General features: G+C 36.0%; 1 protein-coding gene across 1 annotated transcript; it reads left to right on the forward strand.

Moving 5' to 3' along the window:
* Window positions 1-2,047: 2,047 nt before the first annotated feature.
* SH3BGRL (SH3 domain binding glutamate rich protein like) lies at window positions 2,048-81,784 on the forward strand. The gene is made up of 4 exons (XM_036841008.1): window positions 2,048-2,317; window positions 69,911-70,096; window positions 74,494-74,574; window positions 80,470-81,784. The coding sequence occupies exons 1-4, from the start codon at window positions 2,273-2,275 to the stop codon at window positions 80,500-80,502; spliced, it is 345 nt and encodes a 114-aa protein (XP_036696903.1). The 5' UTR covers window positions 2,048-2,272; the 3' UTR covers window positions 80,503-81,784.
* Window positions 81,785-144,179: the final 62,395 nt, after the last annotated feature.

Here is a 144,179-nt window from a genome sequence, read left to right on the forward strand (position 1 = left end):
TGCCCCTTGTATCCCAAGTATTGTTAATAAGGACCAATAGATTTTATTTATATATGAATTTATGGGGAAAATTTTCACTTAGATTAATACATCTGTATTTAAAAGAAATGAAACACCAGGAATTGTCTTCCCATTCTCAAAGTTCCTGATAAGATCCACTGGACTCATTGCTAATCCTGTCTGCCACTCAGTTCTCTGGAGATATTAATTTTTTCATATGGGTATGTAGAATACATAGAAGAGTTTTTCTTTATTTCTCTTTATTATTTTTTTTTCATCAATTCAAAATAAACTATGGGTCCAAATAGAATATATGTTGACCACTAAGAGGTGGTAGGTTAGATTATGTTATTATATGGCAAATTATGCCCATTATGCCAAATCACAACCTGAAGGAAGATTTTCCTGTTCTGTGGTCTGGGAAGCACAATAATAGTCACCCTGATGTTGACCATGATGAGGGTGGCTAGGTCACCCTGACTTACTTCAGCCTGATCATTTGTATAAAGATTTTGATTTGCATCTAATAATGGTAACAGTTGGACAGATGGAGAAGGCAGAAAAGTATGACGATGTGGGGAAAAGGCAAAGAAAGGAACAGGAAGAGCAAAGACATGGAAATGGTAATAAGTATGGTTATTGCAGTGGGGAATCAACAATGATTATTCAAGGAAGTTAGTTTGGGGGAGCAATGGGTAAGACTGTATGGATAGTGTAGGGCCAGATTATGGTGGAAGCTCCTTAGAAACATAATCTAGGTTTGGTTTGACAGTCAATGGAAACCTATCTTAAGTATTTCAGTCCACATTGTCTTTAGTGACACATGAAACTGATATTTTAGGAAGAAAAATAGCTAACAATTATTGAGTACTTTCCCTGTTACAGGCAGTGTATTAAAATGATATTTAAGAGGGTGGCCTTTGGAGTTGGTTGGACTTGAAGTCCAATCTTAACTCTGGAATTTACTAGCTAAATAACTTTAGGAAAATTACTTATTTTCCTGGGTTTGCTTCTTCATCCGAAAAATTGATGTTATAATATCCACTTCTTGAGGTTGTTGTATGGATCACAGAGTTTGGAGAAGGAAGAATCTGTGAACAGGGAACAGTTAGGAAGCTGTTACAATTACTGAACCTAGACAAAGATGATAAACCACTAGAATGGAGAGGGAGGACAAACTTCAAAGTAAAGGTAAAGAAGTAGGACAGGTGACTGACACCCTCTCTCCACTCTCATTCATCTTGCAAGTTCCTTATTTCTGTTCATTTGACATAATTTAGGAAGATGAAATTACACTCTTGAAGTATATGGTCCCTCTCTGGGCATTATCAATTGTTTGCTCATTTCCCTAGAGCTACAAATAACCATTTGCTCTCTCTGTTCACCATTTCCACATCTCCTGCAACATATGGTCCAAACTCCCTTTCCACAGTCAGTTAGAAAGCAAACAAAACATAACAGAAATCATTCACGTTCTTACACTGTAATTTCAATTTTTTTGATTTGCAGTTTCTTCCTCCATTCTTGAGTTTTCCAGTCAATCAGGTTTCCTGCGAATTCTCACGGAAGCAGGATTCCGTAATTTAACAAAAAGCAAAACTCAAAAAGAAAACCAATCCTGCTGTTTCTGGGCTTTGGGAAACCTGACACTTTTCCTAAACCTTCCAAGGCAGCGCTCAGTGCTTCAAGGTCCATTTCCTGCCACCAGCTAACATCAGAACAATCACTACGTAATAGGAATCTTAAAATGCACAAGGCTTTGAGAACTTGGTCTTTATCACTAGTGTCTGGATTCAACGCAGAACTTCCTCTTTTAAAGAAGACATCTTATTTGCATACATTTCTGAGCAGGAAGTTACACGCAGAACTTTGAGTCTACGTGGGAAAAGATCCTTCATTGCAATCTAATTTAATTCAACGCTCCCTCTTTCTTTTTCTTTCTCCTTTCCCTTTTCTCAGGGAGGGAATAGTCAAGAATAAATGTTTCAACAGATCTCGCGGTGCTATTCGAGATTCCCAATTTAAAAAAAAAAATTAGAAATGATGCAAACGAGCCTGTGCCTTCCGGGGTTTGGGGCTGGGACTGCCGCCCTCTGAGCCCAGTGAAAGCAGCCAAGAGAGGAGGCGGGGCTCTGGCGAGTTCCCCTTCCACCTTCCCCCACCCTTCTCTTCCAACCTCTGTAAGGCCCCTAGCTTGATTCCAGCCTTTGCTGCAGCTGCTCTCCAGCCGTTTGCAGGACTCAAACAACTACAGCCGCTGTTCCCAACCAAGATGGTGATCCGTGTGTATATTGCCTCTTCCTCTGGCTCCACGGCGGTAAGGAGGGTGGGAAGCCCACCTTTGTTGTTTTTCTACACATCAGTCTCCTGCTGCCCCAGAACCGTTAAATTGCAGAAGTTAGTCTGGCAGCTTCTCCTTCGGTAGACACCCGCATTTCCCACCCCACCCCCTTCTTCCCTTTCTTCTCTTTGTTGCATCGATTTCATTTTTCCATGGAGTTTACCTTTGTTTGCCTAGTGATGTTAGGCCCACATTTCTTCTCTGAAGAAAAAAGAAAGCTACCGAGTTTTGGTAAATGGAAGATGGTGGTATAGGGTCTTTAGGGTTAGGTGAAGACGTCAAGAAAGTCTCACACTGGTAAGTTTCAAGAGTGGGACATTTCACATATTTGCTGTAGGTACTGAGGCAGGGGCAGGAGTGCACATCTGTAAAGGATGTAAAACATGCTGTTACTGATGATGACGGAGTGGAGGCCTACTGAGGCACTGTGATTATATTTCACAGAGTGAGACCCTTGTAATCAAAAAGTTATATTTTGCCACTGTGTAGGAGGGGGTATTTAACTTCAGCCTAAAGAGTCTGTTAGAACTAGACAGAATGGGAGCGGAAGTTGGGAACAATGATATAAAGTTGTGGGGGGTTTTTAAAACAATGTGACAAGGGACCTGTTTTTCCCTTCCATTGTGTCCCTTATTTTGACCTTTGCTTTTCTTTCAAAAGATGTTACTTCAAACAGTTTCTAACTGCTTCAAATACATTGAGAACTGGAAGGGAACTAACAAGTGCCTTCTTGTATAGTTGCAGATTCCAGTGGTGGCTTCTTCAAATGATAGGACAACCCTCTCTCATCCCCCGTGCTCTTAATTGAGAATAACAATTTTCAGCAGTTGTGGGGAGCAATAGGCTAAGCTGGAGTGAAAGCTGAGTGTATATCCATGGTAAATGAAAGTGTCTCTGTGTTTCACAGCTCAGGAGAAAAGCCAACAGTGGCAAGAGCAGATGTGTGGGCTCAGAATGTAGAATGTATGAACCCACTCCCTCTTCTGAGCTTCAGAGCAGCAGCTATCCCATGTTTTTTGTTGTTGTTGTGTTTTTGTTTTTGTTTTATTTACCCCCTAAGAGGGTTTGGAAGAGAACTGAAAGTTGCATGAAATCACAAGAAGCTTGAACCTTCAACTTGTCTTCTCTGGCTACCACATGTGGGTGTGTTTAGACAGTTTTGAAATAGAATACTTAAAGTTACATTTTTGGAGCAAGTTTAGGTTGAAAAAAAGAAAACTTTTTATATTGTCTTTGAACTTCACTTTATGAGCCTCTTGCCTTATTATTTTCCATATATATTATGATATTTAAAATAATGTGCAAGCTGCCCAGAGTCTCAATTCCAATAAAATAATTGTAAAATTTAAAAGATCAGCTTAATACCTTTAGTTAAATCCCTAATTAGGGTGGACAGATCTGGAAGCTAGTTTTGGTGATTTCACTTTGGGTGACATGCAGTTTCAATACTGCTATTTATTCTTTGCTTTCTTGCTCTTCTACGCCTCCCCGAAAAGCAGATTCAAGAAGAAACTCCTTTCAGAATTTCTATTCAAATAAGAACAATTATACCTCTCTGTTAAGACTTAAGTTTCTTAGGGCCTTAAAAATGACTACTGTCTCCTACTATGTACATTATTAGATTCCACTGTTGAAGACTATGCAAATAAATATTTATGCTTTTTGTTTCAATTGTTTTTCTTATGGGTAATTATAGATTTGTTTGTTGTTGCAGTAATTATAGTTCCTATGAACCTGTTATCAAAATTCTACTGCATATTGCCAAAATAAATTCTTATTTTATTATAATCTTATAGTACTTTTAAATAATATTAAAACAGGATAAAATGAGTATACTTCAGAAGAGCTCCTTTATAACATAAATGGGGACTCTTCGGTTTGCAATACTAAGGTTTTTCCTTTAAGAAAGCTGTCATGTTGTTCTTAACATATGATTTAGAAATTTTGGGGCAAACATCCTAACAGGAATCCAGCAATTGTACAAAGTGAGATGATTCTATAAATGACTAAGTGTTTTCTGAAGAGCACTTAAAAGAAAGCTTTTGGTTTTGGATTGTGAATCTTTGACTGTTTTCTTACTCCTGCTAGTGATTTTCATAAAAATAACCAATATTAGATGTCCTATCAGGCGAGGGAGGATCTATGATGATTGCAACTTAGTGTGACCTTAACTCAAGACTCCCTTTCCTTCATAGACCAATTAAAAAAAGAAACTTTTCAAACTTGTACTCAACTGTGCCCTAATACAGAGGTATAGCACTTGCTTCTCAAAAGTTTAGAAATGAAAGCAGGTATATTGGTTTTTGCAATGGATTTCTTGATAGTAACCATAATAGTGTTAGTAAGTAGGAACACTTAAGTGTGTTGGGTACTATCTCATTTTTTCTTGGCAATTTCTAGTCCTATGAGTTAGATACTGTGATTATCTCTATTTTCAAGATAAGGAAATACAGGTTCAGAGAGGTTAAACAACTTTCTCAAGGTCACACAACTAGTAAGCCACAGAGCTTGAATTCAACACAAGCTGTTTGAATCCAAATGACATATGTTTAAAGAAATACATCCTCCCAGTGATGCATGACAGCTAGGAGGCATGCAGAGATAAATGTGAACATGAGGTGAGAGGTACAGAAGGGAGTAAGTCCTGTAAGTGGAATTGCTTGGGCATATACATACAGAAGAATAGAAAAATGAGGAGCTAGTGTAGAGGAGAGATAGCATGTCTAAAGGTGAATGTCAGTAAGTGGGCTAAATTCACTCAAGGCCAGGAAGATAGAGAAGATGCACATTTGGAACTGGTCTAGTATAGGTCAAGATGAAAATTCAGGTCTTAGTACTGTTTTTTTTTTTTTTTTTTATGAAAACCATTTAGCAAGAATGCAACTCCCAAGTTGTCTGTCTGTAGGAAGTGATTTCTGCCTGTTCAGAACTGTTCGTGCATGTTTTGACCTATTGTAACACAATAATATATGCCATATTTTTTTCCTCGAAACTGTAATGTCCTGTAAGTTTGCATTTAATGGAAAAAGAATAGTAAGCACAGAACCTATAATAAACTTAATAAATTTCAATAACTTTTAATAAAAATTAACATTGGCCTTTGATCAGGATTGCTAGAGAGATGATAGCTTGGAGAATTATAACTGGTTTGGAGTTTTCTTCCCATACTTCTTTTCCTCAGATCCATAATAATCTGCATTTCACGGTCTCTATGCATTTTAGGTGTGCTTGGTGTAGAAATTTTAAGATTGTGGTAGATAGATTGTAGATTTCTGAGGGTATTATTTATGGTTTAACTTTTGTAAAATGATCTCTTTTATGACTGCTAAAACAAAAACTAGTTGTAGCTTGGATTGTCCATATAGTAAATGAAGTATATGTGATTTTCCTCTATGGCATTTTGTAAATAAGCTCATTTGTATCATTTTTTTTGATTCCACATATAAGCAATATCATATGATATTTGTATTCCTCTGTCTGACTTACTTCACTTAGTATGATAATCTCCAGGTGCATCCATGTTGCTGCAAATGGCATTATATCATTCTTTTTAATGGCTGGGTAATATTCCATTATATATATGTACCACATCTTCTTTATCCATTAATCTGTCAATGGACATCTAGGTTGCTTCCCTGTCTTGGCTATTGTAACAGTGCTGCAGTGAACATTGGGGTGCATGTATCCTTTCCAACCATGGTTTTCTCCGGATATATGCCCAGGAGTGTGATTGCTGAATCATACGGTAGCTCTATTTTTAGTTTTTAGTTTTTTAATGAACCTCCATACTGTTCTCCATGCTTGCTGTACTAATTTACATTCCCACCAACAGTGTAGGAGATTTCCCTTTTCTCCACACCCTCTCCAGCACTTATTGTTTGCAGACTTTTTGATGATGGCCATTCTAACTGGTGTGATGTGATATCTCAATGCAGTTTCGATTTGCATTTCTCTAATAATTAGCAATGTTGAGTGTCTTTTCATGTGCCTCTTGGCCATCTTTATGTCTTCTTTGTAGAAATGTCTCTTTAGGTCTTCTGCCTATTTTTGATTGGGTTGTTTGTTTTTTTTGATATTGAGCTGCATGAGCTGTTTGTAAATTTTGAAGATTAATCCCTTGTCGGTTGCTTTGTTTGCAAATATTTTCTCCCATTCTGTGGGTTGCCTTTTCATTTTGTTTATGGTTTCCTTTGCTGTGCAAAAGCTTTGGGGTTTAATTAGGTCCCATTTGTTTATTTTTGTTTCTATTTCCATTACTCTGGGAGACAGATCAAAAAAGATCTTGCTGTGATTTATGTCAAAGAGTGTTCTGCCTATGTTTTCCTCTAAGAGTTTTATAGTGTCTGGTCTTACATTTAGGTCTTTAATCCTTTTTGAGTTTATTTTTGTGTCTGGTGTTAAAGAATATTCTAATTTCAGTTTTTTTATATGTAGCTGTTCAGTTTTCCCAGCACCATTTACTGAAGAGACTGTCTTTCTTCCATTTTATAGTCTTGTCTCCTTTGTTATAGATTAATTGGCCATAGGTGTGTGGGTTTATTTCTGGGTTTTCTATTTTGTTCCATTGAGCTATATTTCTGTTTTTGTGCCAGTACCATACTGTTCTGATGACTGTAGCTTTGTAGTATAGTCTGAAGTCATGGAGCCTGATTCCTCCAGCTCTGTTTTTCTTTCTCAAGATTGCTTTGGCTACTTGGGGTCGTTTGTGTCTCCATACAAATTTTAAGATTTTTTTGTTCTAGTTCTGTGAAAAATGCCATTGGTAATTTGATAGAGATTGCACTGAATCTGTAGATTGCCTTATGTAGTATAGTCATTTTGACGATACTGATTCTTACAATCCAAGGACATGGTATATCTTTCCATCTGTCTGTGTTGTCTTTGATTCCTTTCATCAGCATCTTATAGTTTTCGGATTACAGGTCTTTTGTCTCCTTAGGTAGGTATATTCCTAAGTTTGTTATTATTATTTTTTTTGATGTGATGGTAAATGGGATTGTTTCTTTAATTTCTCTCTCTGATCTTTCATTGTTAGTGTATATAAATGCAACAGATGTCTGTGTATTAATTTTGTATTCTGCAACTTTACTGAATTCATTGATGAGCTCTAGAAATTTTCTGGTAGCATCCTTAGGATTTTCTGTGTACAGTATCATGTTGTCTGCAAACAATGACAGTTTTACTTCTTTTCCAATTTGAATTCCTTTTATTTCTTTTTCTTCTATGATTGCCATAGCTAGGACTTCCAAAACTATGTTGAAAAAAGTGGCTAGAGTGTACATCCTTGTCTTGTTTCTGATCTTAGAGGAAATGCTTTCAGCTTTTCACCACTGAGTATGATGTTAGCTGTAGGTCTGTCATATATGGTAGCTTCTCTGTCTTTGTATTTATAAATTGAACATCAGTTTGATGTATACTATGGTCTTTGTCATAGCTGCCAAGGTTTGTTTGAATGCTGTGTAAAGGTATTCATAAACTAAGAGCAAAATTAGAAACTCTTCATGAGATGACTGTTTGGATATGCTTTTTGGATGCCCTGAACAATGGAAAATGGCAGCTCTCCCGTGGCAAATGCAGGAACTCAAGATCATTGCCTTCAGATTGGTGCCCTATATTTGGTGACTGATTTCCTTAAACTCACAGCAACAATGGCAAAGCCTTTGGAATAATTTGGCCCAATTTAAAGAGGCTTGGGAAACACAGTTATCAATGATGTTGATTATTTGGTACTTGAAAGTAGAATGGTTATAAAAAAGAATATATTGCAGAAGTTTAGTAAAAGTTTCCTAATCTGGAAGAAGAAAAGGATAAAATAGATTCATTTTAGCTCAAAGACTAGTTACTCTATTGAGGAAAGGGTTTTGATCAATAAACCTTAAGGTCAACCCTCCTCCTGGGTTGAGCTGGAAAAAAAACATAAATTCAAGCTCCAGACACAATCAGATAGAATGTTCTAATTCTCTGTAGTTAATCTCTAACTTCTTTTCTAAAATATATATTGTGCCATAAAACATATATCTTTTACAGGAATATTTTCTGCTTTAATTGAATTTTCAAGGGTGAATGTTGTGTTTCATTTCTTACCGATAAAATTAAACAGGTTGAGAATCTGTTGATGACTATCTGACCATCTGTTTGCTTTCGGCTCTAATTTGCAGCTCGCCAGGAAACCTTTTAAACCCAGTACTTAATTACTTCCTCTGATGCAGACTAAAATTAAACAAACATATGTTTAGAGAGAAGGGGCAGCTCATTTATGATGACTCTTTTTATTAATATGAGAGCAAAGCTGACTTTTCACACTTGGCCAATAGAGAAGAATTCTAAGCAAGGGGATTATTTTCTAGCTCAGTCCCTCACATTTTGGCTTTATTAGTTTGTTTGAACTGTTTCAGGTTGCCAGAACATCAGGCAAAAGTTAAATATAAATTGTAAAATATCACAACAAATTTAAAAATTATATATTTAAAAGTATTCAGTATTAGTGCTGCTAGATTTTTGTTTCATTACTTTTCATTAATGTGACTAATCAAGATTTGACTTTAGTAATAGTAAAGCCTAACATTTATTTATGCACTGTGTATGTGAGGCACTGTACCCAGTGCTTTACATACTTTATCTCAATTAGTTTAATACTTGTGATGACATTTTGAGGTAAGTACTAGTATTAGATCCATTTCATGTAAGTGGAAGGGATATCTCTAAGACCCAGAAACTAGGTACATTGCTCAAGATCAAACAGTTACAAATGGCAGAACTGGGATTAGAACCCAGGTTGTTCTGACTCCAGAACTGGCTCCTAAACACTGTGTTATTTGCACTCCCTTTTAGAGTATAGATATTGAACAGAAATCGTGTCAATAATACAGTAAAATCTTATCATGTGATTGGGAATCTGTAACTGCCATTTAATAACTGGATGATGCCTGAAAAGAAAGAGAAAGACTGGATGATGCCTAACTAGACAAATGTGTCTTCATCCATAATCTGCATGTGAGAGTTAGGTGGAAGTGAGGGAGATAGGTTAGTAGCAACATTTTCATATACAATTTAGTTCTTTTTTAAATAAAATTGCCTAACCAAGGGCACATTTTTAAATAGCAATTGTGACACATATTGAACTTTTATGACTTTGGTTCTCTTCCCTGAAAAGTATCTTTGTGTGGTTATAGACCAACATAATTAAAATGTGGCTTTTTATGATTCTATAAATATAAATTGATCAAGAAAGCAGTACATCTATGACTTGTAAACTCTGGTTCTGGACTCTAGTCTTTGAGTTCTGTCCTTTTGGCTTAGTCCTTTCTGGAAATAAGACCCGATCACAGAGTTGGAGCAGAGCCAAACAGTTTTGCTGAGGGGATTTCCAGCAGTGAGTCAAGACAGAAAGAACTTCACCTTTTAAACACCAGAGAATGTTCATCCCAGTTAAGAGTTACAACATGGGAAAATCTTGTCTGTTTGTTTCACCACCACTCAGCCAATTGTTTCACCATAAGTGCAGCATATTTCTCAACACTGATATTAAAACAGTAAGTATATATTTAATAATGGCTGTATTATTTGAGAAACCATTCTATCCAGTGTGATTTGGAAGCAAGATGAGTGTAGACAAGTACTTAATATGTTAAAAATATGATAAAGCATTGCACTTTAATTTCTCATGCAAATAAGTTGTCAGCTTTAGTTGATAATAATAAGAGCTATCATTCATTGAGCACTTAAAATGTGCCAGGCATAGTGGTAAGAACTTTAGGTGTGTTATATCATTTAATTCTTGTGACAACCCAATGAAGTCAGTATTCCTATTGTGCCCATTATTTTCTTCCTTTTTTTCCTTCTTTTTTATTGCGATATAGTTGGTTTACAATATTATATGTTTCAGGTGTACAACTAGTGATTCACAGTTTTTAAAGGTGTGCTCCATTTATAGTTAATATAAAATATTGGCTATATTCCATGTGCTGTACAATATATCCTTGTAGCTTATATATTTTACACATAGTAGCTTGCACCTCTTAATCCCCTGTTATTATGCCTATTTTTAGGAAGAGGAAACAGGCTCAGAGAGCTAGCAATGCCAGAGAGCTAGCAAAGCACCCCTCGGGTCTGTCTGATCCCAGAGCTCATAATCTTAACTTTTATGCTATTCTGCCTACTGAGCGTTATTTGTTAATTACCCAGTATGAATGTAGCTATGAAACTACTTTAAAAGTCATTGTAAAATTGCTTTTCTTCTGAACTTGGAAAATCATGAAAAGTACTTCTTAATTGGTCTGTAGCAGTACCAAGAATAATTCTAGTGGCCTGTCACATCATGTAGAAAACTTAAAATTCTTTAGAGCAGATAATTAAAGTCATAATAGCTTAGTGTATATGATTAGTTAGATTGCAGAACATGTACTTTTATCCCAATATAAGAAAATTACCTTGTGTAAGACAGTCTAACTCAAAGCAGATAAGACACATTGTTTTGGGAAGGGATTTTAAGTTTTTAGCTAGAGCATGTAGATTTAGGGTGAGGTATGCGTTATAGCCTGTTGCCTGTGTGATTTGAGTAGGTCACTAAACCTTTGTTTGTTTCTCATCACCCTCACAAGTGAAATATAAATGACATAAAATTAAGAGTATTATGGAAGAAAACTTCTGCAAGTATCGTCATTGGAAATCTATTACTGAAAATTATAGAATCTGATCTCATACTTTCAGAAACTTAAACATAATTAATTGGTCTTGCACATCAACTAAATATTTTGAACTCAAAAAAAGGCAGTGGTTGGGGTGAAGATTTTTCAATAAGTTTCTACTTAAAAAATTTAGAAATAAAGGTCTTAAATTAAATCTTCAGAGCAATATTGAGAGGGCACTCAGGCATGGTGGTGGTGATATAGAGACTGGGCCAGGCAATAATACAAACACCTGGTGAGTTTTTTTTAACATGTTTATTGGAGTATAATTGCTTTACAATAGTGTGTTAGATTCTGCTGTATAACAAAGTGAATCAGCTATACATATACATACAACCCCATATCTCCTCCCTCATGCATCTCCCTCCCACCCTCCCTATCCCACCCCTCTAGATGGACAAAAAGCACCAAGCTGATCTCCCTGTGCTATGCAGCTGCTTCCCACTAGCTATCTATTTTACCTTTGATAGTGTATATATGTCCATGCCACTTTCTCACTTCGTCCCAGCTTACACGTCCCCCTCCCCGTGTCCTCAAGTCCATTCTCTATGTCTGCGTATTTATTCCTGTCCTGTCCCTAGGCTCTTCAGAACCATTTCTTTTTTTTTTTTTTGATTCCATATATATGTGTTAGCATACGGTATTTGTTTTTCACTTTCTGACTTACTTCACTCTGTATGACAGACTCTAGGTCCATCCACCTCACTACAAATAATTCAATTTTGTTTCTTTTTATGGCTGAGTAATAGTCCATTGTATACATGTGCCACATCTCGCTTATCCATTCATCTGTTGATGGACACTTAGGTTGCTTCCATGTCCTGGCTATTGTAAATAGAGCTGCAATGAACATTGTGGTACATGACTCTTTTTGAATTATGGTTTTCTCAGGGTATGTGCCCAGTAGTGGGATTGCTGGGTCGTATGGTAGTTCTATTTTTAGTTTTTTGAGGAACCTCCATACTGGTCTCCATAGTGGCTATATTAATTTATATTCCCACTAAAAGTGCAAGAGGGTTCCCTTTTCTCCACACCCTCTCCAGCATTTATTCTTTGTAGATATTTTGATGATGGCCATTCTGACCGGTGTGAGGTGATACCACATTGTAGTTTTGATTTGCATTTCTCTAATGATTAGTGATGTTGAGCATCCTTTCATGTGTTTGTTGGCAATCTGTATATCTTCTTTGGAGAAATGTCTATTTAGGTCTTCTGCCCACTTTTGGATTGGGTTGTTTGTTTTTTAGATATTGAGCTGCATGAGCTGCTTGTAAATTTTGGAGATCAATCCTTTGTCAGTTGCTTCATTTGCAAATATTTTCTCCCATTCTGAGGGTTGTCTTTTTGTCTTGTTTATGGTTTCCTTTGCTGTGCAAAAGCTTTTAAGTTTGATTAGGTCCCATTTGTTTAGTTTTGTTTTTATTTCCATTTCTCTCAGAGGTGGGTCAAAAAGGATCTTGCTGTGATATGTCATGGAGTGTTCTGCCTATGTTTTCCTCTAAGAGTTTTCTAGTGTCTGGCCTTACATTTGAGTCTTTAACCCATTTGAGTTTATTTTTGTGTATGGTGTTAGGGTGTGTTCTAATTTCATTCCTTTACATGTAGCTAACCAGTTTTCAAAGCACCACTTATTGAAGAGGCTGTCTTTTCTCCATTGTATATTCTTGCCTCCTTTATCAAAGATAAGGTGACCATAGGTGCGTGAGTTTATCTCTGGGCTTTCTATCCTGTTCCATTGATGTATATTTCTGTTTTTGTGCCAGTACCATACTGTCTTGATTACTGTAACTTTGTAGTATAGTCTGAAATCGGGGAGCCTGATTCCTCCACTTCCGTTCTTCTTTCTCAAGATTGCTTTGGCTATTCGGGGTCTTTTGTGTTTCCATAAAAATTGTGAAATTTTTTGTTCTGGTTCTGTGAAAAATGCCATTGGTAGTTTGATAGGGATTGCATTGAATATGTAGATTGCTTTGGGTAGTATAGACATTTTCACAATGTTGATTCTTCCAATCCAAGAACATGGTATATCTCCCTATCTGTTTGTTTCATCTTTAATTTCTTTCAGGAGTCTTTTGTCTCCTTAGGTAGGTGTGTTCCTAGGTATTTTATTCTTTTTGTTACAGCGGTACATGTGAGTGTTTCCTTAATTTCTCTTTCAGATTTTTCATCATTAGTGTATAGGAATGCAAGAGATTTCTGTGCGTTAATTTTGTATCTTGCTACTTTAGCAAATTCATTGATCAGCTCTAGTAGTTTTCTGGTAGAATCTTTAGGATTCTCTATGTATAGTATCATGTCATCTGCAAACAGTGACCGCTTTACTTCTTCTTTTCCAATTTGGATTTCTTGTATTTCTTTTTCTTCTCTGATTGCTGTGGCTAAAACTTCCAAAACTATGTTGAATAATAGTAGTGAGAGTGGACAACATTTTCTTGCTCCTGATCTTAGAGGAAATGGTTTCAATTTTTCACCATTGAGGACGATGTTGGCTGTGGGTTTGTCATATATGGCCTTTATTATGTTGAGGTAAGTTCCCTCTATGCCTACTCTCTGGAGGGTTTTTATCATAAATGGGTGTTGAATTTTGTTAAAAGCTTTCTCTGCATCTATTGAGATGATCATATGGTTTTTCTCCTTCAGTTTGTTAATATGGTTTATCACATTGATTGATTTGTATATATTGAAGAATCCTTGCATTCCTGGGGTAAACCCCACTTGATCATGGTATATGATCCTTTTAATGTGCTGTTGGATTCTGTTTGCTGGTGTTTAGTTGAGGATTTTTGCATCTATGTTCATTAGTGATATTGGCCTGTAGTTTTCTTTTTTTGTGGCATCTTTGTCTGGTTTTGGTATCAGGGTGATGGTGGCCTTGTAGAATGCGTTTGGGAGTATTCCTCCCTCTGCTATATTTTGGAAGAGTTTGAGAAGGATAGAGGTTAGCTGTTCTCTAAATGTTGATATAATTCACCTGTGAAGCCATCTGGTCCTGGGCTTTTATTTGTTGGAAGATTTTTAATCACAGTTTCAATTTCAGTGCTTGTGATCGGTCTGTTTATATTTTCTATTATTTCTTCCTGGTTCAGTCTGAGCAGGTTGTGCTTCTCTAAGAATTTGTCCATTTCTTCCAGGTTGTCCATTTTATTGGCATATAGTTGCTTGTAGTAATCTCTCATGATCCTTTGTATTTCTGCAGTGTCAGTGGTTACTTCTCCTTTTCATTTATAATTCTATTGATTTGAATCTTCTCCCTTTTTTAATCAATGAGTCTGGCTAATGGTTTATCAATTTTGTTTATCTTCTCAAAGAACCAGCTTTTAGTTCTATTGATTTTTGCTATTGTTTCCTTCATTTCTTTTTCATTTATTTCTGTTCTGATCTTTATGATTTCTTTCCTTCTGCTAACTTTGGGGTTTTTTTGTTCTTCTTTCTCTGATTGCTTTAGGTGTAAGTTTAGGTTGTTTATTTGAGATGTTTCTTGTTTCTTGAGGTAGGATTGTATTGCTATAAACATCCCTTTTAGAACTGCTTTTGCTGCATCCCTTAAGTTTTGGGTCATCATGTCTTCATTGTCATATGTTTCTAGGAATTTTTTGATTTCATCTTTGATTTCTTCAGGGATCTCTTGGTTATTTAGTAGTGTATTGTTTAGCCTCCTTGTGTTTGTATTTTTACAGATTTTTTCCCTCTAATTGATATCTAGTCTCAGAGCATTGTGGTTGAAAAAGATACTTGATACAATTTCAGTTTTCTTACATTTACCAAGGGTTGATTTGTGACCCAAGATATGATCTGTCCTGGAAAATGTTCCATGAGCACTTGAGAAGAAAGTGTAATCTGCTGTTTCTCATTGGAATGTCCTGTAAATATCGATTAAGTTCATCTTGTTTAATGTATCATTTAAAGCTTGTGTTTCCTTACTTATTTTCATTTTGGATGATCTGTCCATTTGTGAAAGTGGGGTGTTAAAGTTCTCTACTATGATTGTGTTACTTTCGATTTCCCCTTTTATGGCTGTTAGCATTTGCCTTATATATTGATGTGCTCCTATGTTGGGTGTGTAATACTTACAACTGTTATACTACTTCTTGGATTGATCCCTTGATCATTATGTAGTGTCCTACTTTGTCTTTTGTAATAGTCTTTATTTTAAAGTCTATTTTGTCTGATATGTGAACTACTACTCCATCTTTCTTTTGATTTCCATTTGCATGGAATATCTTTTTTCCATCCCTTCCCTTTCAATCTGTATGTGTCCCTAGGTCTGAAGTAGGTTTCTTGTAGACAGCATATATACAGGTCTTGTTTTTGTATCCATTCATCCAGTCTATGTCTTTTGTTGGGAGCATTTAATCCATTTATATTTAAGGTTATTATTAATATGTATGTTCCTATTACTATTTTTAAAATTGTTTTGGATTTGTTATTTTAGGTCTTTTCCTTCTCTTTTGTTTCCTGCCTAGAGAAGTTCCTTTAGCATTTGTTGTAAAGCTTGTTTAGTGGTGCTGAATTCTCTTAGCTTTTGCTTGTCTGTAAAGTGTTTAATTTCTCTGTCGAATATGAATGAGATCTTTGCTGGGTAGAGTAGTCTTGGTTGTAGGTTTTTCTCCTTCATCACTTTAAATATGTCCTGCCACTCCCTTCTGCCTTGCAGAGTTTCTGCTGAAGGATCAGCTGTTAACCTTATGGGGATTCCCTTGTATGTTATTTGTTGTTTTTCCCTTGCTGCTTTTAATATTTTTTCTTTGTATATAATTTTTGATACTTTGAATAATATGTGTCTTGGCATGTTTCTCCTTGGATTTATCCTGTATGGCACTCTCTTTGTCTCCTGGACTTGATTGACTATTTCCTTTCCCATATAGTTTCCCATTTTCAACTATAATCTCTTCAAATATTTTCTCAGTCCCTTTCTTTTTCTCTTCTTCTTCTGGGACCCCTATAATTCGAATGTTGGTGCATTTAATGTTGTCCCAGATGTCTCTGAGATTGTCCTTAATTCTTTTCATTCTTTTTTCTTTTTTCTGCTCTGCAGTATTTATTTCCACTATTTTATCCTTCAGGTCACTTATCCGTTCTTCTGCCTCAGTTATTCTGCTATTGATTCCTTCTAGAGAATGTTTAATTTCATTTAGTATGTTGTTTATCATTGTTTGTTTACTCTTTAGTTCTTCTAGGTCCTTGTTAAACGTTTCTTGTATTTTCTCCATTCTATTTTGGATCACCTTTACTATCATTACTCTGAATTTCTTTTCAAGTAGACTGCCTATTTCTTCTTCATTTGTTTGGTCTGGTGAGTTTTTACCTTGCTCCTTCATCTGCTGTGTATTTTTCTGTCTTCTCAGTTTCCTTAAGTTACTGTTCTTGGGTCCTCCATTTCGCTGGCTGCAGGTTCGTAGTTCCCGTTGTTTTTGGTGTCTGCTCTCAGTGGGTAAGGTTGGTTCCATGGGTTGCATAGGCTTCCTGGTGGAGGGGACTGGTGCCTGTGTTCTGGTGGATGAGGCTGGATCTTGCCTTTCTGGTGGGCAGGACCACGTCCAGTGGTGTGTTTTGGGGTGTCTGTGACCCTATTATGATTTTAGGCCGCCTCTCTGCTAATGGGTGGGGTTGTGTTCCTGTCTTGTGAGTTGTTTGGCATAGGGTGTCCAGCACTGTAGCTTGCTGGTCATTGAGTGGAGCTGGGTCTTAGCACTGAGGTGGAAATTTCTGGGAGAGCTTTTGCCCTTTGATATTACATGAGGCTAGGAGGTCTCTGGTGGACCAATGTCCTGAACTCGGCTCTCCCACCTCAGAGGGTCAGACCTCACACCTGGCCAGAACACCAAGAGCGTTTCAGCCACATGGCTCAGAAGAAAAGTGAGAAAAAGAAAGAAAGAAAGAAAGAAAAAGATAAATTATTAAAATAAAGTAAAGTTATTAAAATAGAAAAAATAATTAAAAATAAAAAAGGAATAAGAGATAAAGAAAGAAAGAAAAAAGAGAACAACCAAACCAGAAAACAAATCCACCAATGATAACAAGCACTAAAAACCATACTACAAAAAAAACAAAATGAAAAAAAAAGAAAAAAAGACAGTCAGAACCCTAGGACAAATGGCAAAAGCAAAGCTATACAGACAAAATCACACAAAGAAGCATACACATACACACTCACAAAAAGAGAAAAAAGGGAAAAAAATATATATATAGATAGATAAAAAACGAAGAGAGCAACCAAATCTATAAACAAATCTACCAATGATAATAAGCTCTATATGCTAAACTAAGATAAACATAAAACCAGAAACAGATTAGATGCAGAATGCAAACCCCAAGTCTACAGTTGCTCCCAGAGTCCACCACCTCAACTTTGGGATGATTCATTGTCTATTCAGGATTCCACATTACAGGGTACATCTACATCAAGTTAATTGTGGAGATTTAATCTGCTGCTCCTGAGGCTGCTGCGAGAAATGTCCCTTTCTCTTCTTTGTTCACACTGCTCCTGGGTTTCAGCTTTGGGTTTGGCCCCCCTCTGCATGTAGGTCGCCTGAGGGCATCTTTTGGGAAGTCTGAGGTCTTCTGCCAGCATTCAGTAGCTGTTCTGTAGGAATTGTTCCGCATGTAGATGTAGTTTTAATGTATTTGTGGGGAGGAAGGTGATCTCCATCTCTTACTACTCCGCCATCTTGAAGGCGCCCCCACACCTGGTGAGTTTTAAAGGGAATAAGTAGGAAGTGTGACAAGATCCAGAATAAGGCCAATTCTATACCAGACTTGGAGTTTATGTGATTTTTTAAAAAAGAAGTTGTTGAAAGGCAAATATAAAAGTATTGTAGGAGAATGTGACTAAACATTTACTTTTGTCCAGTTGCATTAGGACTTATCATTATACTTTGAAGTTGAAATTGAAGAATGATTTTTGTTTGGTATGTATTTGTATCCCTTTTATTGTATGGTTATGATCAAGGTCTGCATGGGGGCTTAAGAGAGGTGTATGCATATATCTGTCTTGGCATTTAGTCTGACTCTACCAAAAAGTTGACCTTGAACTAAAGCTACAATACCGGTGGATCCTTACACTGCCCAAATATCAGGGACTGTGTGGGGGAGGTCCCACCAACCACACAGCATGTATATTCTTTCAGAAATTCAGTGACTCTAGATTTCATGAAAAGTGATGTACCATGTGATGTTTTGAAACACAAAGCATCTAACACAATATTATCTAAATAATTCATGTCTGGATACCTGAGTAGATTTACTATAAATAAATATCTAATTACTTTTTGAAAATCATTCATTTACAGAGATGGATTTTAGTTTTTCACTGCATAACATGGTTGAATAGAGAAGTATTAGAATTGTACTTTCAGGTTAATGTATAAAACTAGGGTCACAGTGCATAAACGTCCTATTGCTTGGAATATATAGAGAACATCTAAAAGGGGGCTATCATTATAAGAATTAGATACCATATTGTGCAACAGCTTATGTTAAGAGATTCTGTGGGAAGAAAATTGCATAACCTGAACTTTTGGGTTGTCAAAACATGTATTTCTCCAGTAAGCTATTAAAAGGAAAGGTAGTTAGACAATCTCCTAATGAGTGAGATAATTATGACCTAATTCTATACCCACGTTTGCAAAAGGACCACCATTTGATGTCCATATAAGGCTTCATGAAAATATTTGAAGTTGCAATGGTGGACGTTAATTTACGTGTCTATTTTGTTTTAATAAAAATGTATAGCAATTTTCATTTCATATGATTAGTTGTGAGCCCTTATTATATGTAAAAGCATATGATAAAAAAGACAGATGCATGTTGTTGTGTATAACAGCATTAATTTTTTTTCTAAATATTTTCTCAATCTATAGACATTGTTTCTACTATAGTAATTATTCTAAAGTTACATAAGGCAGGTTTCTGTACATAAAAGAACAGATATTAAAGCCAAGTCAAAACATTGAACAAACTTAATAGTATATGTATACATACATACCATATAAACACTTGGCAGAGATGCTCAAGTGCAGAGCCTTACATAGGGTAGACAGTTTGAATAAATTATATGGGCAGGCCCTGCTAATGCTGGACCTATAGGCTGTGTTGGGAATTTTCTTCCTTTCACCCCCAAATTTATTAATTCATTGAGAAAACATTTATTGCCATCCACTGGGCTAGACTCTGGACCCAGGTCCTCAAGGGAAAAAAAAGCCAGGAATAAAGATTCCTCAGCCTCTTCCCTGAGCCAGAGGAAGTGAGGTAGTATGGAGATGTCAATTTTAGGGACTATGTTATACAGTCTACAAATAAAGAGTTGTATTTGAGGGGCTCAAAGGCAGAAGTACTTCAGGTACTACTTGCCTGAAAGTTGGTATGCTGTCTCACAGGAATCCATATTCTACCTCCCAACGAATGTCTCAAAGTACTTTGTCTACCCCTTCTAGTTACCCTGATGATGATCTCCTCCTTGAATAACTATTCTGAAAACAACAATAGTTTATTAGTTCAATTCAAGCTTTACTTAGTTTTCCTGCCATTTCACTAGAGAAGGGTATGGGAAGTAGATCATAGGCACAATTTGCACTTTCTTCTTATATGTGAACATTTTTCACAGGCATGATTATTATACAGTTATGATTAAAGCCAAATGTAGCAGTGATGACAAATTAAAGATTTGTGGTATCACTGCCTAACTATTTCTACCAGTTACCTTGGGATTCTGGAACAAAGCATACTACGCCCCTTTTTCATTATCTGAAAAGTGCCTTTTAGACTTCTCTATAATCCCTTCACTTTGGGACCACCCTGACCTTGATCTTTTGTGTAAACAATTATGCCTTACAAAAATCTGAGGTGTATTCATTAACTCTTTTATTTATAACACCTCAACAATTTTATGTTTGCTCTCCCTTCCTGTTCTCCTTGGCTGTTTCTTTTTTTTCCAAGGATTATAGGATTAAACCAACAGTATGGTTTAATGTTTGGTTCAGGGTTCTACGTATCAATGCCCTTATTTACTTTGGGTTTAATTCATGCCACTGCTATGTTAAATTTGATAAGGATCATGTCTTGAGCCAGACTTTCCAGTGTGGAGGCTACTCAGTGTTTGCCTTTGGTCAAGCATATAGCAAAGAGGCTAAATGCTGAAATAATCAATATTTCTCCTTACGTTTCCACCAAATCATTAGATAAGTAAAGATAATTTTAGCTCCTCCTTCCCCCTCCCAACATATTTCTAACTCTCCCCACCACAAGCATTTGAACCTGGTCAAAACTGGTTCCATCCGTTACCAAGATTAATAAGCATCGAAATCCAGTTGGGCCTTATTGTTCTTGTGGATAAATTTTCTCCTAGTACCAGACTGTTCTTAAAATAGCATTATGGGGAATTCCCTGGCGGTCCAGTGGTTAGGACTCCGCACTTTCACTGCAGGGGACACGGATTCGGTCCCTTGTCAGAGAACTAGGATCCTGCAGGCTGCGTGTGGTGGCCAAAAAAAAAAAAAAATAGCATTATGGATTTCAAATGTTTATAACAGTGCTTTAGTGGGCTAAAGCAACTATATCTAGATAGAAAGGACATGGTAAAAATTAATCTATTTTTTGATTAATGTCACTTGTTATTAAGAAACCAAGAGTATAACACTGGAAGTCCCTTCTTCATTGTGAAAAAAAAAATGACTTTCAGTCTTTTCCATTTTTCTCAGCATCAAACATGCTAAAAATAAAATATTAAAAGCATCTGGGTAGAAGGAATCATAGGAGGTCATCCAGTCTATACACATAAGGACTGCCTGTGAACTGTCCCAGACAGATCGTAATCAATTTTCTCTTAGAAAACTCTCCAAAGAAGGAAATATGCAACCTCCCTTGATAATATGCTGCAGTACTACTTTCTATTCCTTGTTGTTCTAGACTCTGGGACTAAGATTGTGGAAATCTGGGTGACCGATGAAGGTTATTTTTTACCTCTTTTTGTATAGTGAAGAGAAAGATTAGATTCTTGAAGCCGTGGAAGCAAAGGAAGTAAAGCACTGTACAATACATAGAGATCCACCAGTAATCAATTCAGCACATATTTCCTGAATACCTGCTGATAAAAATATTCAGCTCTGTGGGGGACAAGGTGTTCATCCTGAAAGAGTTTACAACCTACCTTGTTTTGGAAAGCTTAAAATAGGTTTGATTTTTTTTTTTCTTCTCTTCTGCCCCTCTTCTTTTTTAGGAAGCATTCTGGGCATTGTTCATGCCTGTATATTAGTACACTCTAAGATCATGCCATAAGAGAATATTCCCATATATTGGTTATTTTGTGAGATGTGATTTATTGAATTTATACTAATCTCAAAATCAGCATCAGAGTAAAAAAATCATGAAAAAAAAATTTTAAAGTCAATAATCCCCTAAGTCCAAGTATTGGGCATTGTTCATTCATAATAGTTGAATGTGTTATTAATGAAAAAAATCATACGGCATGGCTAATGTAAGAACTAATGTGATGCCTTTAAAAGGTTCAATTTTGAGAAAAATATTTTGTTATAAAATTATGAGTTATACTACTTACTGTTGTAGAGAAAACACAGCAGTTTTAGAACTCTGAACTGAAGGCTGTGACTTTTTACTGTTGTTTAATAGTAATTTGTTTGGAATCCTTCCGATCATTAGTGTACTAATCAACAAGGGAGCCTTGGATCAGGGAGTAAAGGCGTTAGGATAATGATTAATCTCTATGCTTTTTTTCCCCCTGTAAAATAGAAGAAATGACCTTATCTCCACTTCTCATGAATGTTAGTTAGATTTTTAAAAATGTGATGAATAGCAAGTGCTTTGAGTTTCTTTGAAAGGAAAGAATTTTTCTTTAGCAGCCTGAAACATTTTGGTAAAACTCTTAAGGTAGAATGGTCTTTTCTATTTCTCTTTTATAAGTTGGCATTTTGCATTTTGTTTTTAGTAGTCCAAGATAAGGCTTCAGGAGAACCTCAACTCCTTGTTTTCTTTTGAAATCCTAATATTGCACATGAGAGAGTTTTACCTATCATTCCGTTTCCATTGAAAATTAACTAACCTGTTAAGGAGAAATACTATAGACTCTTATGTTGTCTCTCTCCTTCTCTCTCTCTCTCTTTTCTTTCCTCCATTTCCCCCCTTCCTCTCTCCCTCTCTCTCTGATTCTTTTCTATGCCCTTGTAAGAATGCACAGTGATATGCAGTTAGTTGAATGTGACATTTAATAACAAAGTTGTGACCTGAAGAAGTTATATTTTCAGCTAGGAAAAAGGTGCTAAGAAAAGATTATACAGGACCTTCAACTCAACTCTAGAAAATAGGCTAATAATGCTGTTTGTGACATTCACATTTCCAAATTGGAGTTGACACATATAAAAACTTATAAATGTATAATATTATTGTGTTCTAGAAAGAGAATTTTATGCTATTGAAAATGATCACATTCTCTTCATTGATAATCACTCTTTTTGGATGATTTTCTCCCTACCCTTCATTTCTTCTGAATCTATGTCAGTAGCTCTTATGCTTATTTGTAAAATATTAAAAATCTACTCTCTTTGGGTATTTTTCAGCTATTTCAGGCAAATTTACAATAGGTTCCGGTCTCAAGACCTTCCCAAAATTTAAACAAATTTTGTGAAACCTTATTATATATACCCCAAATATGGCTTCTTTAAAGTAAAATTTATGAACCAGGAATACAAGCTGAGGCACAGGTTATGTGCTTAACCCCAAACTACATAGTTCGAAGCAAAACTGTGAGTGAATCAAGAATAGACACTAAAAGGCATTTTTTTGGGTCACAATCTGTGAGATTAAGATGGCTTGTATATACTAACAATTTTATACAAAAGCTTATTTTGAGTCTCCCTTATGATTCCACTGCATTTGTCTTAAACTCCATTTTTTGACATAGTATAATAAAAGGACCACTAATCATCCTTTGTTCAACCTTTTTTTTTTTTTTTGTCAACAGTCTTTTTCCCCAACTCTGGGACTGGGAACACAGTTTTGTTTTGTTTTTTGTGTTTTTTTAAATTTTTTTGGCTGTGCCTCATGCCATGTGGGATCTTAGTTTCTTTACCAGGGATCAAACCTTTACCCCCTGCATTGGAATCACAGATTCTTAACCACTGGACTGCCAGGGAAGTCCCCAGTTTTTTTTTTTTTAAACAAAGTCATTACAGAAACCATGAGGGGGTGGTGGTGTTAGTTTCTTCTTGGAGATTGCTGCTTAAAGCTGACTCAATTTCTGTCTTTTCTAAAGAAGATAATAGATCGGATAATGACCTGATGAGTGATATGTAGAGCTAAGTAAACCTGGCAGCCTCATAAAAGCCCTGCACAAATGGAGACTATATTTCACTCAACACCCATGCCTTTCTTCAAGCCTTTCAAGCCTGAAGAAAGTTCTGCCACCCCAATACCAGTTCTATTAATTTTATATAATTAAGAGTAAGGAAACATAATGATCCTAGTTGGACTGTTAACCAAAATTTGGGCCACTACCAATTATATTGTAAATAAAGTCAAGGCCTCAGAAAGAAGATTGCTGTACCTTAACCTAAGTATGGGCAGTAATTTAATTGTTCTTCGGAAAAAAATGAAGTTTCTTTTTAAAATTAGGCCTTTGTCACATTTTTAGGCATCTGCATTCAGCCCAAGGTTCTTTTGGATATTCTTTGGTGAAACCTATGTATTTATAAATATTAGCTGACCTTTTGCTCCTATAAAGTTTTTTTTTCCCATAATGAGTGAGGTTATATTGATAATATTAATCTTGAGAAATAGGAGGACATGAATTAGGAATCTTAGCATCCATTTGATAATGTATATATTTCTGAGAACTACAGGGTAAATGCCAGCTGACTTAAATTGATACTTTATCTTTTATTGGGAGAAAAATCATTCTCTCAATTGTCTCTCCCTCTGCAATCCATTCCACACAGGATCCTCATATTAACCTTCCTAAATATACTTTAATCTTTTCCAGAAGACACCCTCAACTTAGGTTATGTGTCTTTTTATAATCTAGTAGCACCTTGTGCATATTTTTATATCATGGCATATTGGATTGGCCAAAAAGTTCGTTCGGGTTTTTCATATGAAAACCCGAACGAACTTTTCGGCCACCCCAGTATTATAATTTTCTGTTTATATCTGTCTTTCCCACTAGACTGTGAACTTCTTGGGCTCAGGGTCTTTGTTTTGTGCACCTTTGTTGTATTCTCAGGCTGTAGCACAGTGCCCAGTCCCCAGAACTATGTAATGAATACATGCTTATGGACTTAGTGGATGTATAAATGAATGCATGTGTGAATAAAGCACTTGATTTATCCCAAACAATGATTTCAGTAAAATCATGGATTTAATGTGCTAATTACCTATTTTTTCTATTACACATTAGCATAAACACATACAATTAAAGAAACATCTTTAATCATGTACTAAAAATCACCTTGTGTGCCGTCAATGGAAAGCGCTGCACTAGAGGCACTGTTTGGTCCAGACATCTGAGTTTACTACTTCCTGCATGTGCCAGGTATATCCTCACCTCTGTGCCTTTGCTTCCAGTGTTTCCTCCACCTGAGTTATCATTCTTTTCCCATTCCACAGGCCTTGGTCTTACCCATCTTTACCCCTCCTCCCTAATGAAGTCTTTTCTGGCTACTTAAAGTAAGATAGTTCTCTCTACCTCTAAACTCCTTTAGCATTTATTTTCTATGTTTCATAAGGGATACTCATCATATTGTTAGCTATGCTCTGATTACTCCATTAAACTCTCTGAGGATAGAGACTATATCATATATGTCTTCAGTTCCTAGCCCAGAAGAGATGTTCAGTAAATGCTTGTTGCTCAATTACTTTTCTCAGTGATGTTGTTGCCTTAATATAATAAGCAACATTAGTGTAAGATTTTATGTGAAAGGAATCGTATCTATCAATGAAATCTAATTCAAGACCCATATAATTTTTTAGGTGAACTGGACCTACAGCCCAATCTGTCTAACATTTTATCCAAAGCAAACATGTTTTTTTAACAGCCTTTTAAATATTGACCTTCTCCATTGATACTTCTAGTAATTCTTCAAATAGATTGTTCCATTGTCAGAAAACTCTGGTTAATGTATACTAATAACTACTACTATTAACTCCTAAGTTAGTAAATAGAACTTCTAGGAGATATCCAAGTCCTAATTTCTGGAACCTGTGAAGATTACCTTAAAAAGGGTAAACTTCACAGGTTCCAGAAAAAGGGACTTTGCTGCTATGATTCAGTTAAGGATCTTGAGATGGGGAGATTATTCTGGATTATCTAGGTGGGCACTAAATGTAATTATAAGGGTCCTTATAAGAGGGTAGCAGAGGAAGATTTGATGACAGAAGGGAAAATAGGAGACATGATGATGGAAATAGGTTGAGAGTGATGCAAGGAAGGCGTCATAAGCCAAGAAATGCAGGTGGCCTCTAGAAACTAAAAGAGGCAAGGAAAACAGAATCCCTCCTAGAGCCCTCAGAAGGAACCAGCACTGCCACCATCTTGATTTTAGTTCCATGAAACTAATTTCAAACTCTGACCTCCAGAACTGTAAGTGAATAAATCTGCATTGTTTTAACCTACTCAACTTGTGGTAATTTGTTTTTGTGACAATAAGGAACTAATAGAACTCCCAGCTCTGCCATTGATAAGTCATATATTCTTGGCCAAGTTACTTAACTCTGTCACTGTTTTTGTTTCTCTTAGGTAAAGAGAATGGATTTAACATTGCCTATATTACAGATCATTCAAGCCTGTTGTGAGGAAATTCGTAAAGTTGTACCTGAAGTAAATGCTTTGGGCTTTTACAACAGAGATATCATCGTGAAAAATGGAGGGCCAAAGGCCAAATGTTGAGAAATTGGTTGTTAGACCCCCAACACCAGTTAAAAATTTGGTGCAAATTTTTAGATACTTCATGGATTTTAAACTGCCACATTTTATTTTGATCTGAAGGAAATTCCAGAGCTATTACTAAGGCAATCAATTAGTCTCTCATTTAAGAGTTCTATTTTATTTTTCTGCTTAAAAGCAACCAAAATGTTCTCTTCTGTACATTTCCCACCACCATATGCCCTTACTCTGCTGATCTATTTCAGAACAGAGAGCCTGTCTCATTGCTTACAAAACCCTTGGGGCTCGAATCTATGTGAAGAATGCACAATAATTCCTGAACAAACTATCAGATGGGACTGTTGACAGCTTCCTAGTTTGAAGGAAACCAGTTGTCTTATGTTTTCACTTTTGCTTTAGAAATGAGTTATTTTTTACTTGTGGTCTTGATAAGTCTCTAAAAGGCACTATGATTTCATTTGCTTTTTAAGCTTTTAGTAATAATAATCTTTTACTTGCAAATATTCTTTAAGTCATAGGATTTTTGAAAATCTGTTGTTTTTTAGTTATTGTAAGCTGGACGTGCTGTTAAATCGCCTAAACCAAGAGTGGGCTGAGTACAATGAATGGTGAACTAATGCTTGGAGTATTAACCCACATGATAACATACTTCACTCATTTCATGGATTTTTACTCTCTTGCAATTCACAGAAGTTATTACAAAATAAACTGTGACCATGTTAACATGTTCATGTTCTCTCATATATTTCACTAAGCAGGCAATTTTAGATACTAGGGCTCTAGAAAATACGATTACAGTGATTGCACATAAATATGTATAGACCTTTTTTTGTGACAGTTAATATTAATGTATTTACAAGAACAGTCCATTTTAACTGTCCAGAGTATATAGCTAATCCACTTTGTTTATATGTTTTGTGTATATAACTCTAAATTCTTTTTTTCAACAAAATGACATGAAGTGTGACACATGAGGTATAGCTTGTGAGTTACATATAGAACTTAGAGGTTTTAAGATTAGCCCCACTGAAATTTGGGAATCCTGAGTGGCCTGGATGGAATGGTGGTCCTCTTTTGAAAAGAACATAGATAATTGGTTAACTCTTTTTTAAGGAAGTCTGTGATGCATATTCATCTCGGCTGCCTAGAATTCATTTTCTAGGAGGCTATGGAGGAGGTATCAATGATTAAATTACATGGGGTTACTAGTAATTAGAGAGTTTCCAGCCATGTGGTATAGTGAAAAATATACTGGATTTGGAGTAGAAAGTTCAGAGGTTGAGTTTTAGTTCCACCATTTATAGCTATCTTATAGTTTCCCTAGTTTCTGTGAACCTCGGTGACCTCAACTAAAAAATTGAATATACTAATACTTGTTCTACCTATTCCATTAGGTTATTGTAATGAATGAGTGAATATATATTCATTTATCAAGTGTATTTTGAACATTTTCTATGTGCTTGGTTCTGTACTAGGCCCCGGGGATTCAGCAGTGAACACAATTGACATAACTCCTACTTTCATTAAGCTTACATTCTAATGGAAAAAGTAGTAAACACATAAATAAATATGTAATTACAACTTGTGATAAGTGCCATGAAGGAAGAAGACAGGGTTTAGCATGAGAACATAACAAGAGACTTACTTTAGGTAGTGTGGTCAGGGAAGGTCCCACTGTGCAGGTGATAATTAAGCTTAGTCCTGAAGGAAAAAAGGAAGAACCTGGTGGATGACATGCAAGAAAAAGAACATTTCAGGCAGAGGAATAGCAACTGCAAAGACCGAGAGGAGGAAATGAGCTTGGCATACCTGAGGAATACAGACAATCCCTGGTGTAGCTGGAACAAATTGAAAAATTTGAAATAAAAATGGAGTAGAAATCAGAAGATAGAACAAATAGAGCCTTGACAGTACAATGGCAAACTTTATGAACTCTAAAATCTTCTGTAAGTTTAAAGTGGTGATAGCATTGGTGGCACCACTATTATCAACATAATAACCCTGAGTTCTTTCATCCCTGTAATGTGTGGTCTTAAGTGACTCGACACGTGAAGATAAGCCTGTGGATTCCTGTACTTGTACTTAGAGCCAAATGGGATGAAAGCCAGGTTTCTCTCACTTGCCTTAAGATCAAAAGTATGCTAGGTGTCTTCCGTCGTTACTTTCCCCCAAATGAGATTATTGGTTCCTTGGAGTTCCTAATTAGTTCATACTAGGTTGAAGAGTTTTAGCTGTTTGTAACATCAACAGTTTCATTCATGTAAAATGAGTAGAGAATTCTTCTATCGAGAGTGGCCACTAGAAGGTATATGTCTTTACATAACACTTTTCAGGTAAAGCAAGGGCTTACTTTTCCAACTAGTTTCTGGAGGAGATAGAGATTCCGGGAGAACTGCACATCCCTTACCCTACCTGGATTATCTGGTTGTTAAAATGGAAGACTTCTTGGAACAACAACATAGCAGAGTAGGAAGTGTCCTTAGAAATTAGCTATTTCATATTCCTTGTTATATATATAAAGAACTGTAGCTCAGGGACTAGACTCCAGGTCACCTGACTCCCAGGTCAGTGCTCTTTAGAACAATGTGTTCATATGTTGAAGTAAGGCAAATAAGTTTGCTAGTTGGTGGTCTGTGGCTCTTCAGGGAGAGGAGCCAGAAAAAGCATGTTGAATTGCCCTTGGAAAATTTTCATGTAGAAATAGGTTTAAATATTGTTTTAGTAGAAGCCTGTGAACACAAGCATTGTTCACTCTTAATCTTTTAAGAAAATAGTTTTCTGCCAACAAGAATAATACATTTCACCAGACATATCTAAAAAGATGGACTTGCAGATGAAGTTTTACTTGTAAATTCGGAGTCAAGCAAATACTTATCACTCCTAACTCCTTTTGTCATTTAAAACAGCTGTGAAGAACAGTGTCTTTTTTTTTTCTTTTTTTAAGTGAGGAGAGTTGAATTTCATTTTGTGTATATTATTAGCCTTTGAAGGTATCAGTATCTATCGTTTGTCATTTTTAGAACAGAAAAATTAGGTTATAGTTTTGGACACTTCCTTTTATTAATCTTTTCTATCTGAACCTAAGGATCTAAACAAAGTAGTAAACTGTATTATGGAATTTTTTTCCTCTATTAGAAAGCAGTCAACTTGTTGCTATAGCTGATTAGAAGGGGGATTCCTAACTCTTAACAACTGCTAGTAGTTATCAATTTAACTGAATTGCTATCTGTTAAATGATGATTGTGTTGTCAATTTTTGTGATGAACTAGTCAATTTTTTGCTGAAAAGTTAAGTATAGTTAAGTTCAAAAGAGAATATCCAATATGTGCAAGATTAAGGTGTGCTAGCAGTTTTCAAAATGACTCGTCATTTAAGTATTTGAATAACATTGTGATATTATATATATACATATACATACATATATATGTATATATATATATATATATATATATATGTATATATATATATATATATATATATATGTATATGTATATATATATATATTTGGTCTGTCTCTGGTTCCTGGCACAGAACTCCTAAAACCTTTGGAGTATCCTTAGATATAGGAGTGCCTTTTGTTATTCATAATAGCACCTTTCAACCACACCTGAGTTTATGCTAATGAGGTGGCTCTTGGCAGGGTGGGGCCTCTAGATAGCTTCCAGGATTGGGGGGCTGGTCTCCAGAGTCACCAACCAATAGATTAGAGGGTTGGAACATTTACCCCCCCAACCCCGGGGAGTGGAGAAGGGCTGGAGATTGAATTCAGTCACCAATGGTCAATGATTTAATCAATCATGCCTACATAAAACCTCCATTAAAAACTCCTAAATGACAGGGTCTGGGGAGCTTCCAAGTTTGTGAATTCACATTCCAGGGGGTGGTTCACCTTGACTCCACAGGGACAGAGGCTCCTGTGCGTGGGACCCTTCCAACCCTCACCCTATTTACCTATTCAACTGGTTGCTTATTTGTATCCTTTATAATAAACTATAATAGGAAGTAGAGCACATTCCTGAGTTCTGTGGGTTGTTCTAGTGAATTATTGATGCTGAAGGGGGCTTGTGGGAGCTTAAATTTGTAGTTGGCCAGGCAGAAGTGTGACTCGCCTGGGAACTCTACTTGTGGTTAGCATATGAATTGAGGGCAGTCTTGTGGGACTGAGCCCTCTAATTTGTGGGATCTGATCTAACTACAGGTAGTGTCAGAATTGTATTGATGGACACCAAGTTGGTGTTGGAGAATTGGTTGTTGGTATAGAAAAATGACATGTAGTTGTCAGAAAAACCACACAATCATGTTGGTCAGTTTGTTTTGAGATTAGAATGTGAATATTTGACATTTAAATTCCAAGAGTCTTTTTTGATTCTGGTTTCATAACCTTATTAGTTTCCATAGGTTATAGTAGTAATATCTATATGAGAACCTTTTGGAACCTTATACTATATGGAACTCAGTCAGATAAAGACTAACGCCAAGTTGATAGAAGGACCCTAGTTGTAAAAATGGCTGCTTTGGGTACAAGACTGCAGTAGCAATATTCTCAGGGCACGAGCAAATGAAATTAAATGAGACAATGTATGTGGTACTTAGCATAATAATCTGCCACAAAGTAGATGCTAAATATATTACATATATGTTCATATATATGTGTACATATATATGTGTGTGTATATATATATATATATATATATATATATATATGGTTAAAAATGATTAGATAAAACAATTTAGGAGATACAAACTTTAACACTTCATGAAGCAGGCAGTCTCTATTCAGAGAACTGCAAAATGGGACAGAGGGCAGGAAACTTTTATAGGATAAAGAATAATGAACAAGGAAGAGAAAAATAGAAAATACTTAATTGGTTGGGACCACATAGTCAACCTTGTTTGGGGTAAGAAAGCCCAGGGTTGGCTTGGCGTTTGGGGATTGGCTGACTGGATATACTGCGTTTCCAGTCAAATGGAATATTTACAGGGACATGAAAATGGTCTAAGTTTGGGTTTGCTGACACGGCACCCTGGGCAGGAGCAGCTCCATCTTGGGTCTAGAAATTTATTTCAGCTATACAGTTGACCCTTGAACAGCAAGGTTTGGAACTGCACAGACCCGTTTATAGGTGGATTTTTTCAATAAATATAGTATCTGTTTTTTCATTTTACAAATCTTTAAGTTAACTAAGTTTGGGAAAAGTTAGTGTTTAATTAGAGATCACAATATGTGGAATCACAAGAACTAGGGTTTGAGTCCTGATTCTATCCAAACTGTTTCAGCTTCCTGCCCGTGGGTGAGTCATTTATCAATCAATTTTTTTTGAGGCAGAGATTTCCCCTGCTGTACGGGGATTTTTGACTCTGTCGGGGGACAACACCCCTAACTCCCACCTTGTGCAAGCGTCAACTGCGTGTGTGTGTGTGTGCACATGCGTGCACACACACACACACACACACACACACACAGAGTAAAAACAGTGATAGTAATACCTAACTTCCTTGGCTGCTATAAAGTTTAAGAAGTGAGATAATATGCTTAGCACAGTGCTTAAAACAGTAACTGTTCAGTGTTATTTGATATTATTGTTTTTATTATTTTTTAAATTGTTATTATTATTTTATTAGTTATTATTTATTTTTGTTTTTATTATTTTTATTATTGTTATTACTTTTATTATTATTTTAGGTATACCTGGATATATTCATATTGTCCCTAAACTTCTTTACTAGGTTCAACACTGTATACAAGTCATTTAATTCCCTCTGAAACTCAGTTAATAAAATGGGGGTAATAGTACATATACATCACAGAATCATTGTGATGACTAAACAGGATGAAGCGTTTAATGTAGTGTTTTGCATACCGTTAAATATTCAGCAAATAGTAGTGATGATGATGATGATGTTAAAGAAGATGATGATGATAAAGAAGATGATGTTGCCTGCCCTCTGGAAAATAAGTGTAGGCTAGCTGTCGCCTTTCCGAACAGTAAGACTATTACTGCTTCGCTGATACTCTCCCAGAACTGTTTTTCCTATTACTAAATTAAGACTTTCAACATGCATACCCATCTCTCTCTCTCTTCTCATGCCTTCCCCAGAGCTCTCATACTTGCAGTGGTTTTTGCATGCCAACGGCAACTTTTTCTTTGTGAAAGCACTCTCAGCATGGATTAGCTTACTCTTTTGGAGATCCAGCTGAAAACTGTAATGAACACTGCATATTGTAAAATAATGACCCAGTATTTCATTCTTCTTTGGACATTCAGGGTCAAATCCTCAAAATGCCTATGAACCAGAATCTGACCCTGCACTTGTCTGACTCATCTCATTTACCTCCCCACAATCCTGGCCCTGTCAGATCATGTCTTATTTAAAATTTTGATATTTTGTTCATTATCTATATTTGCATTAATTTTTATTTTAAAAATGTCTTTAACATGTTATCTATCTTGATTACTGAGCTTTTCTGTGCCCCTCAAATTTTCAGTTGAAGTGAGTGCCTCACTTCCTTCACCCTAGTCCAGGCTTGCTTGAAACAACTGGAGAATGTCATACAACAATAGAAACACGTGATAGTGGGAGTCAGCTTTTTCAGAGTATAAATATGGAAATCTACCATAATATTAGTTAAATTTTTACTATCCTTTGGCTAAGAAAATAAATAATAACAAAAACTACCATACCACTTTCTATGGGGATATATGTATATGTATAGCTGATTCACTTTGTTATAAAGCAGAAACTAACACACCATTGTAAAGCAATTATACTCCAATAAAGATGTTAAGATTTCAAAAAAAAAACTACCATAAATTTGCTAACACTTTGAAATGAATTTGTATTTTAATTTACACAACAGTATCTATACATATTAGAAAAGAGTTGTATGTTTTAGTGCAAAACTTATTCTTTTAGTTTCTAGAAAATGCTTTGTGTACTTAGAGATTTGTCGGCTGTTTGCAATAACTGTTCTTCCCTCTCCCTCCCCCTCCCCACAGTGATCTCTGGACCACATATCAGAAACTACTGCTATAATAATTCAGATCTAAGAAAAATCAGTGTGCCTAAAGTATATTCTAGGGTAGGTAAGGCTTGAGTTTGAAGAATGAGTAGGACAAAAGGAGGAGATGGGTGTGGAAAGATTTTCTATTTATTGAGTGCCTCTGGAGATCCAGGCTCAAAGCCAGACACTTTACATTCCTCTTCTCATTTAGCCCTTACATCTCTAGGAAGTAGGTGTATTATGCCCACTTTACATATAGGAAAACTGACTCTCAAAGTGCTTGAATAACTTGGCCTAGGTCTTATAGCCAGTAAATTTGCAGAGCCAGTATCCATACCCAGGATTTTACGTTATCGTTAATCTAATAAGAAGGGCAGAAGTCAGCTACTGTTAGTGCTGGTAAAGAAAGTGTGAATTGGAACTGGTAAGCCTGGAGTCCATAGAAATTATAGCAGTTGTACTTTCTCACTTGGCAGGCCCATCTTAATTACCTCAATGTTTTTGAATATCCTGTTGAGAAAGCTTATGTTGTTTCTAGACTGTCATTCAACAGATTATTTCATCTTTGACTTTACTATTAATGTTTAAATCTACTGCCTGGACTCATTCTATGGTCCAGAATAATCTATTTTCAACAGGCCATCTGAAGCAGCGCATAAAAACATCAGTGGTCCTGTGATTGACTCTCTAAATTCCTCAAATTGCACGTGAAGAAGTAGCTTCCCATTACAAATGGTTTGTGCCAAAGTAGAAATATCTTAACTTGCTCACTTGCTGAAAATAATAAAGCAAGAAGTATAAAATCAATTCTGCATTATGCATGAGGAAATGGTTTTCCTCACTTTCTCTTTAGTTGTCTTTGATTAATTTTGCACAGTGCATTTGTGAATAGTTCACTGAAACTTTTATTTTTAAGATTTCAATTATTCTTTTCTTCCAATGTTGTTCTGATTATTTTACATCCAAAGATAGCCAGTAGATGTGATTGTTGATTACATTATTTTAAGATTTATGTTACAGCAAAATGTTCTTCATTGAGTTTTTTTTTCCTATAACATGGAAGAACTTTCTTCTATTGTCAGAGGATACAGGACATTTAACATAGTAATAGACTTTATGGAAATTTCAAAATTTTTAGATGAGACGTAATTGGAATTACTCATCTTTTTATCTCCCTAATCCTGTCTCCCTCTATAATTATTAAACCTTTCTGGATCTTGAGGCACACAAATACTTGATCATGACTGTAAAACTTGGTGGTAGAGGTTTACCAGGCATGTTTTAATATCATGAAGGATTTTAATTCTGGGCTTTAGACTGTGTCCTTTTTCCCTACCTTTAAAATTTGTGCATCAGTGTCTTTGCCTCATGCCAGTAGTTACTGCAGATATTTATGAGCTGGCAAGTAGTCATGAAACACCTGGGTTTCCACAGGCTGCATAAGTTCAAATCCCATGTAGTAGTTTAAACCACCATTTACTGGCGGTTGTCTTGAGTAGGTTACTCAACTTTTCCCTCTCAGAGACTCTGTTCCTTTATCTGTCAAATAAATATAATAATATCAACCTTACAGATTTATCTTGAAGATTAAGAGAAAATGTGATATGCTTCACACTGTGCCTAGTGCATAGTGGACACTTGATAAAATGTAAGGGATGATGATAATGTTTAACTTTAGCAAAGTAAACATGTGTTTATGAGCTTAAGGGTTTGGGATCTAGTATGCCTGTCAGAGACCACCTACCAAGCTGTCTCAGAAAGGTAGTTGTCCTTATCCTTTGGGAAGTTTAAAGGAGTTTCTTCCCATTTAGGTCAGCACAGAGCACTGAGTAGAGTTCCCTGTGCTGTACAGTCAGCTCTCACTAGTTATCTATTTTATTCATGGTATCAATAGTGTATATATGTCAATCCCAATCTCCCAATCCATCCCAACTCCCTCCTTCCCGCCTTGGTATCCATACATTTGTTCTTTACGTCTGTGTCTCTATTTCTGCAAAAAAAAAAAGGGAGTTTCTAATTTTAAAAACCCAGATCTTGGAAGAATGGGGCAAAGAGGACAGAGGGAAAGAGGTCAGAGAATTTATCTTTTTAATGCTTGGGGTTCCTAGGTAGTTGGGTATCTCTGAAAGGCTGAAGTGGAAATAGGGAGAAGGAGAGAAATAGTGCCTCAAGCAAACTGAGAAGCAGTAGTTCAGTTTCTTATATATGATTTACACACTGCCCACTTGCACCTAGAGGGGTGTTTTTTAATGCAGATCCCTGGGCCATGTCTAGAACTCCTGAATTATATTCCAAGTCACATTAAGGTTTGAAAATCCACTAGTACAGAGAAATCAGATTGATCAGGGTTCAGATCTCTATTTTGCCACTTATTAACTGTACTCATGGCTTCCATCCTTCTCAAGTGTCCCTGCCATCTCTGCTCTTAGCTCCCTCTTTCCCTTCTTTTCTCCTTGTTATTTTATAACCTACACCAACCACACAAACTCACTTAGGCAGTTGTGCACTAGCCATCTTTTTCCCTGAGACCATTGAGATGTTATCACTTGACTAATCCTTACTGAGCTTGTACAATTTTCTAGCTGACAACTATTTTTTATTTGTTTATTTCTCATTCTCAATCGTTGGTTCTGACATGGCTGCCAGTCCTCCTTTATAGTTTCTATGTGGTTTGAGTTACTGCCCTGACCAATCAGATGCTGAGTATTTTTTACTTTTCTATTAGTCTACCCAATTTACAGGCTTTATAGCAAACTTAACTCAAGGGCACAGACTCAGATGTAAAACTTCAGTTTATAAAAGCTAAAGACCCTATCATCACTCTACTTCCTTGTACCCCAGTGCTGATAATGTCCCATAGCTTGTTCAATAGAAAAGAGCACATCTGCTGGGTATGGGGGAAATGGACTAGGAGGCTGCATTTGAGCTGGATCTCAAAAAATAAGCAATATTTTCATTATCAGAGAAAGGGAAAGATCATTCCTGAGAGAGGCAACAGTAAGAGCAAAGATATGACTAGGGGACTGGTGAGTGACTCAATGCTAGGTGTTCAATAAACATTTCATTGTTTCTCACAGTGTAGTATGGGGATCACCTGCTTCAGAAATCTCACAGGATACTTGTTCAAAATTTCATTCATGGATGCTGTTAACCTATTGAATTAGGATCTATGGGAATATGACTCAAGAAGCTGCATTTTGAACAACAGGTACAGCGTCAAAAAGCAACAAGTAGCTATGTATAACTAAGACTACGGAGCTGAGGACCTGGGAAGACAAAGCCAGGTCTTTTTTAAAGGGCTAAAAACTACATAATTTGGAGAGTGAATACTGACTTTCTAAAAGAAGTGGCAGTGTTTGAAATTAGTCTCAGTCCATGGAACCAACCGAGATATAATACATAGGATTTTAAGAGAAAAGGAAGGAAACTAATCTGAAGTCCAGTAAGTTTTGTGGTTGTGTGTGTGTGTGTGTGTGTGTGTGAGAGAGAGAGAGAGAGAATAGGATAATAGTGCAAAGAATTACTGATATGGCTTTGAAGTACCAGGGAACCTATAGTAAGAAAGCAGACACAGCCTGGAGACTTTGAGACCATGGGGATTAGATAGACTTAAGTGAGGAGTATGATAGTGAAAGAAAAGTCGGATGATTATATTGAATTACATCTTTATTTGATTATATTTACAAAGTTCTTTCAGATACATTTGCAGTAATACTCATGATAACTTATAAGTGTAAGCACCCATGTTACTCTATTGGACATTAGGAAGCAGAGGCCCAGAAATTTAACTGACTTGCTTATGATTACATATCTAGTAGGTAGAATAGACAAATTTTTAAACAAGCTTTCTGACTCAAAGTCCAGTATTATTGACAATACACCAATACTGCCTCTCTCACCTCTGGATATAATAATAACTTCAGTAATAACAACAACTAACATTAATTGAATCCTATGTGTCAGACATTGTTTAAAGCACTATATATATATTAATTCATTTTGATCCTCTTTTTTATTGAGTGCTTTTTGTCTGTCAAAGATTGGTTTCCCATCCTGACTTCTAAAATCTTTATATTTAACATATGTGCCTTTCCTATATAGACCCTCGTAACTCTATGAAACAGACCAAAAGAAAAAAAAAAGTGGGAGAAAAGCCAAGAAAAAGGAGTGGTGGAAGGACACATAAATTACAGGACTGGACAGGTCATGTTTACTTGAGCTATGGTCATGTTTACTTGAGCTGTGTTCATGAAGCCATCTCTGCCAATCAGTTGTGAGACAGTAGATAAGTAGTAAGGCACCACCTAATTTTAAGGTGTTGATCAACATGAAAATTTTAACTGAGCCTCATATTTTATGAACCTTGAGGTATTATGCCTATATGCAGCACATAATTTCATGCCTGTAGCCCAAAGGTATATTTTTCATCTTTGAATTGTTTCCCTTCTCAAAATAGATAGGCAGAGAGCAAAAACCAGTTGTGTATATATAGTAATCTTTGAACTTTAACCAATTCTAGATAGCTCTTCTAGTGGTTCATACATCAAGTATTTGGTTAACAGCTTTAAGAAAGAGTCTTTACTGTCCACAAACAGAGGACATTTTAGGAGTTGGGGAGAGGAAAATAAAATCCTAGGAGTAGTCAGAGATGCTAGCAAAGCATTTTTACTTACTTCACTCCTTTGCCTGCCTCTTTTCTGGCTTAGTTCTTGGGCCTGAAAGTTCGTATATTCTGCTTTTTTTGAGTTCCTTTTCTTCTTCTTTAGAATTAGACCAAAACAGGCTTTGATTAAAAAATGAAAATACTGCTTACAGTGGTAACAGTGCCAATAGAATAAATCCAGTTAGTATTCTCAGGACAGGAGAACCATCAAAGTGATGCATTGTGTTTTAAATAAGATCTTGAAGGGGTCTTTACTTGAAAGTATTTATTGAGTACTAGCAATGTATAAGGCATTCTGTTTGGTATTCTGAGGGACACAAACATAAATTAGGTATGTGACCTGCCCTTGAGGAGATTGTAATCTAGTAGGGATAACAAGACTTATATGTTAATATGTGTATATATTTTTTTCAGAATTCTTTTTCCACACAAGGACTAGTAGGATGAGCAAGCATGCTTTTTCTCAACAGTTAACTGTGAGAGTAGAAAGCAAAAGAGAAGCACAATAAATTGATTTACCAATTCTTCATTCTCTACTGTGAATAGCCATTACATGTTTATAATAAACTAAAACCTCTTCACTTGTAAAGATAGCATTTACTGAATATATCATCTTGTTTTGCTGTACCGAGGTAGTTTTTAAAAAATTCTGATAATACATTTGTTATCATACTCATGGGTTGTTTTCTCCTGAAAATAGAAGTCTTCTAGCTCAATTTATTTAAAACTTAACTCATCGTCTTTACTCTCTGCCACTCCCCTCACCATTCTTCCCTTCTTAGATATACTGCCCCCCCAACATATACAATACACAAGCATATCGAAGGTCTGCCTTCACAATGTCCTGTGTTTTCCAGTGGTTCCATGTTATTGTAAGTATCATCTTTTAATTAAATGAGATAATTTGTCTTAAAAAGCCTAGTCCATTAATTAGTACATATTTAGTTCCCTTGCACTTGTCCCTTTGTATCCTGGAAGTCATCTTTCATACTGATACTTTGATAACTTATAGAATTTATCAGTTAATCACTGTCTGAAATTATTTTGTCTATTAATTTGTTTTCCTATTATTAGATTATAAACTGTTTCCTCTCATTAGATTATAAACTCTGTGGGGGCAGGAACCTTCCTTGTCTGTCTTGTTTATTGCTCTTTCTCTGATGCCTAGAACAAGTGCCAGGAACCTAATAGGCTTGGCTCAATAAATACATGTTAAATGAGTGATTGATTAAATAAATCTTATTCCTTAAACTTTCCCAACCTATCCATCAGTGAAGCCTATCAATTTTTCTTTTAATAATGTCTCTTAGATTTTCCTCTGCACTTTTACAGCTCACACCTTCCAACTGACCCTGGACCCTTTAAACCTAAACAATAACTTCTTACCCATAGTCTGTTTTCAACTCATCCATTTCAACCCATCCATCCTGCATACTACTGCTCTTCTAATTTTCCTCAAACACTGTTTCCCTCATCTCATTTCATGGCTTAAGAACCTTCTCCAAATGCTTCTTGGTTCAAATGAAAGTAATGGGTGTAAAAGCTTAAAGTGCTATGTGAAGGTTGTCTTTCTGTTGCTTATTGGATTGTAAGATTTACCAGCAATCATTTCCATCCTGCCTCTTCCATTGTTATTTCCTTTCTAAAACACCTATGGATCTTTCACTCTAGTCAACCTGATAACCTGATGGAAGCTCTGGAGCTTCTTCCCAAAGACATACACATACACATTTTAGGGGAGTCACAGACCCTAAGTTCTAAGTTAAGAATCCCTTTCATAATCTCACAATTAAGCATTCTATTAAATAACATCTTGTACTGCTGTAAAGTTTCACATGCCTATTAGCTCCCTTCTTATGTAGTATTTTTATCTTCTCTTGTAGTCCCCAGAGAATGTAGTGCAATGCTGGGCCCAGAACAAGTGTTTCATAAATACTTGCTGACCTGACATACAGACCCTTATCCATTTGTTTCTGTGAAAAAGCTAATAATAAGAATTCAGCAAAAGGGTTGAGAGAAACCGAGAAACCAGTAAGTAACTAGTAGTTAAGAAGAATATCTGTGAACTGAAATTTTAATTATAAAAACTAATGCTGCAAGGGGGTAGCACAAGGGAATTTGGGGGGGAGTCAGAGAATTGTTCTGATTGTGGTGGTGGTTACATGACTCTATGCATTTGTGAAAATCCATAGAAATGCATACCAAGTGAGTGAATTTCACAGTGTATAAGTAAAAATAAATTTAAAATATTTTTAATATAGTAGAGGTTTTTGTTTTTTGGCCACACCACGTGGCTTGTGGGATCTTAGTTCCCCGATCAGGGATCAAACCTGGGCCCTCAGCAGTGAGAGCATGGAGTCCTAACCACTGGACCGCCAGGGAATTCCCTATAGTAGAGGTTTTAACTTTTAAAATTCAATCTACTAAGCAGCATTCTGGTCTCCATGTTTTAGAATTATGGACTTGTGATTATTCTAATCTAAGGCATAATACCTTCTATAATGCAAATTTGGTGTTGTACTTCCTCTTCCTCGTCTCTTTTTTCCTCCTCCTCCTTTAAAATTAATTTTTTGGTATGGTTGGTGAAAGTTTGCATTCATTGGTATACAGTAGCCTAATTTATATAAAGTTTACAAACTTCAGCTAAATTTTTTTCCTTTAAAGAACAAATTTTCAGGGCCAAATTGTTGTTCTTCATAAGGGGAGCCATATGTGCATTAAAAATGCAGAATTTAGACCTTAATTTAAGCTTTTTTTCCCCTCACTAAATGGTGTTCACAAACAAGCATATCTTTTTTTCAATTGTACTAGTAGATTTATTAGAATCATGTATTGAATGTATCCAAATGTGTTCCTTCCCTCTGCTGGATGGAAGAGCTAGAGACCTTCATTCTGTGTCCTGCTGCCCTGCTGAATAAACAGAAATTATGGGTATCTCCTTTCTAGACCAGGCCATGCCATATAAATCAGTTCTCTTGCCGTGAGGGAGGGTTTGGTGAGGGCCCTACCCTGTGCTAGGCTAGAGGGAAAATTACTCCGATATACCAGATATCTTGATAGAAAAGGGTGAAATAATTGCAGCTGTCCTTTCAATGGAAAATTTTAACATTGCAAATAAATTCCATCTGTGTCTACACATGTAGTAGTTACAAAAAAACATGCCACCCTTAACTTTTGGTCAAACGACTTCACAGTGGTTCGATAAGAAAGACCAGAATTTCCAGACCTTCACTAAACACACCTTCATCTAGATGAATGCCACAGATCATACTGATCAGAAGTTGTAATGAGAATTGTTCTCCGAACTGATCAGCAGCTGTGTTTATTTAGAAATGAATGTATTCAGTACAGCCTCAAGGGAAATATATTCTATAACATACCATCTGGTGGAGAGTAGAAACGAAATACAGTTTTAACTTATACCATAGATCTTACTCTAAATTTCTGATATTTCAAAAAAAAAAAAAAAAAAGGCCTGCTGGTTTTAAATGAATACTACATAATTAAAGAAATTTCCCAGGACTTTCCCAAAGCAGGGAACACCTAGCTCTCTCCTTTTTATCATAAACTAAGTTGGGCAATCTAATAAATTGTAAGATTATTGCTTGCTTTTTATACATTTTAAATCCATTTTTAATTTTCATTCTAGATTTGAAAAGAAAGTAATGCTGGGAAAATGTATTAGACAAAAATATGTACTAAAATGGAGAAAACTGCTTAAAGTATGTTTCTGTAAGTTTTAAAAGAAAGTAATTTTATATTTTAATTTTATACTTTTCTAAAGCCATTGGTTTTTTCATTGACTACTGGTTACCTTACTCCTTTTCAATCCTTAGAATGAAAACTTTCCTAATTATTTAAAATATACTAGCATTATTTTCTTATTTATACCTTACTTAATTACTTAACTTCCATTTGTATAATGTGGTGGATTCAAGCAGCTGGAGTCAAGCTGCTTCTTGGGAAAGGTTAACTGCTCTAAGAGCTGTATTCTCATCTATTAAAATGAGATAATGCATGTAAAGTACTTAGTGTAATATTTAGCACATGACATAAATATTTAAAAATATTTACCTATCACAAATATTTTATTGAAGTGTAGCAAATTGAATTTAGTGTCCTACTAAATTTTAAACTTTTCTAAAACAGGAATGGTGTTTTCTCCTTTTAAGTTCCCTGAAGAGCTAGGCTGTGGAACAAGAACTTATCTATAAGATTTCGGGGTTGGGGGGGGAGATTTCATGGACTGAAGAAAATAGAAAAAAATATTTAAAATTATTTTTAAATTAAGTACAGTATAGCAGCAAATCTCTTTAAACTATGTTCAACACTTTTACTTGTTTTTACACTAAGAAAAGTATATTTAGTGATTTTTCCCTGTTCCCCTACAAGACTAGTCACCGAAGTGTTTATGTGTCTCAAACCTAATGTTAAAAATTTGCAGGATACTATGATGAAGAATCATTAACAAATACTTCTCATGTAAATCTTTTAAAAGATCCATTAATGCTTAAGGAAACTGCATATCTGCCAATCAACAAACAGGTATTATGAGATTTTATTGCTTTGGTAGATTGCACAGAGTTAATAAGTAACATTCAAATTTTAGAAAGGTCATGACAGGCATGGATTCAATACTTGTTTTCTGTTAATTATACCTGTGATTCTTTACTATAGAATGAGTGAGTCAGATGCTTAGGGCAATTAGATATATGTCAGTGAATTATCTACTATCAGATCATGAGGTGATTCCTTGGAATAATTCATTCTCCTGTGCGTATAAATTTTAATGAAGAGAATATATCTTATTGGCTTCCCATGGAAAATGTCCTATAATCTGTTGTAAGCAGTGAAACACTTTAAAAATCATAAGGTAAAATGAGTAATTTAATTTCTGCAATTTACATTCCTTACAATTTATGCTTCCTTTTAATATTGATTAAAATCAAAAGAGAACAAAATAAAAAGCAATTATCCTTACATAGCATTTTAGTAGTAACACCAGACATTAAAATCCTTCTTTCATATACTTTACTTTCAATAAGAATTCTGTAAAGATAACTGCCAGTTTTTTTTTCTTTTTTCTTTTTTAAACTTGACTAGTATTAGATTTATTTCAACAAATCATTTCCTGAATCAGGAACAAAATCCTTAGGGTAAAAGCATGTTTACAGAGAGAATAAATGCTTTGCAGCTTGTCTAGACTTTAAAATGAGATCATGATTTAGTTTTTGTCTTTTGGCACACATATGGATATTTGGGTTTAGAGTGAGAGAAGTTAAAGATGTAACATTGGTCACAAGAATTGATTTTACAAATAAACAACCCATATTATGAGGGACTGCTGAACGAATGTGTTATCCCTGGATGTAGAAGAGTTCAGTCTTACAGAATCCATGATTTCTATTTTTAACTGAATTGCTATACAGCTTTACTCCTACAATTTTCTATTCAGCCAGGTGGTGAAATTACAGGATTTTATCACCCAAAACTGCATTTGATGTTGATATTAGCTTCCCCTTCAGAAATGTATAAGACAAGAGCTGAGAACTCTATAATAGCCAAATAGGTTGTACATGGTAGATGCTGGCAGACAGTTTTCCATTCATCTCTTGTATTTGTGTACATCTTGTAAGCAGAGGCAATGACTTTTTGTTCTGTATTATCTTTTCAAGGATGCAAACAGCCTTGAAAAAATGAGATAGTGTCTCTCTCTAAAGCAAAGGGAAGATTTGCTTACTGCTCAGTATGAAAGATCCAGGTTCCCTAACCTGGCACCCTGTGTCACCCTATAAGAATTGAGGATCAGGGAATAGGTACAAGAAAATGCTGATACTCTGGCTACTGCTGTTGCTATGACCCAGAAATCTCATGTTTTCTGCCACCATCCTTAAAACTGTGGCAGGTTTACTTATTAGTTTGCAAGTGGAGTAAAAATAGCAGACATTTCACCATCCTTGACAGCAGTTCCTATTGCTGGACATGCTGTTGTTCTCGATGGTCATAGTCTAAATAACAATGGTAGCAATTAAATTGCACCAAAAAGTCACTGATGAGCCCACAGAACTACCTGACCCAGGCCTCTTTTGTTTTAGCAGCCTTAGCTTGCTAGTTGGTTAATTTCTTGGACCATTTGATCCTGGTCTTATTTAACTAATTAGGTAATACATGGAAATTGTTCTCAGCTGGACAGTTTGGAATATGCTTTATGGCTTGAGTCTGGGAGTACATTCATATTGTTCTCTGGAATGTTCATGTGGGGCACACTGTTAAGGCTTCAGACTAATTCTTTCTCCTATGGCAAATGCATTTGTTTGGGCCAGGATACAGAATTCTCTGAGTTGCCATGCTCCCTTGAAAGGAAAGTGTTTAATTTCCTTTGTTATGAAATATTAATCACCTCACCAACTATAGAGGAAAAACATCAGTACTACAGCGAAGTTAGTGTGAAATGGTAGTATTTGTTTTTTTTGTTTTTGTGTTTTCTGAAATCACAGGCAGCCCTTTAGGTGTAAGGATTATGCTATGGACCCACCATTAGCTGGATGTGGTTAGCAGTTATTTTCCCAGAAGGGTCTAGAGAGAGTGACCAGGGACATGCAGTTTTTTGTGTATGTGAAGGTAACCAGACCAAGAATTATCTACCAACTGAGCCTACAACCCTGAAGAAACATTCATATAAAAAACTTTTAGATTGTTAAACAACATTTAGTAATATACATTTCTTTGTGGATATTCTCACAAATTCCATAAAAAAAGCAAAAAACATGTAATCATCACATGTTTGTGTAAGGCCACTTAAAGTCCTTTACCTTAAATAGACTGTAACTGAGGGTTAGCTTTAAATTGGGTGGCTATATTTGTTTTCAGTATGAAAAAAAGTAAAGTCATACCTATTTGTCTCACTATATGACAGTAATAAAGCATGCTATTTAGTTAGATAAGGTTTTAATTATTTGGAAAGCTGACCCTGTGATCTAAAATCTGACAATTATTTGTGAAAATTGCCCCATTAGATAACGTATACAAAGATTCACTATCTCCTGTTATTACAGATTTGATAAAATAGTAATTTTAAGGGTGAATAAATTGAATTTAAGGAAGATGAACTGGAGCATTTTGTGTCATTTCCATGAATTTGATCAATGTGAAAAGATTATGGTTCTTTTCTGTATTCGATGCTTTGCTTCATGGTGGGTATTAGACTGAGATTCTCTGCCTACTTTGAGTGATGCCATTAGCAATAGGTCAGACCTCCCTGAAACATTCTTTATGTTTTGTTCCCCTTCTGTCTATTACTACAATAATATGACTCTTGAATTTGAAAAAGTAATTGCCTTAAAATATTTTTATTGCACTGAGGGAGAATTTGGTCATAGCAAAGAGATGTCTTTGGGTTAAAAATTCAGTAGGACATATGTAAATACAGCTTCCTTTCCCTCTGAAAAAGTAAAAGGAAGTGGAGAAATCATTTTCTTTCAACCTAGAGTGATTAGAAATTGCATTTCTGAGAATGTGCATGTGTCTTTGTGTGTGTGAGTATTATTGTTTTTCTTCACAAAATGATTTGGGGGACTTTCAGAGATTGAGTCAATGACTTCCTTACTCATTGTTCAACAATATTTTTGGTCTTCCCTTTTTCACAGAAACAAATATTGGTGGATTTTTACAGTGAACACTAGCTGAGTGTTGTGAGTATAGGTTTTGTGATTCAAATTGACTTAACTTTGGAATTTTTTCTACTGCTTCAGATTTATTTATCAATTGGGAGCCTTTTAATAGATGCCAGAAAAAGAAGCCAATCTATGAAAAAGAACAATTTTACAATATGGCAGGATGTTTTTAATGAAAATTGACTAGGTCTCAAGGAATGTATTGCTTGACAATATTTAACTGCCAGTCAATTTTCTATTAGATTCTCTTATATTAGAAGTACTTTTTAATGGATTGTTACCAGAGTAAAATTTTTTACTTTGGTAGACACTCTTTCTGAGCACAATGCTGGGATTTTGCTGTAATGCAATAAATAGTTGCATCTTTCTGAGGTTTCTCATGGAGAATTTTACAGCCTCTGAGTGGTCCCTCAAACATTTCCTGGATGTGCTAAATAGGCCATCTTACTTCTCAAGAGCCCCATGAAGTGACTGAGGAAAGTCATTAGACTTTATGAATGTTCAGGCATCAGTCTAGCATTTTACAAACCACTCATCGTGACTATCTAGTGACTACACTGCTTGATTTAAATACCTCTTTTATCATCTTCATATAAGTATATTTTCTATTGATATTGATAGCAGTTTATCAAAAGATTACAATGAATTGTGCAGATACAATTTTCTTATGTTTGATTCCAGAATCTGGCTCCTTATCTGCATATCCTCACTATCATACTGCTCCAGAAAGCCTGTCCTATATTGTGATTGATACTATGGTGTAATTCATTGTTTTTAATACCTTGAAGGCAGGGGTTCTCTTTCAATTATGTATAACTACAGTTCCTTATGTATATTTAAAGTAGCTACATTTCCTTGAGAGTTTATCTTCATTTATTTACTCATTTGGTGCATATTTATAGAACACCTGCTATGGGTCAGATATGATTATAGGCACTGTATAGAATGATAAGCAAGATAGATAAGGTTTCAGCCTTGAGAGACCTTATAATTTACAATCTAGCATATTTTGTGGCAGTCAGTGTTAAAGGCACATTGCTTCTGTTGTCTGTAATTTTCTGTACAAGAGTTCTGGGAGCGAGTATTATTACTCTCAATTAATAAATGAGGAATTTGAGAGTCAGAGAGGTTAATCAACTTGCTCTGTCACACAGATAATATGTGAAGGATCTGAGATTCAAACCCAAGTCATTTGGGTTCTGTCTTAGTTTTCTATGCTATTTAACAAATTACTCTAAATTTAGTGGCTTAAAATAATACACATCTATTAGATCACAGTGCCTGTAGGTCAGGAGTCCTGGTATAGCTTAGCTGGGTCCTACAAGGCTGTAATCAAGGTGTCAACCAGGACAGGTTTCTCATCTGGAGACTCCACTATAAAAGAATCCATCTCAAACTCATGTGGTCGTTGGCAGAATTCATTTCCTTGAAGCTGTTATACTCTTGGCAGTTGCTTGTTTGTATCCAACAAAGGAGAGAGAGACTCTAGTGTGAGTCAGCTAGAAAGATAAAGCCTTGTGTAATAACATCATCACTAGAGTGACATCCCAACACTTTTGCCATATTCTACTGATTGGAAGCAAGTAACAGGTCCTGCCCACACTCCAGGGGAAGGGATTCTATAAAGAATTAAATGCCAGGAGGTGAGGATCATGGGGGCCATAGTCAGTGGTCTTTCCATTATATTGTATTGCCTCTACTATGAGCTCAATATACATGAATTGATTTTTTTGAAATATTTTTAAAAATTATGTAAAGCTATATAAAGTGACTGGAAAAGTTTGGCAGGGGGAATTCCCATAATCTCATAATCCCAACACAGCTTAATTAGTCATCTGAGCAAGGTGCTAAGCCCTCACTCCTGTTCTAAGAGGTCGTAATAATTGTGTTTGAATTCCTGTCTAGTCTTTTAAAAACATACATAGTTCTCCTTTTCACAGTTGGAATCACAGCAAAAACATGATTCTGTAGACTTCTTTTTTCACTCTTTATATCATAACGATTTTTCCTTGTTGCTACATAATTGTACAGTGGTCAGTTTTAATGTGTTCATAGCAATCTTTTGAATGATCACATCACTGTTTATTTAACTAAGTACAAATGGTTGGACATGCAGGCAACTTTCAATTCTCCACCACTAAAAAACAAACAAATTAATGAAAACAAGAAAAACACACCAAAACATTGCATAACCTCTTCAGTCACACAATTTCTACCCTCTTTTGGATTACTTACTTAGACTAGGAATCCAGAAGTGAAATTACCGGATCAAGGAACATGAAGGTTTCCATGGCTCTTGATGCACCCTCTCAAAATGCTTTTGGTTTTATTTGACTTTGACTGAATTAGCAGCTTTCAAAATTACCAAGGCATATTGATAATGCTAATTAGAATTCTATGATCATTGGAAAAAAGGACAGTATCTTACCTGCTGTTAATCATGGGGTTTTGGTAGTGAGAAGTAGGGGAAATTATCTTCTCTTTATGTTGTTCTATTCTTGAGTTTAAATGAGGACAAGGATCCCCGCAGGACTTATCCTTAGTATCAAATGATGTCACTTATATGGATATTTTTCTTAGTCATAGTGTAGGACAGTGCCTTCCTTACCATGGGGCAGACACTATTCTCATGGAGCTTTTGGGAAATCTGTATTTCTTTCTGTAGGCAGATTGGACTAGTTTATTTAGATGTAATACCCTGTTGCCCACTTCGGCTGCACATTTCACAGTAGCCTTTCCTGCCGCAGAAAAGGAAAGGATGAAAAAGACAGAGCTGGTGTATTATACGGTAGGCTGGATCATATTTGTCATCCAGTCAACACTAATAAAAGTAGATTAATTGCTTATTACTTTTCTTGTGATTCAAGAACTTGGAGTTCATGGTTGCAGGTTTTTTTTTTTTTTTTTTTTAAGTATCTGCTGTGAGCTGGAGAATTTAACTACCATATTTGGTTCTCATGTGCCTGCCCTGTGACCTTACATCAGCCTGTTGGAGGATTTGTGTGTTTTTGCTTACCCTTATATGGCTGCCTGGAGAATCTGTCTGACTGGAATTCGAAGCCCTGTAGCATTTGCAGGAAGTGTGGCTTTAGGAGAAAGCTGTGGTTTTTGTAATTAGGTTTCCTCACTGCCAGAATTTGTTTCATAGAGAGGTGGTGAGTTGGAGAACATCTTTGCTGACTATAAAATCACCAGCGTTTTATACCTCTTCATTTTATACCTCTTCATATACCAAATTCCCTTCCTTCTATTATGACAAAATTCTCCTAAAGAGGAATGAAATCTGTATAGTAACTCACTCTACTGAGTTGATAATGATAGTGATTAAGGCAGGGAGGTGGAAGCTGAAATGAATTGGTCCGTTTATTTTTAAATTCTTAGTGCAAACAATCTGAAATTTTATGGAACATAAAATCCACCTATGTTAGACTAGTACTTTTCACAAATATTTAGCTTTGATGTTTGATCGTATTGTAACAGTGTGATTTGTTTCAAGGAAGGCTTTTGCTTTAAGGACACTCCTAAAGCTGCCAGAACAGCCTCAAGCACCTGTTACCCTATTTCCCCCACAGTACTCATTTCCCATAGGCACCTTTGGTCACAAGTCACTGATACTTTTGTGGAAACACTTTGGACTGTTCTCAACTTCATATTTTATTTGTCCAAACATATGACAGTTTTAAATGAAGGTAATTTTTCTTCTTTTGGTATAAGCAATGGAATTCATATGAATCATTGATTCTTCGTGGTAACTTTTTCTTACTAAGTCTTAAAGTTCCAGGAGGCTTTTATTGCTTTTGGCATGTTTCTTTGTTTCATTATCACAGTACTTCAGAGTGGGAAAGGACTGAAGGGGTCATCGAGGAAAATCTATCCTGTGTATAAAAACTTTAAAATAATCAACAGGTTTTCTTGCCCTTACTTTAGACCAAGCTTTGGAATTAAGAAGGATACAAAAGAATTATGAGCCATTTCTGCACTCACGGAGACATCATTAAGTTGACAGTCTAGTTAGCATGAGATAACAAGTATGGTAATATTTTGTTATTCATTATGCTTAGTGTTTAAGTGGTGCCTTTTACTTTGACAGATCTTGGGCAAGTGTGTGCTTAGGAGAAAGTTTCTAATCCACTTGAATATTAGTTTCTTCATCTGTGAATCTGGAATGAAAGTAATAGCAGCTCATAAGATTTTTGTGATAATTAAATAATGTAAGCATGTATAGTGCCTGGCCCATAAAAAACACTTAGTCAATAATATTATTATACTATAATTTAGAGTAAGAGTAAATTTGGTGCAAAGCAGAGAGGGACCTGCTACATATAAAATTCTGCGGTCCATTGTTAGCACACCCTAAATCGGGGTCTGTGTCCCTTTGTTTCCCTTTATCAGCCTACTCCTAATCCACACATTTCCCTGCAGCAGAAAGAGACTAGTCTTTGATTAAGGGATGGCTATATTCCATTGCTTAAATCGCCTGCTAGTATGGAATTTATAATCTTATAGTTTATAAGTTCCTTGAGCCCATAAATAACATCTCTATTTAATTTTATTTTTACTGATATTAAGGTAAGAACAATGGCCTTAAGGCCCAATGTGTACTTAGGAACTGCATTCTTTCTTTTACTTTCTTTTCACAGAAAGATGCAACTTTATTTTTTATCCAGTATTACTGAGATATAATAGACATACAACACTGTATAAGTTTAAGGTGTACAACATAATGTTTGACTTACATAATCATGAAATTATTACTACAGTAAATGTAGTGAATATCCATCATCTCATATGGATACAAAATTAATGAAATAGGAAAAAAAAACATTTTCCTTGTGATGAGAACTCTTGGGATTTACTGTCTTCAATAACTTTCGTATATAGTATATAGCTGTTTTAATTATATTTCTTAGTTGTACATTACATCCCTAGTACTCATTTACCTTATAACTGGAAATTTGTCCTTTTTGACTACCTTCATCCAATTTCCCCTCTCTCCAACCTCTGCCTCTGGTAACCACAAATCTAATCTCTTTTTCTATGAGTTTGTTTTACTGTTTAGTTTTGAAGTATAATTGACCTATGACACTATGTTAGTTCCTGGTACACAGCACAGTAATTCAATATTGCTATACGTTTCAAAATGATCACCATGATAAGTCTAGATACCCTCCATCATCTTACAAAGATATTATATAGTAATTGACTATATTCCCCCACACTGTACATTTCATACCCTTAACTCATTTATTTTGTAACTGGAACTTTCTACCTCTTAATCTCCCTCACCTATTTCTCTCCTCCCCAGCTTTCCCTTCCCTCTGCCAACTACCTGTTTGTTCTCCTTATCTATGACTCTATTTCTCTTTTGTTATGATTGTTCATTTGTTTTGTTTTTTAGATTTGACATATAAGTGAAATCATATAGTATTTGACTTTTTCTGTCTGACTTATTTCATTTGTATAACACCCTCTAGGGCCATCCATGTTGTCACATATGGCAAGATTTCATTCTTTCTTATGGCTGAGTAATATTTCAGTGTGTAGGGACATCCCTGGTGGTGCAGTAGTTAAGAATCCGCCTGCCAATGCAGGGCACACGGGTTCAGTCCCTGGTCCGGGAAGATCCCACATGCTGCAGATCAACTAAGCCTGTGTGCCACAACTACTGAGCCTGCACACTAGAGCCCGTGAGCCACAACTACTAAGTCCCTGTGCTGCAACTACTGAAGCCCAAGTACCTAGAGCCCGTGCTCTGCAACAAGAGAAGCCACAGCAGTGAGAAGCCCTCTCACCACAACGAAGAGTAATCCCCACTCGCCGCAACTGGAGAAAGCCCGTGCGCAGCAATGAAGACCCAACGCAGCCAAAAAAATTAATAATAAATAAATAAATAAATAAAATACACAACATAAAAAATTTTTTAAAATATTCCAGTGTGTATATATATCACATTTTCTTTATCCATTCATCTATTGATGGGCACTTAGGTTGCGTCCATATCTTGGCTATTGTAAATAATGCTGCAATGAATATAGGGGTGCATGTATCTTTTCAAATTAGTGTTTTCATTTTTTTTGGCTAAACACGCAGGAATGGAATTGCTGGATTATATGGTAGTTCTATTTTTAATATTTTTGGAAAACTCAGTATTGTTTTTAAATAGTGGCTGCACCAATTTATATTCCCAGCGTTACTGCATGAGGTTTCCCTTTTCTCCATATCCTTGCCAACACTGGTTATTTGTTGTCTTTTGGATAATAGCCATTCTGACAGGTGTGAGGTGATATCTCATTTTGGTTTTGATTTCCCTGATGATTAGTGATGTTGAGCATCTTAACATGTGCCTGTCCATCTGTATGTCTTCTTTAGAAAAAATGTCTATTCAGGTCCTCTGCCCACTTTTTAATCAGCTTGTTTTTTTGATGTTAGTTGTTTGAGTTTGTTGTATATTTTAGATATTAACACCTCATTGGATATATTGTTTGTAATCTCCCATTAAGTAGGCAGCCTTTTCATTTTGTTTAGTTTCCTTCACTGTGCAAGAAGCTTTTTAGTTTAATGTAGTCTCATTTGTTTATTTTTCTTTTGTTTCCCTTGCCTGAAGAGACATATCCAAAAAGTATTGCTGAGACTGATGTCAAAGAGCATACTGCCCATGCTTTCTCCTGGAAGTTTTATGGTTTCAGGTCTTACATTTAAATATTTAATCCATTTTGAGTTTATTTTTGTATATGGTGTGAAAAAGTAGTTTGGTTTGCTTCTTTTACATGTAGCTGTACAGTTATACCAGCACCATTTATTGAAGAGGCTTTCTTTTCCCCACTGTATATTCTTGCCTCCTTTGTCACAGACTAATAGGCCATATAATGGGTGCACTTCTGGGCTCTCAATTCAGTCCCAGTTATCTGTGTCTGTTTTTGTGCTGGTACCATACTGTTTTGATTACTGTAGCTTTTTAGTATAGTTTGAAATCAGGGACTTTGATACCTTCAGCTTTGTTCCTTTTTCTCAAGATTGTTTTGGCTATTTGGGGTCTCTTGTGTTTCCATAGAAATTATAGAATTATTTGTTTTAGTTCTGTGAAAAATGCCATTGGTGTTTTGGTAGGGATTGCATTGAATCTGTAGATCACCTTGGATAGTATGTTAATTTTAACAATATTAATTCTTCCACTCTATGAACACAGTATATCTTTCCATCTGTTTGTGTCATCTTCAATTTCTTTTATCAGTCTCATAGTTTTTCGAGTACAGGTCTTTTATCTCCTTACTTAGATTTATTCCTAGGTATTTTATTCTTTTTGATGTGACAGTAAATAGGGTTGTTTTCTTAATTTTTCTTTCTGATAAGTTGTTTTTAATGTATAGAAATATAACAGATTCCTGTATATTAATTTTGTATCCTGCAACTTTACCAACTTCATTGACGAGTTCTAATAGTTTTATTGTGGCATCTGTAGGATTTTCTATATGTAGTATCATGTGATCTGCAAACAGTGACAGTTTTACTTCTTCCTTTCCAATGTGGATTCCTTTTATTTCTTTTTTTTTCTGTCTGATTGCTGTGGCTAGGATTGCTAATACTGTGTTGAATAATAGTGGTGAGAGTGGGCATCCTTGTCTTGTTCCTGATCTAGGAGGAGGTGCTTTCAGCTTTTCACCATTGAGTATAATGTTAGCTGTGGGCTTGTCATATATGGTCTTTATTACGTTGAGGTGTGTTCCCTCTATGCCCACTTTCTGGAGAGTTTTTATCATAATTGGATGTTGAATTTTATCAAAAGCTTTTTCTGCATCTATTTAGATGACCATATGGGTTTTTTCCTTCCATTTGTTAATGTGGTGTATCACATCGATTGATTTGCTGATATTGAAAAATCCTTGCATCCCTGGGATAAATCCCACTGATCATGGTGTATGATCCTTTTAATATATTGTTGGAGTTGCTGTGCTAATACCTTGTTGAATATTTTTGCATATATGTTCATCAGTGATGTTGACCTGTAATTTTCTTCTTTTGTGTGATATCTTTGTCTGGTTTTGGTATCAGGGTGATGCTGGCCTCATAGAATGAGTTTGGAAGTTCCTTTGCAGTTTTTTGGAATAATTTGAGAAGGATAGGTTTTAACTCTTCTGCATATGTTTGTTAGAATTCACCTGTGAAGCTATATGGTCCTGGACTTTTGTTTGTTGAGAGTATTTTAAATTATTGATTCAATTTCATTACCAGTAATCTTTCTGTTTGTATTTTCTATTTCTTCTGGATTCAGTCTTGGGAGATTGTACATTTCTAGGATGTTGTCCATTTCTTCTAGGGTGTCCATTTTATTAATGTATAATAGTTCATAGCAATCTCTTATGATCCTTTGTATTTCTGTTGTGTTGGTTGTAACTTTTCCCCTTTTATTTCTGATTTATTGATTTGGGCCCTCTCTCTTTTTTTTTCTTGATGAGTCTGGCTAAAGGTTTATCATTTTTTTTTTATGTTTTCAAAGAACTAGCTCTTAATTTCATTGTTTCTTTTTCTATTTTTTTTTTCAGTATTTCATTTATTTCTGCTCTGCTCTTTATTATTTCTTTTCTTCTACTAACTTTGTTCTTCTTTTTCTATTTCCTTTAGATGTAAGGTTAGACTGTTATTTGAAAATTTTCTTGTTTTCTGAGATAAGCTTGTATTGCTATAAACTTCTCTGTTAAAACAACTTTCACTGCATCCCATAGTTTTAGGACCATTGTGTTTTCATTTTTATTTGTCTCCAGGTATTTTTTTAATTTCCTCTTTGATTTCTTCAGTGATTCATTGTTTGTTTAGTAACATAATGTGTAGCCTCCATGTGTTTGTCTTTTTTTTTTGCAGCTTTTTTTTAAATTGGGGTATAGTCTCTTTACCATATTGTGTTAGTTTCTGCTGTACAACGAAGTGAGTCAGCTATATGTATACATATATCCCCTCCCTCTTGGACCTCCCTCCCCCACATCCCATCTATCTAGGTCACCAAAGAGCACCGAGCTGAGCTCCCTGTGCTATACAACAGGTTCCTATAGCTATCTGTTTTACACAGGGTAGTGTATATATGTCAATCCCGATCTCCCAATTGGGGAAAGAGGGGCGGGAGGAATTGGGAGATTGGGATTGACATATATACACTATTGATACCATGTATAAAATAGGTAACTAATGAGGGCATACTGTGTAGCTGAGGGAGCTCTACTTATACACTGTGGTGACCTAAATGGCAAGGAAATCCAAAAAAGAGGGAATATATGTATATGTGTAGCTGATTAATTTTGCTGTACAGTAGAAACTAACCCAACTTTGTAAAGCAACTCTACTACAATAAAAATTAACAAAAAAAAGAAAATGCAGCTTTTTATCTTATATTTTATTTCTTGTCTCATAGCGCTATGGTCAGAAAAATGCTTGATATGATTTCAGTCTTCTTAAATTTACTGAGTTGTTCTGTGGCCTAGCATGTGATCTATCCTGGAGAATGTTCCATGTGCACTTTAAAAGAATGTGTATTCTGTTGCTTTTGGATGGAATGTTCTATATATGTCTATTAAGCCCATTTGGTCTATTGTGTCCCTTAAGGCCCGTGTTTCCTTATTGATTTTCAGCCTGAATGATCTGTCCATTGATGTAAGTTGGGTGTTGAAGTCTCCTAGTATTATTGTGTTACTGTCAGTTTCTCCCCTTATCTGTTAATATTTGCTTTATGTATTTAGGTGCTCCTATATTGGGTGCATATATATTTACAATTGTTGTATCTTCCAATTCTGTGTTTTAAACTCTATTTTTTTCTGTGTACAAAGGAACCCATGTACACTGTTGGTGAAAATGTAAATTGGTGCAGCCACTATGGAAAACAGTATGGATGTTTCTCAAAAAACTAAAAATAGAACTACTATATGACCCAGCATTTCCACTCCTGGGTATATATCCAGAAAAACCCAAAACACTAATTCAAAATGACACCACACCCTGATGTTCATAACAGCATTATTTACAATAGCCAAGATATGGAAGCAACCTAAGTGTTCATCAACAGATGAATGGATAAAGAAGATGTGGTATATATATAAAATGGAATCCTATTCAGCCATAAAAAAGAATGAAATTTTACCATTTGCAGCATCATGGATGGACTTGGAGGGCGTTATGCTAAGTGAAATGAGTCAGAAAGAGAAAAACATATACTGTATGATATCACTTATATGTGGAATCTAAAAAATACAAGTGAATATAACAACAACAAAAAAGAAGCAGACTCAGAGATATAGAGAACAAACTAGTGGTTACCAGTGGGGTGGGGGGAAGGGCAATACAGGGGTGGGTGAGTGGGAAGTACAATATGAGTGAATATAGCCAATATTTTGTAGTAACTGTAAATAGAAAATAATCTTTAAAATTTGTATACAAAATTAAAAAAAAATTTTAAGCGATGGAAACACAAAACATAAGAATTTACTGGCACCATTGTCCTTGAAGTAGAATGAGCTCACAGAAATGGCTACTGCCAGAGTCTCTGTCCCAGGGTGATTCCTAGTTGCCTCCTGCCTCTCCAGGAGGCTCTCCAAGATCAGAAAGTTGGTCTGACCCAGGCTTCTTTCAAATAGCTGATTCTGCCCTGTGTCTCGGAGTGTGTGAGCTTCTGTGTACCCCTTTAAAGAGTGGAGTGTCTTGTTTCCTACAGCATTCTGGTTCTTCCAAAAGTAAGCCCCACTGGTCTTCAAAGCCAAATGTTCTGGGGGGTCATCTTCCTGGTGCAGGACCCTGGGGCTGGGGAGCCTGCTGTGCATCTTGGGTCCCTCACTCCTTGGAAGGAACCTTTGCAATTGTATTTATCCTCCCGTTTGTGGGTCACCTACCTGGAAGAATGGGTCTTTTGACTATACCTCATCTCTACCTCTCCTACCTGTCTCTTTGGTTTCTCCTTTATATCTTTAGTTGTTGAAGACCTTTTCTGCTAGTCTTCAGGTTGTTCTCATTGACAGTTGCTCTGTAAATCGTTGTAATTTTGGTGTGCCTGAGGGAGGAGGTGAGCTCAGAGACTTCCTACTCCGTCATCTTGGTCAGTCCATGAACTGCATTCCTGACTGAATGGTAGTGTCTAACATCACCTAGGCAAGAGTCTGACACTAATCCTTCCCTAGCAGCAGAGGATCCTAGAGTTGGAATTGGGTATTCCAGTCACTTTTTGTTCATAATAATTTGAAGATTGATTAGATTGTGTGCATACTCATTTGGATGATAATGGGAACAAAATCATGGTCTGGTAAGTAGAATTTAGAATTAAATTATATAGTAAGAACACATCAAAAAGTGGTATTACTCTTTGTAAGAGCTTGTCAACCTTATATAAAAAATCTCTTAAGAAAAGAAATCCATGCAAAATATCTTGAAGCTAGACAGGGCAATGTATTGGAACAAACTTAATCATTGGAGTTAGAGACATTTAGGTTTGAATGCCAGCTCTGCCACTGACTAACTTTGTGACTTTGGGTAAATTTACTTAACCTCTTTGAGCCTCAATATTCTAATCTGTAAAATGAGGGTAATAATATTTACCTTATAGAGTTGTTATGAATATTAAGTTAAATAATGTATCAAAACACCTGCTTTAGCAGCTGTCACTTAATTGGCCTTCTATAACTGGTATGAATAATAAGACAATATCTGTTTCCCAGTCTTGTCTGAACACAGCCACAACTCAAAATTCCTGTGAACTTGGGAATAATTCCTGAATACCTTCTGATACCCCAACGTATGCTGGATGAGCCCATAGCTTCTGTGAGTCCAAAAGCTCTAAATCTTGTGAAACTTTTGAGCTTTAATTCTTCTAAGCTTTGCTTAGAGCAGCTGCTATCTCCCTACCATGGAATGTGCTAGCAATGAGGTGCTCTGTTTGGGTCTGGAGATTTCTGAAGGCTGTATTTTATAATCAGCTTTGTTCTTGGATTGCCAAGTGGTAATTTGGAGAATAAAGACTTACTTTGCTAGTTAGGGATGAATGAGAGTCTATGTGCAAACAGTAATAACCAATAATATGTCCCTGCACTCAAATCCTAGGTAATTGGAATTTATATTGTCATATTGTACATTCTAGTCATTAGTACTTCAAGGGTGCAGGAAATATCTGATATTGAAAACAGTGGCTAAAACATAACTAAAACCCACCATTAAATGGCATTTTCTCCAATTCCTTTTGGAGAACCCATCAATCTAATATGATGCATGAAATGTTTAATCCTGGGAATTTTTTTGAAGACATATTTCCAGATAACATTTAATCTGTGAGAAATCCAGCCCAGTCAGCCACAAAGACTAATGTATATTACTTTAGAATAGGCTCTTATAGGTTTCAGATTATAGCTACCTACTTTTCTCAAACTTCCCTGACTCTTTTGAAACTTTCTTAGAAAGTATTGTCAGATTCACAGTATGCTGTAAGAGTTTTTAAAAGAGAGCTTTTCTTGCTTTATATAGCTGGAGTTATTTTTTTCCAGATTTATTGATGTATAATTGATTTATTGAATTGCTTCCAAAACATAGAGTGTGGAAATATAATCATCCAAAAAACATCAGACAAACCTGAATTGAGGGGCATTTTACAAAATACCTGACCAATACTCCTCTGAACTGTCAAGATCATGGGAAACAAGAAAAGTCTGAGAAACTGTCACAGGCCAGAGGAGACTAAAGAGACATGACTAAATGTAATGTGGTATCCTGGAAGGGATCTTGAAACAAAGAAACAAACATTAGTGGAAAAACTGGTGAAATCCAAATAGTCTGGAGTTTAGCTAATAGTACTATACCAATGTATCAGTGTTGGTTTCTTAGCTGTGGCAAATGTGCCACTGTGAGGTAAGGTGTTATAATAGGGGAAACAGAGTGAGAGTTATATGGGAACTCTCTATATTATATCTGCAAATTTTTGTAAATCTAAAATTGTTCCAAAATTGAAGTTTATTAAAATGAAAAACTAAAAACAAGCATTTTGGAGGTCCTGGATTTAAAACAAAGTTGTTAGATCAATCAGTATTAACTACTTTGTGTCCAGCCTATGAGGTGAGCACTATGTAGGAAAGCTTAAACAAAAGGCATGGCCCCTACCTTCAGGTGGTTTAGCAACTAATTGACGAGATGAGACTTTGACATGTGAAAAGATTAGCAATCATTGGTACTATTTGATTAAGCTCCAAACTGGGTGATACTGACTGTAGGAGGTCAGAGGGAGAAGGCTGGAGTGGCCACCAAGGGTTTCACAGAGGGAGTGCACCTGGATGAATAAGTTAGAATTGCATCAGTGGAGAGAGGGGAGACTTGCAGTAGAAGGTAACAAAGAGAAAAGCACTAAGGTCTTGGGCACAGCAAACTCAGGGAAAAATAAAGGCAGCTTGATATGTTGTGGGGTGCCCGGGGAATGCATATTTTTAGAGAAGATAGAACATTATGCAGAACCTTGAAAGTTAAGCAGTTGGGGGTGAGGTTGAAATTGGCCACAGGGAACCAGTGTAGCAGCAGTAGGATTACAGTATATGTTTTGATTCTGTGGCTTTCAACCTTTTGCCAAATTTGTCTATTATTTATTAATCTGCTAACACTTCACTCAGCATGTACATTTGATAAGACTATGTGGGGATGAAGTTCACCTGCAAGAGATGAAAGTACAGTCATGCTAATTTTCTGAATTAAAAGGGCTTTTCTTGACTAAATGAAATTTCAGTTCTGAATAATCTCATCTTTTTTTTTTTTTTAAATTTATTTATTTATTTATTTATTTTTGGCTGTGTTGGGTCTTCGTTTCTGTGCAAGGGCTTTCTCCAGTTGCGGAGAGCGGGGGCCACTCTTCATCGCGGTGCGCAGGCCTCTCACTGTCGCGGCCTCTCTTGTTGCGGAGCACAGGCTCCAGACGCGCAGGCTCAGTAATTGTGGCTCACGGGCCTAGTTGCTCCGCGGCATGTGGGATCTTCCCGGACCGGGGCACGAACCCGTGTCCCCTGCATTGGCAGGCGGATTCCTAACCACTGCGCCACCAGGGAAGCCCCTAATCTCATCTTTATAAGATGAGAATTTGGGAATAATTATTTGGGAATGATTCCTGAATACCTTTCTTATCTGGCACTTTTCTCTGTCCATACTGTTTCCCAGAGTCAGAAAGAACTTTAGTCCCGCTGTTACTGACTCAGTAAAAGCTTGTTTTTACTTTCTTTTTTTTTTTTTAATTTATTTATTTATTTATTTATTTTGGCTGCATTGGGTCTTCATTGCTGTGCACAGGCTTTCTCTAGTTGCAGCGAGCGGGGGCTACTCTTCATTGTGGTGCACGGGCTTCTCATTGTGGTGGCTTCTCTTGTTGTGGAGCATGGGCTCTAGGCGCACAGGCTTCAGTAGTTGTGGCACACAGGCTCAGTAGTGGTGGCTTGCAGGCTCTAGAGCGCAGGCTCAGTAGTTGTGGTGTACGGGCTTAGTTGCTCCGCGGCATGTGGGATCTTCCCGGACCAGGGCTCGAACCCATGTCCCCTGCATTGGCAGGCGGATTCTTAACCACTGCGCCACCAGGGAAGTCCCTGTTTTTACTTTCAAGTGAGTAGTGCATTGTGTTCAGATCATTTTGCTCTTTGAAAAGGTTGTTGGACTTTTTTTTTTTTTAAAGTGATGGGTACATTGTTTATTTAAAAAAAAATAAAGAATGGGAGGGGTCTGATGCCCTTGCACTTTCTCATCTGTTTCTCTGTACATTTAAAGTACAGAAATATGCCTCTATACCAGCTTTGCCCACTCAGAACTATTAAGTGGCCGAGCTCTTGACAAAGGGGAGACATGGGCTACATTGTTCTCAGTGTAGTCAACAAGAAACCAGAGGCCTCATGACATTCCATTCAGTTCTTCTGTGTGCATGCTGCCCATGTGCAAGCAAGCCCACAAGTTGGTGGGCTTAGGAATTCAATAGGGTCAGTTTAGACTGGTCAAGGGGAAAGAGACCATAATAACTAGGAAATCAAATTCAGTAAATGAGGCTATTTGGAAGAAAACATAAGATATCTCAGCTTTTGTTGTCTTTCTATTTTGTATCACATAGTTTAGAAGAACTCTTTCATATATGTCCATCTTATTTCCCCAGCTAGATTGGGAATTCTAATATGTACTGCATGTAGTGAAAAAGAACAGGGTTTTGCAGTCAGATAGCTTTAGATTTGTAATTTAGTACAGGCAATTAATAGATCATTCTTCTTGGGCAGGTATCTTAACCTATCTAAGCCTCAATTTCCTTTGTTGTAAAATGGGGATAATCATATTAACCTTTCAGAATTGTTGTGAGGATTTCAGGGGATATATGTACATAGCCTCACAAAGAGTTTGGTACTCAGCAAGCACTCAACAAGTCTTAGTCTCCCTTTCTCCTTAAAGGTCTTTATCTGGTACAAATCTTAACCCAGTACTAACATATAATAAGGCTTGGAAATTTCCTCTTGGGATTATCTTGGGAGGCCATTCCTGCAGCTTTTTTGTGTACCCCTCTATTAGAGTTATATAGGGACAACTCTGGCAAAATTCTAAGGCAGACAAAGAAACTTCACTGTTTCCTTGCCTACTTCTCTCCAGGTAGTCCCTCCCTCCACTCCAAACATGCACACTGCCTGCCCTTTCTATGAAGACCAAACTAGTAAATCAGTCATGGTAGAGTTTCAAGCATCAGAAGAATTGAATTTTAGGGTAGATGGTACTCCCAGTGCTCCTTATTTCACAGCCTCCTGGGTCTACACATACATCCATGTCTGAAGGAATTGGAGAGAGACTGCAGTTCCTTCTGACTCTGGAAAAAGCTCCAGATAAGAAAGGGCTGGATCCTCTTCAATAAGTGGTGCTGTGAAAACTGGGCAGCTACATGTAAAAGAATGAAATTAGATCACTCCCTAACACCATACACAAAAATAAACTCAAAATGTATTAAAGACCTAAAAGAAAGGCCAGACACTATAAAACTCTTAGCAGAAAACATAGGCAGAACACTATGACATAAATCACAGCAAGATCCTTTTTGACCCACCTCCTAGAGAAATGGAAAAAAAAAACAAAAATAAACAAATGGGACCTAATGAAACTTAAAAGCTTTTTGCACAGCAAAGGAAACCATAATGAGGAAAAGACAACCCTCAGAATGGCAGAAAATATTTGTAAACGAAGCAACTGACAAAGGATTAATCTCCAAAATATACAAGCAGCTCATGCAGCTCAATATCAAAAAAAAACAACAACAACCCAATCCAAAAGTGGGCAGGAAACCTAAATAGACATTTCTCCAAAAAAAAAAGAAACAGATGGCCAACAAACACATGAAAAGATGCTCAACATCACTAATTATTAGAGAAATGCAAATCAAAACCACAGTGAGGTATCACCTCACACCGGTCAGAATGGCCATCATCAAAAAAATCTACAAGCAATAAATGCTGGAGAGGGTGTGGAGAAAAGGGAACCCTCTTGCACTGTTGGTGGGAATGTAAATTGATACAGCCACTATGGAGAACAATATGGAGGTTCCTCAAAAAACTAAAAATAGAACTACCATACGACCCAGCAATCCCACTCCTATGCACGTATCCAGAGGAAACCATACTTCAAAAGGATACATGCACTCTGATGTTCATTGCACTATTTATAATAACCAGGACATGGAAGCAATGTAAATGTCCATTGACAGATGAATGGATAAAGAAGATGTGGCATATATATACAATGGAATATTACTCAGCCATAGAAAGGAACGAAATTGAGTTATTTGTAATGAGGTAGATGGACCTAGAGTCTGTCATACAGAGTGAAGTAAGTCAGAAAGAGAAAAACAAATACCGTACACTAACTCATATATATGGAATCTAAAAAAACGGTACTGAGGAACCTAGTGGCAGGGCAGGAATAAAGACGCAGATGTAGAGAACGGACTTGAGGACACGGAGGGCAAGGGGAAGCTAGTACGAAGTGAGAGAGTAGCATTGACCTATATACACTACCAAATGTAAAATGGATGGCTAGTGGGAAGCTGCTGCACAGCACAGGGAGATCAGCTTGATACTCTGTGACGACCTAGGGGGGTGAGATAGAGAGGGTGAGAGGGAGGCTCAAGAGAGAGGGGATATGGAGATATATGTATACATATAGCTGATTCACTGTGTTGTACAGCAGAAACTAACACAACATTGTAAAGCAATTATACTCCAATAAAGATAAAATTTAAAAAGAAAGGGCTGGATAGATGATATTTTTCAGAACTGATAAAGAAAAGCCTTTTTCACCCAGAAAATTAAGCATGACTGTACTTTCTTTACTGTGACCACCTTAAGACATAGCTGCTTTTGAGAAACTACCTTTAAATATCTACATTCTCCTCTTTTCACACAAGGCTCTACTTCTTTTTTTTTTTAATGTCTGAAATATTTATATTAACATATTTCCATACATATTTCCATACAAATACAAATATAAGATTTTTAGAAATTTCATGTAACGTCTGAAACATTTATATTAACATATTTCCATACAAATAACCCAATGAAAGTTTAGTATTAGTTGTTTTGTTTGTTTTTTTATACTGCAGGTTCTTATTAGGCATCAATTTTATACACATCAGTGTATACATGTCAATCCCAATCGCCCAATTCAGCACACCACCATCCCCACCCCACCGCAGTTTTCCCCCCTTGGTGTCCATATGTCCATTCTCTACATCTGTGTCTCAACTTCTGCCCTGCAAACTGGCTCATCTGTACCATTTTTCTAGGTTCCACATACATGTGTTAATATACGATATTTGTTTTTCTCTTTCTGACTTACTTCACTCTGTATGACAGTCTCTAGATACATCCACGTCTCAACAAATGACTCAATTTCGTTCCTTTTTATGGCTGAGTAATATTCCATTGTATATATGTACCACATTTTCTTTATCCATTCGTCTGTTGATGGGCATTTAGGTTGCTTCCATGACCTGGCTATTGTAAATAGTGCTGCAATGAACATTCGGGTGCATGTGTCTTTTTGAATTACGGTTTTCTCTGGGTATATGCCCAGTAGTGGGATTGCTGGGTCATATGGTAATTCTATTTTTAGTTTTTTAAGGAACCTCCATATTGTTCTCCATAGTGGCTGTATCAATTTACATTCCCACCAACAGTGCAAGAGGTTTCCCTTTTCTCCACACCCTCTCCAGCATTTGTTGTTTGTAGATTTTCTGATGATGCCCATTCTAACAGGAGTGAGGTGATACCTCATTGTAGTTTTGATTTGCATTTCTCTAATAATTAGTGATGTTGAGCATCTTTTCATGTGCTTCGTGGCCGTCTGTATGTCTTCTTTGGAGAAATGTCTATTTAGGTCTTCTGCCCATTTTTGGATTGGGGTGTTTGTTTCTTTAATATTGAGCTGAATGAGCTGTTATATATTTTGGAGATTAATCCTTTGTCCGTTGATTCATTTGCAAATATTTTCTCCCATTCTGAGGGTTGTCTTTTCGTCTTGGTTATGGTTTCCTTTGCTGTGCAAAAGCTTTGAAGTTTCATTAGGTCCCACTTGTTTATTTTTGTTTTTATTTCCATTACTCTAGGAGGTGGATCAAAAAAGATCTTGCTGTGATTTATGTCAAAGAGTGTTCTTCCTATGTTTTCCTCTAAGAGTTTTATAGTGTCCAGTCTTATATTTAGGTCTCTAATCCATTTTGAGTTTATTTTTGTATATGGTGTTAGGGAGTATTCTAATTTCATTCGTTTACATGTAGCTGTCCAGTTTTCCCAGCACCACTTATTGAAGAGACTGTCTTTTCTCCATTGTATATCTTTGCCTCCTTTGTCATAGATTAGTTGACCATAGGTGCGTGGGTTAATCTCTGGGCTTTCTATCTTGTTCCCTTGATCTATGCTTCTGTTTTTGTGCCAGTACCATATTGTCTTGATTACTGTAGCTTTGTAGTATAGTCTGAAGTCAGGGAGTCTGATTCCTCCAGCTCAGTTTATTTCCCTCAAGACTGCTTTGGCTATTTGGGGTCTTTTGTGTCTCCAAACAAATTTTAAGATGATTTGTTCTAGCTCCGTAAAAAATGCGATTGGTAATTTGATAGGGATTGCATTGAATCTGTAGATTGCTTTGGGTAGTATAGTCATTTTCACAATGTTGATTCTTCCAATCCAAGAACATGGTATATCTCTCCATCTGTTGGTATCATCTTTAATTTCTTTCATCAGTGTCTTATAGTTTTCTGCATACAGGTCTTTCGTCTCCCTAGGTAGGTTTATTCCTAGGTATTTTATTCTTTTTGTTGCAATGGTAAATGGGAGTGTTTCCATAATTTCTCTTTCAGATTTTTCATCATTAGTGTATAGGAATGCAAGAGATTTCTGTGCATTAATTTTATATCCTGCAACTTTACCATATTCATTAATTAGCTCTAGCAGTTTTCTGGTGGCAGTTTTAGAATTCTCTATGTATAGTATCATGTCATCCGCAAACAGTGACAGTTTTACTTCTTCTTTTCCAATTTGTATTCCTTTTATTTCTTTTTCTTCTCTGATTGCCGTGGCTAGGACTTCCAGAACTATGTTGAATAATAGTGGTGAGAGTGGGCATCCTTGTCTCGTTCCTGATCTTAGAGGAAATGCTTTCAGTTTTTCACCATTGAGAATGATGTTTGCTGTGGGTTTGTCATATATGGCCTTTATTATGTTGAGGTAGGTTCCCTCTATGCCCACTTTCTGGAGGGTTTTTATCAGAAATGGGTGTTGAATTTTGTCAAAAGCTTTTTCTGCATCTATTGAGATGATCATATGGTTTTTATTCTTCAATTTGTTAATATGGTGTATCACACTGATTGATTTGCGTATATTGAAGAATCCTTGCATCCCTGGGGTAAATCCCACTTGATCGTGGTGTATGATCCTTTTAATGTGTTGTTGGATTCTGTTTGCTAGTATTTTGTTGAGGATTTTTGCATCTATATTCATCAGTGATATTGGTGTGTAATTTTCTTTTTTTGTAGTGTCTTTGTCTGGTTTTGGTATCAGGGTGATGGTGGCCTCATAGAATGAGTTTGGGAGTGTTCCTTCCTCTGCAATTTTTTGGAAGAGTTTGAGAAGGATGGGTGTTAACTCTTCTCTAAATGTTTGATAGAATTCACCTGTGAAGCCATCTGGTCCTGGACTTTTATTTGTTGGAAGATTTTTAATCACAGTTTCAATTTCATTACTTCTGATTGGTCTGTTCATATTTTCTGTTTCTTCCTGGTTCAGTCCTGGAAGGTTATACCTTTCTAAGAATTTGTCCATTTCTTCCAGGTTGTCCATTTTATTGGCATAAAGTTGCTTGTAGTAGTCTCTTAGGATGCTTTGTATTTCTGCGGTGTCTGTTGTAACTTCTCCTTTTTCATTTCTGATTTTATTGATTTGAGTCCTCTCCCTCTTTTTCTTGATGAGTCTGGCTAATGGCTTATCAATTTTGTTTATCTTCTCAAAGAACCAACTTTTAGTTTTATTGATCTTTGCTATTGTTTTCTTTGTTTCTATTTCATTTATTTCTGCTCTGATCTTTATGATTTCTTTCCTTCTGCTAACTTTGGGTTTTGTTTGTTCTTCTTTCTCTAGTTTCTTTAGGTGTAAGGTTAGATTGTTTACTTGAGATTTTTCTTGTTTCTTTAGGTAGGCTTGTATAGCTATAAACTTCCCTCTTAGAACCGCTTTTGCTGCACCCCATAGGTTTTGGGTCGTCGTGTTTTCATTGTCATTTGTCTCTAGGTATTTTTTGATTTCCTCTTTGATTTCTTCAGTGATCTCTTGGTTATTTAGTAACGTATTGTTTAGCCTCCATGTGTTTGTGTTTTTTACGTTTTTTTCCCTGTAATTCATTTCTAATCTCATAGCGTTGTGGTCAGAAAAGATGCTTGATATGATTTTAATTTTCTTAAATTTACTGAGGCTTGATTTGTGACCCAAGATGTGATCTATCCTGGAGAATGTTCCGTGCGCACTTGAGAAGAACGTGTAATCTGCTGTTTTTGGATGGAATGTCCTATATATATCAATTAAATCTATCTGGTCTATTGTGTCATTTAAAGCTTCTGTTTCCTTATTTATTTTCATTTTGGATGATCTGTCCATTGGTGTAAGTGAGGTGTTAAAGTCCCCCACTATTATTGTGTTACTGTCGATTTCCTCTTTTATAGCTGTTAGCAGTTGCCTTATATATTGAGGTGCTCCTATGTTGGGTGCATATATATTTATAATTGTTATATCTTCTTCTTGGATTGATCCCTGGATCATTAGGTAGTGTCCTTCCTTGTCTCTTATAACATTCTTTATTTTAAAGTCTATTTTATCTGATATGAGTATAGCTACTCCAGCTTTCTTTTGATTTCCATTTGCATGGAATATCTTTTTCCATCCCCTCACTTTCAGTCTGTATGTGTCCCTAGGTCTAAAGTGGGTCTCTTGTAGACAGCATATATATGGGTCTTGTTTTTGTATCCATTCAGCCAGTCTATGTCTTTTGGTTGGGGCATTTAATCCATTCACGTTTAAGGTAATTATCGATATGTATGTTCCTATGACCATTTTCTTAATTGTTTTGGGTTTGTTTTTTAGGTCCTTTTCTTCTCTTGTGTTTCCCACTTAGAGAAGTTCCTTTAGCATTTGTTGTAGAGCTGGTTTGGTGGTGCTGAATTCTCTTAGCTTTTGCTTGTCTGTAAAGCTTTTGATTTCTCCATCAAATCTAAATGAGATCCTTGCCGGGTAGAGTAATCTTGGTTGTAGGTTCTTCCCTTTCATCACTTTAAGTATATCATGCCACTCCCTTCTGGCTTGCAGAGTTTCTGCTGAGAAATCAGCTGTTAACCTTATGGGAGTTCCATTGTATGTTATTTGTCGTTTTTCCCTTGCTGCTTTCAATAATTTTTCTTTGTCTTTAATTTTTGCCACTTTGATTACTATGTGTCTCAGCGTGTTTCTCCTTGGGTTTATTCTGTATGGGACTCTCTGCACTTCCTGGACTTGGGTGGCTATTTCCTTTCCCATGTTAGGGAAGTTTCCGACTATAATCTCTTCAAATATTTTCTCTGGTCCTTTCTCTCTCTCTTCTCCTTCTGGGACCCCTATAATGCGAATGTTGTTGCGTTTAATGTTGTCCCAGAGGTCTCTTAGGCTGTCTTCATTTCTTTTCATTCTTTTTTCTTTAGTCTGTTCCGCAGCAGTGAATTCCACCATTCTGTCTTCCAGGTCACTTATCCATTCTTCTGCCTCAGTTATTCTGCTATTGATTCCTTCTAGTGTAGTTTTCATTTCAGTTATTGTATTGGTCATCTCTGTTTGTTTGTTCTTTAATTCTTCTAGGTCTTTGTTAATCATTTCTTGCATCTTCTCAGTCTTTGCCTCCATTCTTATTCCGAGGTCCTGGATCATCTTCACTATCATTATTCTGAATTCTTTTTCTGGAAGGTTGCCTATCTCCACTTCATTTAGTTGTTTTTCTGGGGTTTTTTCTTGTTCCTTCATCTGGTACATAGCCCTCTGCCTTTTCATCTTCTCTATCTTTCTGTAACTGTGTTTTTTTTCAAGGCTCTACTTCTGAAATTACTTGAGCCTAATATCTCTCTATACATAATGTGGTAGAATTGCAACTGAAAAAGAAATTAATAACAGTATTTGGGGAGGCAGACAGCAGTAAAATAGCAAACTTTACATTGTGCTCTTATGCTGCCAAATCTTTGAACATCTGTCAGGAGAACTCCAGGTAGCTAGGGGTAGAGGTGGGAGATCAACAAGAAAATTCTTAATAATCTTACCCTAGATTTGTTGTAGACTTGTTGGTAAAGAGATATGAATTACAAGTTTTACATGGCTGATTGTGACCAAAGCATTTTTTAAAATATTGCAAAACAGGCAAGCTGAAAACAAGTGTCTCTTGCTGTGGTTATACCATTAGATTAAGCAGTAGGAAGCCAGTGGCTTAAGGACTCATGACAGTATTCATTTAAAATGCACACAGATCTCTTTGGTTACTAAATGACTACACAGTGGCAACACTGCAGTAGTCTAGTGCCAAACAGACTAACTGGGGATTCAGACTTGATTTTCCTTTTGGGTGTATTTTGTAAGTAGATTAGTAAAAGACTGAAAAGACAGCTTTAAATTCTATTTGTTCATGCTTCCTTCACCCCACTCTTAAATCGATAGGCACTGGCTAGGCAAAGACAGTCTTATTATTTAACTACAAATTAGCGTAGCCCTTCTTGTGGCAGCATTTGAAACAAACAGAACCAATTGGAAGGAATTTATATATCTGAATTTCTCTTTGCAGAAGTTGACTGGGTCACAAATTATAACCTGTTTAAAAAGACAAAATACACACCCACACAAGTGTTTATTCATTTAGAGACTTCAATTATGTGTAAGAATTTAGTCCTAGAAATTATGAGCATCCATTTAGAAAGTTTCCAAGTTTATTTTGTAATACTGTACCTTTATTGTTCTAGTTCAATATGCTGTAATATTTGTGAGCACATTTTTCACAGCTGGACAATTATATTAAACTTTAATAAGTACATCATGCTTTCACTAAAACCATAGACTGCATGCAATATAGATGGATGTAGTATGCAGCATGTGTGCTGTCATTATTAAGCTTAGTCTAAGTGGCATCACTCATAGCAATAAGCGCTTGCTGTCTCTTCTAAGTTCCTTGCACTCTTGGCTTTGTCATTCACTTGACTCCTCTCACCTGACCACCTTAGCTTCATATTTAAATACCATGTTATAATTGAAATTTTTAATATATCTATGTCTAATCCCTCCCTCTAGATTGTAATTTTAGGAGGGAATCTGCTATTTTTCTTTAGACATTTTAAAGAACCTGATAAATTTCTTACACACTTAAGAGGCACCAAAGAAATATTGTTGAATAGCTATTAAATACAGTTTCGGACAATCATTTTAGATTTTAGTGCATCACAGTTGGAACCTCTGTTGATCTTCAATAAAGTGTTAGCTGAGAAAATGTGACAGGTTGATTATAAAACAAGACAAAACTCCATCTTGATTAAATGTGTTGTTGTAGCTCGGCACTTTCATGAAAAAGACTCTTGTTTTCTTGTTCAGTTTCTGTTCCAAATGATCAAAATTGACACATAGAGTCTTGTAACATTCTCAAGGAAAGATTCATTTCTGTTCACTGTATGATGCTTATTAAGACAGGAAGTAGACTCAGGTCATTTGGAATGACTTTCAACAAAGGCTAAAATTAAGAGAGGCTTGTAGATAATCGGAAAACACACCTTCCCACTATTCAAACTTTTGAGGTAATTGCACTTGAGGTTATTGATATGCATCAGCTAGCTTTTCTTCTTCATGATTAGATATGAGCATTTCAGTGAATAAAAGAAAAAGTTGGGTTGATAAAAGGACCTGTGAACTGAAAGCTCTTCAATCCACTTGTGAGATATCATTAACAACAAAATAATAGAGGGAAAACTATATATCTTCTGTTAAACCACAAATCTTGATCCATGTCTGAATTCATTTCTGCTAGTTCATTAACACTTTTTTGTTGAATATGATAAACAAAAATAATAAAAGCTGTTTGTTCAACAATATAACTTCTTGTCCTTTGGGCCCTAGATTAAGAAGAAACAGCAAGATGTGCTTGGTTTCCTAGAAGCTAACAAAATAGGATTTGAAGAAAAAGATATTGCAGCCAATGAAGAGAATCGGAAGTGGATGAGAGAAAATGTACCTGAAAACAGTCGACCAGCCACAGGGTACCCCCTGCCACCTCAGATTTTCAATGAAAGCCAGTACCGTGGGGTAAGGAACCAATTAAAATTCTTGTTTTTTCAAAAATGGATTGCCTCAAACCCATCCTCTTTCTTTTACTCCCACCCCAAATCTACACACAGTCATTTCTCCTGTTCATCCTCTACATCCATCCTAGGCAGCTGGGGTATTTTACCTTCTACTAGAAGGCAAATGGATGAGTCATTCACCAAAAGATTATCTGTGAATGTATAAGTACAGACCAGAGCATTTATATTATTTCTAGTATGTCCATGAAGAAGCCACTGAAAAGAGGTGAGCTGTTTTACTTATTTAGATTAAAATTAGTTTAAAAAGAGGAATATCTTAGTTTCTGCTTCAAGGTAGTAAAACTTTTATTTAGGTATTATTAATGAATTTTCTTAAAATTTTGAGTTAGCTAATTGAACTAATGTATGGATGAGGGAAACAAGAGTAGAGTTTTTACTTTGTGACTGGTGCTTTCAAGTTTGTCATCTTAGTTAGCCTTCATTTAAACCATGAAGTAGTTCCCTTCAATGTTCATTCACTGTGTATTTAAGTAACATTTGTAGCCTATGGCCATTCTAGATACCATGGCAAGTACAAGTATGTATAAAACAAAGCCTCTTTTCTTAAAGAGCTGATTGGGAGTGTTGTGTGGGTAGAATCAAACACACCTGAAACAGAGAGAGTGGTTATGAGGCCACATCCATGTGATGACATGGTACAGAAAGCATATGTAAGGGCTATAGGAATTTCCAGTAAAGAACTGTTTGCTTTGCTGTGTCCTCAGAATTAGCATAATTGAGGAACAAATGTTTTTAGAGCCAGCAATCCAAATCTTCTAACTCATGTATTTATATGGGAGTGAGAAGGAGAACACCTAAGGGAGGGTATGGCAAAATTGAGAAGTCCATTAGCATAAAATATTTTCTCTGTGAATTGAATTTGTCACTTCTGAGGAGGGGCCAGAAGATTTCTTCTGCTGCTGCAAACAGGGCCAATGTGTAAAGACATACTGTGTAGATAAGGAAAAGACAATTAGGCTATTCATTTACATGGTGAAACCTCAGTGCCTCTATATTTGAAATTTCTGCAAATTGTTGACTCTCAGGGGCTGAAAGAGGCCTCAGAGGTCATCCAGTCCAATCTAAGCCAGCATATATTGTCTTAATCTCTCCTTTTTGAAGCAGGAATTTCAATTTGTTTGACTTTTAAAAAGAAACACATTTTGGGTTGTAAGGGTGATGTTTGAGAAGCCAAATTTACCTGGTTTATTTCTCCTTCGGAAGCCACACTACAAGGGAATGGAGTATGTTATGGAAAAAAAGGCAAGTATCACTGAGAAATGGGAAGATGAAAAGGAAGGTGCAGGAGGTGAGACACAACCAAACAAATATTTGTTAATGGAAAAGGAATCCATTTTCTATTGAGTGCCTGCTGTGTGCCAGGCACTGAGTTAGGAGTCATAACAATAATTAAGATTTGTCCCTATACAGACGTTAGGGAGAAAAGTGTATAGCAACCATTCATAGAAAGCATATTATATGTCAGCTATTGTGCTACATACTTTATGTGTATTATATTAGTCAGTTCTCATACTAATCTCATGAGGTGTAGATATTGTTATTCCTGTTTCATAGATGAAGATATTGAGGCCTAGAAGAGGTTAACTAACTTCCTAAATCATACAATTAGTAAGTGATGCAGCTAGAATTTAAACCTAGATCTGTCTTATTCTGAAGTTCTTACTCTTTCTATTAAACCACTGCGTTGTTAATTTTCCTGTTTACTCAAAGATCCCATCTTTGTTCTTTTCTTGTTTCATTCTGTATTGTGGGAGGCTGACCTCAGCAAATTATATTTCCCAGTGTCCATTGCCAACTGGCTGCCTATTAGGTTTGGCCGATAATAGGAGGCACTGGTTGGATGAGTGGAGGGCAGGAGGAGAGGAAAAGCCAAGGTATCCCCCTTTTTCTGGAGGTGTCCATGACAGTGGCTACATCTCCTTTGTGGTACCAGCTCTGTAATACTACCTTCTCCACTTTTCCCTTCAGCACTAGCTGTGGTAGCAGCTTCCTGCTATTTCTAGTCTCTGGGCTGCCTCACCGTCTCCTGTCTGCCTTTCAGCTCTTTAATCTTTTGTAAGTGGTTCTTCGTATTAAATTCCCTTGTTTAAACTATCTCAAGGTTTCTCAGCCTTGGCACTACTGATATGTTGGGTTTATGGGGGCTCCCCTGTGCATTGTAGGATGTTTAGCAGCATCCCTGGCTTCTATCCATGAGTGCTAGTAGCACCCTCCCAGTTGTGAAAAAACAAAAATGTTTCCAGATTTTGCCAGACGTCCCTGGGGGAAAATTACCTCCTTTTTAGAATCATTGAGCTATAGCTTAGGTTCTATTTCCAGATTAGGATGTGACTGAAATAATTACCCTGCCAACATAAATGAAGCTCTGCTATAGACGATACAAAATTTTTAAGGGTAATCTTTGTTCTGAAAGAGCTTATGCTGTGTATATGAAGAACTAAAGCACATTTTCATGAAATAATTAATATGATACAAATATATGGTAGAATACATTCTGGATTAATGTTATTGGAATCCCAAAGATGTAAATAAAGTATATTTTTCCTCAAGAGAATTCCTATAGAAGAAGCAGACTATGTTTTGTTTACTCTTGTATTCTTAGCACCAGGAACAGTGATTGGCATGTAGTAGGTGCTCAATACATATTTGCACAATAAATTAATTAATCCTGCTTAATTGAGAAGCTGATGTTCTTTTCTCTCAGAGCTACAAATCTGTTTGTGTGTGCTAAGTTCAGGGCCAACAAATAATGTACTGTGATCCCCAAACACCTGAAACAGAGATAACTAGATTACCCTACATAGTATTTCATGATCAGATTTCAATGTATTTGAAGACCTGCTTTCTTTCACATGAGTTTAAAGATTGACACAGACTGTTTTTATTGATTTGATGATAGTAAGAATTGTCTATTGTATAACTGTTAGGTTCTTTTAACTAGCATTTTGAGGTTACTTCCAAGTGGTTGAGTATAGATATGATGTATATTGCTTCTTTACCTTGAGTAACTTATAGGTCATGTGTCTCAGTATGGATTTTGTATCAAGATCCAGCTAGTTTCACTTTTGAATAGTGAGTTCAAAGAGTATAAGAGGCTGGTCATAAATGCCTGTTGTTTATGATTTATTCCTTTGTCAACATCTAGGGTACACAAAAAGATGCTTTGAGACAACCCTTGAGGAGATCTCTGTGGCTCTAAACAATACTGGCTGTGTTAAAAGAGTCCCTAAATGAGAGAAATTCTGATGTTTCTTGAGGTAGGGGTCAAATTTAGGGTCATCAATGGCTTGAGAGGCCGTAAACTTTATACCTCCAGATCTTCCAAGTACCAGGAACTATATATGCTAGAAAAGAACCTTGTAGTTGGTGATCTGTTGGTGAGGCAATCTCTAGAGAAGCCAGCAAATTTTGAGAGCATTTTACCTCTAATAACTCAGCCAAAATGCCAAGCTTATCTCTGTGTTTTTGGGTTTCTTTAGAGAAATTTTTTTTTAATTTTTAATTTTTTAATTTTTTGGCCATGCCATGAGGCATTTGGGATCCCCGACCAGGGATAGAACCTGTGCCCCATCCATTGGAAGCGCAGAGTCTTAACCACTGGACCGCCAGGGAAGTCCCTCCCTGTGTGTTTTAAGTCAAACAAACTAAGGCCAGGTATAGACAATGGCTGTGTTTTCTAAGTATATTTCCTATTGATTATAAGTCATAGTCAAATATAGGCAGTTCTGTTTGTTACTTTTGGAGCATGCATGGTGGTTTAGAGGATGACAATGGGAAGCCCAACTGAATTTAGTCATGTGAAGCTTTTATTGGATCCCTGGATTGTTTACTCTTCCAGTCATATTTCATGAAAATCTCATACCCTTCCTCTGAACACAGCACAGATTTACTATTTTTATGACCATGGGATAGCTAAAATCTGGCCTTCTGTAGGTTCTGAGGGCATCTCTACCTTAATAAATAATGCAAGAGAAATAATGACAAACTGGAACAACAGCCTCCTCCCAAAAGTAAGCAACCTCTTACTGGCAAATAGTTGGCTGCTTTGGGCTATGGAGAAAGCTGCTTGCCCTGAGGCAGATTTAAGATCTATGCAGTATGAAATAAGTCCTTTTGCTATTTCTGTCTCACAGATCAGCATATCTTCTAACCCACATTAATTGGGATCCAATAAGCCTTGCCGCTTTACTACTCTTTCCAGAAGTCTAGCATTATTGAAGTCAGCTAGCCTGTTTGCCATCAAAGATATTGACCAGTCAGATAATTTTGAATTAATTTCCCCTTTTCTTTCCTTTGTTGGTTGCATATTGCTAATTCTTGTTGCCTTCTTTTATCAAGGACTATGATGCCTTCTTTGAAGCCAGAGAAAATAATGCAGTGTATGCCTTTTTAGGCTTGACAGCCCCACCTGGTTCAAAGGTATGGTTCATTTTTCCCCTTCTTTATAGGCCATTTTATTGCTGCTGGGTTTTTTTAATCAGTAAGATTTCCACTTTATTAAGTACTCAGATTAAGCCAGAGGCAGTGCAACATAGCTAAAAAGAAATGTCCCTGCTCCGCATGCACTTAATCCCTAGTAGGGCAGACAGATGTGCATAATTAAATACATAAAGTATGTGGATAGAAGGTAGGCCGAGTGACTTCCCTGTCAAGCTGCCCAAGGCAGCAAATTTCTCATTGACCCATTCTCAAATAAGTGGTTAACAATTTTAAAGATGCCATTATTCCAGTTGTCGTGTATGGTATTACATGGACAGAAAGCATCTTAGTTCATAGTAATCTTCTTGTCAGTGTCTATTGTCCTTGTGTGACAGCAAATGCTAGAGTCACCTATTCAAATTAACTAAGAACATTTGAGTATCAAAACTTGTCACTAAATTGCTGGCTGAATTTGGAGCTTTTCCCCTGCCAACAACAAATTAATTTTTCAAGTGGTGGTGTTCCCAGGGAAAATCATACAAAGAAAAATATAAAAAATTAAGTCGCCTGTTTAAAAAAATGTCTCAAAGCTATGGACTTTAAATATACGTTTGCCTTTTGCCGTATTTCTTCTCCACAAAGGCTGATTTAATAAAAGTGTATGTCCCCTGCTCTATCATTTTACATTTTGCTCTCAGAAGCTAATTTTTGTTAAACAGATTCTTCAAACTCCAGCTCCTTCTCCAGTTTTGAGAGTCTGTGTTATTGTCTGTATTTTCACTAGAGACTGTTCAGAGGCATTGTTGTCTGAGTCACTATGAAATTCTGTTTTCTTGCCAAACTTTCTTTTCCCATGGATAAAATGTCTTATTTTAGGCTTTGTATAATTTAAGTTGTAGGAAATCTTAGGTAAGGCATTTTTCTTCAAACAAGTTAGTAAAACCCAAGTTAAGTCATTGATTTCAGTGCATATTAGAGGAAGTATAAAAGGAAGGATAGTCTGTTTTCTGTGACTGATGACTCCCTTTCCTTCAGTGAAAAGTAGGAGCCATTCATTCATTTATTCATTCAGTAAATATTTACTGAGTGTCAAACATTGACTTGATATTGATGGTAGGGCAAATACGGAGAATACAACATAATCTCTACCTTCAAAGTGTTTATAACCTAGTGAGGGACATGTATATGAATAATTATACAACAAATATGTCTACAAATAATTATGATATAGTATGGTAAATTCTGTATGGTTGGTATGAATAAAGTACAGTAAGCATCCAAAGGAAATAATCATAAATTACTACTAAGGAGTTTGGGGAAGGTTCCACAGAGGAATTGGCATTTGAACTGTTAGGGATTCTAAAACACTGAAGTAACACTAGGCGTCTTTCACAGTGGCTGCAATAGGAACCACTGCATTGGGATGTACCTGCACCCAAAGGTATGTTCAGGGAGCAGAGTGTAATGCAGCATGAATCTACTATAGGACATATTAAATAAGGGAGATGCATTAGGAGGTAAGATTGGCTAGGTAGGATGGGGCCAGATTATGAATACTGTGCTAGATACTTTTGGCTTTATTCTCTAGGCATCTAGAAGCCATGGTAGGGAATGAAGACAATGATGTGATTATCTTTGTATTTTAAGATGTGATTTGATCTATGTCTCAAGAAAATAAATTTGGCAGATGTGTGGATTGTGAAACATTGGAGAAATGAGATATTAGAGATGGGCTGACACATTAGAGGGTACCTTAAGTGTCCAGAAAAGCAATGGAGAAGGCCTAAAGTGGGACTGCAGTTACAGAAAGGAAAAGATGGATTTAGGAGACACAGAAAAATCACTTGTGATAGGATTTGGCAAATTATGAGATGTTTATGTATGCAAAGAACTGGGAAGGATTGAAGCTATCTCTGAGGCTTCTAACCTGGGTGATAGGGAAATGAAGCAAAAGTCATGGAGGAAACAGAAAAGTGAGTGATCCAAGGGAGGAGTTAGTCTTGGAAAAGAGAGGGCATGCAGTTTTCTTCTGAGACTGGATAGAATGAAGAGAGAAGGATAAAAATAGAAATTTTAATGTGTGGGGAGGTTAGGGAAGTTCACATTTGAAAATGTCTTATCTTTAGTATGAGGTAGGAAGAATGATCATCTGCTAGGAGTGATGGGAAATTTGAGAATTGAAAAGATCCATTTGCTGAAAATAAGCTAAAGAGTAGGCGAAGATCATGAATGGAAGGATGGCTGAGCAAGATGAAAGTCCCAGTTGATGTTAGAGTTGATGAGCCCACAGTGGAGCCAGTCAGCTTGTTTACAGTGGGTTTTTTTTTTCATCCTTGTTTAACCCTAGAAGTAGGAATAGAGTAAAAGAACAGCAGATGTTATCAAGGATTGAACTAGAGGGAGCTGATAGATCAGGATAAAGAAAAAAGGTCTGGAACTGACAGTGGAGTTGAAGGGTGGACTGGTAATAGGGATATTTTGAATGTTAGTATTTAATAGGTTTTTCCCAAGACTAAAAGTGATAAATTTGATATCAGAAGGATGATTTTTCTATCCTTCAGCTCAGCTTTCAGAGTTTTCCCCTTTAATTTAAAAGGACAATAAGTCTTCCAGAAAGAACTGGCTGAAAAGAAAGTATACGCAATAAGAAATACAACTAATTAACCCACATTGGAAAAGTGCATTCATAATAAGAAGAAATGTGATAAAATGAGATACAGTATTCATCTGTGAAGTTAACAAAGATAAAACAAAGTGATAAGGCTCAGTGCTGAGAAGTGTGCATTAAAACATATTCTCTCATATATTACTGATGATGATATAAATTGGTACTACTGTTTGAAAACCAAAATAGCAAATATATATCAGGGACCTCAAAAATGTTTATAGTTCTTCATCCAGTAATTTTACTGGGTATTAAGGCCTAATGAAAAAATTCTATACATGGAAAAGTCTTTATGGATAAAAAAATAAATCAAAATGCTATTTATAATCTTAAAAAATTTGAAAACAAGTTAAATGTCTAAAAATAGGGTCAACAAAAATGATTTATCCACTGAGTGAACTCATGCTCTCATTAAAAAATGAGAGTTTGTGAAAAGATACATTATAATGAGCTACAGAATTGTTTTTACTGTGTAATTAACATTCTATTGATAATTACATTTAAAATCTATGTATAGGACAAAAAGAGACTGAAAGGAACCATAGCTAATAATATGAATGTTTTCCTTTTTTCTCCATTTCTTTATTTTCCAAATAATTAGAATACATTCTCTTTACATTTAAAAATTATTGAAAGCCAGTGCACTGGAAAGCTTGATATTTAAAAGTACCCAATGGCAAATATTTCCATAAGGCAAGGAATCCTCTGTAAGACAAATCATTTTTTTAATTCTTTTGTATATTAGATGCAGTTAAACATGGTATATAAATATTTGCTCTTTACTCTTCTATTAATACAGAAGATAATTTCATAGCACTAGCATTTCTTACATTGCAGTATAGTTGATAGTTTTGATATGGAATAAAATAACTGATATATTTTTACTAAAAAATAAAAATCCAGTGATGTTCATGTTGAGAGGAATACCACTCCTCTGGAAAAGCTGTGTTCACTAGTAGGTGAGGGTATAGAACATGCTGGTTAAAGAAGTGTTCTCATTGGCTTTGGTTAAACCACCTAGCTCTAGGGAGGGGCCATGAAAATCTGCTTCTGCTGTGAGATTTGAAGCATTCCTATTTCCACTAAGCCCATCCCATTTTATTGCATCTCCAAGAGAAACTGTATGTTAATAACACTTAGCTGTGGTGTTGGTCTTAGTGACTAGGCAGAAAGTGTAAAGGAAAACGGCAGGAAAGAAGTCTGGATACCTGCAATGGACTAAGCATTGAGCTACACAGTTCACATTCATCTCATTTTATCTTTACTCCATCCTTATGAGCTAGGTGTCCTCAATCCCATTTTACAGAGGAGGAAACTGATGCTTAGATAATTTAAGTAATTTGTCCAAGGCTACATAATAATTGAGTAGCAGATATGGAATTTGAACCCGGGATTATCTAACTCAAAACCAATGCATTTATAGAATGATGTATATAGTGGGAGTAGAGGGCGAGAACATATCATATGCCTGTTTCTAAAGCTCTCTGGTTGATTAAATAACTCATGATACTATAAATACTGGCTACTTACTTTTAGATAATAATAAAGCTTGTAGCACAATTTACATATTTGATGAATAAAACATAATTAGAAAAGTAAATAATTTAAATATGATGTATTCTTAAAGACAAATTACAAAGAAGTTTGAATTGCCTTTTGTTTTGGATTTTTGTGCTAGTAATTTCTTCCATTAAAAAGGATAAGTGAGAGCTAAGGAATTTATGACAAACTACAGCAAAGATCGATAAGTGTGACTTTAGGGAACTAAGCTGTCTCCAAAATACTAGTTACTCAGAGGCATTACGTGCTCATAAGAAGAAGGACTTCACATTAGCACATATTCACATTATTATACCACTGCTTCCCCACCTATATATACTATGCCACTGAGGGGTTTTATTTATTTTTATTTTTTATATTAATTAATTTATTTATTTTTGGCTGCGTTGGGTCTTCGTTTTGGTGCACGGGCTTCTCACTAAGGTGGCTTCTCTGATTGCAAAGCACGGGCTCTAAGCGTGCAGGCTTCAGTAGATGTGGCACGTGGGCTCAGTAGTTGTGGCTCGCGGGCTCCAGAGCGCAGGCTCAGTAGTTGTTGTGCACGGGCTTAGTTGCTCCGCGGCATGTGGGATCTTCCTGGACCAGGACTCGGACCCGTGTCCCCTGCATTAGCAGGCGGATTCTTAACCACTGAGCCACCAGGGACGCCCCATTGAGGGGTTTTAGTATAAAATTCATTGTGTTGTGTGAGGAAATTTTTGGAAGCTTGTTCTATAAAATGAAACAAAATACATAATGTGGGTCTAAGATATATTCATTAAGACAGCCAAACACCATGTTAGAAATTTCAAAAGAGCTTAGGGACATTTGTTTTTGTTTTTTGACTAAGAGTTTTGGAAGGTGAGTCAGTAGTGTATTACATATGTTTTGTTAAGGATGTATTAAGAATGAATTACACTGTCCTCTGGTTTCCTTCTTTCTATCATTTCTACCTCTCTTTTTTTTGGTAAAAATATAGCATCTTTTTTTTTGTTTGTTTTTTCCCCTTCTTCTGGGGTTAGCATCAGAGGCTCATTTTGGAATATGCAGCTGCTGTCACTCCTCCTGAGACTGTCAAGTACTCAATTAGTGACAGATGTTAGAGTGACATTGTCTAGCATACATGATTTCTACAGCTCAAGTCTGAGGTTTCTTTCACCAGAGTCACTCTTGCCACCCATCCTTATTTCCAGAGCACAACTATAGGTCAGAGTTCCTATGCTAGAAGTACTCACCATCCATAGGAATAGAAAGGCAACCTTACCTCTTCGAGCCTACTGCCATGAAATTTAAAAGCAACAATATTTTAGCAAATAACACATTTTCTAAGTAGCTTAATCCTTAAACAAAACTCACGTGACTGTAAACTGTAGGTGACAATGTTTTTGAACACTCAATTTTTGTGAAAAATCATTCAAAATGGAACTTAGCTACTTTTAAATAAAATGTCAACTATAATTGTAAATCACTTGCTTTTATGGAATTATAGACAGTCCTCTATGACATCTATTTCTAGGCAGAAGTTTCTATTTTTTAATTTTTCTATTAAGAATTTTTAAGCAGTCTTTTCTGGGGGCTATTTTTCTGATTTTGAATATTCTTAGCAATTTGAGGTAATATAGTCTAACCAAAATACACATGGATGCCTGCTTTGTGATATTTAAATCTGTTTTGTTTGTTTTTCATTTCAGGAAGCAGAAGCTCAGGCAAAGCAGCAAGCATGAACCTTAAACATTCTGCCTTAAGCATCCTGACAAAGGAGTCTCCACTGCTTTTTATAAAATAGCAAAATTATCTTGGCTTCAAAAGAAATAGGCTTAATGTTAAAATAATAGATAGTTGTTGTTTTCACATGCAAACAATCAAAATGAATACATAATTAAAATGTGAACATTATGATGAGGAGAATGGGAGATGAACTTAAAATTTTAAGTAGGTGTCATGGAATAGTATTGTTGTCTGCTAAGGCATTTTATGTACTTCAGTGTTTTTAAAAAGCAAACACCTGTTCCCTTTTTTGATATTATTATTGCAGCTTAAGTATATCTGTAGCTCTACATTGAGTAACTTTAAAAGATGAGCGAGAAAGAAAGAATCTGTCTCTTGTTCCCAAATTGCCTCAATTTTAGTGAACAAAAATATGTACCTTTTTGATGTGAAATTATTGTGATTAAAAACTAGTTGCAGATAATGTTTATGATATGTCAGACATTGTAATTTCTGATGGTAATTATAACATTTCCATTCTTTTGTAGTTAAAACTTCTATGTACTGAACCACAGGTTTTCTAGGCTTCTAAATGTAGCCTTGCATTGCATGTTTCAGTGATCAGAACAGATGACCTCCCACCAAAATAAAGATGTATTCAGTTGACAAATTTCTTGCTTAACTACACAGCTATGATGCAATCATGTTACTAAGTTGCTTGCCCCAGTGAAATATGCATATGTATGTTATGGAAGTGGGATGGCAAATAAGTTAAAAATGGCATCCTTTTGCAAAGAGCTCAGACTTTTAATTAAATATTTTAAAATAGGTTGGAACTCATTTTTCTCCTTTTAAAACAACTTGTGATCACGAATGCCACTATCTCTCAGATATTTGACCTTTTTGTTTCAGCTTAGACATATATTGTATGAGTACATTAATCTAAGCAGAGAAAATCTTTTCTATGCCTCTATTACAGTGAATAGCATAAGTATCAGATAAAAGGATCAATTTAAAAAATGTTAATTTTGAAAACTTCTAAGAAGACAAGAAACATTATGGCCTAAATCACCCAGAAGACACATATATTGTACTTTAGTTCCACATTACTATTGTACTTTAGTTCCACATTACTAAAAGAAAACACCTTTTACTTTAAATTACTTTATTATATCATTTGATGTATGCAAGTCTGTGCTCTTTGCCAAAATCAACATACAATGAAGACATGGCTTTGTTTACTGAGATTCAAACATGATGCAATGCTTTAAAATAAACTCAGTACTGTCAGAAACATAATTTTTGTGTTTGTGTTCATGGAGTTTCTAAATAGTGTAATAATAATTTTAGATGGGTAATATATTTTTTAGATGGTGGGGAAGGAGAAAAGAGAAAATAATAGAAAGAAAACCATTTGAATAAACTTTCTAAATTTCCTATTTAGGACTCTGAATTTTGCAATACACACTAGAGTCAAACAACTACTCCATTGTTTTGTGTACAAAAATATGCTATGGAGAACTCTAAAGTAAACAAGGTATTTTGTAATAAATTCTGGAAAATGCTAAAACATTTTTCAATATTTTCTCCTGAGCTTTATCAAATGCAGATGATGATACTTGCAATATTTTATGTGGGCATTTTTACTTTTAGTATCAAATAAGTTAACACTGTCAAAAATAGACATTCTTTAAAACTAGATGACATTTTTGAGATGTGTATATCTACTAGACTATACCTTACAATTAACATATGTATATTTAAAGTAAAATGTTTTATTGAGTCTTGCCAAATTGAAATCTTTCTTTTTGTCAGCTGAGTACTATATGTCCTGTAGATACAAGAAAAGCAAGTGAAATTCTGAATATTAGGGAGCTGCCTTCAAGGCTATGCTGAGGCCCCCCTCCCTTTTTAAATTTTTATTTTATTTATTCATTTTTTTGTCTGTGTTGGGTCTTCGTTGCTGCACATGGGCTTTCTCTAGTTGCGGTGAGTGGGGGCTACTCTTTGTTGCGGTGCACGGGCTTCTCATTGCAGTGGCTTCTCTTGTTGCAGAGCACGGGCTCTAGGTACGTGGGCTTCAGTAGTTGTGGCTCATGGGCTCTAGACCGCAGGCTCAGTAGTTGTGGCGCATGGGCTTAGTTGCTCTGCAGCATGTGGGATCTTCCCGGACCAGGGATCGAACCTGTGTCCCCTGCATTGGCAGGTAGATTGTTATCCACTGTGCCACCAGGGAAGCCCCTGAGGCCTCTTTTAAGAAGGACTAAAGATGTTGCACTGTCCTAAAGACACACTAAACTCCAAGAGATAGTAGGAAGCTGCAATAACTAAGCCAGTGAAACCAGTACACAAGCCTGAAAGCAAAGCAGAAGGAAGGTGGGGTTTGGGTCTCTGGTATTCCATGAGCAACAGAGCCCCTGCTTTCCTAGATTGCTCTTGATTCAACTTTCTGAGGTTGGGAGTGTGTACTCATTTTCTGAGATACCTACTCCCCAAAGTCTCCACCTCCATCGGTGTGCTGGTCTGCTCTGTTCCCTCCAATTCCCAAGCAGCACACTAAGCAGGGTAGTAGCATGGTTCCCCAATGTTAAAGCTCTCTTGGTTTCTAGAACCAAGAAACAAGAAGCTTTAGAAACAGCTTCATTAGTAGTAGTAGTAGTAGTATTTAGGGAATATACAACCATCTACTTGTCTGTATGAAATTAAACCAATATAGATACAGATGTGTGTGTGTGTGTGTGTGTGTATATATATATATGTATATGTGTATATATATATGTATATGTTTATATATATATGTATATGTGTGTATATATATATATATATATATATATATATATATATATTCACACAGCACCATCTACTGTGACTCTTGGAATATGTTAGGGAGTTAAGCAGGATTGCAAAATCCTTTTTGCTCTACTAAGGTTTTCCAGAAATGCCTATAAGGGAAAAGTTTTGGGAAGCAGTGAGAAGAATTCCTAACTTCCTCCTGACAGGCAGGAACCCCAGGATTGAATGGAATTCCTTGTATCACGTGACTATTCTAGCTGGTATGGGAAATGCCTGCATTTCCTAATGGCTCATTCAAGCTTCCAGATTATGGAACCTAATGGTGATCATGCAAGAGGTATCTGGAGAACGGGAGCAGGCATCTTACTCTGCTAGGAAGCCTTTTAAATTAAGATCATTTTCAGCATAAGATGACAGACCACTAAGCGTTTCTCCCATCCCACCTCTGTCACCTGTACTAGAAGAAGAGGTCTTCAGTCCCCTTCTTATGACACCCCATAACATTTATGCTTCATTTTTTTAAACCACTATATGAAATATAAAGGGGATTCCTCTGGACAAAAAAAAAGGATCTAAAAACCCTGCAATTGAGGGGCCTTATATGCAAAGGGATAAATTTTATTACCCCAAGGGAGAGGACTGTATAAATACAGAGGGGTTTTATATGCATATTAACCTTATTTATCATTTTGGGTCTCTTTATTTCTTCCTGTGGAATTAAGTTAACATCTGGTGTCATTTCTTATTCCAGTATAGCTATATGCCCTTAGGACAACTTCCAGAACTTTCAGTTACTTTTGAATTTTCTTCAGTCAAATTGCTGTTTTGATGCGGGAAGTTCTGCCATACTCCTTACTACACCATTACAAAAGCACAGCATGATTGTCTTTCATGATAAAATATATCTCATTTCCTCCACAAGTTAAAACATTTTAACATTATTTTTCTTTGGCTCTAACATGCTTGGAATGTACATGGAAATATAGTATGCCTTCAATCCCTCCAACCTATCATGCCATGGGATTTATGAGAAAAATAAGTTCCCTCAAAGTTTTATCAAAATGACACAGCCTTAAAAGTAGGTGATCTTCCTAGGTTTCTTATTAAAATATACTGTGGGAAGGTTAACCTAATGACCAAAGTTAAAAATAAAAGGACAAAGAAAAGGTCTCAATTTCAGAAATTGTTCAAATCATTGAGATTCTTGAAGACCTTGAGTTATTAATTCGTATTACTACTGGAGTAATTAATTTGCATTACTGCTGAATTAATGTAGGAGAAGAGGCAGAGAGACAGTAGTGGATACTTGTTTTAGCAACTTCATTTCTACTCTCCCACTTTTTTTTTTTTTAAGAAATTCACGTTCTTTTATTTATTTATTTATGACTGTGTTGAGTCTTCGTTTCTGTGCGAGGGCTTTCTCTAGTTGCGGCAAGTGGGGACCACTCTTCATCGCGGTGCGCGGGCCTCTCACCATCGCGGCCTCTCTTGTTGTGGAGCACAGGCTCCAGACGCGCAGGCTCAGTAGTTGTGGCTCACGAGCCCAGTTGCTCCGTGGCATGTGGGATCTTCCCAGACCAGGGCTCGAACCCGTGTCCCCTGCATTGGCAGGCAGATTCTCAACCACTGCGCCACCAGGGAAGCCCTACTCTCCCACTTTTACGTAAAGAAAAAATAACTACAGAGCATATAGAGCACCTTTTCCTTCTTCACTTTTTTCTTCACTCGAATCCTAATTATTTAGATTGTGACTGGGCAAAGTGAAGGCTGTGCATCAACTCTGGGCACTCTGCTAGGTCATATGCCTACATAATTTTACTTAATCTTCACAACAGTCATGAGAAGTAGGTGTAATGGTTAAATTTATGTGTTAATTTGGCTAGGCTAAAATTCCCAGATATTTGGTCAAACACCAGTCTAGATGTTGCTGTGAAAGTATTTTTTAGATGTGGTCAACATTTAAGTCAACAGACTGACTAAAACAGGTCACCCTCCATACTGTGGGCAGACCTTTTCCAATTAGTTGAAGGCTTTAAGAGAAAAAGATCTAGACCTCCTGAGGAAGAAGGAATTATGCCTCCTGACTGCCTTTGGACTCAAGACTACAACGTCAACTGTTGCTGGAATTTCCAGCCTGCTGGCCTGCTTTGCAAATTTCAAACTTTCAGACTTGCCAACCACTACAATCACATGAACCAATTATTTTAAATGGATGTGTTTTTTCTATTGGTTCTGTTTCTCTGGAGAACCCTAACTAATACCGTAGATATTATCATGTCCATATTTTTGATGGAAAAACTGAAGTTCTGTAACTTGTTTGGGTCACACAGCTGGGAAATGGCAGTTACATAAGTCTTAGTAACTCTAACATCTGTGGTTGTTCGTCACCCTAAAAATTATCATGAAAGGAATCTTCATTTTCTGCCCATCTCTACTCTTAGGGCCCATATATAAAATAAATACATTTCTGAAAAATTGACTATACAGTCAAATTCTGGGGCTTGAATACTTCTGTAAAATTTACTTACATTTAAAAATTAAATCCTGGTCCTACTGAATATTGCTGTTGCTATGACAGCATAAAGTCTGAGCTTTGAAATGGAATTCTGAGGCAAATACATGCAAGCAATTTAGAAGAACAAAGAGAAAGTACAGATTTTACTTCAATGATTTTGCTTGTCCAATTTAAATCTGTCTCTTCACTCACAAAGCATTTTGATTCTTATGCTGACTTTATCAGCTCACTCAGGGGAAAAAGTCAAATGAGGTATTGGATTGACAGCTTCTGGCCTGACTTCAATTGATTAAGTCAGTCAAAACAAACAGGTTTGTTCATGTAGATGGAGCTTGGGATAAATTATGGATAATTCCATTTCTTTTCACTTTTCCTCTCAATAGAGGAAACATATGCAAATCACATATGGTTTTAACTATTTCTAAGTATTAGTAAAATATTAAGTGAAAGCATTGGAGAAGACTGTGTATTAAATTTATAATAACTAGCTTGAAGTGGAGGTGGGAAAAACCACAAATTAAGCACCTGGTATAGTGACTGACACCTCAGCAAGTGGTACATCGGTCTACATAGCTGATGGCAAATAGTCTTTCCAACTCCATTCTACATTTTTTGTTTCCTACAATGGATTTGATATGCTCTGAGGAAATAAAAAAGAAAAAAATGCATTCCTGGTCATCAAAGAACTTTGTTTTAAAAATCTTTTTGTCTACATCTTGTAATGTCTAAATTTTAAGGTGCTACTATAAGGGGTAATTATAATTAATCATTCAACTCATATTTTTAGTCACATACTGTATATTGATAGCAGGCACTTTTTTAGGGGTGAGAATACTGCCATGAACAAGACATTATCTCTACTTTTAAGAAACTAATAGTTTAGTGTGGGATGATGTACAAATTGCTAGGCATTTCTAATACAGAAGGATAAGTGGTACTAAGAGAAGATTTAGGAGAGATACCTCATTATGTGTTGTATGTAGGAGGTGATCAGGCATACTTTCCTATAGGAAGTGATATATAAACTAAGGCATAGAGGCTAAGAAGGAGTTAGGTAAAAAAGTAAGGGGAGTGCAGCAGTATGTTCCCCGACTTGGATGCAAGAGACATCATGGAGCATTAAAGAAACTATAAGTACTTCAGCATGGCTAAGGTAGAGACTATCTGTGGTCAGCACACATATTACAAATGTGGGGGTGCTTGTGATAAGATAAGAAGCTAGGGAGGTAGGCAAGTCTTTCTATATATATATATATATATATATATATATAATATATATATATATATATATATATATATTTGATTGTTTTGGCTGCGTTGGGTCTTAGTTGCAGCACGTGGGATCTTTCGTTGCAACGTGCAGGCTCCAGACCACGTGGGCTGTGTACTTTGCTGCACGCAGGCCCTCTAGTTGAGGAACGTGGGCTCAGTAGTTGTGGTGTGCGGGCTTAGTTGCTCTGCGGCGGCATGTGGGATATTAGTTCTGGGACCAGGGATCAAACCCGTGTCCCCTGAATTGGAAGGCGGAGTCTTTACCACTGGACCACCAGGGAAGTCCCCTTAATATATTTTTATTCTTCTTTGAAACTTCCTACTGCCATTATTTGGCAGTCTGCTTTGGTAATGAGTGGTCCATGTAATTTTTTTCAGTTTGAAAATTAATTAATAGATTACTTTTTAGAGCAGTTTTAGGTTTGAAGAAAAATTGAGCAGAAAGCACAGAGCATTCTCATATATTCCTCTCCATCTCCCAGTTTCCAGTATTATTAACATCTTGCATTATTGGAGTATATTTTGTTATGATTGATGAACCAATATTGATAAATTATTATTTACTTAAGTTCATAGCTTGCACTAGGCTTCACTCTGTGTTTTACAGTTTTATGGGTTTTGACAAATGTGTAATGTCATATCCATTAGAGTATTATAATGTTACATAACATTACAGTAACATAATAATTTCATTATCCTAAGAGTCCCTTCTCTTCCACCTATTCATCCCTCCCTCCCTGCCCCATTCAAGTCATTTGATTTTCCATCTGCTCAGAAATTTATTGCATTTTGTCACTTATTCATATACTTTACATTTTACTTGATGTACTTTTTTACTTTTTTTAAAAAAATGTTACATTCCTTAAGATTGGAAAGGATTTTAAGAGATCATGTAGCCCAGGGATGTTAAATAAATTGCCCAAAAGCTTTCCTTACCCGTTCCATTGTCCATGGAAGATACTGCTAAAGGATCACAGTGCTCTTTCCTACTGTGCCTCAGATTCCTTCTAAACACATTACTTTAGAAAGGCAATAACAATCACCAGATTCGGCACAAGAGTTAAAACCTATTTGCTACTTTAATCTTGTCTAAACCAACCTTATTTTACCAAAAAGGAAATTGAAATCCAGAAAACTCAATTGATTTACCCTAGGACACAAAGCTGGTAACTTGCAAAATAAGAATATGTCAAGAGTCTAGTGTTTCTTACTCAATCCAGTGATGTTTCTACTATGCCTCTCTTAGGGTCATCTTGAAAGAGAAGTTGGTGAAGTGACAAAAAAATCATTATAAAGTGCATACTTCAAGATTTTTTTCAAAAACATACATTTCTATTTCCAATACTGACCACTTCTGGTTACGAAGCAATCACCAGTTAGTGCTTTTTAAACCTGATCGGTACAACTTTTTCTTCAAGGTAAATATGAAGTAGGTGACCGGTATGGAAGACATGCACGTGGAGTTTTTCTGATTAAAATAGGTGTGTGTGTATATGTGTATTTGGGGGAGTATGAGTCAGGCTGGCTCTATTTTCTCCCCCGTACTCTGCCAAACATCAAATAATTCTAGGGAACTCCTAAGACTCAAACAAGAATAGTTTGAAAGCCTTTGCACTAGAGGAACAAGTATTTATGCCTAAGGAATTATTAACTGTATATATTCATACTTTACAATATACTTCCACATCTCAGATACCATATATCTTTTCTTAACACAAAGGCTCATAGACTGATGTATCGATTATCTCTCCAAATTATGCCAACAAATTATTAATGACTCATCTTTATAATGTACTTGATTTAATAAACAGACTTCGTATTAGATAATTAAATCAGGTCAATGCTGCTATAGGAGACTATCTCTGTATAAGTAAGGTAAGATTGTTGAAATATACCTTGCTTACTTATGCTATGTTATACACAATACTTCTGTTTTTTAAAAACTAACTTGAAATATATTCTAATCTCATTATTACACCCCTGTCATAGAAGGAAGGGACTCAGAACAATCCAAATGTTTTTTAGCCAGCCTCTCTCTCTCTCCTTCTCTCTCTCTATCTCTCTCTCTCTCACACACACACACACACAGAGTCTGAAAAAATGTATATTTTTAAAAAAAAGAATGTAAAAAGGACTTAATTTTAGGTTTGGGTCATCTGTTTCAACCCATTACAATAATGGCTTTCCAACTTTGTTGCTTATGATCTCCAGTGACACACACATCCTAAATCATGATAATAAATAAATGAATACACATCTATATGTGTATGCACCTCTCTCTACACCTATCTCTCTATATACACATTTATATACACGTAATCAATTTCTCCATATATGTTTATAACTGGAAAATAAATTTTACAAAATAGTATTTTTTTCCTTTCCCCACTTTCTCTAATGCAATTAGGAAGAGTCAACCAATCTCATTATATTTGTGAGTTTGACAAAAATGTTCTAAGGCATCAAATACATGGTCACCCAGAACCTTGCCTTTTGTAAGTATTTTATTAGGAGTTCCAATGGCGATATTTTGCATTTCTCTATTAACACATAATTCCTGGACTATTGATTCCCTTTTTACCATTGGAAATAGAGTCATTAATGCATTTAAATCTGATAAGATTAGAGAAACAATTCCAGAAACCTCAGAACCAAAAGAGAAAAAACTCAATCTTTAAGATTCTGTTCCTGTAAAACCACTCTAGGTACCAAAATCTCTATCAGTGAGGGTTCTTCAGAGGAACGGAACAGAAGAACAAATAGGATATATATGCATATCTGAGATATATATATACATACATGTCCTATATATATGTAGGAATTATTTTATATCTGAATTATAAATATGTATGAATTATTTTAAGGAATTGACTCACACGATAATGGTGACTGGAAAGTCTGGAATTTGTAGAGCAGATTGGCAATCTAGAAACTCAGGAGGTAATGCTGCAGCTTTTTGTTTGTTTGCTTATTTGTTTATTTTACAAAATTAAACCTCCTTGTTCATTAAGCAGTTTCTTCCCATTCCAACTCCCCCAAGCACCAGGCAACCAACAATCTGCATTCTGTCTTTATAGATTTATCTATTCTTGACATTTCATATAAATGGAATCGTACAATATGTGACCTTTTGTGTCTGGCTTCTTTCACTTAGCATAATGTTTTGGAGATTTATTCATGATATAGCACGTATCAGTACTTTAATCTTTTATGGCTGAATAACATTCTGTTGTTTGTATATATCAATTTAACTACTCATCTGTTAATGGACATTTGGGCTGTGTTCACCTTAGGCTATTATGATTAGGGCTACAATGAACATGTGTGTACATGTACATATATCTAGGAGTATATGTTTGGGGTCATATGATAATTCTATGTTATTTTTGAGGGACTGGTCAACTGTTTTCCAACATGGCTACACAATTTTGCATTTCCACCAGCAGTGCACAGAGTCCCAATTTTTCCGCATCCTCTCCAACACTTGTTAATATCTGTTTGTTTGATTTTTTTTTGTTTTGATAATAGCCATCCTAAGGGGTGTGGGGTGGTATCTTATTGTGGTTTTGATTTCCATTTCCCAAATGACTAATGATGTTGAACATCTTTACGTGTGTGTTGGCCATTTGTATATCTTCTTTGTAAACATGTCTATTCAAGTCCTTGCCCATTTTTTAATTGGATTGTTTGTGTCTTTGTTTTTGAGTTATGAGTTCTTTATATATTCTAGATACTCCACTCTTACCAGACACATGATTTACAAATATTCTCTCCCATTCTGTACGTTGTTTCTTCACTTTCTTGATAGTCTTCTTTGAGGCGCAAATATTTTTAATTTTGATGAAATCCAATTATCTCTTTTTATGTTTGGTTGCTTGTGTTTTGGTGCAAGAAACTACTACCTAATCCAAAGACACAAAGATTTAACTCTATGCTTATTTCTGAGAGGTTTATAGTTTCTGCTCTTACATTTATGTCTTTAATCCATTTTCAGTTAATTTCTGTACCTGTATATGGTTTGAGATAGGGGTCCATATTAATTATTTTCCATGTAGATAGCCAGGTGTACCTGCATAATTTCTTTAAAAGACTGTTCTTTCCCCAGTGAATAGTCATGGTACCATCATCAAACATTAACTGATCATAGATGCATACGTTTTATTTCTGGGCCCTCAATTCAATTACATTGGTCTATATGTCTACCCTTATGCCAGTGCCACACTGTTTTGATTACTGTAACTTTGTAGTAAGTTTTGAAATTGAGAATTGTGAGTTTCCAATTTTGTTCTTCTTTTTCAAGATTGTTTTGGCTATTTGGGACTCCTTGCACTTCCATATGAATTTGAGGATCAATAGGCCATTTCTGCAAGAAAAGGCTGTTGGAATTGTGATATGGATTGAATTGAATCTGTAGATTGATTTCGGTACAGTACTGCCATTTTAATATTAAGCCTTCCATTCCATGAATGCAGGATGTCTTTCCATTTACTCCGGTCTTTAATTTCCTTCATGAGTAATTGGAAGTTTTCAGTGTATAAGTCTTTCATCTCATTGGTTACATTTATACTTAGTTATTTTATTCTTTTGGATGCTATTGTAAATGGAATTGTTGTCTTAATTTTTTTTTTCATATTTTTCATTGCTCTTGTATAGAGACACAACTGCCTTTTTTTAACATCTTTATTGAAGTATAATTGCTTTACAATGGTGTGTTAGTTTCTGCTTTATAACAAAGTGAATCAGTTATACATATACATATGTTCCCATATCTCTTCCCTCTTGCATTTCCCTCCCTCCCACCATCCCTATCCCACCCCTCTAGGTGGTCACACAGCACCAAGCTGATCTCCCTGTACTATGTGGTTGCTTCCAACTAGCTATCTATTTTACATTTGGTAGTGTATATATGTCCATGCCACTCTCTCACTTTGTCACAGCTTACCCTTCCCCCTCCCCATATCCTCAAGTCCATTCTCTAGTAGGTCTGTGTCTTTATTCCGGTCTTGCCACTAGGTTCCTCATGACCTTTTTTTTTTTTTTCCTTAGATTCCATATATATGTGTTAGCATACGCTATTTGTTTTTCTCTTTCTGACTTACTTCACTCTGTATGACAGACTCTAACTCCATTCACCTCACTACAAATAACTCCATTTCGTTTCTTTATATGGCTGAGTAATATTCCATTGTACACATGTGCCACATCTTCTTTATCCATTCATCCGATGATGGACATTTAGGTTGCTTCCATGTCCTGGCTATTGTAAATAGAGCTGCAATGAACATTTTGGTACATGACTCTTTTTGAATTATGGTTTTCTCAGGGCATATGCCCAGTAGTGGGATTGCTGGGTCGTATGGTAGTTCTATTTTTAGTTTTTTAAGGAACCTCCATACTGTTCTCCATACTGGCTTTATCAATTTACATTCCCACCAACAGTGCAAGAGTGTTCCCTTTTCTCCACACCCTCTCCAGCATTGATTGTTTCTAGATTTTTTGATGATGGCCATTCTGATCGGTGTGAGATGACATCTCATTGTAGTTTTGATTTGCGTTTCTCTAATGATTAATGATGTTGAGCATTCTTTCATGTGTCTGTTGGCAATCTGTATATCTTCTTTGGAGAAATGTCTGTTTAGGTCTTCTGCCCATTTTTGGATTGGGTTGTTTGTTTTTTTGTTATTGAGCTGCATGAGCTGCTTGTAAATTTTGGAGATTAATCCTTTGTCAGTTGATTCATTTACAAATATTTTCTCCCATTCTGAGGGTTGTCTTTTGGTCTTGTTTATGGTTTCCTTTGCTGTGCAAAAGCTTTTAAGTTTCATTAGGTCACATTTGTTTAATTTTGTTTTTATTTCCACTTCTCTTGGAGCTGGGTCAAAAAGGATCTTGCTGTGATTTATGTCATAGAGTGTTCTGCCTATGTTTTCCTCTAAGAGTTTGATGGTGCTTGGCCTTATGTTTAGGTCTTTAATCCATTTTGACTTTATTTTTGTGTATGGTGTTAGAGAGTGTTCTAATTTCATACTTTAACATGTACCTGTCCAGTTTGCCCAGCACCACTTACTGAAGAGGCTGTCTTTTCTCCACTGTATATGCTTGCCTCCTTTATCAAAGATAAGGTGACCATATGTGCATGGGTTTATCTCTGGGCTTTCTATCCTGTTCCATTGATCTATATTTCTGTTTTTGTGCCAGTACCATACTGTCTTGATTACTGTAGCTTTGTAGTATAGTCTGAAGTCAGGGAGCCTGATTCTTCCAGCTCCATTTTTTGTTCTCAGGATTGCTTTGGCTATTCGGGGTCTTTTGTGTTTCCACACAAATTGTGAAATTTTTTCTTCTAGTTCTGTGAAAAATGCCAGTGGTAGTTTCATAAGGATTGTATTGAATCTGTAGATTGCTTTGGGTAGTAGAGTCATTTTCACAATGTTGATTCTTCCAATCCAAGAACATGGTATATCTCTTCATCTATTTGTATCATCTTTAATTTCTTTCATCAGTGTCTTATAATTTTCTGCCTACAGGTCTTTTGTCTCCTTAGGTAGGTTTATTGCTAGATATTTTATTCTATTTGTTGCAATGGTAAATGGGAGTGTTTTCTTAATTTCACTTTCAGATTTTTCATCATTAGTGTATAGGAATGCAAGAGATTTCTGTGCATTAATTTTGTATCCTGCTACTTTACCAAATTCATTTATTAGCTCTAGTAGTTTTCTGGTAGCATCTTTAGAATTCTCTATGTATAGTATCATGTCATCTGCAAACAGTGACAGTTTTACTTCTTTTCCGATTTGGATTCCTTTTATTTATTTTTCTTCTCTGATTTCTGTGGTTAAGACTTCCAAAACTATGTTGAAAAATAGTGGTGAGAGTGGGCAAACTTGTCTTGTTCCTGATCTTAGTGGAAATGTTTTCAGTTTTTCACCATTGAGGACTAAGTTGGCTGTGGGTTTGTCATATATGACCTTTATTATGTTGAAGGAAAGTTCCCGCTATGCCTACTTTCTGCAGGGCTTTTATCATAAATGGGTGTTGAATTTTGTCAAAAGCTTTCTCTGCATCTATTGAGATGATCATATGGTTCTTCTCCTTCAATTTGTTAATATGGTGTATCACATTGATTGATTACATACATTGAAGAATCCTTACATTCCTGGTATAAACTCCACTTGATCATGGTGTATGAATCTTTTAATGTGCTGTTGGATTCTGTTTGCTAGTATTTTTTTGAGGATGTTTGCATCAATGTTCGTTCATGATATTGGCTTGTAGTTTTCTTTCTTTGTGACATCTTTGTCTGGTTTTGGTATCAGGGTGATGGTGGCCTCGTAGAATGAGTTGGGGAGTGTTCCACCCTCTGCAGTATTTTGGAAGAGTTTGAGAAGGATAGGTGTTAGCTCTTCTCTAAATGTTTGATAGAATTCGCCTGTGAAGCCATCTGGTCCTGGGCTTTTGTTTGTTGGAAGATTTTTAATCACAGTTTCAATTTCAGTGCTTGTGATTGGTCTGTTCATTATTTCTATTTCTTCCTGGTTCAGTCACAGCAGGTTGTGCATTTCTAAGAATTTGTCCATTTCTTCCAGATTGTCCATTTTATTGGCATTGAGTTGCTTGTAGTAATCTCTCATGATCGTTTGAATTTCTGCAGCATCAGTTGTTACTTCACCTTTTTCCTTTCTAATTCTATTGATTCGAGTCTTCTCTCTTTTTTTCTTGATGAGTCTGGCTAATGGCTTATCAATTTTGTTTATCTTCTCAAAGAACCAGCTCTTAGTTTTATTGATCTTTGCTATTGTTTCCTTCATTTCTTTTTCATTTATTTCTTTTTTTTTGTCCTTTTCTTTTTTTTTATTTATTTATTTATTTTTTTTATTTTTTTTTTAAACATCTTTATTGAAGTATAATTGCCTTACAATGGTGTGTTAGCTTCTGCTTTATAACAAAGTGAATCAGTTATACATATACAATATGTTCCCATTTCTCTTCCCTCTTGCATCTCCCCCCCTCCCACCCTCCCCATCCCACCCCTCTAGGTGGTCACAAAGCACCGAGCTGATCTTCCTGTGCTATGCGGCTGCTTCCCACTAGCTATCTATTTTACATTTGGTAGTGTATATATGTCCATGACACTCTCTTACCCTGTCACATCTCACCCCACCCCCTCCCCATATCCTCAAGTCTATTCTCTAGTAGGTCTGTGTCTTTATTCCCGTCTTGCCACTAGGTTCTTCATGGTCTTTTTTTTTTTTTTTCTTTTATTTCTGATCTGATCTTTATGATTTCTTTCCTTCTGTTAACTTTGGGGTTTTTTTTTGTTCTTCTTTCTATAATTGCTTTAGGTGCAAGGTTAGGTTGTTTATTCGAGATGTTTCCTGTTTCTTGAGGTAGGCTTGTATTGCTATAAACTTCCCTCTTAGAAATGCTTTTGCTGCATTCCATAGGTTTTGGGTCGTTGTGTCTCCATTGTCATTTGTTTCTAGGTATTTTTTGATTTCCCCTTTGATTTCTTCAGTGATCACTTCATTATTAAGTAGTGCATTGTGTAGCCTCCATGTGTTTGTACTTTTTACAGATCTTTTCCTGTAATTGATATCTAGTCTCATAGCATTGTGTTCGGAAAAGATACTTGATACGATTTCAATTTTCTTAAATTTACCAAGGCTTGATTTGTGACCCAAGATATGATCTATCCTGGAGAATGTTCCATGAGCACTTGAGAAAAATGTGTATTCTGTTGTTTTTGGGTGGAATGTCCTGTAAATATTAGTTAAGTCCATCTTGTTTAATGTATCATTTAAAGCTTGTGTTTCCTTATTTATTTTCATTTTGGATGATCTGTCTATTGGTGAAAGTGGTGTGTTAAAATCCCATACTATGATTATGTTACTGTCGATTTCCCCTTTTATGGCTGTTAGTATTTGCCTTATGTACTGAGGTGTTCCTATGTTGGGTGCATAAATATTTACAATTGTTATACCTTCCTCTTGGATCAATCCCTTGATCATTATATAGTGTCCTTCTTTGTCTCTTGTAATAGTCTTTATTTTAAAGTCTATTTTGTCTGATATGAGAATTGCTACTCCAGCATTCTTTTGATTTCCATTTGCATTTAATATCTTTTTCCATCCCCTCACTTTCAGTCTGTATGTGTCCCTAGGTCTGAAGTGGGTCTCTTGTAGACAGCATATATATGGGTCTTGTTTTTGTATCCATTCAGCCAGCCTGTGTCTTTTGGTGGGAGCATTTAATCCATTTACATTCAAGGTAATTATCGATATGTATGTTCCTATTCCCATTTTCTTAAATGTTTTGGGTTTGTTATTGTAGGTGTTTTCCTTCTTTTGTGTTTCTTGCCTAGAGAAGTACCTTTAGCATTTGTTGTAAAGCTGGTTTGGTGGTGCTGAACTCTCTCAGGTTCTGCTTGTCTGTAAAGGTTTTAATTTCTCCATCAAATCTGAATGAGATCCTTGCTGGGTAGAGTAATCTTGGTTGTAGGTTTTTCTCCTTCATCACTTTAAGTATGTCCTGCCACTTCCTTTTGGCATGCAGAGTTTCTGCTGAAGGATCAGCTGTTAACCTTATGGGGATTCCCTTGTGTGTTATTTGTTGTTTTTCCCTTGCTGCTTTTAATATGTTTTCTTTATATTTAATTTTTGATAGTTTGATTAATATGTGTCTTGGCATGTTTCTCCTTGGATTTATTTTGTATGGGACTCTCTGTGCTTCCAGGACTTGATTAACTATTTCCTTTCCCATATTAGGGAAGTTTACAACTATAATCTCTTCAAATATTTTCTCAGTCCCCTTCTTTTTCTCTTCTTCTTCTGGGTCCCCTATAATTCGAATGTTGGTGTGTTTAATATTGTCCCAGGGGTCTCTGAGACTGTCCTCAGTTCTTTTCATTCTTTTTTCTTTATTCTGCTCTGCAATAGTTATTTCCACTATTTTATCTTCCAGGTCACTTATCCATTCTTCTGCCTCAGTTATTCTGCTATTGGTCCCTTCTAGAGTATTTTTAATTTCATATTGTGTTGTTCATCGTTGCTTGTTTCCTCTTTGGTTCTTCTAGGACCTTGTTAAATGTTTCTTGCATTTTGTCTATTCTATTTCCAAGATTTTGGATCATCTTTACTATCATTATTCTGAATTCTTTTTCAGGTAGACTGCCTATTTCCTCTTCATTTGTTAGGTCTGGTGTGTTTTTACCTTGCTCCTTCATCTGCTGTGTGTTTTTCTGTCTTCTCATTTTGCTTGTCTTACTGTGTTTTGGGTCTCCTTTTCGCAGGCTGCAGGTTCATATTTCCCATTGTTTTAGGTGTCTGTCCCCAGTGGCTGCGGTTGCTTCAGTGGGTTGTGTAGGCTTCCTCGTGGAGGGGAAAAGTGCTTGTGTTCTGGTGGATGAGGCTGGATATTGACTTTCTGGTGGACAGTTCTACGTCTGGTGGTGTGTTTTCGGGTGTCTGTGGCCTTTTTATGATTTTAGGCAGGCTGTCTGCTAATGGATGGGGCTGTGTTCCTGTCTTGCTAGTTGTTTGGCATAGCGTGTCCAGCACTGTAGCTTGCTCTTCGTTGAGTGAAGCTGGGTCTTGGTTTTGAGTTGGAGTTCTCTGGGAGATTTTCATTGTTTGGTATTACATGGAGCTGGGAGGTCTCTTGTGGACCAGTGTCCTGAAGTTGGCTCTCCCACCTCAGAGGCACAGCCCTGATGCCTGGCTGGAGCACCAAGAGCCTTTCATCCACACGTCTCAGAATAAAAGGGAGAATAAATAGAAAGAAAGAAAGAGGATAAAATAAAATAAAATAAAGTAAGATAAAATAAAATAATTAAAATAAAAAATAATTATTAAGAAAAAAAAAATTTTATAGTAAAAAAAAACAACAACAACAAAAATGGACAGACAGAACCCTAGGGCAAATGGTGAAAGGAAAGCTATACAGACAAAATCTCACAGAGAAGCATACACGTACACACTGACAAAAAGAGGAAAAGGGGAAAAAATAATATATCTTGCTCCCAAAGTCCACCTCCTGAATTTGGGATGATTCGTTGTCTAATCAGGTATTCCACAGATGCAGGTACATCAATTTGATTGTGGAGCTTTAATCCGCTGTTTCTGAGGCTGCTGGGAGAAATTTCCTTTCTTTTCTTTGTTCGCACAGCTCCAGGGGTTCAGCTTTGGATTTGGACTCGCCCCTGCTTGTAGGTCCCCTGAGGGCGTCTGTTCTTTGCTCAGACAGGACGGGGTTAAAGTAGCAGCTGATTCGAGGGCTGTGTCTCAATGAGGCTGGGGGCAGGGAGGGGTATGGGGTGCGGGGCGAGCCTGCGGTGACAGAGGCCAGCGTGACATTGCTCCAGCCTGAGGCATGCCATGTGTTTTCCCGGGGAAGTTGTCCCTGGATCACGGGACCCTGGCAGTGGCGGGCTGCACAGTCTCCCGGGAGGGGAGGAGTGGAGAGTGACCTGTGCTTGCACACAGGCTTCTTGGTGTTGGCAGCAGCAGCCTTAGCGTCTCATGCTCGTCTCTGGGCTCCGTGCTGATAGCCGCGGCTCACGCCCATCTCTGGAGCTCCTTTTAGCAGCACTCTTAATCCCCCTTCTCCTCGCGCACCAGGAAAGAAAGAGGCAAGAAAAAGTCTCTTCACTCTTTGGCAGATCCAGACCTTTTCCCGGACTCCCTCCCGCTAGCTGTGGTGCACTAATCCCTTAAGGCTGTGTTCACGCTGCCAACCCCAGTCCTCTCCCTGGGATCCGACCGAAGCCCGAGCCTCAGCTCCCAGCTCCCGCCCTCCCCAGCAGGTGAGCAGACAAACCTCTTGGGCTGGTGAGTGCAGGCCGGCACCACTCCTCTGTGCGGGGATCTCTCCGCTTTGCCCTCTGCACCCCTGTTGGTGTGCTCTCCTCCGTGGCTCCAAAGCTTCCCCGCTTGGCCACCGGCAGTCTCCGCCCGCGAAGGGGCTTCCTAGTGTGTGGAAACCTTTTCTCCTTCACAGCTCCCTCCCACTGGTGCAGGTCCCATCCCTATTCTTTTGTCTCTGTTTTTTCTTTTTTCTTTTGCCCTACCCAGGTACGTGGGGAGTTTCTTGACTTTTGGGAGGTCTGAGGTCTTCTGCCAGCTTTCAGTGGGTGTTATATAGGAGCAGTTCCACGTGTAGATGTATTTCTGATGTATCTGTGGGAAAGAAGGTGATCTCCGCATCTTACTCTTCCAGCATCTTCCGAACTCTCTGGTTGTATCTTAGTTAGAGGTAACTATGGAGCTCACAACTGCCTTTTTGTGTGTTAATCTTTTACCCTGAAACTTTGCTGAATTAATATAAGCTCTAGTTGCTTCTTTGTGGATTCCTTGAGATTTTCTATATATAAGATCATGTTATCTGTGAATAATAATAGTTTTGCTTCATCTTTTCCAAATTGGATGTCTTTTATTTCTTTTTCTTATCTAATTTTTATGGATGGAACTTCCAGTAAAGTGTTGAATAGCAGTGGAGAAAGCAGACATCTTTGTCTTGTTTCTGATCTTAGGGAGAAAGGTTTCAGTCTTTACCAATTTAGAATGATGTTAGCAATGTGTTGTTGTTGTTGTTTTTAATAAATTCCCTTTATCATGTTGGAGAATTTCCCTTCTAGTCCTAGTTTTCTGAGAGTTCTTTTTTTTATCATAAAATGGTATTGGATTTTGTCAAATGCTTTTTTTGCATCAATTGAGATGATTATGTGTTTTTGTAATTTCCTTCTATGAATGTGGTGTATTGCAATAATTGATTTTCTTATGTTGAACCACTCACATTCATAGGATAAGTCTCGCTTGTGGTGTATAATCATTTTAATATGCTGTTGCATTCAGTTTACAAGTAATTTTGTGAATATCTTTACACCTATATTCATAAAAGATATTGGTCTGTAATTGTCCTTTCTTGTGATGTCTTTATCTGGCTTTGGTTTGAGGGTATGCTGGCTTCATAGAATGAGTTGGAAAGCATTCCATTGTTTTCTATTTTTCAGAGGAGTTTGAGAAAGATTGGTGTTAATGCTTTTTCAAAAGTTTGGCAGAAATTACCATTAAAATTTTCTGGTCCAGGACTTTTCTTTGTTTGGAAAATTTTGATGACAGATTTAATCTCTTTACTTTATATAGTTCTCTCCAGATTTTCAATTTCTTCTTTAGTCAGTTTTGGTAGTTTGCATGTTTCTCAGATTTTTGCCCATTTCATTTAGGTTATCTAATTTGTTGTTCTACAGTCATTAATAGCATTCTCTTATAATTCTTTCAACTTCTCTAAAATTAATAGTAATGTCTCCATCTTCTTTCCTTATTTTAATATTTTGAGGCTTCTCTCTTTTTTCTTTGTCAGTCTAGCTACAGTTTTATAAATTTTGTTGATCTTTTCAAAGAACCAAACTTTGGTTCCGTTGATGCGCTCTTGTTTTTCTATTCTTCCTATCTGGTCTATCCTAGAGAATAGTCCATATACTCTCGAGAAGAAGGTGTACTCTGCTGCCGTTGGGTGGAGTCCTTTATATGCTTAGGTTATATTGTTATTCAAGTCCCCTTTTTCCTTATTGACCTTCTATATTTCTAATTGATACCACCTTATCTGAAATAACATATAAAAAATTTGCTCTTATACAGCTTTTTCCAAACACCCCTATATGTTGTTTTTATCACAAATTGCATCTTTATTATGTAACCAATAACACAGATTTTTTATTCATTATCTTTTAATTCACATAGGAAATAAACAGAGGAATTACAAACAAAAATAAAATAATACTGGCTTTTATATTTATCTGTGTAGTTACCAATGCTGTGATTCTTTACTTCTTTGTATGGCTTTGAATTATTGTCTAGTGTCCTTTCATTTTATCATGAATGAACCCCTTTAGCATTACTTGTATGGTCGGTCTACTGGTAACAAAATCCCTCAGCATTTGTTTATCTGGTAAAGGTGGTTTTACTTTTTTACGATTTTCTGGCTTCTTTTTAATTTTTTTTAAAATTGAGATGTAGTTGATGTACAATACTATATACGTTACAGGAGTACAATATAGTGATTCACTATTTTAAAGCCATTTATAGCTATTATAAAATATTGGCTATATTTCCTGTGTTGTACAATATATCCTTGTATAGTATTTATTTTATACATAATTGTTTTACCACTTAATCCCCTACTCCAAAATTTCCCCTCCCCCCTCCCCCTCCCCACTGGTAATCACTAATTTGTTCTCTATTTCTAAGTCTGCTTCTGTTTTGTTATATTCACTAGTTTGTTTCTTTTCTAATATTCCACATATAAGTGATATTATACAGTATTTGTATTTCTCTGACTTATTTCACTTAGCACAATACCCTCCAAGTCCATCCATGTTGTTGCAAATGGAAAAATTTCATTCTTTTTATGGCTGAGTAATATTCCATTGTATCAATATATATATACCACATCTTCTTTAACCATTCCTCTGTTGATGAACACTTAGGTTGTTTCCATATCTTGGCAATCGTAAATAATTTTGCTATGAACATTGGGGTGTGTGTATCTTTTTGAATTCTTTTTTTTTTTCGTATGTATACCCAGAAGTGGAATTGCTGGGTCATATGTTAGTTCTATTTTTAGTTTTTGGAGGAACCTCCATACTGTTTTCCATAGTGGTAGCACCAATTAACCATTAACAGTGTATGAGAGTTCCCTTTTCTCCACATCCTCACCAACATTTGTTATTTGTGGTCTTTTTGATGACAGCCATTTTGACAGGTGTGAGGTGATATCTCACTGTGGTTTTAATTTGCATTTCTCTGATGATTCACAATGATGAACATCTTTTCATGTGCTTGTTGTTGATCTGTATGGTTTATTTGGACAAAGGACTATTCAGGTCTTCTGCCCATTTTTTGATTGGGTCTTTTTTTTTTTGATGTTGAGTCGTATGAGCTGTTTATATATTTTGGATATTAACCCATTATTCGTCATATCATTAACAAATATTTTCTCCCATTTGATAGGTTTTCTTTTCATTTTGTCTATGGCTTCCTTAACTGTGCAAAAGATTTTAAGTTTAGTTAGGTCCCATTTGTTTATTTTTATTTTCATTTCTTTTGCTTTAGGAGACAGATCCAAAAAAGTATTGCTACAATTTATGTCAAAGTGTGTTCTGCATATGTTTTCTTCTAGGAGTTTTATGGTTTCTGGTCTAACATTTATGCCTTTAATCCATAAATTTGTATGTGGTATGACAAAATGTTCTAATCTCATTCTTTTACATGTAGCTGTCCAGTTTTCCCAGCACCACTTATTGAAGAGTCTGTCTTTTCTCCATTGTATAACCTGCCTCTTTTGTCATAGATCAATTGACTATAAGTGTATGGGCTTATTTTGGGCTCTCTATTCTGTTCCATTTATCCATGTGTCTGTTTTTGTGCCAGTACCATACTGTTTTGATTATTGGAGCTTTGCATTTTTAGTCTGAAGTCAGGGAGTATGATTCCTCCAGCTCTGTTCTTCTTTCTCAAAATTGTTTTGGCTATTTGGGGTCTTTGTGTTTCCATACAAACTTTAGAATTATTTGTTCTAGTTCTGTGAAAATTGCTCTTCTTATTTTGATAGGGGTTGCATTGACTCTGTAGATTGCCTTGTGTAGTATGGGAGAATTAACAATATTAATTCTTCCAGTCCATGAACACAGTATAACTTTCCATCTGTTTGTCCTTGGCATTGTTTGCCTTTCTAAATTACCTAGTATACATGGGTACTTTTGAATGCTGTAATTCCCCAAAGAAACTCATTCCTCAGGTATTCCTCTGAAGCTTTAGGCAATGTATTCTATGTCTTAATTATAATTTTACCAAAACAAAACAAAAAAAGTCACCTGGGGAGTTTGTTAACAATACAAATTCTTATTCCCTCCTTATTTCCATTTGGGAGGATTTGGAATGGAGTCCAGTGACCTCCTTTTTTTTCTTTTCTTTTTTTAAACAGCCCCAGTACAGTATGTAGGCCTTTGTTAAATATACTGAGAAACATTTAAAAAATAATACTGAAAGTAAATTGAAAATTACATTAAAAGTCTATTTCATGACTATAAATTGACAGCTACTAGTGATTTAAAAGAAAAGTTTGATGATAGATATTTAACAGTTTTTCTTTTTACACAGCTTTATAAAATGTTCACAATGTAATAGAGTGATTTTAATGTATGATGGAAATAGAAAGACTCACATGTTAGTGATTACAAATTAGTCTAGGTAGCAATTAACTTTAATGAAACAGTTCTATTGTCATAATTAAAAGTAACTGATGTATGTGGAAGTATATGTAGATCCACCTTGGTAAAAATCTTTTGTGTCATTGCTGGCAATTCACTCCATCTTCAGGAATTTCAGAATCTCTTTGTTCTCCTTTGCCTTGTGAAACATTTCAATATCCTAAAAAGAATTAAAATTAACTTATAATATCAATGTTGATATTTCCCAATTATGAAGTCACTAAACTCAAGTGTCTAGGTGAGTTTGTTAATTATCTTGCCTGGGCCTTTGCAAACCGCTGCCAGTTAAGTTAGATAAAAAATTCTCCTCAGAGTAGCAGTCATTTCATACTATAATGTATGATGAAAAATAACACATAAGTATACCAAAACAAGCAACATGACAAAATTTCCTTTTATGATGTTTTCGTAATAAAATACAAACTGCCTTGTCTCCAGGAACATAATTAACTTATTCCACAAAGGGATAAACCTGCCCTTCATACCCCATAAATGTATTATTTCCCCATGTATATGACCTTAAAATATGAAGTCACAATAAAATAAACATGGGCGTTTATTCTTACTCCACAATATTCTTGGACATTGAATATCTGAGGTGGTAGAGTCTTAGGGGTGGAAACCTTCATCCTCATTTCTTGAAGCACTTTCAAACTGACAGAAATGTCTATTAATTCATACTCTATTTTGTAAGTATTTAAAATTCTGGTAACTTCTTCCTGTCTCTACTTCACTTAGATAGACAAAGATATAGAAAGATATTAATCAACTGATCTGAATGTTTTATGTTTTATTTTTATTTTCCCTGTCCATTATTCTATGGATGAGGAACAGCTTTTAATGGTATAATATTTTTTGAGGAGCAAAAGTTAGGTAATTTTCTTGTTTATATATATATATATATATATATATATAGAGAGAGAGAGAGAGAGAGAGAGAGAGAGAGAGAGAGATACACACAGTATGTATGTAATATATAAATATGTTTAATATGTATATGAAGAATTACAGTAAGGTGTCAGTGGGGCTGAAAATCTCTAATGGGTTATAAATATTTACCAGATTGTTTTCATACTGTGCATGAAGTGGTATGAACATTCTGCTAACAGTTGAAGCAGGCTTTTGAATTCATCACTGCATTAATTTATGTTAATATCAGTGGTAACTCTGTGTAGAAAATGGACACGATACCAGGTTTTTAAATTTGAGGGAAACTTAATACATGTTCTAAAACAATAATCAGGCTGGTGATCAAAATGATGGAGTAAGAGGATGTGGCGCTCACCTCCCTCTGACAAACACATCCAAAATACATCTATTTACATGTGGAACAATCCTCACTGAAAACTAACTGGAAACTGGCAGAAATCCTGTACAACCAAGGTTATAAGAAAGATACATCCCTAATTGGGTAGGAAGAGAAGAAAAGTGATCAGGTTAAGACCTGTGCCCCTGGGACGGGACTCAGTGTAAAAGGAAGATTGCACAAGCAGAAACACACCCTGGGGAGTGAGCAGGTCAAGCTACAGACTGGGCTTCCTGATCCTGGGGTCCTATGTGGAAGAGACAAGCACCCTTGGCTGGTTAAAGGACCGCTGGTACAGATAGAAAAGCAGGAGAAGCCAGGAATCCATTGTGAGGAGTGCTCACTTGTGCTGGCTTGCCCTTGAGGCAAGGTGGAGAAAGGTCTGCTTTAGTGGCTGCCAGGCTTCCCACAGCTGTCTCACCACACACCCCGCCCTGAGCACAGCAAATGTTCTAGTCCCACTCTCTCCATGCTACAGTGTGGTACTGGATCTGGGGAGGCCAGGACCAGGGGAAAGACTCAACCTTGGGACTCAGAGGTGACCCGGTCCCAGGACAGAGCCCAGGTAGGGCCGTGGTGGTCATTATTGCTTACTAAATTGGTGCCCCAGAAGCAACCCAAATTTTTGATGGCAACCACTTGGCCACAGATCACCCCCCACCCCATGCATACAGAGAAACCACATAATGTCTTACTCCCCTGTGGAGCAGTGCCACATCATATAGAGAGTGGTGGAGGCTGGTGACAGTGATCATCTGTGAGAGACAAAGGGGTCTTGCCCCTGAGGCAGGGCAGTGAGAGGTCTGCTCTAGTCGCTGCTGGGTTTCCAGCAACCACTTCACCATATACCCCAGCCCAGTGAGCCCCAGCCTGAGCTGAGCAAACACTTTGGCCCTGCTCAGACCGCATCAGTGTGGCACTGGAAATGGGACAATCACGATCAGGGAAAAGACATGACCATGGGCTGCGTCTGAGTTGAGCCATAGACACTTACACAGGGAGCGCATCAGATGTCTGTATGTGCAAAGAGCACATTTGTTTCAGCACTCCCTTCCTCTGGTGCAAAAGTCCCCATGCGGGGAGAGGGAAAAACACACACTAAGGGAACAAAGCCAGTCTAAGGCTGAGCCTCAGGGCTTCTTCTCCAGCAACCTGGGATCAGACTTTTCACCTGACAGGGCTGTGGTGGGCAATGAACAGAGAGAAAGTCCCATCTCACACTTGGTGCTGACTTTAGCAACTCCATCTCCAGCCCCACTCACTAACAAGGTGATCACTGTCAACAAATCCTGAGAAAAGACTTGAATGTCATCCATATCAAATCCAGCCCTCCCATGAAAGGCATTGGGCACAAGCAATCTACATAGGGCTGTTCTCACATAAGAACACCCCTTCAAGAACACAATATGTAACTGTTTCACCTAAATTTATAGAGGCAGAGAAGTTAAGCAAAATAAAAAGGCAGAGGAACTACTCTCAATTGAAAACAAGATAAAACACTGAAAAAATAAATAATGAAAGAGAAATAAACAATTTACCAGATTCAAAATTCAAAATATTGGTAATAAAAATGTTAAATCAATTAGGAAAAACGATTGATCTAAACACTGAATATTTAAACAAGGAACTATAAAATATAAAAAAGACCCAATTAAAAGTAATTCAATAGCTGATATAAAAAACACTGGAAGGAATGAATAGCAGACTAAGTGATATGAAAGAATGCAAAAGTTATCTGGAAGATAGAATAATGGAAATCCCCCAATCAGAGCAATAGAAAGAAAAACTAATTTAAAAAATTGTAGGCAATTGAAGAGATTTCTGAGATGACATTAAGCACTCCAATATTCACCGTATAGGGGTTCCAGAAGCAGAAGAGAGAGAGAAGAGTATCAAAAAAGTATTTGAAGAAATTATGGCTGAAAACTTCCTAAACCTGAAGAAGGAAACAAATATCCAGGTACAAGAAGCACAGAGGGTCCCAAAAAAGATGAAGCAAAAGAATCCCACACCAAAATATATTATAATTAAAATGGTAAAAAATAAAAAGAGAATTCTAAAGGCAGCAAGAGAAAAACAAATAGTCAGTTATAAGGGAACCCCATAAAGCTACCAGCTGATTTTTTAGCAGAAACTTTGCAGGCCAGAGGGAGTGGCATGATATATTTAAAGTGCTGAAAGGGAAAAACCTGCAACCTAGGATGCTGTACCCAGCAAGATTATCACTTAGAATAAAAGGAGAGATAAAGAACTTCCCAGACAAGCAAAGACTAAAATAATTCATCAATACTAAACCTACCCTAAAAGAAATGTTAAAGGATCTTGTCTAAATGAAAAGAAGTAAGAATCTATAGGAAAGGGAAAATCCCACTAAGAAAGAAAAATATATAGTAAGGATTGAAGAGCACTTAAATAAGCCAGTACACAGATTAAAAGACAAGAAAATTATAAAAACAATTATAACTACAATGAACTGTTAAGGGATAAGCATGAAGATGTAAAATAAGGCATCAAAAAGACAAAATGTGGTGGAAGGGAGTAAAAAACTATAGATCGTTTAAAATGTGTTTGAACTTGAATGACTACCAGTTTAAAACAAGTAGATACAATTATGAATCAACATATATGGATCCCATGGTGACCACAAATCAAAAACCTACAATAGATACACAAAAAACAAAAAGAAAGGAACACAGGAATACTACTAAAGAAAATCATCAAACCACAAGGGAAGAAATGAACAGAGAAGAAATACAAAAACAACCAGAAAACAAATAATAAAATGGTAATAAGTACATACCTATCAATAATTACTCTAAATTTCAATGGACTAAATGCTCTGATCTAAAGACAAAGGGTGGTTGATTGGATCAAATAACAAGACCCTTCAATATGCTACCTACAAGAGGCTCATTTCAGGGCTAAAAGATACAAACACAGACAAAGTGAGAGTTTGAAAAATGATATTTCATGCAAATGGAAATGACAATAAAGCAGGGTAACAATACTCATATCAGACAAAATAGACTTTAAAACAAAGGCTATAATAAAAAACAAAGAAGGGCATTATAAAATAATAAACAGATCAATACAGAAAGAAGATATTACACTTGTTAAACATATGCATCCAATACAGAAGCAACTAAATATACAAAGCAAATACTAAAAGACATAAAGGGAGAAATAGACAATAATACAATAACAGTAGGGGACTTTAACACTCCACTTACACCAATGGACAAATAATCCAGACAGAAAATAAATATGGCAACAGTGGTCTTAAATGACAGAATAGATATCTACAGGACATTCCATCCAAAAACAGCAGAATATATATTTTTTCAAGTGCATATGGAACATTCTCCAGGATAGATCACATGCTAGGCCACAAAACAAATCTCAACACATTTAAGAGGATAGAAATTATATCAAGCATTTTTGGACTACAGTGGTATAAAACAAGAAATCAACTACAAAAAGAAAAATGTGAAAAGAAAAAACGTGTGGAGACTATAAAATATGCTACTAGAAAACCAATGGGTCAATGATGAAATAAAAGAGGAAATCAGAAAATACCTCAAGGCGAGTGAAAATGGAAACACAACACTCCAAAATCTATGGGTTTCAGCAAAAGCTGAAGAGGGAAGTTTACAACTATACAGGCCTTCCACAAAACAAGAAAAATTTCAAATGAACAACCTGAACTACCACCTAAAAATTAGAATAATAAGAAGAAATAAAGCCCAAATTCAGCAGAAGAAAGAAAGTAATAAAGGTCAGAGAGGAAATAAATAAAATCGAAACAAAAAGACAACAGAAAAGATCAATGAAACCAAGTGCTGCTTTTTTTTTTTTTTTTAAAGATAAACGAAATTCATATACCTTTAGGCTGGCTCAACAAGAAGAAAAGGGGGAGGGTTGAAATAAACAAAATAAATGACAGAGGACAAATAACAACTGATACCACAAAGATATAAAAAATTAATAAAAGAATACTATGAACAATTATATGCCAACAAATGGACAACTTCAAAGAAATGGACAAATTTCTAGAAACATACAACCCAACAAGACTGAATCAAGAAGAAAGAGACAATTTGAAAAGACTGATCACTAGTAGTGAAATTGAATTTGTAATAAAAAAAAAAAAACCCTCCCATCACCAAAGTCCAAGGCTGGATGGCCTCACAGTGGAATTCTACCAAACATATAAAGAAGAACTAATACCTATCCTTCTCAAACTATACCAAAATATTAAAGAAGACTGAACACTCCCAAATTCATTCTATGAGGCCACCATTATTCTGATACCAAAACGAGACAAAGACACTACAAAAAAAGAAAATTACAGGCCAAAATCTTTGACGAATATAGATGTCAAAATCCCCAACAAAATATTAGCAGACTGATTCCAACAATATATAAAAAGATCATACAACATGATCAAGTTGGATTCTTTCCAGCATGACAAGGATGGTTCAACATTCGCAAATCAATCAATGTGATACACTACATTAACAAAAGGAAGGATAAAAATCACATGATCATCTCAACAGATGCAGAAAAAACATTTGGCAAAACGTAACATCCATTCATGATAAAAAAAAAAAACTCTCATCAAAGTGGGTATAGAAGGACATAGCTCAACATATTAAAGACCTTTTATGACAAGCCCACAGCCAACATCATACTCAAGGGTGAAAAGTTGAAAGCCTTTTCTTTAAATTCATGAATAAGACAGGAGGGAAAAAAATGGAGCTAGAGGAATCAGACTCCCTGACTTCAGACTATACTACAAAGCTAGAGTAATAAAGACAATGTGGTACTGGCACAAAAACAGAAATATAGATCAATGGAACAGGATAGAAAGTCCAGAGATAAACCCGTGCACCTACAGTCAACTAATCTATGACAAAGGAAGCAAGGATACACAATGGAAAAAAGACAGTCTCTTCAGTAAGTGGTGCTGGGGAAACTGGACAGGTACATGTAAAAGTATGAAATTAGAACACTCCCTAACACCGTACACAAAAATAAACTCAAAATGGATTAAAGGCCTAAATGTAAGGCCAGACACTATCAAACTCTTAGAGGAAACTATAAGCAGAACACTCTATGACATAAATCACAGCAAGATCCTTTTTGACCCACCTCCTATAGAAATGGAAATAAAAACAAAAATTAAAAAATGGGACTTAATGAAACTTAAAATATTTTGCACAGCAAAGGAAACCATAACCAAGACGAAAAGACAACCCTCAGAACGGGAGAAAATATTTGCAAATGAATCAACGGACAAAGGATTAGTCTCCAAAATATATAAACAGGTCATGTAGCTCAATATCAAAAAAACAAACAAACAAACAAACAACCCAATCCAAAATTGGGCTGAAGACCTAAATAGACCTTTCTCCAAAGAAGACATACAGATAGCTGAGAGGCACATGAAAAGCTGCTTAATATCACTAATTATTAGAGAAATGCAAATCAAAACTACAATGAGGTATCACCTCACACCAGTTAGAATGGGCATCATCAGAAAATCTACAAACAACAATGTTGGAGAGGGTGTGGAGGAAAGGGCACCCTCTTGCACTGTTGGTGGGAATGTAAATTGATACAGCCATTATGGAGAACAGTATGGAGGGTCCTTAAAAAACTGAAAATAGAATTACCATATGACCCAGCAATCCCACTACTGGGCATATACCCAGAGAAAACTGTAATTCAAAAAGACACATGCACCCCAATGTTCATTGCAGCACTATTTACAATAGCCAGGTCATGGAAGCAACCTAAATGCCCATCAACAGACGAATGGATAAAGAAGTTGTGGTAGATATATACAATGGAATATTACTCAGCCATAAAAAAGAATGAAATTGGGTCATTTGTAGAGATGTGGATGGACCTAGAAACTGTCATACAGAGTGAAGTAAGTCAGAAAGAGGAAGAGAAAACAAATATCATATATTAATGCATATATGTGGAATCTAGAAAAATGATACAGATAAACCAGTTTGCAAGGCAGAAATAGAGACACAGATGTAAAGAACAAGTGTATGGACACCAAGGGAGGAAAGTGGGGTGGGGGCGGGGGTTTGGTGGTGGTGGGACGAATTGGGAGATTGGGATTCACATATATACACTAATATGTATAAAATAGATAACTAATAAGAACCTGCTGTATAAAAAATAAATAAAATAAAATTCCAAAAAATTGCATCAAAAAGAATAAAATACGTAGGAATAAGTTTAATCAAGGAGGTGAAAGACCTATACACTGAAAACTAGAAAAGTTGATGAGGGAAGTTGAAGGTGATACAAGGAAATGGAAAGATATCCTGTGCTCTTGGATTGGAAGAATTAATATTGTTAAAATTGACATACTACTCCAAACATCTAAAGATTTAAGGAAATCACTATCAAAATACCCATGACATTTTTTCACAGAATTAGAGTAATCCTAAAATCCATATGGAAACACAAAAGACCCAGAATTGCAAAAGCAATCCTGAGAAAAGTACAAAGCTGGAGGTGTCACCCTCCCAGACTTCAGACTATACCACAAAGTTACAATAACCAAAACAGTATCGTACATGAACAAAAACAGACACTTAGAACAATGGAACAGAACAGAGAGCCCAGAAATAAAGTTACACACCTATGGTCAATTAATCTATGACAAAGGAGGCAAGAATATACAATGGAGAAAAGACAGTCTCTTTAAAAGATAGTGCCAGGAAAACTGGACAGCCACATGTAAAACAACGAGATTAAAACATTCTCTAACACCAAATACAAAAATAAACTCAAAATACATTAAGACCTAAACACAAGACCTGAAACCATATAACTCCTAGAAGAGAACATAGGTGGAACACTCTTTGACACAAATCATAGCAATAATTTTTGGATCTGTCTCCTAAAGAAAAAGAAATAAAAGCAAAAATAAACAAATTGGACCTAATTAAACTGAAATCTTTTCTACAGAAAATGAAATAATCAACAAAATTAGAAGACAACTTACAGAATGTGAGAAAATGTTTGCAAATGGTATGACTAACAAGAGGTTAACATTCAATGTAAACAGCTCATACAACTCAATACCAAAAAAAATGAAAAGAAAATCCCAAACAATCCTATCAAAAAATGGGCAGAAGATCTGAATAAACATTTTTCCTAAGAAGAAATATAGATGGCTAACAGGCACATGAAATTATACTCAATATAACTAATTATTAGAGAAATGCAAATCAAAATAATGAGATATTACCTCACACCTGTCAGAATGGCCATTCAAAAAGTCTACAAATAAGAATTGTTGGATAGGATATGGAGAAAAAGGAACCCTCATACATTGTTGGTGGGAATGTAAATTGCTGCAGCCACTATGGAAAACAGTATGGAGTTTCCTCAAATAACTAAAAATATAACTACCACATGATCCCGTAATTCCACTCCTAGGTATATATCCAGAAAAAAAAAAAGTAACACTAATTTGAAAAGATACATGCACCCCAATATTCATAGTAGCACTATTTACAATAGACAAGATATGGAAGCAACCCATGTCCATCATCAGATGAATGTAAAAAATGTGGCATATATATATATATATATATATGTAGATATATAAATATATAGATATATACACAATGGAATATTACTCAGCCATAAAAAAAGAAGCAAATTCTGCCATTTTCAGCAACATGGATGGACCTAGAGAATATTATGGTTTGTGAAATAACTCAGACAGAAAAGCCAAATACTGTATGATATCAATCATATGTGTAATTTAAAAAATAATACAGATAAAATATTTACACAAAACAGAAACAGACTCACAGATACAGAAAACAAACTAGTGGTTACCACCTGGGAGAGGGAAGGGGGAGGGGCAAATTAGGGGTATGGGATTAAGAAATACATACCACTCTGTATAAAATAGATAAGTAACAAGAAATTATAACACAGGGAATTATAGCAATTATCTTGCAGTAACATTTAATGGAGTATAATGTATAAAAATACTGAATCACTATGCTGTACACCTGAAACTAATATACTATTGTAAATCAACTATACTTAAATAAACAATAAAATAAAACCATAATCACAGTCTATGCCTAAATTTAGAGATAATCCATGGGACAAAATTAATAAATACACCAGGGGATTAAGATTACAAATATATGAGTGGATAAAAGTGGCCAGTTCTTGCTATGTCCTCTCATATGAACAGTTAGATTTATGTCATCTGTTACTATACTGTATTTCCCCACATTGTCTTTTCCCCTGAAACACAGATTACTGCTAAAGTAAAATTGTAATAGTTGGTTATCTTTTAAGCATATTTTATAACTACAACTTTTTGTTAATGGCTACAACATAAATATTAAACTTTGAGGTTTCTACATTTTCATATGACAGTCTTGGGCATTTTTGTCATATAAAACCTGTGATGTTAGACTTAGAAAACTGATGTGAAAGCATTTTGACAAGTACAAACCCCAGTTTATTCAAATGGGATTTCTGTGAAAGTGCATGTGAGTAGGCTTTTTGTTTGATGACTTGAAAATGTAATCTGGTCATGCTTGGAAAACCCTGCTTATTTCCAACCGCTGAGAAATTTCTGAAATTCCCAAATGCAACATTTTCACTTTCTGAGGCTCATTCGTTTTTAAAATTGCAAAAGCATGGTGGATGTGACTTTCACATTTTTATAGTGGTTTTTCAAAACCTTTTCAGAGGAACCCATTAAGAGAAGAACAGCTGCTTAGACCAGTGCTAGTCTGAGTGTGGTTCATAACACTAGCAGCATCAGGCTTACCCCACCCCAAAACTACAGAGTCAGAATCTCTGGGAGTGGGTCTCAGGAATATTTTAATACACCCTCTAGATTATTTTTATGTTACAGTTTGAGTGACACAGATCAACACTTGGGTGAGTCCTCTACTGTATCCACTGTAGTCCTTACGGATTTCACTCCCTCTTACAGACTCAGTACCATATCCAATAACATAATTCACATGGTTAAAAAAAAAAACTAGTCAAATGGCCCATAATTTTCTTTTTTAAACTACTTCTTGCTATTGTTTCTTAGTACCCAGTTGAAATCCCTAATCTACCTGATGAGGCTTTATGAAAAGCAATGCACTCTTTCTAGGCTGAGATCAAATCTCATTCCTCACACCTATCATGGTATCTGACACACAGCAGGAGTGTGATGAATGTTTGTCAACCATATATAATCAATTCCGAATCAGTTTTCATGCTTCTCCAAAAACTTTGCTGAATGAGATTTTTAGCCATTTTTAGCCAGCTCTATAACTGAGCTGTCTAATATGATAACCACTAGCCACATGTGACTACTGGGCACTTGAAGCGTGGCCAGCCCAAAATGAAACGTGCTATAAATGCAAAACACATACTGAATTTTGAGGACTTAATATGAAAAAATAATATATAATATTTCTATTTCTATATTGATTATATGTTGCAATGATAACATTTAGTCTATTTTGTGTTAAATAAAATCTATTAAAATTAATCTCATCTTTTTAAAAAGTGGCTACTTAAAATTTAAAATTACATATGCGGCTCACAATATATTGCTATTGGAAAACACCGTTCTATAATATTTCCTACATCTTGGTCAAAATAATTCATCTAAGTTCTAATTAAGCTAAGAAATGTCTGATCTATGCAAATACACCTTCTTCTTTGAAATTAATCAGTTTTTCTTTTTGGGGTTGCCCAGACTTCTCTGAAGATTTTGGCCATTCACTCACTGGCATTTCCCCCCTCTCATCCTAAACAAGGTTCTTTATCTCTTCCATTTGAAACATCCATAAAATTATTGGAAGCCCTGAAGTTGAGCTCAAGACACAGAAACCTCCAAGATCAATCAGTTCTTAGAGCACAAACTGAGTGAGAGTGTTAACCACATTCTCTGTTCTCCCCCGCACCTCCCACGCCGAAAACCTAGAGGAGGGAGCTGAAGAATGAAAGGCATGAAGGGGATGGTAATGTCTTAGCACAATCCTGAAGTCCCCAACTGGAATATCTTCACTTTAGTCCTTTTTGCCTGCTGAGGCCCTTTTTCTTTCTACTCACCTCCCTAGACCCTAACACGCTGGTATAATAGATTTTAATGGAGCTCATTGTTTCCACTCCGAGGCTACTTTGCAGAAGTAACCCGGAGTCAGCCACTTCACCGCTGCGTCCGGCTCACCAATGCTAGAAGCTGTGTCCCAACGCCCGGCCCTTCTCCAGGGCGGTTGCTAAGCGCCAGGGGCCCTGCGCTCAGGATTGGCTGGTAAACAAGTGCCCTTGTGGCGCAAGCGATCGCCCATTCTGGGAACTCTGGGCGCCTAGTGACTAGGAAGCTCTAGCCCCCCACCCCCACCCCACCCCACCCCCGTACCGGCCTGTGGGGAGGGGCTGAACTCTCAAGGAGGATAAACTCTAGTTAAAGCCTCTTTTCTCTCTGCATCTGCACGGCTCAGGGGAGGAGTGGCAGGAAGAGCGAAAGGACTCTGCATTCCTGCTGCCCCTTCTCCCACCTCCTTGCTTGGGAATGGTGGTGAGTGCTTGGCAAAGGCGGCCACGAATGAAGGGCCAAGACACCTGAGGGAGAAAATGGCCAAAACATAAAATGAAGTGTGAAGAAAACAAATAAATTAAAACTCATGTTGCTTGGGTTTGTAGGAACAGAGCAAAGGGTGCCAATGCTTACCTGGACGGGACTGGACCACCATAGCAATCTTTTTTACCTTTTCCTTTCCCCCTTCTCGAGGATGTGCTTTGCAGGGCACCCCTTCCTTCTGGGAATTAACCTTTTGGTTTGTGTGTTAGTGGGTGCAATAGTCCCTGACTGTCCTAGCACTTCCTCTCCCCCTGTGTAAAAAGATGACCTCGCACTTTAATGTCCGTTTTCCCTTCAATACCTTTGTAGCTCAGTATTCCAACCTTTATTCTCATTTTAATCTTTTCCAGTAGTTGAAGATCAGGATAATATTTACAGGATTTTTTGGCTTTGCCAAAAATGGGTAATGAAAATTGAGAGTGAAGTGCCAAAAAACCTCAGAACCAGCTTTTGTGTTAGGCACATTTGGATTCCACTTCGTAACTATGGGTCTCGGGCAAATTATTTCCCCTGAATGTTAGTTTCTCTGTTGTTAAAGTGAGAAAGGTGATGCCTACATGACAGCATCATCTGTGAGGAGTAAATGAACTGAGTATGTAAAAGTGTTTAGCATACGGTCTGACAAGCAGGTAGTTAAGAAAATGATAATAATTATTGATGATAATAAGTGCCAGACTCTTTGCATGCTGCTTGGAAACAAACACATTAATATGAATAAGAAAAAACATTTACCTTCAAGGAACTCAGAGAGTGATAACTGATGAGATAAATGCATTGTAGAAAAATCTAAACCAGGCTAGGTGGGTCAAGGCACTTCAGGGATCTGAAGAAATGAGTGCTAAACTGACCTGAAGGATGTATAATTTGCAAGGTAATTATAAGAATAAAGGAATTTTAGGTAGAAGGAAAAGTCATGATGCAACATGGTAATTGCAACTTTGGGGAGCAAGTGGAGGAATAGAGGCTAAGAAAGTAAACAGGGAAATGCACATAGACCTTCAGGTTTCATGTTAGATTTTGATTTTTAGCATTTTCCAGGCTGTTTTCTGTTTTGTAAAAACACAGAAAATCATGACTTGCAGATTTGCTGAGAAGATTAAATAAGTGCAGATGTTGCCTAAAAGCATCTTTCACTTATGAGACACTCAATAAATTGTATCTATTCTTATTATTAATCCATTAGAAGCCATTGAAGGATTTAGCATGTTTGTGCAAAAGGTGGATAAATCTAACATGTCAACTGGATTTGAAAGGGGGCAAGATTGGAAGCAGCTGCAGAATCCAAGAACAAAATGACAGTAGTGAAAGGCAGAGATATTTAGGACAGAGGACTGCTAAAATTTGGATCAGCCAGATATAGAGATGAGTAAGGCAAAGGAAATGGGATATAACCAGTGAAGGGGTTTAGGTTAGAAACAATTTGAGATCTCCATTTTCCTTTACTATTCCTTTGTGATAGCAGTGGTAGAAAATCTATTTTTTTTTTTTTACAATTGTTTTCATTATCTTTCTGGTGTGGGGTTGTGAAATATTTTCTCATTTTGCTGTGAGCCATTCCCTCGCATCCATGCTAAATTAATACACTATTTCTTACAAGAGGTTGTCTTTGACAACCTAAGAAAAAGTGGTTGGTATGGTATACAAAATTAGAATTAACCTATTCTGTAGGATGTTTGTGATAACTATTTTGAAATAATTATTTGTAAAACAAAAGCTGTATTGATAATTGTAGCTGAAAGTATCTACTATGTAGAAATTTTGTTCATGCTTTCCAGTCTACTTTGGCAGTTTGTATCTGGGTTTAAAATCATTCTAAAGAATGGGTCAGACTCCTGTGAGATTGAGAAAATACATTCAAAGAAATTAACATTGTTTTTTTCTTGTTCTTTTATGTATGTGGACTATTTTTCAATCATGCAAATAATACATGAATACGTGCACATTGTAGAATAACTCAAACGATATAGAAGTATAGGGAGTAAAAAATAAAATTATCCCTTCACCTTCTCCCTGCCAACACCCTCCCAGAGGAAACCATGGTTAACAGTTTGATTTGTATTCTTTTCCACAAACATGATTACATATATTAAGTCAATTAAAAGGGAGAAAAAATCTGTTATAGCAGGAAAGTTAAGCACACAGTATTTAAAGCCAGGCTGCCTGGGTTCTAACCCAGAGTCTACCACTTAGAACTGTGTGATATTGGACATCTTATCTAGCTTTTCTGTCCCTCAGTTTCTTCATAGATAAATGGTAATTATCATATCTCTTTCATATAGATGTTAACAGGATTAAATTAGTGTATGTGAAGTATTTAGAAAAGAGCTTGGCACATAGTACACACACAACACATGATGGAATCGTACTGTTTATATGGTTCTGCAACTTGCATTCCATCAATAAACATAGAGGCAATACGGTGTAGTGATTGAGTATGGATTCTGAATTCAATTGCTTGGTGCAAATCCTAGTTCCACCATTTACTAACTTTGTGAACTTCAATAAGTATATTACCTTCATCTGTCTTTGTTTCCTCTGTAAAATGGAGATAATAGTTTCTGTTTTAAATTAAGTCATATATGTAGAACATTTAGAATGACCATTATGTAGTAATTCCTTATTTTTAATATCATTCCATCATTAAAAATCCTCAGCTTAGTATTTCATACAATAGATGTATCATAAGTTAACCATTGTCTTATTGATGGCCATTTAAGTTATTTTTAATTATTCATTGTTACAAAATATGCTGGTTACCATACTGCTTTTTTCTACTTAAAAGAATTAAAATAACCTTGTCTCTATCTTCACTTGAATGAAGTAAGTTATTGCTGTTAACATTTCCCACTGTCATTCTCATTTGCATCTTGAATAAACACTTTCAAGATCCTCTTTTAGTATGTGATCATTACCATACCATATATGTGATCAACCCACATTATTCTCCTATTAGTTGGTTCAGTCCTAAGGTATGAATGGAAAGCAGAACCGTTTCATTTTGTGCGGTTAAAGTTATCTCTCTGAGGTATAAGCAAGAGCTGAGAAAAAACAAGCCAAAAGGGACTTTTCCTGTGTTTGGACTGTTGAAATCTCAGAAGACTGAATCTTTCTTTAGGTATCCTGACATTCGGAAAAGGTAAGTCTAAATTCTCATGTATTTTAGTTCGTATTGTTTTATTTTCTACTCAAAAGCCTTTAAATATGAATAAGTAGGTTTCCTGGAAACATTTATAGTAGACACTACAGACCTATTAAAGGAAAATTGGGTCTTGAATCAAATCTGCTTTTTCCTTTTGTACTCTTGTAGAGTTTATAGGGAAAATTGGAAGTCTTAAAATTGCACTAAAGATTCATGCAAAAGACTGACATAAGTGCTTTGGGAAATAAGTTTTAAGTCCAAAAGAAAAGAACAGAAGGAAGGAAAGAGGGAAGGAAGAGAGGAAGGGAAAGAAAATAAACAGAAAAAAGGACGGTAGTGAATTTGACAAACCTATTTGCATTTAGATTACTGAAAAATCAGTGGGTATATTAATAGTTTAAATCAGTTTGCATAAATCCAAACTATATATAAATATTCATCTCTCAAACACATTCTAAGATATAGTAATTGTTTTCAATATGACTCAAACAATATTAATTAAAGCACAGTTAAGACCAATTCCTTGAAAGCAGACTTGATTTTTAGCAGACTATTTGAAGATAAAGGGTTAAGCACTTTAACTAATAACTTTAAAATAAATCATTTATGACAGTGGAATATATTAAAATAATTATACATTTGTATAAGTTTGTACTTTTAAAACATTTGTATACCATATAATATCCTGACAATAACCTTGTGAAGAAGTCTGGGGAGCATTATTATCACCATTTAATTAATAGGACAATTGAGACCCAGGAATGATAAATAAATTACCTTATGGTAAATAGTTAATGACAGAGTCAGAACCCAAGTCTCCTTACCCCTGGTCCTATTCTCTATCCTTTGAGCAATAGTGCCTCCCTAAATCATTTGTGTTTTCATGTAGGAGTTAAATCTTCATTAGACATTTTAATGTACGTTGCCTTAATGAGTTTTTTTAATATTACAGGAATATATTGCACTCTTCTGTTTAGAAACCTTGTCTAATAAAATGCTTGGAGAAGCCTTCCTAATTGAACTCCTATACAAAGAACCACTTACATGTAAGAAAACCTCAAATGATGAAAAGGAAACTTGGAAAAAGCAGCTTTTAGATATAGAAGACAATTCACTTTCCCCTGATAAAATGGAAAATCAAAATAAGGTCATGAAAGAAAGTTTAACAGAGCAAAGTAATGATAAAAATAAAATAAAATCTGTGGATGAGGTAACTGTAGCAAAATGCAAAAGTGCATCCCTTCCAGGAAATGTGTCTGCTGCGTTGCCCATTCCAAAGAGAGAACATGATGAAAAACAACTAGATTTATACCGATCTTGCTCATGTACAAGTATCTGCCAGAATTATCCGGACCTACAGATTGGAGGAGACCACGTGGGTAACATGTATGATTCCGGCTGCTTTGTGGAACATACGTGATGATACTTTTAATGGTCCTCTTTTACTTTCAGTAGATGTACCGTTGGATCATTCTCCCATCAGTGAACCTCTAGAGAAACTACCTGCCTCAAAGCTTTTGAATGGGGATGAAATTCGAGAAAAAAGTATGTTGTTTCATAAGCAGCCCCTCTCTAATTCTATGCTTAATAGTTATATGGAAAAAAAAGTGGACGAACTCTACAAACAGTTTTTGGAAGAAAATCTCACTAGGTGCTGCTCCATAACCAATCTTATGGCTTCCAATTTGTTAATGAATAATGTAAATCAGATTAGCCTTCAAATCTCTCAAGAGCAGAACATAGAGGCATCGAAAGCTCGGGAAGTTCTCTTACATTCTTTAGCAAGATGTAATCTCTGTAACATTTCCCACGGAAATAGTTCTTAATTTAGCACTCCTAACTTACAAATTTCAAAACAGAGAAGTAGGGAACTTGTATCACATCTACAATAAGAACCAACTGTAGGTTGGTTGGACTAGCTTATGAGACTGGAGTAACAGCAGTCTTCTCTGGCTTATTGTGTCACATCAGACCCCTTTGTGGTGTGGTTATTACATTTTTCGAGAAATTATTTGACCAGTGGTACATCTGAATTCTTGTAGATGACAATTTAAATGATTGAGTTTTATGACCATACTTTTAATTGTTTTGACATCTTTAATGGTTGCTACATTCAAGTTTGTATATTCCATATATGCTTATCTAATTGCCGCCAGCATCCCAAATTGATTACCTCACTCTCACTCATCAGATTTATTTACCACAAAAGTGGTTAAAAAAAAGTGAGATGAGAGAATTATTGCTCTCAGATACTGAAAAGACAACTAGAAACTGTATCAGACAGGGACATTTATTTCTCCACAAAACTGTTTAAAGACATATGAGTAGTGCTTAAATATCTTTCTTTTTATTTTCAACATACAGAATCTTTCACACTGACAATCAGAAATTCTTCAAACAAAAGTTGGATTTAAATGATACTTGAAAGAAATGTGGAAGGAGGGCTTAAGGAAAAATGGAGAATTTGCCATTAAGATTTGCAATTGAACTTGATGCTTTTGAACTTTCTTGGGACAAGCATCAACTATTATATATCACTCTGTCATGCATGGTGGTTTTCAGCAATGGGAGGAAGGAAAGCATATAAGTAGAGTGAACAAAGTGCATAGAGAACCACCATCTAGAAATGAAGAGGATCTCCTGGCAATATTTACACTTCCCAGATTATCCTCAATCAAGATCCTGGCTTAGGATAAAAGCAGGGAGTTATAGCAATTTTGGAATTTAATTAAATTAATTAATTAACAAAACATACCTAAGAATGGTATAGTTTACTGCAGACTTGGAAACAAGACCCTATACTTTATAGCTCACACTTCTCTCCCAGGTATAGTAAAATGATTGACATGTATTTTGCTTGTAAAATGAAATGGTATGAATTTATGTTATGGAATTGTTATGGTTGCATTATATATTAATAAGATTTGTACCTTAGTACTCACATATTCTGTTCCAATTATCTCTTTGGTCTTTGATTAAATTTTAAAGAATAAATTACCCAGATGCCCTTACAATTTGTTCCTTTTGATCACACAATCTTTAGTTTATTTTCACCGTCTTCAACTTTCTATGATCTAAGTGCCCCTGATTTGTTTCCTGTTCATCAGTCCTTTCTCCAACATCTTCTCCAATAAGCCTCCCAATCCATTTCCACCATTCTGACATTTGATTCTGAAGAGACAATGGATAAGGGTTTTGGAACAACTGACTTAATGTCTTATAGATACAGAAAAAACAGTTGTTTGTACATTGTTTTATATATTGCTAAATTTGTACATTTTAATATGAGTTACCAAAATGATAAAATATTAATGTTAAACTTTATCTTTTCTAAAGTGAATGAAACGTCGTTGGGCAACATTATTGGCGTGAAGTTTTCTTAGAGATTGTAATATGTATTAATACTTTATGAAGAAGATATATTCATAATAGTATTAAGACTACATAGTATTATATTAAAAAACACAATATTTAGCTAGTACCAAATTTAGAAGTGCATTTAATTATTACTCTAATATTTCAATTTTCTTCCTCTTGCTTATGTCATCAAAATTCTTAATTTCTAAAGATTACTCACTTACTGTTTAAACAGCCTAAGAATTCAATGTGATATTTAAGCAAGGAAAGATAATAAATTTAGTGTTATTTTCATCTTGACCTCATACTTGCTGCCTTCAATGCTTGAATGAAATATGCATAAGGGGTTGTGGTTTAGCATGTTTGGATCCTAAGTAGGCATTCTTCATTCTATCTTTCATCATGGGTTTCGCTTATATGACAATGCAGTTCCATTTTAAAATGTTATTTGAAATGTATGGAATGATAAATTTCTTTCTGTCTCACTTTTTTTGGGAGTTGAAAGTATTACTTTTGTGCTTCTATGAAAATGGAGAATGTTATTGATTCAGCAGTGTGGGAGGATCATCATTTCTGGGTAGGGAAGAATTTCAGCAGGTTAAGAATGACACCCTATATAATGTTGCTCCCTACCTGTATAGGTCAGTTTAATTTATATCCCATATTTGGATTTCAGGTCACTATTGTAGGGCCCAGAGTGGGTTTGACCCAGTCTCAAGTAATTTTCTGTCAGGAACATCCTTAAATCATTAAAAGCAATTCAAGAGATAGACTATACTGGACTCCTGGAACTTTTAGGCTACATCTCTCTGTCTCATGGGTTAGTAGCCAAAAGAAGCCAGTCTCCCTTAGGTTCTTTTTTTTTTCCCCAGAGGTTTAAGACCAGAGATAATACTAACCTGGCCCATTCAAAGTTGTAAGCAGACTTTCTGGCTCTTTCCAATCTTACCCTTAACATTTAGGTCTTATTAAAATTGGTTTTTCGAAGTGAAGAAACAAAATAAATAGTTCTCTAGGGATATCTTTTCACATGCAATTATCTTTTTTTGTGGGACTGCTTTAGGGCAAGGGTAGAGTAGATCTTTATTTTTTTATATATACATATATATATATATATATATATATATATATATATACACACACACACACACATATATGTTTATATTAAAATAAAATGAATTTCTTTTCAGGTAATCTGACTAATATAACATTACTACATAATGCGTGTTTGGATGAAGTGTGGAGGGGTGGTTTGATGAGGATTAGTATGTATAATAAACTGGAATAATTATGCAGTTAAGTGGGCAATTGTTTTCAGTTAGTACAGGAAGGAAAGAAAACCGTAAAGTTTTCATGACTAGTCATTTGCATGGAAAATAAACCAATTATATATGTATGTGTGAAAATCCATGAAAAACAAAATAATATTTGAAAGCAAAAAAGGAAATGATGGCAAAAAATGTTCTCATAATGATAAAATAAAGATAACTGTCCTTTTGAAAAATGTTCGTTGGAAATTTGGGACTTTTGATTCCCATTCATGAAGTGTACTTTATTTCAAGGTTTAGTAGAAATTTGTAAAAATGTTGGTTTCATATTTATTATGGTATAAATGTACAGCACCACTTGAAATTTTATGAAATAGCCTTTATTTTTTTCTTGATTAATTTATTTTTTAATTTTTTTATAATTAATTTTTATTGGAATATGGTTGCTTTACAATGTTGTGTTAGTTTCTACTGTACAGCAAAGTGAATCAGCTATATGTATACATATATCCCCTCTTTTTTGGATTTCCTTCCCATTTAGGTCACCACAGAGCACTGAGTAGAGTTCCCTGAGCTATACAGTAGGTTCTCATTAGTTATCTATTTTATACATAGTATCAATAGTGTATAAGTCAATCCCAATCTCCCAATACATCCCACCCTCCCCTTCCCCCCACAGTATCCTTATGTCCATTCCCTACATCTGTGTCTCTATTTCTGCTTTGTAAACAAGTTCATCTGTATCACTTTCTAGATTCCAGATAAAAGCAGCATTATACAATATTCGTTTTCCTCTTTCTGACTTACTTCACTCTGTATGACAGTCTCTAGGTCAATCCACATCTCTACAAATGACCCAATTTCATTCCTTTTTATGGCTGAGTAATATTCTATTGTATATACATACCACATCTTCTTTATCTATTCCTCTGTTGATAGATATTTAGGTTGCTTCCATGTCCTGGCTATTATAAATAGTGCTGCAATAAACATTGGGGTGCATGTGTCTTTTTGAATTATGCTTTTCTCTGGTTATATGCCCAGTAGTGGGATTGCTGGGTCATATGGTAACTCTAGTTTTAATTTTTTAAGGAACCTCCATACTGTTCTTCAGAGTGGCTGTATCAATTTACATTCCCACCAACAGTGCAAGAGGGTTCCCTTTCTACACACCCTCTCCAGCATTTTTTGTTTGTAGATTTTTTAATGATGGCAATTGTGAGGGGTGTGAGGTGATACTTCATTGTGGCTTTGATTTTCATTTATCTAATAATTAGTGATGTTGAACATCTTTTCATGTGTTTGTTGGCCATCTGTGTGTCTTCTTTGGAGAAATGTCTATTTAGGGCTTCTGCCCATTTTTTGATTGGGTTGTTTGTTTTTTTTATTGAACTGCATGAGCTGTTTGTATATTTGGGAGATTAATCCTTTGTCAGTTTCTTCATTTGCAAATATTTTCTCCCTTTCTGAGGGTTGTCTTTTCATCTTGTTTATGGTTTCTTTTGCTGTGCAAAAACTTTTAAGTTTTAAATTAGGTCCCATTTGTTAATTTTTGTTTTTATTTTCATTACTCTAGGAGGTGGGTCAAAAAAATCCTGCTGCAATTTATGTCAAAGAGTGTTCTGCCTATGTTTTCCTCTTAGAGTTTTATAGTGTCTGGCCTTACATTCAGGTCTTTAATCCATTTTGAGTTTTATTTTTGTGTATGGTGTTAGGGAGTGTTCTAAGTTCATTCTTTTTTATGTACCTGTCCAGTTTTCCCAGCACCACTTACTGAAGAGAATGTCTTTTCTCCATTGTATGTTCTTGCCTGCTTTGCCATATATTGGGTGACCATATGTGTGTGGGTTTGAAATAGGCTTTTAATAATTATATTTAAGAACATATCTATAAAAATGATGAGAACCAAATAAGGTTTATTGACATCAATTAAAAATACTGAATCATTGCTATGGGCAGCTAATTCTTTGAATTGTTCTGCTATTTCTATTTAAAGCTGAGAAATTTGTAGCTTACAGAATTGCAGTACAGTTCTGGTTTTTACTTCCCCAAATGAATAGAGGCAGTTTATCATGGGAAACATAAATTGTCATAAGACTGGTTTAGCTGAGAGTGACTGAAGTTCAAAAGTAGGCTATTTCCTGAAATTTATTTCTCTCTATCGTTGTAAACTGGACCCATATCTGCTAAATAGACTTTTGAGTGGAATTGAAAAAGTTTAAGAAATAGGTCCGGATCCCAGTGACTTGTGTGGTTCTGCCCCTCTCCTTTAAATGTTCAGCTCTGCTTTAGGGAAGCCATGTAATTGTAGAGCACCCTTGTATTCTTCTCCTTAGGTGAGGCTTAGGAATTGATATCCAAGAGTTCAAATGGTAGGGACCAGCTTATGTCTTGAGCAGACTTCTAAGTCCAGTTCAAGATCAGAATGAATTCTCAGAGCTTTTCATCCTTTAGAATGATCTATCCTCAGGGCACTCCAGGCACTAGGAGAAACTGAATGGCTCTTTATTCATTAAACAAATATTTATTAAGAACTGTGATAGGCAATCCTGATAAATGATGAACAAAATGATACCATTACTACTTTACAGACCAGTTGGTATAGAATCAAAGAACAAAAGTAAACCACCAATCCAAATTTAGGGTCATGAACGTTATAACATATAGCTCTAGATAATCTCTGCTGGTAGTTCTGCCTGCTTGGCCTATTCATACTCTAGTTTGAATCTTGTATCCAGGGCTGCTATTTGGTTGTCATCCACCAGTGTACCTCTGATGATTATTAAACATGTTGAAATATTTCTGTACCAACTGGTATGAAGCTGCTACCCCTCCAAGTCCTACCACCCCCATAATTACCTTAGTGACTCTGACTCCTCCCTCTGGACCCTAGTATCTGCTTATGATTCAACAACTAAACAGACAAATGAGGGGCCTTTAATATTCAGCTCTAATGTTGCCTACTACACTTCCTATTCATATGAGTATTTAAATATTTTGACCTTCACTTCTGCTTGTACCTACTTCAATATTGAGATTCCTGTTACAAAACCCACTCAGTAACACTATTATTCCTAGACTTGGGCTCTGCTTTTTTCTTGCAGGTCTTAAGTAAGTGACGATATATTCATGAACACCGAATCTTTTGACTGCGCCTTCCTTACTGTTAGTCATTTTCTTTGATTCTCTCTTGCCTTGTTTTGAATCTTTATTGTTGTGTTCTTCTCTAAGGTCATTTACTTCTTGATATACTAACCAGATACAGGGTGACTTATGAAATTATTGCTTGCCATATGTTGACCAAATCAAGAGACTCAAGACACAAAAGAGAGGACCATGTCTTGGGTGTCGGATGTTGATTACCTTGAATATTCTACTTTCTATTACCCCAGTTTTATATGTTGTCTCAGACCTAAAAGCTACTGATATTGCATTGTGCTTCATAACAAAACAGCTATTTTTGTTTCACACACGGAGGAGTTGTACTTTAAACCTAAGGATAAAAAAGGTCCATGCCTTGAGAAGACTGGCTGTCTATTTGAAGTTCTCTAAATTTCTACTATAGAGCTTTATCCATGTAACTGAAGATTTTATTACCTGTTAAATGTCCATCTACCTAACAGGAAGAATGCTATTATTAGTTATTGTCATTCAGTAATATCAATGGCTACCATTATGAGTATCTGTTATATGATAGGCACTCTACTAAGAACTTTACTCACATAACTTATTTAATTATTTCAACAATCTTATTAGATAAGTAATATCATTATCCTCATTTTAGACGGGAGGAAATTAAAGTTAAGAGATTTAAAAATTTTTTGCCTAAAATCCTACAGCTACTCAGAGTAAGAGCCATTATTCAAATCAAGTCATTCTGACATCAGAACCTGTGCTGTTAACCTATTGTTGCCAGATTTAGCATATAAAAAATTTTAAATGTCTAGTTAAATTTGAATTTCAGGAAAACAACAAATTACTTTTTAGCATAAATATATCCCCATGCAATATTTGGGACACACATATTAAAAACATTATTCATTTATCTGAAATTCAAATTTAGTTGGGCATCCTGACATTCTGTATTTTACATGGCAACCCTACCTTAAACACTACCCTTTGCTTTTTCCAGGGTGATTAAAACAGCAGAGTGAACATTGAAAGTGGAGGGAGAGCAGTGGTGCAGAACATGATGGCAGCGGGAAAGAACTGAGGGACACAAAAAAGAGGGAAAAGACCAAGAATTCTGGAGGCTGTAGATGGAAGGTATCATTTTATAAAGTCATTACTTGAAGGAGAGCTGGGGAGAAAGTTTTGTCTTCTGAGGACTTTAAAAGAATTTTTCATTTATTGTAATTGTGTCGAGATAAAACTGTTTTAATTCTATTACATGAGCAAATCATTCAGTAAAACAGTCAGAAAGAGAGCTAGAAAGAGCAGAGGATTTGCAATGAGAAGATTTGTGTTTTAATAAAGTTCCAACTCATCCACTTACTAAATGTCTGGCAAGGCACTTTGCTTCTCCGAGTCTCAATGTCCTTACCTAGAAAATGAGGATAGCAACACTTGCCCCAACTATATCAGAGGACTGTTATGAGGATTAAAAGGAGGTGAAAAAAATTGGTAAGTAGTTAAAGACTCTACTATTATATGTTCTTTTTATAAAAAATCAGCACAATTGTAAAAAATCAATCATCACGTTTAACGTTGGGGTGGAGTAAAGATTTATTTTTTTCCAATATAGTTAACACTTGTAATAAATCCCTGCTGATTACTTAACAGGACCATTTAAATGTAAAATAAGAGATGAGAGTCCACACACGCTGTTAGTGTTTACTGCTGAGAGGGGACAGTTTCGTGTTCTACAGGGACATATTAAAAGAAGAAAAAGATTTGCCTGACTTTTTCCAAGTGCCTGAGAAACTTTACAGCATTTTGATTTAATTTTTTATTTCTGATGGAGGAAATTATAGTAAATGCTTTTTAAAGACAAATCATGCTATAAATGTTGGATGAGAGAAACAGAAACTTTTTAAGCTTAATGCACAGTATCTCCTACTACAATGAAGTGTAATGAGACCAGTGCGAACTTTTGTGGAAGAGTCACTGAAGGGGTGTTAGGTTTCAACAGCAAATGCTGTAGCTACAGTAGTTTCCCACCCCCACCTCAAGAGAATGTAATATTGGCAGAGAATAGGGTACTACCTGAAAGAGAGAGGTGACTCTATGCCATTAAGGAAGTGTGATAGCAGGACTGTGCAGTAGGTGAAATTTGTTTCTCTAGTCTCCCCATTCCAGTCTCTTTCAATAATAATATTTGTAATGGTAATGAGAATAAGTTAGAAATAATGGAGTCCTTATAATTGCAATAAGTAATTTACCTACCTTATAAATTGTTGTGAGGAAGAAATGAGATAGCATAAGTCAAGTGTCACCTCACATGGATCAGAATGGCCATCATCAAAAAATCTACACACAGTAAATGCTGGAGAGGGTATGGAGAAAAGGGAACACTCTTGCACTGTTGTTGGGGATGTAAATTGATACAGCGACTATGGACAACAGTATGAAGGTTCCTTAAAAAACTAAAAATAGAACTACCATATGACCCAACAATCCCACTGCTGGGAATATACCCGGAGAAAACCATAATTCAAAAAGATACATGCACTCCAATGTTCGTTGCAGTGCTATTTACAATAGCCAGGACATAGAAGCCACCCAGATGTCCATCAACAGAGGAATGGATAAAGAAGATGTAGTACATATATACAATGGAATATTACTCAGCCATAAAAAAGAACAAAATAATGCCATTTGCAGCAACATGGATGGACCTAGAGATTGTCATACTGAGTGAAGTAAGCCAGACAGAGAAAGACAAATACCATATGATATCGCTTATATGTGGAATCTAAAAAAAAGGTACAAATGAACTTATTTACAAAAGTAGAGTCATGGATGTAGAAAATAAACTTATGGTTACCAGGGGATAAAGGGGGAGGGATAAATTGGGAGATTGGGATTGATATATACACACTACTATATATAAAATAGATAACTAATAAGAACCTGCTGTATAGCACAGGGAACTCTACTCAGTGCTCTGTAATGGCCTATATTAGAAAAGAACCTTAAAAAAAAGAGTGGATATATGTATATGTATAACTGATTCACTTTGCTGTACATCGGAAACTAACACAACATTGTAAATTAATTATACTCCAATAAAAATTTTTTAAAAAGCTTGATCTCAGACAAGAGTCTTTTCTTTCTTTTTTTTCTTCCAGTTTTATTGAGATATAGTTGACAAAACTGTATTAAGATTAAACCGTACAGCATAATGATTTGACTTAAATACATCATGAAGTGATTATCACAAGTTTAGTGAACATCCATCATCTCATATAGATATAAAATTAAAGAAATAGAAAAACTTTTGCTTGTGCTGAGAACTCAGGATTTACTCTCTTAACAACTTTCATATATAACATGTTGTACAAGAGTCGTTTCTAACTGACTGCAAATATGTCAGTGTTCGTTCTTCCATAGGGGTCTGCATGATAAGCCTAAATTCCCAGTGTGGAACAACAGGTTCTATTCTCTGGAAAAAAGACATTCAAGCTTCATCCAGATACCTATGGGACAAGGATTTGACCCTCCTATCCTAGTTCCTCAAAATTTTACTACCTAGGCATCCCTGGATCTGTTTGGGTCTAAAGTAAGTCCTGCGGGGGCAGCAGGGTCATTTTACAAATAGGAGCCAGTGTTCCTTCCTTAGGCAATGTCTTAAGACTTCAGGCTCAGGAAGATGGAAATGGAGGGCTTTTAGAAGTATATGACAACAATAGCAACAAATGTGATAGAGGAAAAATAAGGGAGGATATATTGTGAGCTCTTGGAAAGTCTTTGCTTTCTAAGTTTAGGTATTGTAGAGTTCTAGGACATCATAGATATAAAGTTCCACAGAGATAATCTAGATGGATTTCCACTTTTAAAAACTCCAGAGAACTAAATACCTCTCTCCCTACTGTCTGTGCTCTCTCTCTCTCACACACACACACACAAACACACACACACGCTTACACACACACACACTTACACACAATAGCTCAATATGTAAAACAGATATTTGAAGAGTTGTTCTGATTGAAAGAAGGAGAATAAAGATTCTCACCTTTTGCCCACATTTAGGCAACCCTTGAGGGGGCTCCTCATAATAGTTTGAAAATTATTGATCTAATCCAGCACTCTTATTTTATAGATTAAAAATGATACCCAAAGACATGGGAAAATTGTTCAAGCAGTTAGTGAATGACAAAACTGGCACTGACACCTAGGTATTCTGATTCCCATTTAAGTTTACTTTCCTTTTCTTAAATAAGTCAAAATATCAGTATTTTATATGCTGGGACCAGAATGTCATCATCATCATCATCATTGCTATTATCAACAGCAACTATAAGAAATTTACCAAGTGACATTTGCTCCCATATAGTGGCATGAGGTCTTATTGCTGCTTCCAAATACTCCTCTCAAAGATGACATAAACTGCTGCTCCTGGCCTGAAACCACCACAGGGGTTGGTTGTCACACAACCATTGGCAGTCACTCATCATTTCTCATCCCCTACACCCAGATCCACTAAGATTTAGGGATGATACACCATGTATTTTGTAAACTTATTCTATTTTTTGGAACTTCCTTTCAAAGGGAAATAACAGCATTGGATGTGAAAATTTCCCCACTTGTTTAGTTTTGCTGCCTGGGAAGTGGTGAGGAAATAATCAAATGAGCAATAGAGTGTTCATAAAGTGGAAAGGATGCTAAAATGCAGTCACTGTATTTTCCTAAGAGGAAAGCAAATCCATTAAAAATGACTCAAGCCACCATTATTTGTTTGAAAAAGCAGGTAAATATATTTGCTTTCTTCTCTACTGCCATTGCAGGATTTTAAAACTGATCTTTAATATATAATTATATAAGGGGCACCTTATTCAGTGGTGCTAGTGTCCAGACAAAGTAGGACAAGATAAATTTCATTACTTTTTACCTTTAGGGATCTGGATAGGCCAGGCTGTGAAAAGTGATAGTTGGCTGATGAAGTGCAGTGGCTGAACTAACCATTGTGAAGAGTCCTAGACTCAAAAAGATCTCAAGAATGGTTAGAAAATATTTTCATGTGGTCTACAGAGAAATAATATATTTGTAGAATGGTACATTTCTTACAGCTTATTTCTCAACTTGGAGTCTTCATCAAAACCATCTGAGGAAATTCTCTGAGATAAATTTTCTTGGCTTTCACCACATATCTACCAAATCTGACTCTGAGGTTTGGGCTTGAAAATATTATCTAGGTTCTGATACAAACATTTGGTGAAGAACCTCTCATCTAGATTTAGATCAACTCCTACACTGTAAAGATAAACCTAGAGTTAGAAAGAGTAAATGACTTGCTGAAGGTCACATTTTTCTTTTCATCTGTATTTATGAACAGTGAATGTTGGTGGAGGGGGAAGTAAGTGATACTGAAGGGTGCCCCTATCTCAGAGAGGTTTACATATTCAGGGGTAAGACAAGGTTAAGACACATTAAACAACTAGAAAACAATTCAAGACAGCTTATATTTTGTCCAGAAGAGGTTGGGGACAGTGAGAAATTCATATACACACCTAATACTGAAAGATACAGATGGATACAGGGTCCTATATTTATTTCCCATGAAATACTGTATGAAGGGTCTTTGCAGAATCAGTCATACAGAATTTCATGGGAAAGACCAGAATCTGTTGAAGTGTGACCCTGAAATGCAGGTGCAATTTATAATGTTATTTACTTAGTTTATTTACTGTTTTTCATTCCTTGGATATGGTCTACATAGTTCAGTTTATTGTAATAAAGAGGTCACAGTTGTAAGGCCACCTTCACTGGGAACTTCTAACTTTAGTCATGTGGGTTGCTGCTGTTTAATCATTAGTTTTTCAATTAGGAATATTCCTTCGTACTTGTACCTTGAGACTACTGTGATAATATCAATGGAGCACATTATATTCAGGGTATTAATATTATTTACTTGGGTTACATCATAGAGTAATTACACCAAAAAGAAAAAAGATGTTAGGTCATAATTTTCAGTATATTACTTTCAAGCTGCTGAAGATCTATCATTAAATCTTTCATCCAAGATAGTAGCTATTTTATTGTATTATTATTTAAAAAGTTCTTGAGGAACAAACTTTCAGTTGTGCATTGTGGTATTCATCATTTAACTAGTGAAAAATTTTCCTCATAGACCTATTGCTTTTATAATTCTCCACCTAAGAATGACTATTCAGAGTGTCCTTTTAAAAGTCTTTTTTATCTTAGCCACAGCAGAAGAGTGATTTTTTAGCTTCATATTTAGCATTAATTAGATACAATGCAAATGATATAAAATTTCAGACGATCCAAGGAATATCACATACCTAATACACTTAGAACACATTAGACAAAGAATGTACCTAATTTTAATGGATTTGATCTAAAATGGTACAAGACTTGGTGTTAAAGGAGCATAGTAGAAGACTGAAGATAGTATGTATTCTTTAAAGAGCAAGAAAGAGTTTTCTTCTCAAAGGGAGATGTTTCTGCTGCATAAAAGGAAGAAAGGAATGTTGGGGTCTCATGTGTGGAAAGAACAACTGATCACAGGAGTAGCTCCTCAGCTGAAACGGACAGTAAGAACACAGTTCTGAGGAACAGGTACAGAAAACAGTAGGTAAGCCAGAGAGAACTCTTCCTTCCCTGAGGGAGTTTTACAAAGTCATTCAGAAAGTAACAGTAAGGTTCTGAATAATGATTTTAGACTTCCTGCTTTTCATTTTAACTTGAACCAACTCAGTTTTTAAGGTTTCTTTATCAGTTCTATTAATATCAAGGGAGACAGTAGCAAATAGAGTACGAGACTTGAGGTGAGATGACTCAGGCTCACATCATAGCTTGCCTCGTATCAGAGCTTTTAGAATACACTTACTTCCCCATTCGTAAAATCAGATTTGTACCTGTGCTACTTATACCTCACAGGAATACTGTGCAAATTAAACATATATGTATATATAAAAACATGTTTCGGTGTGCTTTGTAAACTAACTATAAGGTCTATACAAATGTTAATAAAGTATTCATACAGTTTTTCCTAGCTTACAGTGATCCTTCCCCTCCAAAATTCTCAACTTTTTATGGTTCTTGTGACTCATTTCAGAGATTGAAGTAAAGATAATAATAATAGTAATAATAATAGCAATAGTAATATCTATTGATTGTTTATTATGTGACAGGCAATGTTTTTAGGTGATTTACCTCAAATAACTCATTTATTCCTCACAACTATCTAAAAGGTGGAAAAACAATATTTGAAGCTGTGTTTTTCACTGTAGATCAGAATATAGCTTCTAGTTTGGAAATGAATATGTTAGATCAAGTTGCAATAATGACTAACTCTAGAGACGGTATTACTGAAGAGACATGCATACCCCCCAAAAAACTTGTCAGCAGATCACAGAAGAGTGATAATAATTTTCTGCTATAAATTAGTGGAAATTCTTGTTGAAAACTATATAGCAGAAAATTATATAGCAGCAAAAATTAATTTTTTCCCTGGAATATGGATTTCATTTTTCCATTATCTACACCAGCTTCAGTAAAATAAATAAAATATATATTGACAAATAAATACTGGTTTACAGTGAAGATGTATCTCTCTTTTTTAAACTCAGCTCCATTGAGTAAGAGGTGTGCAGACATACATTATTGTAAGTCATGGATGCTGCAACTGCCATTCCTGAGCATACAATCACCTCAAGCTTGGAAGTCACTAAGCTCAGTGCCCATGCTCCTCATGAAAATTTTTGGGACTAATTTTTCATGCCTCTGATCTCTCTTTTAACATTCAGAACATAAAGTAGTAATTCTGACCAGAAATTCTCTATGAAAGTAGTTTTCAAAACAGTAAAAAAAAAATTGAATATGAACCAACAATATAAATAGAAGCTCTAATATTTTCTTTCCACACCTTAATGGATTGTATTATGTAGCTGCTCACCTCTCACCAAGCCCCCATCCTCTGGTTATGCAGACTCTACTTTGATGCCCAGTGTTCTAAGGCACCATCAAACTTGTATTGTGCTGCATTTCTTTGCTTTTGACCAAGGTGCTTCTCTTCGCCCAGCTTCCTATCACTGTACTCTCAGGAAATTTTGCCCCATAATTGACAAATTTACCCATATATTCAGCTCCTTCTGGGAATGTTCCAGTCATCTCCTTGTCTTAACAGTGTCTGGGTTCTCCTTTGAGAGCATTGCTTCTTCAGGATCAGGAGGTGGGTTTTTTACTCACCTGTTCCCCATCGTCCCTTCTAGCCCAGTAGTTTCCCACTGTCTTAAAGAAATCCTCTGCTCCTTTGAGCCACATGGCGTTCTTCTATACCACTCTCTCCTATGCCTTGGCTACTTCCCTCTTTTATAGAAGACTATGATACATGGCTCAAAGTCTTCCTACCCCAAATACTCTCACTTTTTTCTCCAGTGGCTTATTCTACATCAGCCATGGTCATTACCTCAAAATGCTCTAATCCATGTGAACATCCGATTTTCTCATTACAGTCTGCTATCTACCTTCCCAGATTGCTTGTTAACCACTCCCACCATAATTGTTTTTTAAATTCTGGTCCATTGATATCTCTAATCTTATCTAAGTAACCTCTTATCTAAGTAATCTCTTATCTAAGTAACCTCCTCCTATTTTTTACTCTCCTCCCCATCCATCTTTGATTCCATGAACCATTATTTCAATAGCTATTTTGACACTAGGTACTACCTATGAAAGTGTTATCTGTTGTATTTGCTTTCTCCTGCATTCCTTTATAAACCAATGGCTTCATAGAAGCCAGGAAAAATCAGGGTGCTTGATCCATGGTTAATGTCTGCCTTACCCACTATACTGTTCCTGTCTTGTTTCCTGTTGCAACACCAGTGCCTAACTTGGTCTCCATCACATATTTATTAAGTGAGTAAATACATTAATAAGACCAGAATTAAGACTAATTTTCAGACATTAGAGGTAGATTTTGGATCATTAAAAATCATTCTAACAATTAGAATGTCCAAGACAGAATAGGCTTTACTGTAAATTATGAATTTCTATGTCACCGGAGATGTTCCAGGAGGGCCTAGGTATAGTTAAGAAGAATACAATGGAATAGCTGTTTCTGAAGTCTTATTTAAATCTAGATTCTGCTATCTGGAAATAAAAATTACATAAGGGGCAGGAAGATCATTCATGGAAGGAGGAAATATGCCTTTGATTATACATTTAAATTTAATAAAGTCTCTTCTGTTTATTTTTTGATCATATCATATTAGTACACTTTATGCAGCAAGTATGATTTTCATACACAATTTATTCATGTGTTCCAAAAAGTCATTATTTTTCTATAACCAAACTTCCCTTCAACACTTAGCCTTGATTCCACCTACTGGCAGAAGCTTGCTATTAGTCAATTCTGAGTAAGTTCAGGTCATTTTCAGGTTTTCTCAGTTATTTCAGGGTTCAATTCAGTCTATGCATAATTTGTCCGCATCTCATCAGTCTCCCCTTGGGGTGGCATATACATTTCCAGCTGCTCAAATAGTACCACGGCATCTGGGAGAGGCACTTAGTCCTTAGTGTCTGCCCATACTAGCATCCACTAAAGCATACAACTCCTTCTCTCCTTGGTTAATGTTTTCCCTCTATGCTGGCTGGCACCTGCTGAGATGGCTTCAGTTACATCTGTCTTTTATTTGTACTTCTTCCCAACCCCCACTCCTTGCAGTGATTACATCTCAAAATAAATCAAAATTACAATTCTTCATAATCCTTCAGGGTATTCTCTCTCTCTCTCTCAGCACACTTCATCGTTTTCCTTGGTAGTATGAAAAATTGGAATTTCCTCTGTGTCACTCTGGGCAATGTGAAGTTCCTTCCATCCTTGATAATATATTGGTGCAGGGAATCTCTGTGAAGCTATTGTCTCCTAGGATTCTAAATGTAAAGAAGGACACAAATTCCCCAATTTCTCAGAGGTTCTGTTCTCAGGGCTCCTTCTAAGAAACCATATCTAGAATCAGACTTTATTCTTTTCTCTGATTCTTCTTCTCCCTTATGAAGTTCTTATGAAATATGAGGTAGAAATATCCTTTTACACCATCTTTCATTATTCTCAAAACTATTATTTATAGCATAATTTTGTCTATTGATGCCTAGAGTATTTTTAATAACAGACTTGTTGAGATATACTTCAAGCTATAAATTATACCCATTTAAAATGTATAATTCATTTGTTTTTAGTATATTCATAGAGTTTTGCCACCATCACCACTATCTAATTTCAGAATATTTTCGTCACCCCTGAAATAAATTCCATGTCCATTAGCAGTCATTCCTCATTATTCTTTCCCTCAAGTCCCAGACAGCCACTAATCTACTTTCTGTATCTATGAATTTGCCTGTGTTGGACATTTCACATAAATGGAATCAGATAATATGTGGCATTTTATGATTGGTTTCTTTCACTTAGTAAAATATTTTCAAGGTTCATTCATGTTGCAGCATGTATTAGTACTTCATTCCTTTTATGGCTAAATAATACTTCATATTATGCATATACAACCTTTTGTTTACCCATTCATCAGTTGATGGACATTTGGATTGTTAACAGTTTTTGGCTATTATGGATAATGCTGCTATGAACATTGTTACACAAATTTTTGTGTGGACATATGTTTTCATTCCTCTTGTGTATATACCTAGGAGTGGAAATGCTGGGTAGTTTTAAAATTGAGATACGACTGAGATACAACATTATATTAGTTTCAGGTGTACAATATATTGATTCAATACATGTATATATTGTGAAATGATATATTGTGAAATGATCACCACAATAAGTCTAGTTAACATCCTCACCACAAATATTTACAATTTTTTTCTTATGAGAACTTTTAAGATTTACTCTCTTAGTAGCTTTCAAATATGCAGTAGTTTGCTAACTATAGCTACCACTCTGTACATTACTTCTGCAGGACTTGTTTATTTTATAACTGGAAATTTATATCTTTTGACTACCTTCACTCTTTTCACTCACTGCACCCCTCAACCCCAGGTTCTGGTAACCACCAATCTGTTCTCTCTATCTATGAGCTTTTATTTTCTTTACACATTCCAAGTGTGAGATCACACCATATTTGTCTTTCTCTACCTGAATTATTTCACTTAGCATACTGCTCTCAAGGTTCATCCATGTTGTTGAAAATGGCAAGATTCCTTCTTTTTTATAGTTGAATAATATTCCATTATGCACACACAGACACACACACACAGACACACACACACAAACATACATACATATATATATATATATATATATATATATATGTATATATATATTTCACACCTTCTTTATCCATTCATCTGTTGATGGACACACCTAGTTGTTTTTATGTCTTGGTTATTGTAAATAATGCTGCAATGAACATGGGAGTATCTGAACATATAGATATCTTTTCAAAGTTAGTGTTTTTATTTCCTTCAGATAAATACCCAAAAGTGAAATTGCTAGATCATATGGTAGTTCTGTTTTTATTTTTTAAAATTTATTTATTTTGGTGAAAGTTGCCCTCAGGCAGTGCTGGATATTTATTGCCAAACAAGGCAAAACTTAGTCTCTGCATGGATAAGAATTGCAGGGATGTGGAAGTGTCCTGTGGATGTATAAGGTATGGCGTGGGAGACACAGACTGGCTGTGATCATGCATTGTTACATCCAGCTATTTTTATTTTTTTGAGGAACCTCCATACTGTTTTCCATAGTGACTTTAGTAATTTACAATCCCACCAACAGTGTACAATAGTTCTCTCTTCTCCACATCCTCTCCTGCATTTATTTCTTGTCTTTTTGATACTAGCCATTGTAACAGATGTGAAGTGATATCTTATTGTGGTGTGGATTCACATTTCCCTGATGATTAGTGTTGTTGAGCACCTTTTCATGTACCTGTTGGTCATCTGTATCTTTAGAAAAATGTCTATTCAGATCTTCTGCCCATTTATTTATCAAATTTCCTTTTTTTAAAATGCTGAGTTGTATGCATCCCTCATATATTTTGACTATTATCTCTTTATAAGATATATGATTTGCAAATATTTTTCCCATTTAATAAATTGTCTTTTCATTTTGTTGATGGTTTCCTTTGCTGTGCACAAGCTTTTCCATTTGAGTAGTCCCACTTGTTTATTTTTGCTTTTGTTACCTTTGCTTTGGGTATCAAATCCAAAAAATTATAGTCAAGACTGATGTCAAGGACTTATGTTTCTTCTAGGAGTTTTATGGTTTCAGAGCTTTCATTAAAGTCTTTAATTCATTTTGAGTTAATGTTGTATATGGTGTAAGATAGTGGTCCAGTTTCATTCTTTGGCATATGGCTGTCCAGTTTTCTCAACACCATTTATTGAAGAGACTGTTATTTCCGCATTGTATATTCTTGGCTCCTTTGTTGTACATAACTGAACACATATGCATAGGTTTATTTCTGGGCTCTCTATTCTGTTCCACTGATCTATGTGTCTGTTTTTTGTGCCAGTACCATACTGTTTTGATTACTGTAGCCTTTTAGTATAGTTTGAAGTCAGGGAGCATGATTCCTCCAGCTGTGTTCTTCTTCCTCAAGATTGTTCTGTCTATTCATTGTATTTTGTGTTTCCATACAAATTTTACAATTATTTGTTTTATTTTTGTGAAAATTGTTCTTGGTATTTTGATAGGGATTGCACTGAATCTATAGATTGCCTTGGATTGTATGGTCATTTTAACAATGTTAGTTCTTCCAGTCCATGAACATGGTGTATCTTTCCATCTGTTTGTGTTGTCTTCAAATTTTTCATCAGTGTCTTATAGTTTTCCAAGTACAGGTCTTTTACCTTCTTAGGTAAGTTTATTCCTAGGCATTTTATTGTTTTTGATACAATGGTGCATGGAGTCAGGGTCCAGAAAAACTCATGGGCTGTTGCCTCCCCACTGGTGAGTGAAGCCAGGTCCTGGTGTTAGTGCCAGCCTACTGACAGGCAGAGCTGGGACCTGGAGTCTGGTTGTAAGGACCAGGGGTCCCAGAGCTGGTGTTGGATCACTGTTGGAGGTGCCAGTTCCTGACACATTTGGGTACAGGATTTGGGGTGTCCTGAACCTTGTGTTGTCTTGCTGGTGTGCAGGCCAGGTCTACAGGCTGTGGGATTGTGATTTTCTTGTGTCTTGTTTCTGCACCCTGTCAGATGAGGCTGGTCCATAATAGTCTCCCTGGAGGGCAGGGTCAGGGCCCAGAAGATTTGGGGGCTGGTACCTGCCCACTGGTGGGTGGATCTGGGTCCTGGGCCTTCTGCTGGGCAGGGCTGTGTCTAGAGGTGGCTGTGGGCTCATGGGGTCTTGAGGCAACCTGTCTGCTGATGGGTTGGGCTGTGTCCCCACCCAGTTTGTTGCTTGGTCTGAGGCATTCTAACGCTGACACATACAGGCTGTTGGGCCAGGGCAATGCTGGGTCCTGGGGCTAATAAGCTAGAGGGAGGATTCCACAGGGGTGCTTGCTAGCACCAGTGTCCACATGGTAGAAGGAGCTCACAAAAATGGTTGCTTCCAGTGTCTATGTCCTCAAGGTCAGCTGCAGTTGCCCCTTCCCTCTCCAGGATACTCTCCTAGATAAGCAGGTAAGTCTGACCCAGGCTTCTATCAAATTACTGTTTCTGCTCTGGGACCTGGAGCTTGTGAGATTTTGTGTGTGTCCTTTAAGAGTGATGTATCTATTCCCCCATCTGAGTCTATTACAGTGGAATCAGAAATTATCTAAATAACCTCAGCTCCAATATTTGGTAGGGCCTTAAGTGGTAGTGTGGCTGGGCAGGCTCTAACTTGGTAAAGGCTGAGTCCTAGACATTCTGTCAACAACCAAATTACAGCATAACCCGTGTCCAATTTTTTCAGTCCATAGAATTGGGGTTTGTTCTGAACCCACCTATGTAATTTGTCTTGTTCAGCATTCTAGTTTTCTTCTAGGAAATGAATCTTTCTTAGGATCCCATCTCTTTGGGGTTTCCTGATACATTTTCTAGCTTGTGCTAATGCTTTCCTTGACTGAGGGGATGAATTATATTCCTCATCTCTCATGCTATTTATTAGTTGGGAAATTTTCCCATGAGGGCATTGGGAACCCTTCCATAACTACATACTCCTGCTGTGTTATTGCCTGTTACTTACCACATCTCCATTGCTGGACTCTGTTCAGCAGGTTGGATCCTCTCTGATAAAACACTATTTACATGCTTTTGTTTGGATCAGCCTTTGCAACTAACTTAGTTTCCAAGTTTTTTGCTACACACAATTTCCACTTTCTCTACTACATTTTTGGCCTCTATATTGTATATATGGTTCCAAATTTCCTCAAGTCTGTATCTGCTCCAGGTACATCAGTAATGAATATTTAATAGTTTCTGATACATATTATCATATTGGTCTGAATAAAAATTGCACATATTTATAGTGCCACCAGCAATGTACCATTGTTACCCCAAACTCATAAAAGGTATTGGGTATTACTGACTTTTAAAAAAATACATCAGCTTAATGAGTATAAAATAACAAGGCATTATTTAAATGTAAAGCAAAAAAAATATCTGAGAAAATTGTCTTCTTGGCATTTAGAGTCTGACTTATTTTATGTAGTAATCTTTATCATTTTTATGTATAATTACAATATATTAAGCCTGTAATTTCTCCTCCAAGCACTTCTGATAATATTGGAGATGGCTTAAAATGAATGTCACAAACATTGAATGTTACAAAGAAGCTTAAAAGAGATATAACAAAGAAAACAGAAAAAAGAAATGGGGATAGTTACTGCTATTAAATTTTGCTCTGAGCATTCTGGCAGCCAAATGATAAAGAGAAACATTTTAGATTATTAAATCTTTATTATCTGGTAATATATTTTCAAACATATGTTTGAATCACATATTCAAGAAATTTTGAAGTTATGATTTTTGTTGCTCTATGCTCAATTGAAAATCCACAAATACATGCCTAAAATATTTTGATTCCTCTTCTAATCTATATTAAGCAGACATTTTCTGCGTTGCTTCTTCAAACTTTGTAGATTCACTAATTTGATTGTACCGTAAAGCTATGCATCTCTCTCTCTCTTTCTCTCTCCTTCTCAGATTTGACCCAATACCAGAAAATAATCTGGATGCAAGCCTCACTTTAGGAAATATTGGCAAAATCACCATTCTATTTTACCCGCTAGTGTCATCTAGTGGAAAAAAGTGGGAATTGTGGGTTTGTACTTATCTTTAGAAGCTAGTGAGTAAACTTTTATTCTTCTTTGTAAATTATTAATGATAAATACATATTACTTTTTAAATGGAGACAAATAAACCAAGCTGAAGAATATGAATGAAGATAAATATATGACTTATTTTCACCAGTTTTGTTTCCATTAGGGTTTCCATCAACTATCATGTTGAAACTGCACTTCATATGATTTATAGTATTCTCTGCTTTTCATAATGAAATCTGCTCTTTGTCTCTATGAGTACACAAGGGTTATACATGGTATACAATAATAGCTACAATTATTGTGTATTTCCAATGCATCATCTTATTTTACCTTGTAAGGTAATACCATATGAAACCAAAGCTCTAAGGTAAGAAGTTGCAGTTCGAACACTTTTTTTGTTTTAACATTTTTATTGGAGCATAATTGCTTTACAATGGTGTGGTAGTTTCTGCTTTATAACAAAGTGAATCGGCTATACACATACATATGCATATATCCCCATATCTCCTCCCTCTTGCATCTCCCTCCCACCCTCCCTATCCCACCCCTCTAGGTGGTCACAAGGCACTGAGCTGATTTCCCTGTGCTATGCAGCTGCTTCCCACTAGCTATCTATTTTACATTTGGTAGTATGTATAAGTCCATGCCACTCTTCCACTTCGTCCCAGCTTACCCTTCCACCACTCTGTGTCCTCAAGGCCATTCTCTACGTCTGCGTCTTTATTCCTGCCTGCCCCTAGGTTCTTCATAACTTTTTTTTTTTTTGGATTCCATATATATGTGTTAGCATATGGTATTTGTTTTTCTCTTTCTGACTTACTTCACTCTGTATGACAGACTCTAGGTCCATCCCCCTCACTACAAATAAGTCAATTTCGTTTCTTTTTATGGCTGAATAATATTCCATTGTATATATGTGCCACATCTTCTTTATCCATTCATCTGTTGATGGACACTTAGGTTGCTTCCATGTCCTGGCTATTGTAAATAGAGCTGCAATGAACATTATGGTACCTGACTCTTTTTGAATTATGGTTTTCTCAGGGTATATGCCCAGTAGTGGGATTGCTGGGTCGTATGGTAGTTCTATTTGTAGTTTTTTAAGGAACCTCCATACTGTTCTCCATAGTGGCTGTATCAATTTACATTCCCACCAACAGTGCAAGAGGGTTCCCTTTTCTCCACACCCTCTCCAGTATTTATTGTTTGTAGATATTTTGATGATGGCAATTCTGACTGGTGTGAGGTGATACCTCATTGTAGTTTTGATTTGCATTTCTCTTATGGTTAGTGATGTTGAGCATTCTTTCATGTGTTTGTTGGCAATCTGTATACCTTCTTTGGAGAAATGTCTGTTTAGGTCTTCTGCCCATTTTTGGATTGAGTTGTTTGTTTTTTGATATTGAGCTGCATGAACTGCTTGTAAATTTTGGAGATTAATCCTTTGTCAGTTGCTTCATCTGAAAATATTTTCTCCATATAGATCAAGGGAACAGGATAGAAAGCCCAGAGATAAACCCACGCACATGTGGTCACCTTATTTTTGATAAAGGAGACAAGAATATACAATGGAGAAAAGACAGCCTCTTCAATAAGTGGTGCTGGGAAAACTGGACAGCTACATGTAAAAGAATGAAATTAGAACATTGCCTAACACTATAAACAAAAATAAACTCAAAATGGATTAAAGACCTAAATGTAAGGCCAGACACTGTAAAACTCTTAGAGGAAAACATAGGCAGAATACTCTATGACATCAATCACAGCAAGATCCTTTTGGACCCACCTTCCAGAGAAACGGAAATAAAAACAAAAATAAACAAATGGGATCTAATGAAATTTAAAAGCTTTTGTACAGCAAAGGAAACCATAAACAAGATGAAAAGACAATCCTCAGTTCGAACATTTGAATCTCAATCTTCCTGGCTCCAAAACACATACTCTTAACAAACGGGCTATTCTCATTCCTTTCAGGAGGGTGTAAGGTTAGAGAGATAAAACAGGGGGCAATATCAGTCTTTATGAGGGCGGAGAAGTAGAATGAAAAATGATATTAAACTTGTCATTTCTTGTTATGGAAATTTTTGGCCAAAAAAGTCAAGATTTTCAATCTCATTTTTAAATTGAATTTTATTGGAGTATAGTTGCTTTACAATGTTGTGTTATTTCTGCTGTACAGCAAAGTTAATCAGCTATACATATACATATATCCCCTCTTTTTTGGATATCCTTCCTTTCTAGGTCACCGTAAAGCACTGAGTTCCCAGTGCTATACAGTAGTTTCTCATTTAGTTATGTATTTTATACATAGTATCAATAATGTTTATATGTCAACCCCAATCTCTCAAATCATCCCAACCCCCTTTCTCCCTGGTATCCATAAATGCATTCCCTGTGTCTGTGTCTGTATTCCTGCTTTGAAAATAAGTTCATCTTATCATTTTTGTAGATTCCACATATAAGTGGTATTATACGAAATTCGTTTTTCTCTTTCTGACTTACTTCACTCTGTATGACAGTCTCTGCATCCATTCGTGTCTCTGCAAATGGCAAAATTTTGTTCCTTTTTATGGCTGAGTAATATTCCTTTGTGTATATTACCACATCTTCTTAATCCATTCTTCTGTTGATGGACATCATTTAGGTTGTTTCCATGTCCTGGCTATGTTAAATAGCACTGCAGTGAACATTGGGGTTCATGTATCTTTTTGAATTATGGTTTTCTCCAGGTATA

This window comes from Balaenoptera musculus, chromosome X (genome assembly GCF_009873245.2).
Source record: "Balaenoptera musculus isolate JJ_BM4_2016_0621 chromosome X, mBalMus1.pri.v3, whole genome shotgun sequence".
NCBI classification, from domain to species: Eukaryota; Metazoa; Chordata; class Mammalia; order Artiodactyla; family Balaenopteridae; genus Balaenoptera; species Balaenoptera musculus.

Excerpts from the sequence above, each read along its gene's own strand:
- SH3BGRL (XM_036841008.1), top strand. The coding sequence starts at position 2,273 with ATGGTGATCCGTGTGTATATTGCCTCTTCCTCTGGCTCCACGGCG. Across the intron at positions 70,097-74,493 it reads ATGAAAGCCAGTACCGTGGG|GACTATGATGCCTTCTTTGA; the intron begins GTAAGGAACCAA and ends TCTTTTATCAAG. Across the intron at positions 74,575-80,469 it reads CAGCCCCACCTGGTTCAAAG|GAAGCAGAAGCTCAGGCAAA; the intron begins GTATGGTTCATT and ends TTTTCATTTCAG.